Genomic DNA, 144,179 nt, shown 5'->3' on the forward strand with positions numbered 1-144,179 from the left:
TCTCCTGCTCGGTGTTTTGATCGATATCTTTTGTGAGATCACTCTTCTGGAACTAGAAGTTTCTGTTTTACGCATGCGCATAACGACCGGCAATGTAAATATCCATCAGTGGTACTTGAGATAGTTTTACTGTACCGCCTACGTGGTGTAGAGGACAGATGTTGGTGCTTCGATGTCCTTGTCGCTTCATACCAAAATACCTTAAAAGATGGTACTTGTTGTTGTCCAGCCTGGGTCTCGGCATCGAGTGGATAAAACAAAAAGTGGTCGACTGGGAGTCAGTATATTTTGTATGAGAGGGGTATCCATGTTGAACTGCGGCATGGTATGCAATGGGTTAGCATTATTAAACCGGCATTATTCTGGACTAGTACAAGCGGACACACACATGCATATGTACGGCACTGTATGATGGCAATAATGTTGAACATGACGTTAAAGCCCTTTTTACCTCATTTCACATTGTACACCTTGATTGATGATTTTCTGTTCTTGTTTAAAACATATTTACCCACTCACTGCATGACAAACTTTGTTCCAGCTTGTCAGTGCATGGAGGTATTACACGAAGCAAAACAGTGCACGCCATATGTAGCAGCCTTTGCCACTACCGAGTCAGTTCTGGGATGCATGGATCAATGCTTGGCTCACAACTCCAAAATATGCGCGTACTTACAGTGGAATGTCAAAACTAAAGATTGTATTTTGGACACTAGCTCTCGACCTCTCTCCAGGATCGGAGACTGTATCACAATAAGGAAGATGCCGTGCAACCAAATCTACGGTAAATCTATGAAAGTTTGAGCATACTTATGACAGATATAGCATTGGTTTACAAGTTTGTTTGTTTGTTGTTTAACGCCGCACTCGGCAATATTCCCGCTATATGACGGCGGTGTAAATAATCGAGTCTGGACCAGACAATCCAGTGATTGACATCATGCGCATCGATCCACGCAATTGGGATATGATGACATGCATGAATAAAGTCAGACAGCCTGACCACCCGATGCCGTTAGTCGCCTCTTGCGACAAGCACAGTCGCCTTTAACAGCAAGCATGGGTTGCTGAAGACTTATTTCTAGCCCGGATCGTCACGGGTCTGTTTTACAAGTGGCAATTTCGGATAGTCTACACTTCTGGTGCAGTGGAGGGGTGTGGTGTGGGGGAGCTGACAAACCTCGAAACATGATCAGGGATATTTTGGATTAGGACTTCTTACTCGATTTGGCCAGATGAAAAATGGCTGTGGGTAAACGACATACAAAGCACTTTGAATCTTTAATATACTGAACACTAAAAGAGACTACTTGAAGTTAACTAGACCTTAATGGATGATGCACTATTCAAGTGAGCTAATAAACGGTAAAGGTTAACGCTCAATGGAAACTGTGCGTCACGGTGTTGAACAGGTGCTTAAATGTTTTGGTGATAATACAGGTTCCTCCCACTTTCACCATTTACTGAACCAGTTATGTTTCAATTAGTTAAAGCTGTTTTAGATTTATGAAAAAATTGCTCTGCAAATTATCTACTGCTGAAGTCTTGAGTCTTGTTCAAAAGTGTTTGATCAGGGTTACAACATTCAAGAAGCTTCAAACAGTTTTACGGTAGGCATGTGGTGGACATTTTGAAAACAATGAACCACATGTTCAACGTGTTTGTTCAAGTGAACAATTGACTTGCCTTTGCATGTTTTTTGAAGAATACCTTCTTCTGAGGCAATCTTCTCGCAAACATCTGGTACCATCACTATTTGATAGGGATTCATGAACACATGTTTGTGATATGGTCGGAATCATACAATTGACTTTTGCTTTAAACAGAAATTTCTTGTGATTATGAAAAGGGTTGTGTGGCTTTCATTTACAGACTCGGTGTGCTTTGAAGCTACCCATGGTAATGTGTATGAAGGCTACGGCGAGGTGAATGGTCTGACCCAAGAAGACGAATGCAAAACACTGTGTATGTTTATGGAAAAATGTCGGGCTTATACATGGTTTGCGAGAACATCAAGATGCAGGATTCACCGTGCGACACGGCAGTCAGGACAACCACTTCAAACGGGAGACACGCAAGCGAGGAAATTGAGTGAATGCCCTACAGGTACGTTACATTTAGATACATTACTTATGAAATGATATTTGAAATTACCATGAAACGTATTTATATAATTTACCTCAAAAGTTAAGGAAATATTTAACAATAATTACAATTTCTTGTCATAAGCTAACAATTGACACAGGTTGTACAATTAAATTGAAAGAAATTGTAGATATTACTGTCAGCAACAAAATATAAAAGAAATCGAAGATGAATGTGTCCTAAATACAGCTTTAACAGAACTAAGTACACCAGTAGATATCACTCCAAGTGAAGCCAAATTGTTTCGCCTACTAAAGTGAAACTAAAACTTTACACTTTAACTATGTTGGTTGGTTGGTTGGTTGTTTAACGCCGCACTCAGCAATATTCCAGCGATATGACGGCGGTCTGTAAATAATCGAGTCTGGACCAGATAATCCAGTGATTAATACCAGGAGCATCGATCCACGCAATTGGGATTGATGACATGCATCAACCAAGTCAACGAGCCTGACCACCAGATCCCGTTAGTCGCCTTTTACGACAAGCATAGTCACCCTTTACGGCAAGCATGGGTTGCCGAAGACCTATTCTACCCCGGAATCTTCACGGGTCCTTAAACTATGCACATTGCTAAGTTAATAAAGGAAAATATGCATTAAAACAGTGTTCAGTCTCCATACTCAATACCCTGTCTTACTCTGCCCAAGTCTTCTTATGAATAAACATATACTTTTGTTTTTGTTAGTTTCATCGAAATTTAATGATTTTGTTTTTATGAAAGCATGTTAGTGCCACAATTTGAATAGACATATCATCTTGGTAGATGCTACTTTGATCTATTTTCAATAAACTCACATCTCCGTAGATGATACGTAGATCTACGTTTATTAATATAAGAAACGGCGTGATGCCAGGTCTAAAATCATATTCATGATCCCAAAAATACACACAAACACCACAAACTTAGAAATATTTGCATGCAGCGGAAATTCTAGCTTCTAACTCGGTTCCCTGAATACGAGTCGAGCCTGCGAGTCGAGTCATGTCATGTTCGTAATGTGATTTCATTCGAGTCACTAGATGATTTATGCGTTACGAAATTGTTGTAATTACCGATAACCTACACGTACGATCAAGAACGATTGAGGACCCCAAATTGTATCGGTTGACACGAGGACGACATTTCAACTTGGTCAAAGGGACGCTACTCCTATTCACAACGCGAAGTTCAAGGTCGTACGTAGACGCGGAGATGAATGTTTTCGACACAATACTTTGTGTGTGTTTACTAGTTATTCTCTGAACTTATATAATTCCACGATGCAAAAGTGAGAGTACTCTCTATATATTCTATTTCAAACGTAGGCTATTTGTTCGCGAGTTCTTCGATAGATCACAGACTCTTGACTTGTCTGAGGTACAATCATCTTCCCGAGGCAAGAGAGTTAACTGACTTTAAAAGTCCAGTTTCCACCCTTGCCGAACTAGGCTGGTATTATGGAGTTACATTTTGGCTGGACTAACGAGTCTATGCATAGTCCAATCAAAATCGCGCACCGAAATCGAAATCCGGTTGGTAAACTGTCGTGCAGATTTCGGTCGATTGCAGGATTTGTAAAGCATGTACACCGCCAACTCGTTGTCAGCAGGTATTTACCAAATCTTTTCATGTTTTAAATCAAGTTGCTCACGTGATTTGATGCATTTCGCGATGTAAGACCCGTTTTATCACGATATAGAACCTGATTATCGATCAGATCGTCCTGACTGGGCGCCACCATTTTGTGTGAAGCAAACGCAAGTGATACTGGAGGTGGAATCTGATTGGCCCATAAGAGAGGTTTAGAAGGGACATAACGGGTAACAGCCACTGATGGCGCTTCCATCGAGCCCAGGAATTCCAGCCTAGTTCAGTAAGGGTGGAAACTGGACTTTTAAAGTCAGTTAACTCTCTTGCCTCGGGAAGATGAGGTACAATATGCAATACAGTTTTGAGATACACGCATAGCTTAAACAACAGCAGTGTCTATCGTAGGGTAGAGTAGACGTTGCAGACTACAGTTGTGCAATGCCAACGACACCCCCATTCGAATGACCAGCTGATGCCCAAAATGTCCCGTCTACACATGATGTTATTATACAAAATATAATAAAGTTGTGTGTTTTTATGAAACGGGCGAGTTCACAGGTGAGTAATACATATTAATATCATATGCGTATATAAAAGATATATTTTTGGGACTCTGGCACTGATGTGCTTCCATATGGTTCAGATTATATTGGCCTGTTCTCGTCTATGTTTTATTGTTCGCGACGCGGCCTTTCCACAGGGGATGTTTTTCAGCTGCATTGAAGTTAACTTAATGTATTGTTCATGACATCACGGTCAAGTTGATGTGCCCTTTTCTTCAGCAACCCATGCTTGCCGTAAAAGGCGACTATGTTTGTTGTAAGAGGCGACTAACGGGATCGGGTGGTCAGGCTCGCTGACTTGGTTGATTAATGCCATCATCGTATCCCAATTGCGTGGATCGTGCTCATGATGTCAATCACTGGATTGCCTGGTCCAGACTCGATTATTTACAGACCGCCGTCATATAGCTGGAATATTGCTGAGTGCGGCGTTAAACAACCAACAAACTATATCGTATGCATTTTCGTTTAAGGTCGTTGCACAACGTTGACCGCTGTTGCCTTTGCCACCAACGGCAAGAAGGAGGAATCCATCAGAACCATCGGCATGTGTATAAAGGAAAGCCTGAACACAACACGAGTGGCGAAAGTGGACTGGAACTTTGATGATAATTCATGTTGGTCTCACAGAAGTAGATTCGACGAATCCGATAGATATAATGACGTTAAAATCTTACAACTGCTGAAACACAACCATTGCAAAATGACAAGACGGAGTAAGTTGTTGATATTGTTATAGTGTAAACCATTTCAATATTTTTATTTTAAACTTCATTTATCTAAAGTTCCTAATTGTTTCAATATGTTTCCAACGTGCACGGAATTCCTATCCCCTTCGTTTAATGTATGCAGCAAACGTTCGGCGTCTCCCTTGTAATCATAAGCCCCCTCCGAGCAGGACCCAAACTATGATTGTGGGTTCGAATCCCGGTTCGCCCCGATTATGTTTCTAGGTTTGTCAGCACCATACCCGTGCTCGTGGGTTTCACCAAAGTGGTAAACGTCTGAGACCTGCATCACTTCGGACTTTCCTCCTACATTAAGCTGACACGCCGCGATATAACTGGAATACTGTTAAAAGCGGCGTTAAACCAAACTCACTCACTCACTCACCGAGCAGGACCCATTATCCCCAGCGCTATCTATAGTGAGCGAGTGAGTGAGTTGACACCTCCACTCGTCGCTGGATCTTATATCCATGTATGTACCTGCACATAGGTCGTTGACCTTTCCCCAGGTTATGTAATGCCTCTACCTACAACACCAAACTGATATGGTCAATCAGGCGCCTCACAAACGACTGCGTCGACGATGAAGAATCGCCGTCAGACTTCCTGTCTGTGTGTAAGTTTTGTTGTTTGTTGTTTAACGGCACACTCAGCAATATTACAGCTATATGTCGGCGGTCTGTAAATAATCGGTCTGGGACCAGACAGTCCAGTGATTGACATCATGAGCATCGATCAACGCAATTGGGATACGATGACATGCATCAACCAAGTCAGCGAGCCTGACCATCCGATCCCGTTAGTCGCCCCTTTAGACAAGCACAGTCGCTTTTTACGGCAAGTATGGGTTGCTGAAGACCTAATCTACCCCGGATCTTCACGGGTCCTATGTGTGAGTGACACAGGAGAACTGGCCACTCGGTACGGTGTACGTTCTGTCACGTTATCGTCAACCTGTACCTTTCGACTTATTGCAACCGATCAACTGTAAACTTGGCTACTGTCGTCTTAAACTTCAAAGAGTTGTGTCTTTCGTCATTATTCTTAGCTACTATCCGATGGCAAAACCCTATGACCGCCCTGCAAAAGTGATGACATTATTCCATCTAGTTATTTTTGATGGAGACCCAGAGCAGCTATTCCAACAAAATATTTTTGTAAAGAATAGACTTTTCAGTAAACGCATTTAATTTTTACTATTAAAACATAAATAAATAAGCATGCAACTGTTGAACGAATGTTTATTAAATGAATATTTGCTTATGCACCGTGCTCACCGTGTCACTCGGACTGTCATGTATCGGAATGGTGCTTTAGCTATTTATTCCGGGGTAGAATAGGTCTTCAGCAACCCATGCTTGCCGTAAAAGGCGACTTTGCTTGTAAAAGGCGACGAACGGGATCGGGTGGTCAGGCTCGCTGACTTGGTTGATGCATGTCATCGATCCCAAATGCGTGGATCGATACTCATGATATTGATCACTGGATTGTCTGGTCCAGACTCGATTATTTACAGACCGCCGTCATATAGCTGGAATATTGCTGAGTGCGGCGTTAAACAACAAACCAACCAACCAACCCATTGCGCATCCCCCCCCTTTTTATTTCGAAAAAAATCTTTATTTCTGTATAAATTACCACCAAAGACAATAAATAGATCTTAGTTGTGCACCCCCTCTTTTAAAAAAAGCTGTATCCGCCTCTGCAACCAACCAACTCTAGCTATTAATGGTCGATATGTAGCTGATTATCTGGGAATCAAAGACTAAAAAGTCCCAGTCCCACTGTACCTAATCGAGTCTGGACGAGACAATCCAGCGGTCCAACGTCCCATGATGTTCGCGGACCAAGCCACGGTGAGCGAGTATGGTTTTATGCCCTGTTTGCAATATTCCAGAAATGTCCTGACTACCCCACCCTCCAAACCAAGTCACAGGTCACAATTGAGTCACCTCGTACAAGCACAGCTTCTAACCCGGAAAAACACACAGCGTCACTGCACGTTAGACATTTGGGGAAAGTGAACGTTACATGTATAGCTCTGTGTTGTTTGTAATCTAAATTGTCATCGAAACGTAATTTATGAATTGAAATTGTTATTGATTTATTTTGACTTTGTTTTAATTTTTTTCCAACCATGGTGATGAGGTAGGTACTAGTATCTATCACTGTATGAAAACAAATTGGTCAGTTAGTCCAAAGTACAAAATGTGACATGCTTGTCTTATCAGGAAGACCTAGTTATGGCTGCTGTGTCGTACCTTTTAGCTCTTTGATGCCAAATATATTTAGGAACATACCATAATGCAAAAAAATATCAGCGCTTGAGAAAATCAAGTCTATATTATCCACCGAGACAGTTACCATTTGACGTCTAAGGCAAATAATTAGCGTTGAACAAAATATATGTTTGTTAGTTTGTTTGATGTTTAACGCCGCACTCAGCAATATTCCAGCTATGTGACAGCGGTCTGTAAATAATAGAGTCTCGACCAGACAATCCAGTGATTGACATCATGAGCATCGATTCATGCAATACGGATACAATGACATGCATCATCCAATTCAGCGAGCCTGACCGCCCGATCCCGTCAGCCGCCTTTTACGGCAAGCATGGATCTTCACGGGTTAAAATTTTTTATATATTGTTTTGGTGCCCGAACTTTTGAAGTAACTGCGGCACAGAAATGGAATGCTCTTCCAATTGCCCCTAGAACAGCCCTATCACTTGATATTTTCAAGTGAAGACAACTCAGCCATTTAACTCCAGAGTACATATGTATGTGTGTTGTCAACTCTTTGAGCATACTGTGTTATAAATAGGAATTCTTATTGTTATTTGCATTATTATGGATCGTATGAATGAATAGATTAAGGGGAATGTAATCCAAACTACCTTTTATTGTTCAGGTATGTGTATGAAGAAACGTAAGCACGTGGGTATGACTGGTGGCTACACAATTGCAAACGTATACGAAGAGGACTGTGTCAGCCTTTGCTATGTGGTGGCCAACTGTGCAGCAGTGGAACTGGTTGGTTACGGAGCAGACTGCATCTTTCATCACGTCAAGAAGGGAGTAAAACAGATGAAACACCACACCCTCTATGTGGCCCACGAGTGTTCAAGTGAGTACATACAGGACTCCAAATGTACAATTTTAAATGACCACATCATCCACATTAAAAAGAAGAAGCTTATTTCACATGAACTTTCTGTCTCCGTCTGATAACGACCCGTGAAGATCCGGGGTAGAATAGGTCTTCAGCAACACATGCTTGCCGCAAAAGGCGACTATGCTTGTCGTAAAAGGCGACTAACGGGATCGGGTGGTCAGACTCGCTGACTTGGTTGATGCATGTCATCGATCCCAATTGCGTGGATCGATGCTCATGATATCAATCACTGGATTGTCTGGTCCAGACTCGATTCTTTACAGACCGCCGTCATATAGCTGGAATATTGCTGAGTGCGGCGTTAAACAACAAACCAACCAACCTTAAATATCCACAATTATGAATTACAGTTTTAATGCAAACTGCGAGGATCAAGAAGACACAACCAACATGTATAATATTTCATTTTTTCAGGATAAGCTAAAATACTGTCAAATCGTGCGAATTGATATCAATGTCTTAAACGAAAGTTTCACTTTCACGTCGAATCCTTGAATTGTTAATAAAGCGGAGGCGACGTCAATGCCAACGACGTCAATGGCTACCTCAACGACAACCACACAGACAACGACTGTGATGCCCGCTGATGACAGACGGAATGTAGGTAGGTTCATGCACTCCGTGGTAGCGTATTGGTGTTTCCTTACACAACATGGCAATGGAATGATCCGTCATTCGATGATACAGTCATTGTTGGTAGAGCGATTTGTAAATAATCGCTTTTGGCCCTGACAACATATGACATCAGCTGACATCATGAGCATCGATCTATGAAATTGTACTACAGGGACATGCATCAATCAATCGAGTCTCAACGCCTGATCCCGTTAGTCGCCTCTGACGACGGTTGCTGAAGACCCATTCTAACCCGGATCTTCACGACGAGTGCGTGCATATAGATGTGGTGAGGTGAGGTGAAATGGGGTTGAACAACGCGTCCAAGATTATTGCACTTATATAGCGACGTACATGTACGTGTGTGTGTTTGTGTGGCTGCTTGTACTAGTCCGGACTGATTCCGATTTATAGTGCTGGCTCACTGAGATACCATGCCGCAGTTTAACATGAATACCCCACTCAGACACAGTATACTGACTCCGAGCCGACCAGTCCTTGTTTTAGCCCCTTAATGCCGAGCGCCAGACAGGGTAACAACAAGTACCATCTTTTAACGTCTTTTGGTATGACGCGGTCGGGGATCGAACCCCGGACCTTCCGCTCTCCGGGCGGACGCTCTCCCACTAGACCACGGAGGCGGTCGCATATAGATGTGTGGATGTATATATGTGAATGGGACCCAGAACGGACCCTTCAGTCTGGATATTCAATAAAGTTCCTTCATAAGTATTATATATTGACGCACTGCGAGCAGAGTTTCAAGCTCAGACATGCATGAAGTGAGCAGATTTCCAGACACGATTATTTCCAGACCGCCGTCAAATAGCTGGAATAATGCTAAGTGCGGCGTTGAACAACAAACAAAGGCCAGCTGAACAAATGGCTTTATATCTATACATACTACTATGTCTTTCAATCTACATCTGCACTTGCCATATCATTAGCATCGTTTTTGTGCAACATGGAAAGAATATCCCTCTAAAAACTGAAGTAGTGTATATAGCACAGCCTTATATGAAGTTATAACTAACCATGCTAACTAACAACATACAACACATAGGAATTCATCTTAGTGATTGTCAAGTGAAAAAGGGGACACACTGCCAATTCAACAATATACAGATATACGGTGAACGGGCCAGCCACTCGCTGGTTGGCAGTGAGACCAACATAGCACTTTATTGGGGAACGAGGACAGACATACGCGCCCATCGTTTTCTAGAACACATATTGGAGAAACTGGACCCGCGAATTTGTGTGTATTTTGAAATTAAGAAATAGTCATGACCACCAAATCCATTCGATTATTTACAAACCGCCGTCATATAGTGAGTGAGTGAGTGAGTTGGGTTTAACGCCGCTTTTAACAGTATTCCAGTTATATCACGGCGTGTCAGCTTAATGTGGGAGGAAAGCCCAAAGTGATGCAGGTCAAGGACGTTTACCACTTCGGTGAAACCCACGAGCACGGGTATGGTGCTGACAAACCTAGAAACATAATCGGGGCGAACCGGGATTCGAACCCACAATCATAGGTTTCTGGCGTGCCCAAGGGACGCAACTCTGCACAGCGAATCGCGGTGCCTTAGACGACTGGGCCACCCGTGCCCCCTGTCGTCATATAGCTGGAATATTGCTGAGTGTGGCGAAAAACAACAAACCAACAAACCATTAAAAAGACGCTTAGCTCTTGGTACTTTGAACATGATTTACCCGGGAATACATATAGCAACAACTAAAATGGCAATCAGGTGCTTACCCTTTGTGACCCAGGCTGCATTTTCAAAAACGGCCATGATATAGCTGGACTATGTATACATGTATGTCTGACCCGTGAAGATCCGGGTAGAATAGATCTTCAGCAACCCATGCTTGCCGTAAAAGGCAACTATGCTTGTCGTAAAAGGCGACGAACGGGATCGGGTGGTCAGGCTCGCTGACTTGGTTGATGCATATCATCGATCCCAATTGCGTTGATCGATGCTCATGATATTAATATAATCACTGGATTGTCTGGTCCAGACTCGATTATTTACAGACCGCCGTCATATAACTGGAATATTGCTGAGTGCGGTTTTAAACAACAAACCAAACCAAACCAAAACCGTTGCCCATACTTTCTGTCACTGGTTTGCTTGACCCGGGCAGGTTATGTGCAGACAGCCATCAACAGCTTGGTTATTGCTCACTGTAGTTCATTCTAATTCACCCCTCCCTTCAAAGGTGGACAGGATAGTAAAGAGCTCAGATAATGCTTCATTGATAATGACTTGATTAATTTTTCTTCACAAAAGGCATCTTCCGTTGGTCTTACTACACCAGACACACTGGGCGAACAGCGAAGGCGATGCGTATGTCATGTCTGGAGTGTGCACTCGAGTGTCAACGGGTCAACTGTACTGGATTCTCCTGTGATGAACACATCAATGGTGAAGGATGTGATATCAATGTGAAGAACGATCCGATGTTTTCTGGAACGTTGCTGCATACTAAACTACTTGCATTTCAAGAAAGAGGCTAACGTGGTGAATCAGAGTTGTTTGGTATTCTTAGTAAGGTGTTCTCCTTCATCTTGTTGTGTAACAATTTTCTTCAGAACAATTCCACGAGGACTCTCAACGCTCTGTATCTTCTCGAGAACAATAATGTGTACATCCCTTGATCTGAATTGGTATAAGCAATTGCAGAAAGTGAAATCAGCATTTAAAAATCTAGAGGGTGTGCCCTCAAATAAGGCTTCTCATTGATTTTGTGATTTTACCATTTTATTCGAAATAATTTCATAGGGACGTTCGACTAACAATGGCAGCATTTTCGGAACAATAACGTGTACATCCCTTTATCTGCATTGGAATTAGCATTTGCAGAAAGCACAATCAGCATGTGACAATCCAGAGACCTTACTTCAGGATGTGATTGAATAACATCAGTAGAAACTCGAAACCCCACCATGATTTTTACACCCATAGGCTCATCCAAGGAATTGTATCCCAATGGTGCTGTAACATTGGAGAAATATTCAGGGAGTGAGTGAGTTTGGTTTAACGCCGCTTTTAACTGTATTCCAGTCATATCACGGCGTGTCAGCTTAATGTGGGAGGAAAGCCCGAAGTGATGCAGGTCAAGGACGTTTACCACTACGGTGAAACCCACGAGCACGGGTGTGGTGCTGACAAACCTTTAAACATAGTCGGGGCGAACCTGGATTCGAACCCATAATCATAGGATTCTGGCGTGCCCAAGGGACGCAACTCTGTACAGCGAATCACAGCGCCTTAGACGTCTGCCCGATGGTAATTGTGGATTTATGTTTGGCTTGACACAAAGAATAACTATTTAACAATCATAGTTATTAATCCCCTATGAACTGTATTTTGTCTCTACTTTGTAAACATCGTGCATCGTCTGATTTAATTGTTTTTGTTCCGACTGTCACCTACAGGTTTGAACATTGTGTCATGTATTTATAACAAACATATCAGAATACAATGATTGATAAACGCATTGGACTACATAGTGAAGGACAAGGTATGGATATTTTATTTATATTTTAGAAATGAGGAAAGCTTTTAGAAATTGTTATGAAATTCAAAACGCCATTGCCAGAAGAATCATCAGCCTCAATCATCTACCGAAACAGATTCGATTTGGCGCAAAAAAACAAAATAGTGATTAAACTTATACGAAGTGTTCATTTATATGTGATCTTGATTTAGGTTATAAGTGCGCTTGCGTCTTTTAGATATATAACATCACTAAATATACAAATAGGTTATATGTGTCAAAAATACTGATTTGGGTGGTTTTCAAGAGTCATTATTATAAGATATAAAAATAGGAAGTCTTTGACTCAAGCTAAGTTAAATGGTCGAGGGTCATGGACTTGCTCATAAAGTTTCTCTTTCAATTGGAAAATTAGGCAGTTTTCACTCAATTTCGCCATTCCTATCTATTTTGATCATGTCATAAGTCCAAAACTTGCATGTAAGACAGGAGCGACAAAAAGGCTAGTTGTCAACTGTTCACACTCATTTTTCAAAGTTTCCCTGATCTTCGAGTTGGCCAAAAAGGTCTGTTACCCTACATCGTGCTTTACCTCTTTGCTTTACAGCACTTTTCTACCCATACACACTGCTCTCATATAACGCGAATACACAGGAACTGTATCACAAAGCTATACAAGTCATTGTAAATTATTGTTGTGAGGCTTTGCTAGGTTTCCATTTCTCATATCATCGTTTTTTGTTGTTGGTTTGGTGTTAAATTGTATTCTTGAACCGGTTGGTCCCTGTAAAGAACAACAATGTGGAGATTATACCAGTGATATTAACAAAAGCGTTGCAGTTAAAAATATCGCTCTTCCCCTGAAACAGTTGGTTGATTGGTTTGTTGTTTAACGCCGCACTCAGCAATATTCCAGCTATATGACGGCGGTCGAGTCTGAACCAGACAATCCAGTGGTTGATATCATGAGCATCGATCAATTGGGATCGATGACATGCATCAACCAAGTCAGCGAGCCTGACCACCCGATCCCGTTAGTCGCCTTTTACGACAAGCATAGTCACCTTTTAGGGCAAGCATGGGTTGCTGAAGACCTATTCTACCCCGGAATCTTCACGGGTCCCCTGAAACAGATTCCATTTGGCGCACAAGGCAAAATAGCCTTTTAAATGATATAAATGGATAATTGAAAATATGTGATGACACCTGGTGTTCGCGAAGAGGGTAGGCATATCCTGCCCTACTGGTAGCACCTCCATTCAAACAATTTACATAAAGAAGTAAATATTTGTTGATTAGCGTACAGCAGTACTTCTGTCTTTCTTTCCGACAGCCTGTGAAAACACGGATTCTAATTTTAACAAAATAAAGGTCCTGTGATTTTTAATCATAGGTATGATACACTGATTTTCATAAAATACCAAACCTTATGGCGTTCAAAATTTAAAACAAGGAATGCTTTCTTCACAAAAAATCAGGAGTTGCTTTGCACGACCTTTGCCATTTGAAATTTGGATCTACAAAGACAAGATAATTAAAATAATTGCTGGGGGGCATGCAGATGGTGTCTTACAATCTCATTACAATCTTTAATTCTGATATCCTCTATATAGAGATCTCCTATCGCAGCCAACGATCAATTGTGTGTTTTTTTAATGTGATACCAAAATGATATTGTGGAAAATTGTTGTGTTCACTTCGTCCCGTAACATTACGATGATAGACCGTTTCTTTCTCCATGTAATGTATGTTACAAAAGTGAATAAAATGTGACAGTCAATCGTTGCAGTTTGATCTTTTGTGGCCGATAAACAGCCTATTCTGATGTATAGCTATGGCCAGAGCCTTACCGGGGCCACGTTGACTCAATAAAGTATGTCTGGTCCCGAGGCATACATACATCTACATTGGCACGCAAACGGTTAGACAAAGAGACAGTTGACGTAACGTCGAGAGATTTGGAGCTCTAAACATAGCTATACTTGATGGGTGAAAGGGCACGATATCATGACATCACGAACGTTCGGCGTTCAACAAGAACATTGTCAATTCCCCCTCGTAACATGAATACCCCACTCAGAGACAGTTTTCTGACTCCGAGAAGACCAGCCCTGGTTTTTAGCCCCTTAATGCATCGCGCAACAGTGGGTACAATTGTGTTTGTTTGTCTGTTGTTTAACGCCGCACTCAGCAATATTCCAGCTATATGACGGCAGTCTGTAAATAATCTGGTTCAGACAATCAAGTGATTGGCATCAGAAGCATCAATCCACGCAATTGGGATACGATGACATGCATCAACCAAGTCAGCGAGCCTGACCACCCGATCAGGTTAGTTATGACAATATGCTCTCATCTACCCATAACTACTCGAAAATACGTATTATCGTTTCATCCCTGAACAGATCACCTTCGCTTTGCTTCTGTTATTGGGTTTAAGGGACATAAATATTATTGATGCCACATGCCAAGAAGCATGTACTTTCATTGGAGGATTTCTGGAACGTCTGGCACTGTTGGCCATTCAGGATTGTCCAACAGTGAATGTCTTCAGAGATACCTGGCTGTTCACTTTGTCAAGTATGCCGTATCAGGAACATCTGAAAGGCCTCTATTTATTCTCTAGGACGGACAGATCTCACATCAATGTTGCTTCGATTAGGTAGGCCACAGAAAGAAATATAATCTTGTTTGTATTGTCAGCCCACACATCTCATGTTCTCTAACCGATGGATGTTAGGTGCTTCGGCCCTTTTAAGAAAATATTTAATAATTTGCGTCACAAATGTAACCACAGGTGTCAACAGGTATTGAGAATGTTCTTTGGGCTCGAAGGCCTACCTTACTGCACTTACAGCGTCAAACTTACAGCCTTCTCTTCGGAAATGTCGAATATATCCCTTCAACCGAGATGTTGTTCTGAGGACCACAACGTTCGACCAAGCCAAGGTGTTTGTGGAAGCTGAAGAGACAGCCGCTGATGACCAAACAGAAAATGAAGAAAAGGATGCTGTTACTACAGACGTGTATTTCCTCTTTCGGTCTCCTGGTCACAGCGCTTCAACTAAATGAGTTAATGATTTCAAAATTATGATTTGTGTTTGTAGCTGCATGTTTTAGTATGGAATGCTGTAAGGGACATTCTAGCGATCTCTACCTTCAGATCAACCTAAATATGCCAAAAGTGAGACATTATGTACATTGAAAAATGAATTTCCTGCCTGTGGTTGATTTGGTTTTCTTTGATAATATACCAAATTATTCCTCAGTTAAATATGAATTTAAACAAAACGACGGTGGCCAATTCGTCTAAACACCATACCACAATGGGTTTCACCAAACTAGTAACTGTCTGAGACCTGCATCACTCCGGGCTTTCCTCCCACATTAAGCTGACACGCATGTTCTATTTCCCCGTCAATGTAACATATGTTGGATCCTCTGATACTTCTCCCATGTTGCCATCGACGTGTTCTATTCCCGTCAAGGTCAGATATGTTGGATTCTCTGATACCTCTCCCATATCGCCATCGTCCTGTTCTATTTCCCCGTCAATATAAGATATGTTGGATTCTCTGATACCTTTTCCATGATGCCATCGACGTGTTCTATTCCCGTCAAGGTAGGATATGTTGGATTCTCTGATACCTCTCCCATGTCGCCATCGTCCTGTTCTATTTCCCCGTCAAGGTAAAATATGTTGGATTCTCTGATACCTTTTCCATGTTGCCATCGACGTGTTCTATTCCCCCGTCACAGGTAAGGTATGTTGGAGTCTTTTTTACACCTCTCCCCTGTTGGCATTGACGTTTTGGATCTTTTTATGCATTTTCATTGTTGACACCGACATGTTTTCTTTCCCTGTCACGAGATATGTACGATTATTTAATACCCCTCCAATGTTGCCATTGGCGTGTTCTTTTCCCCCACACAGATAAGATGTATTGGTCGTATTGATAAATCGTATTGATAATCGCCCAAGGATGACATAAAGCAATTTGTTTTTGAAGGCATGGTATTTGTGCCTGGGGAGATTATGTCTTATGTTTGGGCGAGTGGCTGGGCGAGTGGCTGGGCGAGTTGGGTCAAACGCTGTTTTAAACTGTGTCTCAGTCATATCACGGCTTCACGTGGGACGGAAGCTCGAAATGATGAACGTATTAGAATTTTACCACCAAAGAACCTAGAAACAAAATGAGGGCGAGTCTAGACTTGGTATTTAAACCCACGAACATAGGATTCTGGCACACCTAAAGGACACAACTCTGCACAGCGAGTTGGCCATCCAGGTCCGTTTTTAAATATTGTGTAGGTCACTTGATGTAAATAATCTTTAGATTACTGAACAGCACATCTCAATACTTCATCAGTATTTTGGCTAATATATGACAACATCTTTTGTGTCAGCCTGTGAATACTGTACGTTATGCCTCTACCTGACTGCCATAACGCTTAATTGAAGTTAAGTATTTACTCTGTTATAAATTACACAAATATACTAGCCACATAAAGAAACTGTGCACGGAGAAAATATATTCTGGATTGAAATACAACACAGCAAGAACAAAATGATGCAGACGCTGTAGCAGCTGAATGATCGGACCATAAGAAAATGTCAACGGGACCTGAACAACGTCCGTTACGATGACGTCAGAATATCAAAATGGAGTAGGGGGTCAAACGACAAAGTCACAAAGTCAATAACGGGTATGACCACCCTGTGCGTGAATCACAGCAGTGCATCGGCGACGCATGGAGTCCACCAAATGGGCATGGAAGGCCTGGGGAATGGCCTGCAATATCCTCCTCAAATCCTGTGCCAAGTCACGGACGTTATCTGGAGGATGTGGAAGACGACGCAGACGGCGCTCCATTTCATCCCACACATGCTCTATTAGGGAACAATCTGGAGAAATTGCAGGCCATGGCAGTAACATGACATTGTTATGGTGAAGGAAATCCATTGCGACCCTAGCCGTGTGAGGACGAGCGTTGTGCTGTTGAAATGTCAATCCCGGGCCATGACGTTGCAGGAAAGGAATGGCCACAGGCCTCAGAATCTGATCTCTGTAGCCAACACCGGTGAGATTGCCCTGAACAACCACCAAAGGGGTTCGGTGCCGTGCTGTTATCCCACCCCAAATCATCACAGAGCCATCTCCAAAACGATTCCTCTCCACAATACAGTTGCGTGCATAACGTTCTCCCAAACGCCGGTAGACACGTTCACGCCCGTCACAGTGGGAAATGTTGAACCTCGATTCATCTGTAAAGACAACATTTCTCCACCATATTCGAGGTTGGCGAACATGATTTCGACACCATCTTAGACGGTTGACTCGATGACGGTGTGTCAGGATGGGACGTATGGCAGGGCGTCGTGGTCGAATCCCGTACTGACGTAAACAATTCCTGACAGTGTTGGGATGGATATGGCGCTGTCCAGGGATTGTCTTGGACGTCGTTACTGCCGTTTGAAACCTGTGTCGGAGATGTGTTACTCGAATCCATCTGTCCTGTATTGGCGTCGTTACTCGGGGACGTCCTGAACGTGGGTGGTCGGCAATGTCATTTGTGTTCTGATAACGCCTCACCAAAGCCGATATCGTTTTACGATGGCATTGGAAATGTGTTACCACCTGTTGTTGCCTCATTCCCGCTCGGATCATTCCAATGGCTTCATAACGCTGTGCAGCTGTCAATCTTGGCATGATTTGCTTGTGATATGCTTGTGTCTGCGCCTGGGAAGTTTTGAATTTTTGAATGACCAAAGATCATGCTTTCCAAAGTGACAGCGAAGTTTGAGTTGCACATGCTGTGTACAGCTGCACAGGATGCACGTACAGTAACACATTGCACGTCCATAGGCCCCCATCAATGACGTCATATCGCATGGCACGTGCATGAGCGTTTGAATGTCTCCAATAATTGCTGTGTTGAAACCTATATTTCATATATGGACGGTGTGCCCTTATATCTATATTTTCTCCGTGCACAGTTTCTTAATGTGGCTAGTAAATAATGTCAATGGAAGAATAGTGATAGCCAAATGGTATCACTATTTCTATATGGCGGAATTCACCATACATGTCTTGTTGTCGACACTGGAGTGTTTGTTAACCCTATTCTTTTTTGTACGTCTGTCAACTGTACTGCTAAGTGCTGCACAATACGAAGTTGCTGTCATTCAGTGAAACGAAACTATATTCATGTAGCATTGGCTGGTTGTTGTTGTACTCTCACACGCCATGCTGTTTGTGTTCTGTGTTAAGAGTATAGCTCTCTCGCCATCACACTGCAGTACACCCTCTCCCTGCTGCTCTCTCGCTATCACACTGCAGTACACCCCCTCCCTGTTGCTCTCTCGCTATCACATTGCAGTACACCCTCTCCCTGTTGCTCTCTCGCTATCATACAGCAGTACACCCTCTCCCTGCTGCTCTCTCGCTATCATACAGCAGTACACCCTCTCCCTGCTGCTCTCTCGCTATCACATTGCAATACACCCCCTCCCTGTTGCTCTCTCGCTATCATACAGCAGTACACCCTCTCCCTGCTGCTCTCTCGCTATCATACAGCAGTACACCCTCTCCCTGCTGCTCTCTCGCTATCACATTGCAATACACCCCCTCCCTGTTGCTCTCTCGCTATCACACTGCAGTAAACCCCCTCCCTGTTGCTCTCTCGCTATCACATTGAAGTACACCCCCCCCTGTTGCTCTCTCGCTATCACACTGCAGTACACCCTCTCCCTGTTGCTCTCTCGCTATCACATTGCAGTACACCCTCTCCCCGTTGCTCTCTCGCTATCACACTGCAGTACACCCTCTCCCTGTTGCTCTCTCGCTATCACATTGCAGTACACCCACTCCCCGTTGCTCTCTCGCTATCACACTGCAGTACACCCCCTCCCTGTTGCTCTCTCGCTATCACATTGAAGTACACCCCCTCACTGTTGCTCTTTCGCTATCACACTGCAGTACACCCCCTCCCTGTTGCTCTCTCGCTATCACACTGCAGTACACCCTCTCCCTGTTGCTCTCTCGCTATCACACTGCAGTACACCCTCTCCCTGTTGCTCTCTCGCTATCACACTGCAGTACACCCCCTCCCTGTTGCTCTCTCGCTATCACATTGCAGTACACCCTCTCCCTGTTGCTCTCTCGCTATCACATTGCAGTACACCCACTCCCTGTTGCTCTCTCGCTATCACATTGCAGTACACCCTCTCCCTGTTGCTCTCTCGCTATCACATTGCAGTACACCCCCTCCCTGTTGCTCTCTCGCTATCACATTGCAGTACACCCACTCCCTGTTGCTCTCTCGCTATCTTACTGCAGTACACCCTCTCCCTGTTGCTCTCTCGCTATCACATTGCAATACACCCCCTCCCTGTTGCTCTCTCGCTATCACACTGCAGTACACCCCCTCCCTGTTGCTCTCTCGCTATCACATTGCAGTACACCCCCTCCCTGTTGCTCTCTCGCTATCATACAGCAGTACACCCTCTCCCTGTTGCTCTCTCGCTATCACATTGCAATACACCCCCTCCCTGTTGCTCTCTCGCTATCATACAGCAGTACACCCTCTCCCTGTTGCTCTGTCGCTATCCCACTGCAGTACACCCCCTCCCTGTTGCTCTCTCGCTATCATACAGCAGTACACCCCCTCCCTGTTGCTCTCTCGCTATCATACAGCAGTACACCCTCTCCCTGTTGCTCTCTCGCTATCACATTGCAATACACCCCCTCCCTGTTGCTCTCTCGCTATCATACAGCAGTACACCCTCTCCCTGTTGCTCTCTCGCTATCATACAGCAGTACACCCCCTCCCTGTTGCTCTCTCGCTATCATACAGCAGTACACCCCCTCCCTGTTGCTCTCTCGCTATCATACAGCAGTACACCCCCTCCCTGTTGCTCTCTCGCTATCACATTGCAATACACCCCCTCCCTGTTGCTCTCTCGCTATCACACTGCAGTACACCCTCTCCCTGTTGCTCTCTCGCTATCACATTGCAGTACACCCCCTCCCTGTTGCTCTCTCGCTATCCAAATGCAGTACACCCCCTCCCTGTTGCTCTCTCGCTATCGCATTGCAGTACACCCTCTCCCTGTTGCTCTCTCGCTATTACTCTGCAGTACACCCACTCCCCGTTGCTCTCTCGCTATCACACTGCAGTACACCCTCTCCCTGTTGCTCTCTCGCTATCACACTGCAGTACACCCCCTCCCTGTTGCTCTCTCGCTATCACATTGCAGTACACCCTCTCCCTGTTGCTCTCTCGCTATCATACAGCAGTACACCCTCTCCCTGTTGCTCTCTCGCTATCACACTGCAGTACACCCTCTCCCTGTTGCTCTCTCGCTATCACACTGCAGTACACCCCCTCCCTGTTGCTCTCTCGCTATCACATTGCAGTACACCCTCTCCCTGTTGCTCTCTCGCTATCATACAGCAGTACACCCTCTCCCTGTTGCTCTCTCGCTATCATACAGCAGTACACCCTCTCCCTGTTGCTCTCTCGCTATCACACTGCAGTACACCCCCTCCCTGTTGCTCTCTCGCTATCATACAGCAGTACACCCTCTCCCTGTTGCTCTCTCGCTATCACACTGCAGTACACCCCCTCCCTGTTGCTCTCTCGCTATCACACTGCAGTACACCCTCTCCCTGTTGCTCTCTCGCTATCACACTGCAGTACACCCTCTCCCTGTTGCTCTCTCGCTATTACTCTGCAGTACACCCCCTCCCTGTTGCTCTCTCGCTATCCCATTGCAGTACACCCTCTCCCTGCTGCTCTCTCGCTATCCCATTGCAGTACACCCTCTCCCTGCTGCTCTCTCGCTATCACATTGCAATACACCCCCTCCCTGTTGCTCTCTCGCTATCACACTGCAGTACACCCCCTCCCTGTTGCTCTCTCGCTATCACATTGCAGTACACCCCCTCCCTGTTGCTCTCTCGCTATCACATTGCAGTACACCCCCTCCCTGTTGCTCTCTCGCTATCCAAATGCAGTACACCCCCTCCCTGTTGCTCTCTCGCTATCACATTGCAGTACACCCCCTCCCTGTTGCTCTCTCGCTATCACATTGCAGTACACCCCCTCCCTGTTGCTCTCTCGCTATCACATTGCAGTACACCCCCTCCCTGTTGCTCTCTCGCTATCCAAATGCAGTACATCCCCTCCCTGTTGCTCTCTCGCTATCACATTGCAGTACACCCCCTCCCTGTTGCTCTCTCGCTATCCCATTGCAGTACACCCTCTCCCTGCTGCTCTCTCGCTATCACACTGCAGTACACCCCCTCCCTGTTGCTCTCTCGCTATCACATTGCAATACACCCCCTCCCTGTTGCTCTCTCGCTATCTTACTGCAGTACACCCTCTCCCTGTTGCTCTCTCGCTATCACATTGCAGTACACCCCCTCCCTGTTGCTCTCTCGCTATCACATTGAAGTACACCCCCTCACTGTTGCTCTCTCGCTATCATACAGCAGTACACCCTCTCCCTGTTGCTCTCTCGCCATCACACTGCAGTACACCCCCTCCCTGTTGCTCTCTCGCTATCACATTGAAGTACACCCCCTCCCTGTTGCTCTCTCGCTATCATACAGCAGTACACCCTCTCCCTGTTGCTCTCTCGCTATCACATTGCAATACACCCCCTCCCTGTTGCTCTCTCGCTATCACATTGCAGTACACCCTCTCCCTGTTGCTCTCTCGCTATCACATTGCAGTACACCCCCTCCCTGTTGCTCTCTCGCTATCACACTGCAGTACACCCTCTCCCTGTTGCTCTCTCGCTATCACACTGCAGTACACCCTCTCCCTGTTGCTCTCTCGCTATCATACAGCAGTACACCCCCTCCCTGTTGCTCTCTCGCTATCACACTGCAGTACACCCTCTCCCTGTTGCTCTCTCGCTATCACATTGCAGTACACCCTCTCCCTGTTGCTCTCTCGCTATCACATTGCAGTACACCCTCTCTGTTGCTCTCTCGCTATCACACTGCAGTACACCCTCTCCCTGTTGCTCTGTCGCTATCACATTGCAGTACACCCCCTTCCTGTTGCTCTCTCGCTATCCCACTGCAGTACACCCCCTCCCTGTTGCTCTCTCGCTATCATACAGCAGTACACCCTCTCCCTGTTGCTCTCTCGCTATCACATTGCAGTACACCCCCTCCCTGTTGCTCTCTCGCTATCCCACTGCAGTACACCCCCTCCCTGTTGCTCTCTCGCTATCGCATTGCAGTACACCCTCTCCCTGTTGCTCTCTCGCTATCACATTGCAATACCCCGTTTCCCTGTTGCTGTCTAGCTCTTTTACAACAGTACACCAACACCCTGTTGCTCTTTCACTATCTTACTGCAGTACACCCACTCCCTGTTGCTCTCCCACTATCTTACTGCAGTACACCCACTCCTTTTTAGTTGCTCGCTATCTCACTGCAGTACACCAACTACCTGTTTATCTCTCTCTATCTTACTGCAGTAGACTCACTCTCTGCTGCTCTCCCGCTATCTTACATCAGTACATCCACTCACTGTTTATCTCTCTCTATCTTACTGCAGTACACCCTCTCCCTGTTGGTCTCTCGCTATGTTACTGCAGTACACCCACTCCCTCGTGCTCTCTCGCTATCTTACTGCAGTAGACTCACTCTCTGCTGCTCTCCCGCTAACTTACAGCAGTACACCCACTCCCTCGTGCTCTCCCGCTATCTTTCTGCAGTACACCTAATCTCTGCTGCTCTCTCGCCACCTTACTACAGTACACCCACCCCCTACTGCTCTCCCATTATCTTACTGCAGTACAACCCCTCCCTGTTGCTCTCTCGCTATCCCACTGCAGTACACCCCCTCCCTGTTGCTCTCTCGCTATCACATTGCAGTACACCCTCTCCCTGTTGCTCTCTCGCTATTACACTGCAGTACACCCTCTCTGTTGCTCTCTCGCTATCACACTGCAGTACACCCTCTCCCTGTTGCTCTCTCGCTATCACATTGCAGTACACCCACTCCCTGTTGCTGTCTAGCTCTTTTACAACAGTACACCAACACCCTGTTGCTCTTTCGCTATCTTACTGCAGTACACCCACTCCCTGTTGCTCTCCCACTATCTTACTGCAGTACACCCACTCCTTTTTAGTTTCTCGGTATCTCACTGCAGTACACCCACTACCTGTTTATCTATCTCTATCTAACTGCATTAGACTCACTATCTGCTGATCTCCCGCTATCGTACATCAGTTCATCCACTCACTGTTTATCTCTCTCTATCTTACTGCAGTACACCCACTCCCTGTTCGCCTCTCACTATCTTACTGCAGTACATCCACTCACTGTTTATCTCTCTCTATTTTACTGCAGTACACCCTCTCCCTGTTGCTCTTTTCCTATCTTACTGCAGTACACCCTGTCCCTGTTCCTCACCCGCTAACAGACTCCGGTACACCCACTCCCTCGTGCTCTCTCGCTACCTTACTGCAGTACACCCACTCCCTCGTGCTCTCTCGCTACCTTACTGCAGTACACCCACTCTTTTTTGGTTTTTCACTATCTTACTGCAGTACAACCACTACCGGTTTATCTCTCTCTATCTAACTGCAGTGGATTCACTCTCTGCTGCTCTCCCGCTATCTTACAGCAGTACACCCACTCCCTGTTGCTCTCTCGCTATCTTACTGCAGTACACCCACTCCCTCGTGCTCTCCCGCTATCTTACTGCAGTACACCTACTCTCTGCTGCTCTCTCGCCACTTTACTGCAGTACACCCACTCCCTGTTGCTCTCCCACTATCTTACTGCAGTAGACTCACTCTCTGCTGCTCTCCCGCTATCTTACTGCAGTACATCCACTCACTGTTTATCTCTCTCTATCTTACTGCAGTACACCAACTCCCTGTTCGCCTCTCGCTATCTTACAGCAGTACACCCTCTCCCTGTTGCTCTCTCGCTATCTTACTGCAGTACACCCACTCCCTGTTCCTCTCCCGCTAACAGACTGCAGTACACCCTCTCCCTATTGCGCTTTTGCTATCTTACTGCAGTACACCCTCTCCCTGTTGCTCTCTCGCTATCTTACATCAGTACATCAACTCACTGTTTATCTCTCTCTATCTTACTGCAGTACACCCACTCCTTTTTAGTTTCTCGCTATCTCACTGCAGTACACCCACTACCTGTTTATCTCTCTCTATCTTACTGCAGTAGACTCACTCTCTGCTGCTCTCCCGCTATCTTACATCAGTACATCCACTCACTGTTTATCTCTCGCTATCTTACTGCATTACACCCACTCCCTCGTGCTCCCTCGCTATCTTACTGCAGTACACCCACTCCCTCGTGCTCTCCCGCTATCTTACTGCAGTACACCCACTCCCTCGTGCTCCCTCGCTATCTTACTGCAGTACACCCACTCCCTCGTGCTCTCTCGCTACCTTACTGCAGTACACCCACTCCCTATTGCTCTCCCACTATCTTACTGCAGTACACCCACTCTTTTTTGGTTTTTCACTATCTTACTGCAGTAGACTCACTCTCTGCTGCTCTCCCGCTAACTTACAGCAGTACACCCACTCCCTCGTGCTCTCCCGCTATCTTTCTGCAGTACACCTAATCTCTGCTGCTCTCTCGCCACCTTACTACAGTACACCCACCCCTATTGCTCTCCCACTATCTTACTGCAGTACACCCACTCCTTTTTAGTTTCTCGCTATCTCACTGCAGTACACCAACTACCTGTTTATCTATCTCTATCCAACTGCAGTAGACTCACTCCCTGCTGCTCTCCCACTATCGTACATCAGTTCATCCACTCACTGTTTATCTCTCTCTATCTTACTGCAGTACACCCTCTCCCTGTTGCTCTCTCGCTATCTTACTGCAGTACACCCACTCCCTGTTCCTCTCCCGCTAACAGACTGCAGTACACCCACTCCCCGTTGCCCTCTCGCTATCTTACTGCAGTACACCCACTCCCTGTTGCTCTCTCGCTATTTTACATCAGTACATCCACTTACTGTTTATCTCTCTCTATCTTACTGCAGTACACCCTCTCCCTCTTCGCCTCTCGCTATCTTACTGCTGTACATCCACTCACTGTTTATCTCTCTCTATCTTACAGCAGTACACCCTCTCCATGTTGCTCTCTCGCTATCTTACTGCAGTACACCCACTCCCTGTTGCTCTCTCGCTATCTTACTGCAGTACACCCCCTCCCTGTTGCTCTCTCGCTATCTTACTGCAGTACACCCTCTCCCTGTTGCTCTCTCGCTATCTTACTGCAGTACACCCACTCCCTGTTGCTCTCTCGCTATCTTACTGCAGTACACCCCCTCCCTGTTCGCCTCTTGCTATCTTACTGCAGTACATCCACTCCCTGTTGCTCTCTCGCTATCTTACTGCAGTACACCCTCTCCCTGTTGCTCTCTCGCTATCTTACTGCAGTACACCCACTCCCTGTTGCTCTCTCGCTATCTTACTGCAGTACACCCTCTCCCTGTTGCTCTCTCGCTATCTTACTGCAGTACACCCACTCCCTGCTGCTCTCTCGCTATCTTACTGCAGTACACCCACTCCCTGTTGCTCTCTCGCTATCTTACTGCAGTACACCCACTCCCTGTTGCTCTCTCGCTATCTTACTGCAGTACACCCTCTCCCTGTTGCTCTTTTCCTATCTTACTGCAGTACACCCACTCCCTGTTCCTCTCCCGCTAACAGACTGCAGTACAGCCACTCCCTGTTGCTCTCTCGCTATCTCACTGCAGTACACCAACTCCCTGTTCCTCTCCCGCTAATAAACTGCAGTACACCCACTCCCTGTAGCTCTCTCGCTATCTTACTGCAGTTCACCCACTCCCTGTTATTCTTTCGCTATCTTAATGCAGTTCACCCACTCCCTGTTGCTCTCTCGCTATCTTACATCAGTACATCCACTCACTGTTTATCTATCTCTATCTAACTGCAGTAGACTCACTCTCTGCTGATCTCTCGCTATCTTACTGCAGTACACCCACTCCCTGTTGCTCTCTCGCTATCTTACATTAGTAGATCCACTCACTGTTTATCTCTCTCTATCTTACTGCAGTACACCCTCTCCCTGTTTCTCTCTCGCTAACAGACTGCAGTACACCCACTCCCTGTTCCTCTCCCGCTAACAGACTGCAGTACGCCTACTACCTGTTGCTTTCTCACTGCAGAATACGCACACCCTGTTGCACCCTCGCTTTCTTACTGCAGTACACCCACTCCGTGTTGATCACTCGGTATCTTACTGCATAAACCCTCTCCCGCTATCTTACTGCAGTACACCCACTCCATGTTGCTCTCTCGCTATCTTACTGCAGTACACCCTCTCCCTGTTGCTCTCTCGCTATCTTACTGCAGTACATCCACTCACTGTTTATCTCTCGCTATCTTACTGCAGTACACGAACCCCTGTTCCTCTCAGGTTATCTCAATGCAGTACGCCTACTACCTGTTGCTTTCTCACTGCAGAATACGCACACCCTGTTACTCTCACGATATCTCAATGCAGTACGCCTACTACCTGTTGCTTTCTCACTGCAGAATACGCACACCCTGTTACTCTCTCGCTATCTTACTGCAGTACACCCACTCCCTGATGCTCTCTCGCTACCTACTGCAGTACATCCACTGACTGTTTATCTCTCTCTATCTTACTGCAGTACACCCTCTCCCTGTTCGCCTCTCGCTATCTTACTGCAGTACATCCACTCACTGTTTATCTCTCTCTATCTTACTGCAGTACACCCTCTCCATGTTGCTCTCTCGCTATCTTACTGCAGTACACGCACTCCCTGTTTATCTCTCTCTATCTTACTGCAGTACACCCTCTCCCTGTTGCTCTCTCGCTATCTTACATCAGTACATCCACTCACTGTTTATCTCTATCTTACTGCAGTACACCCACTCCCTGTTCCTCTCCCGCTAACAGACTGCAGTACACCCACTCCCTGTTGCTCTCTCGCTATCTTACAACAGTACGCGAACCCCTGTTCCTCTCACGATATCGCAATGCAGTACGCCTACTACCTGTTGCTTTCTCACTGCAGAATACGCACACCCTGTTACTCTCTCGCAATCTTACTGCAGTACACCCACTCCCTGATGCTCTCTCGTTAACTTTCTGCAGTACACCCACTTCATGTTGCTCTCACGCTATCTTACTGCAGTACACCCACTCCTTGTTGCTTTCTCGCTTTCTTACTGCAGAATACGCACACTCTGTTGCTCCCTCGCTTTCTTACTGCAGTACACCCACTCCGTGTTGATCACTCAGTATCTTACTGCATAAACCCTCTCCCGCTATTTTACAGCAGTACACCCACTCCGTGGTGATCACTCGCTACCTTACTGCAGTGCACCCACTCCGTGTTGATCACTCAGTATCTTACTGCATAAACCCTCTCCCGCTATCTTACTGCAGTACACCCACTCCGTGTTCATCACTCGGTATCTTACTGCAGTACACCCACTCCGTGTTGATCACTCGGTATCTTACTGCAGTACACCCACTTTACTGCAGTACGCCCACTCCCTGTTTGCCTCACGTTATCTCACTGCAGTACATCCACTCCATGTTGATCTCTCGCTATCTTACTGCAGTAGACTCACTCAATTTTGGCTTCTCGCTATTTCACCGCAATACACCCGCTCCCGGGTGTTCCCTCGCTATCTCACTGCAGTTGACCCGTTCTTTGTTGTTCTCTCGCAAGGGAGCGTTTGTACTTTAAGTTACTGACGGAACCAAATGCGCCTGATTCAATTTGCAACTTGGTATATGCCTGGTATGACCTTTTCACAAATGTGAATTTCTTTTATTGATCACTTGTTCCTATTCATTTTCACTTAGGTTTAACCAACTTACTTAGGAAACCAACATGAGACATAAACATTGCTTTTTGAGGCTGATAATCGTTCAGGCCCTTATCCAACATACATACTACTTGAAGAATACACCTTAATTCCATTAGTGTCCTGACCTCGCTTATCATGCCTTATTAATAATGCTATCAATAAACACATTGAACAAATATGCTTGAAATAAGGTGATAAATCTGGAAGAGATTTGTCCTCACAATTGGTGGTTTGTTTCGAAATTATATTTATTGAACACTTTTTGTCCCATTTACAAATGAACATTTGGGTTACAGTGGTAAGTATGTAATGACAAAATATAAAATGAGGTTGTCTACTGCAGTGATTTTCAGTGATCCCTTCATATAATCTCAACCCCCTATTTTGTCCTTCAGATCCAATGGAATGTGTCTCGGCAGATAACCGACACTGATTATTTTCTGGCGTTGGCGTTTTGTATTCGATAATTTGCTGTGATTTTATAAACAAAAATTGCCCCTTAAATTTCTTGAAATGCTTTAGACAATTTGAATAAAAATAAAAATTCCCTATCACAAAAATTACATTGTTGCAAGGTGATTTTCTTCAAACAGAAATTCAGGCTCAAAGTTAAAGATATATAAATTGTTTTGTACCTGTAGCTGAAAAACATATCTAATCTCGATGCATATTCCGAGCCCCTCAGATTATTATTGTTATGACTTACTTTTTAGTAACATTCAAGTAAATAAAAGAGACGAAAAAAATTCAATAATCATAGGAAATCTCTTCTAAATTTAAACTACGTATCAGACACCGATTGCACCCTCAATGGCGTTGAACCATTCATATATATATTGGCTGTATCGCTATAAATAAGTTTCGTGCAGCTTTGGCAAGGCTACGATGTGGCTCACATCGTCTAAAGGAGAAACTGGTAGATACGTCAGCATGCCAGTAAACCAAAGAATATGTGATGTGTAGCTACGGATATGTTGTAAGTGAATACCATTTTATATTGATATGTAGTGGATATGAATACCTGCGGCAGTTCTATATCCCCCAAAAGCACTATATATTTACACTAATTCAAAATGTTATTGTCTCAGAACAAGTCGAATATTATACAAAATATGACAGTGTGTTATTTTCTGCGCTAATAATTTGAGAAAAGAAATGTTCCTACTTCTTCCATATTACGTCATATGGCCAGCTTTTGTACTGATTTGGGTCTAATTTCTGACCCCCGATACTTGGTGCATATGCAGAATACTGCAATCCTAATAACAAATCTACCAGGTTTTTCCCATTAATGTCTGCTTTCATAAGTACCCATTCCATCAGAATTGCAGGAACTTCTATCTCTTTGAAAAACCTTTTTGAACCTCTGAGAACAAAATATTCATACTCTTGTATGTCCATTTTTAAAACGGCCTTCTTGAATGGCAGATAGGGTAATGTATCGTCTAGGGTGATCGTATACGAGTCAGCGGATTCCTCACAGGGGGATTTAGAAGAAGACCCAGACGATGCCACAACGCTTGTCCCTCCAACGTTGCCAACATCAGGCTTGAAATTCACGAAGGAGTGGTTTGCTCCAAGGGGATTGAATATGATGGTCATCCTGTCTGTGAAGCCACCTTTCTGAATGGACTTACACAGTCTCTGGACATTCTCTATGAGCGGATCCACAGATACCACCTTCCTCCCGAACTTGGCCACTGACAGGGAGAAGGCGCCGACATGAGATCCTAAATCCATGAAGCCAAGTTCAGGGTCTTTTTTTAATTCTGACAAAACGAGGTTGATGTTTCCAGGTTCCCACGCCCCCTTCTGTTTTAGGTCCTTAGACACCCACTTATCAGCCACGATGTCGTGTATATGGATCGGCGTCTCTCCCGACGGTGTCTTCAGAGGAACACAGTCAACGTGGACAGTCCAAGTGCAGAACTCGTGAAGCTGTTGCATCTCTCTTCCGTTGAATCTGTACACTAAGGTTTTACCAGGACTGGGGCTGGACCTGAACGAGACAGCCCTGCTGTCATCAACTACCATGTATGAGAAATGAGGCAGGACTGCGTGTTCAAAGAAGAGCATTGAAAAGGCGCCAACGCCCACCAACAGAAGCAAAGAAGTTTGACGAAAGGAAGACATAATGCTCTCTGGCCACCTTCTGTTGAATCTCTGGAGGTGAAAGCTGAAACGTGAAGACAACTGTTATAAGTGTGCTTGCAATACCAAAAACAAACATACTTGCAGAAATCATACCTATACTTTCTTGGTAAAGTGACTAAATAGCGAATATAAAATCATACATACCGGTTGTTATGTCATTTACAAGCCTAAATAACTGTCTTACATATTATATTTACAATGGAGTAGTATTGATTATAATTTATTTGTCTCATCTCTTCTTCTAGTGGTAACAACTAGTGAGTGAGTGAGTGATTTGGGTTTAACGCCGCTTTTAACAGTATTCCAGTTATATTGCGGCGTGTCAGCTTAATGTGGGAGGAAAGCCCGAAGTGATGCAGGTCCCAGACGTTTACCACTTCGGTGAAACCCACGAGCACGGGTATGGTGCTGACAAACCTAGAAACATAATCGGGGCGAACCGGGATTCGAACCCACAATCATAGGTTTCTGGCGTGCCCAAGGGAATCGCGAATCGCGGCGCCTTAGACGACCGGGCCATCCGTGCCCCCGGTAACAACTAGTACTTTGGTAATCATATAGTCTCGAAAGGCTTAGAAGAAACCAAAATCCTGGAAAAACGTGATCATATTGAACATCTTTCCGTGTTTCTATCGCTTTGTTTACGCATTTCTGTCTCAAATAAAACAAAAAAACTCCTAGTTAGACCCTTCCATTATTTTCAGTGAAAAAACCACAATGAGGTAGGATTGGAAAAGTACATAAAAATTTGTTTTTATTCGGCATTTGACGTCGTATTTGAGGTAGTGTTAACACTATTTAGTGCAAAAATCGTCGTGGTAACATTTCATCCTTGAGCGCACATTAACGGGTCATTGGTCATGCAGTACTTGTCTCTGTGAAGCAGTGAAAGAATCTGGGTTGTGTAGTTTGTTCAGTTCATCCTACTCTCCGATTAGTTGAAGATGTAGTATTATGTTCATGATAGCTACTCGTTCCAAGGAACAAACGATTTAAATAGCAACATGGAGCGAGTTGGGTTTACTTTGAACAGAGGCTTAGTTATACCAATGCATCTCAGCTTGGTGATGGGGAAGCCCGCGGTGCTGCAGATCTTGATTTGTTTGTTTGTTTGATTTGTTTGTTGTATAACGCCACACTCAGCAATATTCCAACTTTATGACAGTGGTCTGTAGAGAATCGAGTCTGGACGAGCCAATCAAGGGAATGACATGATTATCGATTATCGATCGTGATACGATAATATGCATCAACTAAGTCATCGCGCATGGCCACCCGATCCCGTTAGTCGCCTCTTACGACATAAGCGATAAAACCTTTTCCATTGTCACGAAAGCAGGTCGATTATAGGATTTTTACTGTATCATGAACATGTGTTTATGCATCACTATCAAACAGTGATGATACCAGGTGTTGGCGAAAAGGTGAGCATATCCTGTTTCACTGGAGGCACCGGTCACAAACACACGCAAAGGTAAGTCAATTGTTCATCTGACAAGGACACGGGAACATATGGTACAATGGTATATTGTACTGTATAAAGAAATGTTTGCAAATGGGCAGAGACATTACAACTGTTCCCTCCTGTTGCAAAAGGAACATATATCTCAAACATTTTTTCTTCACTAATAAGCAGTAGACTCTCTACACTTGTAAACAGCAGATGTAATTCAAAATTAACAAATCGTTTTTAGTTTCACCAAAATCAGCAAACGTGCATTCGTGTCTCTGGATTAACAGGTCCTTCATTTGATTGTCTGATTTGTTTACGGGCCGTCGTATGGCCTGAGTTCTGCTGTACGTTGTTATGCAGCAACTACTTTTTTGTTCAAATTGTGTGGTGAAAGATGAAGACCTACCAAACTCTTAGTATCTAGCTCACTTTAAACATGGGCAAAGCCATGGAATCCTTGCACCACCTCAAAACAGGCAACCAAATCAAGCCTGACCCAATTCAAGAAGACTGGGAAGTGAAAAGGGAGCAATATGTACAATACCTAGAAGTTCACACGGGTTCAGCACCCGTTGAACACGCGTGTGCAACCCGTTGAGCACGCGTGGGTCACTCGTTGCACATGCGTGTGCCATGCATGTAACGCGGGACCAGGTTTCAGTTGAATTTGACAAATGTATCAAATGAATAGTGAGATAAAACAAAACAGTGAGATGTGAATCTTGAGTTAATGAGGAGCCATTGACCTGTGTTCACCAGACCATAAACACAAGGTCGGACCGTCTTAATTAGTGTTTGGTTGCTGGACTTTTATGGCATGGCCCATTCCACGAGGGTCCAGTCTAGCCATTGGGACTAGCCGACAGTAGAACAGTAGTGAATTTAGATGCGTGTTTATTGCTAGGGGAACACCGAGTTGACACGGTGTAATCCCATTAGTTAGACAGCCAGCTGTTAGGCACCTTAAAATAACAACTTTTCTGGTTGAGTGCACAACAAAGTGAAATGCTGTTACCTTGATTGATAATGGAATGACCCATAGCTAAACATCAAGATATAACAAAACAAAAAGACTTTTTAAGTCAGATGTACTTATTTTATAAACGTTCATCTCAGATTTGGCTGTTACATCAGATATATATATACAACACGTCGCATTTTAGTTCTGGAAACCCAATAGTCAAGAAACTCTACAGTCTTTGCCCAGTCTCGGTCAAAGGTATTTACAAAAATAAACTTGCTGTTTTCACGGGAACATACTAAGGAAGAAAAAATGTTCAAAAAAATGTTCAAAAACTCAATATTTACGCTATGTCGCCCTTGGGCGAGAACATGTTCCTTTACTTAAAACTCATGTTTTTGTTTCACAAATATATAAATGTATTTCTTTCAAGTATCATGACACAAAATGTAACTCATTTTAACTTAATTCAACGATTTTATAGCGAAACTGAAATATTTCGCCCATGGGCGAGAAAAAGGTTTGGCCCATGGGCGAGAATATATTCCCTTACTTAAAAACTCATGTTGTTTCGCAAATACATAAATGTATTTCTTTCATATATCATGACACATAATTTAACTCATTTTCTTGATAACACACCTCCAGTGGGTGCTGGTCTGTCTTTCTCGATTTCGGTTGTAGAGATATCCATGCAGAAGAATCTGAGGCGTGCCTCTCTGTGACATAATATGTTCCACTTTCCTTAACCCAGCCATTCTGATAATGCTACCAGGGTTTGGGTCTGGGTCTATTCGGAGATTTAACGTGCGCTTTCCACATGTAATAAATTACATTTAGCGTATCTCGCACACGGTCTACCATGGTCTTACTTACTTACTTATATTGGAGATTTTACGTGCGCTTTCCGACTGCAGAGTATTTCGCACACGAGCCCGGCCAAGCCATTTAATGTGTTTCCGAAAAAGGGAAAAAGTTTTTGGCAATCCAGTAGGGGCGTTTTAGTGGTTGCTTATATAGAATTTTGGAAATTTGGAAATTTGGAAAAAATGCCAAGAGGGTTTGGGGGGCGAACTATGGGACCAGAGTATGGAAGTTTGTTAGTTTGATTATGTGGTCTGGTTTTGGTAGTTTATTGGGGTTTTAAATGCGATTTATTAGTCTTGTTTTGACTAAGTATACGCCTAAGGCTTTGAATTTTTCTATTTTATTTTGTGGTTTAGGATTGCTTCTAGAGTAAGAGCCTTATTTAGATTTAGGGTGGTTTGTAGTGTAGTTCGGTGTGTTAGGTAGTGGGTGCAGTGTATGACTGCGTGTTCTGGGGTTTCTTGTTGTTTGCAATGTGGGCAGGTTCCTGTTGCGTGTTTTTTGTTATTATTTTGAAGTGGTTATTTAGGTTGGTATGTCCTGTTTAGTTTAGTTTAGTTTAGTAATTACTCTGTCGATTGTTTCGGATGTAGAATTTTTGGTTTGGTTAGGGTTTTTTTTAGAACCTTTTTTATTTGGCTATTTGAGTTTTGATATAGGTTATGCCATTTTTGGTGATTTTTTGTTTGTTGACACTTTTAATTTCTGATTTGGAGATGGGTAGGTTTAAGCTTATTTCTGGGATTTTAAGGGATAATTTAGCTACTTTATCGGCGTTTTCATTGCCGTATATTCCTACGTGGGCGGGGATCCAAATGAATACTATTTGTTTGCCTGCCTTAGTTAAATCGTTTGAGCTTTTAAGTATTTGATTTATTAGTTCAGGGCGGTTTTTGGGCTTGTAGTCCACTGAGCGAGTCGGTAAGTATTAGGATTTTTTGTTGTTTAGATTGTTGATTATGAAGGGCTGAGGCCATGTCCATTAGTTCGGCCGTGAATATTGATTGATTGTTTGGGAGTCGGTAGGATTGTGTGGCTTTAGTTGGTTGTGTGATGTGGACTCCGAAACCTGTGTGTTTGGAGATCGGATGTGAGGATCCGTCTGTGTAAATGTGACACCAATTTGGCCAATTTTCATGTATGTATGCTAGTGCTAGTTTTTGCTATGTTTGGGTCGGTTTGTTTATTTATTGTGCTAGCTAGTGTTATGTCTATTTGGGGTGTTTTAAGTTTTAGGGTGCAGATATTTGATTTTTTACAGTTTTGTTTAAGATTGTATTATTTGGTGTTCATTTAAGTAATTGGTTATTCTTTGGGATATTGGAGTAAGTAGAGGGTGTTTTCGAGCTAGGGCTTGGTTTTTGGGGCTGATATTATATTGGGGCTGTTTATTAGGTTTTGAACTAGGGGGTTGGATTGAGACGCGGCCAAGAAATTTAGGGTTAAATGTTCCCTACGTAGATTTAGTGGCAGTTCTCCTCTTGAGGCCTGGAGTGTAGGAGGTGCCATGTTGAGTGCGTGTTATTAGTTTTAGAGCCTGATATTGGATTGAGTCTAGATTTTTGCTTAGGGATTGGTTGAGGGTGTCGTATATGGCACATCCGTAGTCTATTTTAGATTTAACTAGTGATATATAGAGTGAAAGGAGGGTGTCTTTGGAGGCCCCCCAGTTTGAGCCAGTTAGGCATTTTAGCGTATTAAGATCTTTGCTACATTTAGTTATTAGATTTTTTATGTGAGCGTCCCAGGAGACATGTTCATCGAAAATAAGTCCTAAGAATTTGGTTTGTTTTAGGAATTGGATTGGTTTATTGTTTAGCTGGAGTTTTGGGGAGGCGAGTTTCATGTTTTTGTGTTTAAATACTATTCCTGTAGTTTTTTCCGAGTTAAGGGAGAAGCCCCATTTGTCAGCCCATTGCAGTATTTTGTTTTTAGATTTTTGAAGTAGGTTTTGGGCCATTCTACCATGGTCTGACTGACTGACTGATATAGGAGATTTAACGTGCGCTTTCCGACTGTAGCGTATTTCGCACACGGACCCTGTCGGACCATTTAGTGTATTCCGAAAAGGGTGAAAGTGGTGTGTGCAACCCAAGAGGGGGCTTTTAGAGGTTGCTTATATTGAATTTTTGGAATATTTAAATTTGGAATAAATGCCGAGGTGGCCGGAGGAGGGAAGTAAGGGAGCTGGGTGAGGTGGGTGTTTGTATGTTTATTGGATTTTGGATTAGTAGATTAATTAGTTTTTAGATGCGCTTAATTAGGTCTGTTTTGATTAGGAATACGCCTAGGGCCTTGAAGTTTTCTAGTTTATTTTGAGTGTTTAGTATTTCATCTAGAGTAGGAACCTTATTTAGATTGAGGGTGGTTTGTAGTGTGGGTCTGTGTGTTTAATAGTGGGTGCAGTGGATGAGTGCGTGTTCTGTGGTTTCGGGTTGTTTGCAATGTGGGGGCAGTTGCCTGTGGTGTGTTTTTTAATTTTTTTCAGGTGATTATTTAGGTTCGTGTGTCCCGTTTGGAGTTTTGTAATTAATCTGTCAATTTGTTTAGAGGGGTGTAGGATTTTAGGTTTGGCTAGTGGTTTTCTGAGCACTTTTTTGATTTGGCTATTTGAGTTTTGATATTGATTATGCCATTTTTTGGTTATTTTTTGTTTGTTTACACTTTTAATTTCCGATTTTGAGATGGGTAAGTTTAAGCTTATTTCTGGGATTTTGAGGGATCGTTTAGCTGCTTTATCGGCGCTTTCGATGCCGTAAATTCCTACGTGGGCGGGGATCCACAAGAAGGTTATTTGTTTGCCTGCTTTTGTTAGGTCGGTGGAGTATTTGGTTTATTAATTTAGGTCGTCTTTTGGTATTTTTGTTTTGGAGGGCACTGTAGTCCACTAAGGGAGTCGATGAGAATTAGGATTTTATTGTTGTTTTTAGATTGTTGGTTATGCAGGGCCTGCAAGTAGTGATATTTATATCACAGTTGGTTAAACTGAGTAGACTCTGACAAATTGATTGTAAAAGATTAATTGTTTTATGGTAAGAATGTTATTATAACAAGCAGCTAAGTGCAAGTGTAACTTGAGTAGTAGTCTAGTTGAGAAGTTCTTCATTTTCCACAATTTTTAAAGATCAGACACTACATATTGGATTAACATAATAACTTATAATCAGAGTACAACATGCAACTGAAGTAGCAATCTAGTAAATAACTACAACAATAAATGAGTAGAAAATAAGTAGAGAAAGATCAAACCATGAACCTTGAGACATGCCTAATTAATCCCTCACTAAGTAGGACTGTACCATTGTTGTGGTTACTGTCCTAATTAATCCCCTACTTCAGTGTCTGACAACTGCTTGTCTAACAACTTGCTGTCTAACTAATGGGAGATAACCGTTGACACGATTGTCGCGGGTTGGTAAAAATATAAATGTTCGCCATTAATGAAGTCATTGTTTGTTGATTGCGGACATATACGTTTTAAGTTTTGCCAACATGAGTCATTCCAGGTGATTGCAAATATTACGCTTTTCGTACGCAAATTTATGCTTTAGATAGTACAATTATGATAGAGATGTCCCCACTACTACTGTCTTATTTTTTCATGTAGGGATGTGTCCCATTTCCCCACTCCTCACTTTCTGTTTTGTATTTTGTAAGAATTAATAAGAGAAATGTTTGTGTGGGATTCTAGTATGTATAACTAATTCTAAGAGAAGATTGGTAATGAAAATGAACAGCCGTGTTGTCTGACTTTGATAGAATTTGAGATCTTCGCAATCACCGGGTGTGACCATGTACACAGAATCTCGTTAGGGTTTGTGATGTTAACAGTTGCCCAATGACCATAATGAGTATTGCAAGGGATACCAAAGGTAACAGTTTATTATTAGAGGAAATTGGTTGTGGGTAATCCTTTCACGTTGATGGAAGGAAGCCACTCAACCAGGTGGTGACAATGGTAATGCGCAAGGCTCGGAATCGCGAAAAGATCACTAAAGATAGTGATTATATATATGTAGACAGTGTAGATTTTGTAATCAGTGTAGTCTAGATCTTATTGAAGATGGATATCACTTCCTGTTAATATTCCACACATGTGATAATCTAAGACGTATATACTTAAAAAGACAGCTTTTTGGGAATCCAAGTATCCACAAATTTGTCACTCTAATATCTTCAGTTAAACTTGATGTTATACGCAATTTGTCAATATATATGTATCATGCGATGTCAGTTAGAAATAAGTTTACGAGTATGTTGTATAAAACCGCTTCCTAAATGCTGTATACTATTGGCCTGTTGCCTAACAGTTTTGTACGAATAAATTATTGATCTATGTAATTGAAAAAGTTAACGAGACCAATAAAGTTAAGACCTCGTCAGCAGGCGGTGAAGATGTCAACTGTTTGGTGTGACACCACGCCCTGCTACACATGGACCGTGTCTTAAAGTGTGAGCTTACATCAGTGAACTGCTTTCAATGAGTCGAGGTCTAATTCTATGGTTCGTTAAGTTTAGATTTGATAATAATGCGTTCGGATGACGTTCAAGTCCCCATGGCGCCCATTACTGAACGAGGCAGAGACGAGGATCAACTCGTATCTTCCTAATAGTTGTCGCTTATCCCCAGGCGTTTGCGTGTGCTAGAACGAATTCTGTTAGCTTTTATTACCATTTACAAATCTGTAATATCCAACAAAAAGAAACTGGTGCTTACCCTTTGTGTTACAATCAAGCATTGAAGGGACTCGGTAGAAGCAGCTCTGGTCAGCCCACTCAGTACATATCGTATACGTCGAAAGCCGGACTCAATCAGTTGGTAAACGTGAAGTGCCTCTCAAACGTGCTAATACAGGGCTAATGTATCTGTGTAATTCGTATCCGTCGTAAAGCATCACCTCGGTACATTACAAACTTTCATGTCACTATCATCTCGAAATCCACAGTAAATCACAACGTACAGTGTTTTATGACAAGAGCACTGTCATAGTAGTTGTTTATAAAAGCATAAAAAAACAAAGCGTGTGATAGTGAAAATTACATTGTCTGAATCTGTGGGATTTTGTTAATATGGACACTCAAAGTTTTCCAGTACAGATACTATGGACCGTCAATGTTTTTTCCTACAGATAATATGGACCGTCAATGTTTTCTAGTACAGATACTATGGACCGTCAATGTGTTCTTGTACAGATACTATGGACCGCCAATGTTTTCTTCGACGGATACTATGAACCGCCAATGTTTTCTTCGACAGATAACATGAACCATCAATGTTTTCCCGTACAGATAATATAGACTGTCAATGTTTTCTTCGACAGATACTATGGACGGTCAATGTGTTCTAGTACAGATACCATGGACCGTCAATGTTTTCCAGTACAGATAATATAGACCGTCAGTGTTTTCAAGTACAGATACTATGGACGGTCAATGTTTTCTAGTACAGATAATATGGACCGTCAATATTTTCCAGTACAGATACTATGGACCGTCAATGTGTTCTAGAACAGATAATACTGACCGTCAATGTGTTCTTGTACAGATACTATGGACCGTCAATGTGTTCTAGTACAGATAATAAGGTCTGTCAATGTTTTCCAGCACAGAAAGAACAGACCGTCAATGTTTTCTTCGACAGATACTATGAACCGTCAATGTTTTTTTGTACAGATAATATGAACCGTCAATGTTTTCCAGTACAGATACTATAGATGATCAATGTTTTCTTCGACAGATACTATGGACCGTCAATGTGTTCTTGTACAGATAGTATGGACTGTCAATGTTTTCTGGTACAGATAATATAGACCGTCAATGTTTTCTTCGACAGATACTATGGACCGTCAATGTGTTCTTGTGCAGATAGTATGGACTGTCAATGTTTTCTTGTACAGAACATATCACAATACGATTTCAAAAACAGGGCAAGCCTATGTAGCACGCAAGGCACGTCGCTGGCCCTGGACTTTCGCGTGACGTGAATGTCTACCATACGTGCGTGGCATCAAGTATGTTACTGATGTTGGTTTGTGTATCTACATCTTGCTTTGATTCACCTCAACTTCCACATCTGAGAAAATCAACGCCCAACCACCTCACTTACAACAAGAAACTGGATCGGAGGGACAGTACTTTCAAAAGACTAATGAAGCGGAACGATTTCTGTAATAGAGAAAAATCCACGGGAATCCTCAAGTTGATTTGAGAAATAGATATCATTTGTTACCTAGATGTTATTACAATAAGCGAATATGTCCACAGTTTGTTTAATAGTACAACAAGGGGTGTTTTCTTTTATTAAACACACTATTTGCACTGTCTTGATGTAAATAATCTAGCTTGCTGCCCATGAAACTTAAACATAAGTAAGGATGAGATTTATGGATGAACAACTTCTTTATTAGAAATAAGAGTGACATTTCGGTGTAGGTTCTAACATCGTTATCATGCAAATTTACCAACACCGAAACGTCGCTCTTAATTGTTTTAAAGAAGTTGTTCATCCATAAATCTTATCCTTACTTAGTACTGCAACTTATACATGCCTATCAAAGAAGTAACTTGAACATACATATTATGATCTTCTTATCTTATCCCTGCTGATGCTATAATAATGTTGAATTTCTGTCTGCCACACCAAGCGTGAATAAGCGTTATACAAGCGTTGATAAACCACACAGACGCAAGCGTTATACAAGCGTTGGTAAACCACAGACGCAAGCGTTATACAAGTGTTGATAAACCACACAGACGCAAGCGTTATACAAGCGTTGATAAACCACACATACGCAAGCGTTATACAAGCGTTGATAAACCACACAGACGCAAGCGTTATACAAGCGTTGATAAACCACACAGACGCAAGCGTTATACAACCGTTGATAAACCACACATACGCAAGCGTTATACAAGCGTCGATAAACCACACAGACGCAAGCGTTATACAAGCGTTGATAAACCACACAGACCCAAGCGTTATACAAGCGCTGATAAAACACACAGACGCAAGCGTTATACAAGCGTTGATAAACCACACAGACGCAAGCGTTATACAAGCGTTGATAAACCACAGACGCAAGCGTTATACAAGCGCTGATAAACCACACAGACGCAAGCGTTATACAAGCGTTGATAAACCACACAGACGCAATTAAACAAATACCAGGCTTGTAGATATGAAACATTCTAGTTAATTGTGGATACACTGGGCTACACATACATTCCAAAACCCCAATGACAGATGAATTGGTGCCTTGATATGCAACAAGAAAGAATCTTGTTTATTTCCAGGCCATCCTGATCATCTTTTACTTCCACTACATGCATGGTTGGAGGCGAGATCATAGGCGCCACCCAGCATTCATTAGACAACAGGCCGAACTACCAACCCATCCTGTCGGTAGGGATTATATAATCAGTGCGCACATAACTGTGTCCAGTCTACCGCGGGGTTTGGTGCGGTGTCAGTGTCGAATGATTTTGTGATAGTTGTGACAAAATTTCGTTGTATATCGTATTTTTGTGTTACTAACTATCCCCTTATTTGCTAAAGGAAGACGGATATTACCAACAGTAAGTCAACAAACTGAAAGATCCACTGACTGCTACATTCCTTACATAGGCTAGGGGCGGTCGGGTAGCCTAGTGGTTAAAGCGTTCGCTCGTCACGCCGAAGACCCGGGTTCGATTCCCGACATGGGTACAATGTGTGAAGCCCATTTCTGGTGTCCCCCGCCGTGATATTGCTGGAATATTGCTAAAAGCGGCGTAAAACCATACTCACTCACTCACTTACATAGGCTAAACGGTCCTGTTTGTGTACTAGACGTAACATTCGAAGACTCATAAAGTCAATTTTAAGACAGTACAGGCTATGGAAACCGAAAGATAATATGTCCAGAAACGCATATGTTGTGTATAAGATGATGTCAATGCCCTGAAATGTTAGAACGTTACATCGCGAGGGTGAAACATTAATGTAGATACACGAGAGTTGGGACACTGGCTGTGTGACACCAAGACATGCGGTTTGAAATCAGTCACTGACATTAGAGATAAGGTTAATTAAACACAAAATTTGGCTTCATATAAAGTATTGTGAGAACTGGGTAGCCAATATTCAAGTATTACACGCATTCACACACGGAAGCATATTATAGTTCATATAGTATATGTTTTCATTAATATGAACACATGCATATCAACAATAAGCAAAATAACAATAAAAAATCTTTGTTGCATGTTAATGTTTTTTGTTTTCACTTTGACATAATATATCATAACAGAGTAAGAGTCGGTTTGGGATTCCTCTTGAAAGTACTAAAATAGCAACTGTTGTTTACTGAACAGAGAGGTTTTTTTATGATAAAAAACATTGACTATCAATTTCTTCTCTCATTTTCCAATGTAGCTCACTTCAAATTTCTTATCTTTTTCTAAACTGTTAAGAAAAACGCTCACGTGATCACAAGGTAATAGGCCTGTTGGATGTCACCCAGTGAGATCTGTCACATCTGTCACGGATTAAATGCTTTCTACAGGTTCAGCCATTTCCAATTGCCTCCTTTTGCTATTGGAATATTTTTGGAAACTATTTCTTTCTCCCTTAATCCCATCTTTCATGCACGCCAAATGTCAAACATATACTTTATAATCTTTATATAATCCATACAATAAAATAATGTTTATTAATTAAGATTTGAACGTGTGTAGGGAACAGTCCCTTTGAATATTTATGATTTAAACACAAATTTATGTACAAATTGACAGGTTATAATCATATGAATATCAAAATTCACCACCACTTGCCAAGTTCACTGAAATGTCACCAGTTGGAAGTTGTTACAGATAAACACAGATTCTAACCAAGTCTGATCTTCTTTTACATAGAAAGCATGAGTGACTTCTTTCCATCAGAATTACACACAGGGGAAGAAAGGGGCTAAACATCCTGAAAATATCCTGTCTACATAGTATTAAGTATTTACTACCAATTTCCTCTAATAATAAAATGTTACCTTTGGCAAGCTCCAATACTCAGCAGGATCATTTGGGCAATCGTAAAAATCACAACCCCTAATGTGAAACTGTTCACATGGTCACACCCAGTGATTGTTAAGATGACAAATCCTAGCTACAGTCAGACAACATGACAGTCTATATTCATTCCCAGTATCCTCCAATAAATAGTGAGTAATGCCAGGGTAACACCCTCTGAAAAGATACGTCAAGTCCCCCACCAAACATCCTCTCGTTACCTTTTACAAAATAACCAGCAAAAACTTGGGTGTGGGGAAATGTCCGCTATTGAATATCAAGAGAACTATTTTTGTCGAAACGAGTTAGGGTTCTTTTCTGAATACCCTTGTGGACCTTCTATCATAAGAAATATATCTTTTTCTTGACCTTTCAATTCAAGTGTTTATATGCTACTATCGTTAAATGTCTCTAATTTCACTGTATCAAAAGGTGTTGAAACATGTTACTGTGTAAAACGTATTTAAATCTTTCTCCACACGCTGCGCTTGTTACAATAACATTCATATATTATCATCATCAGTGATAGCTTTTACGTCGAGTAAAACAGTCTTGTATTTCGTCGATACAGCCATGTAATCATGCGTAATCATACAGAACAGAACTTTATTACGCCCAAGGCTACACAAAGTAGCATGTTGAGGTTTAACAGGAGATGTGACGTATAATAATAGTAATGGCAGCTATAATAGTTATTTAAATGTAGCCATTACTATTTTACAATATTTTGATAATTTTTTCAAGAAGATATTAATTTTACAATGAAACATCTGTTGAAGTTTAAACATAGATGGATGTACAATAAGAGTCTTTTGTATGTGTATTTGTCTTACTTCTTTAAAATATGCATATTTAAAAATATAATGATATTCATCCGCAATGTCTTGGCTTTTACAAACAGTACACTTTCTATCTAATAAAGGTGTGCGATTCCATCTTCCACATTCAATCGGTAAATAATGGCAAGAAGTTCTGAAAAGTATTAGTGGTATGTGTACACTCGTTTTGGTAAATTACACAGATATGTTTCCAGTGAGATATTATCTTTAATGACTTTATAAAAATTTCCTTTACTTGAATTTGTGACATCAGAATTCCACCGTTGTATAAACTGATCTTCCAAACAAGTTCTAATCACACATGTAAGCCAATCAACGGATGAAAATGACTGATTTATCCAAACATTGTTATTACCTGTCATAACAAGAATATGTTTCACAAACTTTAGCCAATTTTGGTGTTGATTATTTACAGTGTAGTTATAATACAAATTTTTATACACAATTAATCAAAGTTTGGAGGCTTTTCCAGATAGCAATCTTCCCCCAAAAGTGATGATTCTTGTCATGACAGTAATATACAGAGGTTTTTGGCCTGTTTCACCGTATATCATATATAAAGATGTACTTTTCTTTACAGGAATTAGTTTTCTTAAAAAAGATAAATGTACATTTTCAATCATTGATAAATTTTCAAAACCCCATACTTCACATCCATATATTAAAATTGGTAGAACAATAGCATCAAATACTTTTAACTGACAACTTATAGATAAATTATAATATCTAGATTTGGTTAAGATAAAATGGACTGCCTTTGCTGCCTTCTCACACAGTTCTTTCTTGTTTATATTAAATGTACAGATTTTATTAAATATAATACCTAAGTATTTGTATGCTTTTACGTTTTCTAATTGTTTATTGCACAGAGAGAATTTGGTTTCGTAGTGTTTCTTGATTCCTCCAAAAATTATTACTTGGGACTTTTTTACGTTAATTTTCAATTTCCAGTGTTTGCAGTATTGTGTGAATCAATCTAGTAGTTTCTGTAGATTTTCCTTACAGTTTGCTATTAGTACTGTATCATCGGCGTATAATAATGCAAAAAAAAACTATCGATGTAGTTATAATTGATTCTTGGCAGTCATTATTAACAGTTATACCTTCAGTCTTGAGATATAAGAAAAGGTTCAAGGTCATTTAGGAAGATGGAGAAGAGAAGAGGTGATAAGTTCTCTCCCTGTCTGACACCTTTAGTACATGAGAACATTGGACTTGTTTCATCTTTGTTAGTCACACACGATTTAATTCCTTTATACATATTGAGGACATTTACCGTGTATACCTTCTTTAATAAGTTTACCCCAAAGTCCAATTCTCCAAATATTGTCAAATGCTTTTTCAAAGTCAATAAAACAACAGAATAATTTTTGTTTTCGATTCTTCAAGATGTCTATTAGGCTATAAAGAGTAAATATGTGGTCCATTGTCGAATATCCCTTCCTAAATCCTGCTTGCACTTCTGATATAGCATCTATTGAGTCCAAAAATGTGGTAAGTCTGTTATTAAGAAACGAGGTGAATAGTTTACTCAGACAACTGACTAATGTAATCGGCCGGTAATTTTCTGGATTATTAATGTCTCCTTTGTTTTAAATTTGTAAATTGGTTTTATGATTCCTTTTAGCCATGTTGTTGGGAAATGTCCACTGTCAAGTATCTTGTTAAACAAAAGTTCATAAGTTTTAAGCATAATATGTTGTGTACTTGTGATATATTCATTTATGATGTTGTCTATTCCACTTGCCTTGTTGTGTTTCAGCTGTGATATAGCATGCAATATTTCAGGTGTTGTTATTGGCTGATTCAGAACAGTATCATGTGAGTCTGTATTAAAGTCAATGTTCGTATCTGTTTTAATCTCACTATTTTCATTCCGTGCCCTAAAATATTCAAAAAGCTCATCAATAGGTGGTGATTTATCATTCCTTGTTCCACGTTTTAACAATTTCCAGAAAGATGTAGTGTCATGTTGTAGCAGATTATCTATCTTCTTTTGCAACACATCTCTATGGAGTCTACTATATATTTGACAAGAGTCATTTTATATGTTATGCTTGCATTTACGAGCCTCATTTTATTTTGTGTTGTTTTATCTTTATTATAATGTCCTGGCCTTGTGGTACTTCCCTCGTGCTATTTTACTGAATAGGTAGGAAGTCAGTATGTATCAACTCTTTATAACCGGTAACTGTCACACCTGATTTATTTGTCTGAGTGGAACGTCTGAAAACAACGGGTTAACCGTTACACGGTAATTCGGGGTGATATTTTTTGTGCTACAGAAGTGAAGTACCGTTGTGCTACATGTATAATAATTATATTAGATGTTACGATGATGTGTCATTCCTTAATCAGTACGTGTAAGGGCAAGCTTCTTCCCTTTACTTGATCAATTTTCCGCCTTATGTGATTTGAATATTCATATTTACTTTTGTACTTACTACGTTTTACGTGAGACTTTTTATGTTTAAATGTCACCATGTATTACCATTATTGCTTGTTAGCTAAACACAATTGACAAATACTCAAAAACAAATGACTAGAAAACTTATAATATACGTTGAAAATAATATATTGTTAATGCCAAAATGATGTAGCGCCGGGAATCAAACCCGTGAAAACAAAAGTGATTTAGCTCAATATTTATCCCCAACCCCGCGCTCACGTCTACAGGTCTCTTCCTGTGGTACGGTAATTAGTAGAACCCTCTCCCTCAAGTGTATCTTCCATGATATAACCTACTCTCATTAATTAAATGCAGTCAAAAAATGGTCTCATCAGAATCAAAGACACAACAAAATAGAAGACCACAAACCAAATGGGAAAAAGTAGTCTTTAGCGCAGAATTCTCCCAAGATCTTAATAAGATCTTAACAGCTCAAGATATTGCCAAAGAGCTGAAGCACAAAAATATTATTCGAATAAATAAGTGTGGAAGAGGGTATGTTGTTGTCGGGGACAACCTCACAGAGTCAATTGATATGCCCAAAAGCATAAACGGAATCAAACTAAAATGGGATACCCCAAAGTGGCTTAGCAATGTCAGATGTGCGGTACATCTAGACAAAAAAATTAATGACGACGAGCTTTATCAAATTGTCTGTCAAGCCCAAAAGAAAGTCACTCAACCTACAATCCTGTCGGCATTCAGGATCAAATCAATGGGCACAAACAACACACGAGTAGTAATACTCACATTACTTGGACAGTCAGTCCCCGGCCACCTTAATCTAGATGGCAAGGACATAAAAACCATGCCATACAGGAAAAGGCCAACCCAGTGCACAAATTGTATGCTCTATGGACATACAAAAACATCATGTAACCAGCCACCCAAGTGCAAAAACTGTTCCCGAGTTTCTTGCAAAGAAAACTGCAACACATGGTGTACAAACTGCAGGAAAGAGGGTCACTCATCCTTGGCGCCGAAATGTCCTAAACGCTTGCTCATCAGCAAACGTATAAATAAAATACCTACTCAGCAATCTGAATCCAAATCTATTCAACCCACTGAGGGCGAAAAAACCCAAGCGACTACTGATCACTCTACTGAGCAAACAATGGAGTGAGTGAGTATGGTTTTACGCCGCTTTTAGCAATATTCCAGCAATATCACGGCGGGGGACACCAGAAATGGGCTTCACACATTGTACCCATGTCGGGAATCGAACCCGGGTCTTCGGCGTGACGAGCGAACGCTTAAACCACTAGGCTACCCGACCGCCCCAGCAAACAATGGAATCTGTGAGCACTGAGCAAACAATCGAAACTGTGAGCACTGATCCGCCTACTCACAGGCACAAAGCCACTGCAAAACGCAAGGGAAAAAAGACCCAAGCTTCCCAATCAAACCCCATGCCTTCTAATCCTCAAACTGAGGAACACAGCAAACGAATCAGTCAGGCAAAGAAAACACCAGCTCATGGTACACAAAAGGCTCAGAACACAAACAAAGTTGTAGAGTTCATTGCCACGGCATTGATCCAAATTGCAAGCAGAAAAATGAGTGTCAAAGCCAAAGCCACCTGCATCCTCAACCTGGCTTCCAAAATAATGAAATACAAAGGAACAAAGAAACAGTTCCTAAATAGGGTATGCCCTAAAACTCAATGAGCGCTCATCTATAAATTACCATGGACTTGCTTTTACTACAGACGGTACCATGGTGGAATGAGGAAATAGAACAGACTAGACGAAAACGTAAATCAGCCTTCAATAAAGCAAAACGCGACTACAAATATTTAAACATAGCCCACGAACTAAACCACCAGGTTCAAAAACTAGTCCAAATAGCCAAAAGTAGAGACTGGAAAAAATTCTGCGAAGGTATAAATAACCGTACAGATGCCAGAATGGTCTGGCGCAAAATCCACGCAATCAGAGGCTTAAAACAACATAAAAAAAACCCTAACATTGACAACTCAACCAACCCCGCCCAAAAAGCAAATAATCTCGCCAACCACTTTTCGGCCGTTAGCAGTAACACCAACTTCAGTAAAAAATTCCAAGATAAACTTAAAACAGAAAACAAACCCACAAAAGAACCAAACAATAACAATCTAGAAATAAATCAACCTTACACGATGGAGGAGCTCCTCTACGTAATCCAAAACAGGAAAAAGGGCACAGCCCCAGGATTAGACCTAACTTCTTACCAAATAATTAAAAAACTCCCCCTAAAACTACTCCAGGCACTACTCAAACTATACAATCTCATCTACCTAAACGGACAGGTTCCTACTCCCTGGAAACAGGCCCTAGTCATACCAATCCCTAAACCTAATAAACCAGCTAATCAAGCTAACTCATATAGGCCAATATCCCTAACTTCAAACTTATGTAAATTAATGGAATCAATGGCTAAAAATAGATTACAACATTACTTAACCCAAAATAACATCATAAACCCAGATCAAAGCGGTTTCACTCCTGGCCGCTCAACCCTAGATAACCTCGCCCGACTAGAACAAGATATTAAGACAGGACAACTAAATAAACAATATACCACAGGCATCTTCTTAGACTTCTCTAAAGCTTTCGACATGGTATGGCACGATGGGCTAATACAAAAACTTAAAAAAATAGGACTCAAAGGTCAGATAATAAACTACATCCAGGACTTCCTAAACAATCGTAAAATAACCGTGGGTATAGACCAAACTCTATCGGACCAATGTCCCCTAGAAAATGGTACTCCACAGGGCAGTATCCTCAGCCCCACCCTCTTCAATATAATGATAAACGATCTATTCGAGGGCCTATCCCCTAAAGTAAACACATCAAAATTCGCGGATGATGGAGCCATCTGGATCCGCACTAAAAGCATGAACATGGCCCAAAATCTACTCCAAAAATCTCTTAATAAAATACAACAATGGGCTGACAAATGGGGCTTCTCCCTTAACTCAGAAAAAACAACAGGAATAGTATTCAAACATAAAAACATGAAACCCGCCTCCCCAATCCTCCAGCTAAACAATCAAACAATCAAATTTCAAAAACAAACCAAATTCTTAGGACTTATTTTCGATGAACATCTCACCTGGGATGCTCACATCCAAAACCTAACAACTAAATGCAGTAAAGACCTAAACACCCTAAGATGCCTAACTGGCTCTAACTGGGGAGCATCCAAAGATACCCTCCTCTCTCTCTACATATCACTAATTAGATCAAAACTAGACTACGGCTGCGCCATATACAACACCCTAAACAACTCTCTATCTAAAAAACTTGACTCAATACAATATCAGGCTCTCAAACTAATTACACGCACCCAACATGGCACCTCCTACACCTCACTTCAGGCCTTAACAGGAGAAATGCCACTAAGTCTACGCAGGGAACAGCTAAGCTTAAATTTCTGGGCCGCGTCCCAATCAAACCCTCTCATCCAAAACTTAATAAACCAAAACATCAGCCCCAAAAACCAAGCTCTAGCTCGCAAACACCCCTTACTTACCCCAATATCCCAAAGAATAACAAACTACCTAAATGAACACCAAATTAAAAATCTTAAACAAAACTGCAAACAATCAAATATCTTCACCCCTAAACTTAAAATACCCAAAATAGACACAACACTAGCTAGCCAAATAAATAAACAAACCGACCCAAACATAGCTAAAACTACCACACTAGCATACATACACGAAAATTGGCCAAATTGGTGTCACATTTACACGGACGGATCCTCAGATCCGACCTCCAAACACACAGGTTTCGGAGTCCATACCACACAACCAACTAAAACCACACGATCCTTCCGACTCCCAAACAACCAATCAATATTCACGGCAGAACTAATGGGCATGGCCTCAGCCCTCCATAATCAAGAATCCAAAAAACACAAAAATATCCTAATACTTACCGACTCCCTAAGTGGACTGCAAGCCCTCCAAAACAAAAATACCAAAAACCGACCTAAATTAATAAATCAAATACTTAAAAGCTCCAACGACCTAACTAAGGCAGGCAAACAAATAACCTTCTTGTGGATACCCGCCCACGTAGGAATATACGGTAACGAAAACGCCGATAAAGCAGCTAAACTATCCCTCAAAATCCCAGAAATAAGCTTAAACTTACCCATCTCAAAATCAGAAATTAAAAGTGTAAACAAGCAAAAAATCACCAAAAAATGGCATAACCTATATCTAAACTCAAATAGCCAAATCAAAAAAGTGCTCAGCAAACCACTAACCAAACCCAAAATTCTCCATCCATCGAAAAAAATCGACAGAGTAATCACTAAACTCCAAACAGGACACACCAACCTAAATAACCACCTAAAAAAATTTAAAAAACACACTACAGGTAACTGCCCACACTGCAAACAACCAGAAACCCCAGAACACGCACTCATCCACTGCACACACTACCTAACACATCGAACCGCATTACAAACCACCCTCAATCTAAACAAGGCTCTAACTCTAGAAGCAATACTAAACCCACAAAATAAACTAGAAAACTTCAAGGCCTTAGGCGTATTCTTAATAAAAACGGAACTAATAAAACGCATCTAAAAACACAATAACCTACCAAATCAAAATCACATAAACAAACAAACATCCACCATACCCAGCTCCCTTAGTTCTCCTCCCCAATCCCATCGGCATCTATTCCAAATCCCAAAATTCCCAAATTCTATATAAGCAACCCCTAAAACCCCCCTCTTGGGATGCACAGACCACCTTCGCCCCTTTCGGAAACACATTAAATGGCTTGGCCGGGCCCGTGTGCGAAATACGCATCAGTCGGAAAGCGCACGTTAAATCTCCAAAGTAAGTAAGTAAGTAAGTTTTACTACAGTGGAACGCAAATGGCCTTAAGAGCCACGGCAATGAACTGAGTCCATACCACACAACCAACTAAAACCACACAATCCTTCCGACTCCCAAACAACCAATCAATATTCACGGCAGAACTAATGGGCATGGCCTCAGCCCTCCATAATCAAGGATCCAAAAACCACAAAAAAATCCTAATACTTACCGACTCCCTAAGTGGACTGCAAGCCCTCCAAAACAAAAATACCAAAAACCGACCTAAATTAATAAATCAAATACTTAAAAGCTCCAACGACCTAACTAAGGCAGGCAAACAAATAACCTTCTTGTGGATACCCGCCCACGTAGGAATATACGGTAATGAAAACGCCGATAAAGCAGCTAAACTATCCCTCAAAATCCCAGAAATAAGCTTAAACTTACCCATCTCAAAATCAGAAATTAAAAGTGTAAACAAGCAAAAAATCACAAAAAAATGGCATAACCTATATCTAAACTCAGATAGCCAAATAAAAAAAGTGCTCAGCAAACCACTAACCAAACCAAAAATTCTCCATCCATCCAAAAAAATCGACAGAGTAATCACTAAACTCCAAACAGGACACACCAACCTAAATAACCACCTAAAAAAATTAAAAAACACACTGCAAACACTGCAAACAACCAGAAACCCCAGAACACGCACTCATCCACTGCACACACTACCTAACACATCGAACCGCATTACAAACCACCCTCAATCTAAACAAGGCTCTAACTCTAGAAGCAATACTAAACCCACAAAATAAACTAGAAAACTTCAAGGCCTTAGGCGTATTCTTAATAAAAACGGAACTAATAAAACGCATCTAAAAACACAATAACCTACCAAATCAAAATCACATAAACAAACAAACATCCACCATACCCAGCTCCCTTAGTTCTCCTCCCCAATCCCATCGGCATCTATTCCAAATCCCAAAATTCCCAAATTCTATATAAGCAACCCCTAAACCCCCCCTCTTGGGTTGCACAGACCACCTTCGCCCCTTTCGGAAACACATTAAATGGCCTGGCCGGGCCCGTGTGCGAAATACGCATCAGTCGGAAAGCGCACGTTAAATCTCCAAAGTAAGTAAGTAAGTAAGTAAGTAACTGACTGCACTCGTCAAAAAAAAGGTGATCAAGCCTCATGTCATTCTAATACAGGAGACTAAACTCAGTGAAAAAGCCAAATTCACACTACCTGGGTATACCCAATATAGAAAAGACAGAAAAAGACTTATGCCAGGCAACAAGGGAGGAGGACTAATCACCCTTGTCCACGACAGCTGTACCTCCAAAAATATTGAAGCAAACGTAGGGAACCTTGAAACCCAAGTAATCTCCCTAAAACTGGCAAATGCCAACGAATTACGCATAGCTAACATATATCACAGGGTTACCCATGAAACGAACATGGAAGAGCTAACAAGACTAGCTCAAATAGTAGGAAAAATGGGATAATCCTTGGTGACTTTAATGCCCACAGCCCTCTTTGGGAAGACAGGAATGATTCATGCAAATACGGCAAAATGGTAGAGAAATGGGTTGAGGACGACAATCTCAATAACTCTGAACAACGGCAGTCACACACGTTATGACCAAGTCCACAACACGTGGAGTTCAATTGATCTCACAATTGCCACCAAAAACCTCGCCTCACATTGCCAATGTCAAGTCCATGACGACACTTGGGGAAGCGATCACCTTCCTATACTCACCTACATAGGTAGCCCACCACAATTAGAGGAACAGCCCAATCCTCAGCCCACATGGGACTATGCAAAGGCTGACTGGCCTAAATTCAGGAAGGAATGTCTATCATTCAAGTCCTCAGAAATTGCCTCGGATGATCCTGATCTTCTTTGCCAAAATCTCACCTCAGCAATTATTGCCGCAGCTGAAAAATCAATTTAAAAAAAAAAGACCACAAAACTGGCAAAGAGCCGGTACCATGGTGGAACAGGGAAATAGCAAAAGCTAGGAGAGTGAGAAAGAAAGCCCTAAATAGGTCAAAAAGGGATAAATCAGCCTTTGCCCAAGTCCGAGCAGCCAGGACGAAAGTAAGACAACTCATAGACGTTTCTAAAAAAGAGTCATGGCAGACCTTCTGCAAATCCCTTAATGAGAAAACAAATGCTAAAACAGTCTGGAGCAAAATACACGCAATCAGGGGTAAGCGTAAACCCACAAAAATTCCCAAGTTAGCCAACGCCCATACAGTCAAAGAAAAGGCCAACATTCTAGCTGAGCACTTCTCATCTGTCAGCAGCAACACAAATTGCAGCGAAGAATTCAAACAGGCAAAAATGCTTATGCCTAAGATCTCAAAACGGCCGCAAAGCAAGCATCTGGTATACAATATACCATTTACTGTGACAGAGTTTGATGATGCGATACAACATAGAAAAGGCACAGCACCTGGTCTTGACACAACCAGCTACGAGATATTGAAAAACCTACCTGATCAAACCAAACGCTTACTCACTGAGTTGTATAACACGATATGGTCCAAAGGAGAAGTCCCAAAAGCATGGAAACATGCTGCGGTTATCCCGCTGCTAAAGCAAGGGAAAGAGGAAGCCCTACCAAACTCTTATCGACCGATCTCACTCACCTCAAACATGTGCAAAGCCATGGAAGCCATGGTTACAAAAAGGCTCATGCATCATCTTGAAACTGGCAACCACATAAAACCTGACCAAAGTGGCTTCAGGAAGGGACACTCGTGTCTAGATCATATTCTAAGACTGGAAAATGAAATAAAAAAAGCCCAATTAAACAGACAATACCTAGCCGCAGTATTTCTGGACTTCAGCAAAGCCTTCGACATGGTATGGCATGACGGACTCCTCTCAAAACTATCACAAAATGGAGTTGAAGGGAACATGGCAAACTTCATAGACAGCTTCCTGCAAGACAGGTCGCTTTCAGTTAAAATAGGGAACAATCGATCGGATCCTATGGCACTGGACAATGGCACGCCACAAGGCAGCATTATAAGCCCAACCCTGTTTAATATCATGATCAATGATCTTTTTGACCATGTCAACTCTCCTACCCAAACTTCTAAGTTCGCTGATGACGGAGCAATATGGGTAAAGCACAGAGATATCTCACAAATCAGAAAAAAAACTCCAGTCAGCCCTGGACGGAGTAGATCAATGGGGATTCACCCTTTCAAGTGAAAAAACTGTTGGAGTTCTATTCAAACGCCGGGGGAAAGATGCTATGATACCCCGTATCTCCATAAAAGGCAAACCTATCAAATTCGAAAAATCTGCAATATTTCTTGGAGTTATCCTTGATCAACACCTCACTTGGCGCAAGCATATAGAATATGTGGAAAACAGATGTCAAAAAGACCTGAACGTATTACGGGCAATTTCAGGCACATCTTGGGGCACATCGAGGGACACTCAGCTGGACCTCTACAAAGCTCTTATCAGATCAAAAATTGACTATGGTTGTGAGGCTTTTCACTCAGCATCAAATACTGTCTTGAGGCGACTAGACAGAATACAATACAAAGCCCTAATACTGGCCACAGGCGCAGCGACAGGCACCTCACTAGAAGCACTACAAGTAGAAACGGGAGAACTCCCATTGAAACTAAGACGAGAGCAGGCAATATTATCGTTCTGGGGACGAACATCAAACCCTTTGGTTAAAAAGATATGGCAAGACAAAAACGCTCGAGATGAGGCCCTAGCTCGAAAAAATCCCTCACTAAAGCCATCTGGGATATTAGTACGTGAACTCATTCGAAGTCACAATTGCGATGACATTCAGCCTCCAGAAAGTCACAACAAAGGGTTACACCCTCCCTGGACTTTACAAACTCCCAAAGTTGACACTGCTTTAACATCAGAAGTCACTAAAAGAGAAAACCCAACCCAACTACGATCAGTAGCTATCACTAAAATTCAAACTACCTGGGACAGCTGGGCCCATATATACACTGATGGATCCAAGAATCCTATCAACAACAGTGCTGGTTACGGGATCCATATCCACAGCTCCAAACCCCAAGCACATTCAGTTCGCTTGCCCGATGGTCAGTCAGTATTCACGGCTGAATTGGAGGCAATTCATCATGCACTCAAACTCATACCGGAACTCCCGGAAGCAAAGGCAGTCGTCCTATCAGACTCGCTAAGTGCACTTCAGGCCATCAGTGGAAGAAACTCAAACTCCAGGCCAAACACAGTCAACAATATTCTATACGAATATACAAAACTATCGGACCAAGGGCAACAGGTGGAGCTGTGTTGGATCCCCTCTCACATAGATATTCATGGAAATGAAAAAGCAGACTCACTGGCGAAGCTAGCTCTAGACAAAGCGGATATACAGCCTATTCCCTTTAGTAAACTAGAGATAAAAAGCAAAATCAAAGCCTCCATAGCTAAAAGATGGCAAACCCAATGGGACGCAAGTAAGATCGGCAGATGGCTATACAAAATTCAACCCAAGGTCCAACAAAAGCCAAACTCATACTCAAATGAAAGGAAAATTGAAACTGCTATCTCACGCCTCAGACTTGGTCACAAAAAGCACTATGACAAGGTTTGTTCATCTTGCAATCAGGCTGAAACCATTGACCACCTGTTACTAGAATGTCAAGACCATGCCCCAGCCCGGGCTAGGTTAAAACAAGAATTGCAGCTAGATCCGCTATCTGTCATAGATCTCCTAAAGCCAAGAGATGCAATAGCGAAGGCCAAACTAACTCTATTTCTGAGAGATGGACAGCTGCTCGAACGTATATAAACAGAGCAGCCAAGGATAAAAATGAAATCATATCAATATAAGAAAATAGAAATCATATCAATGCAAAAACAGAAATTATGTGAACACCGAACTCACAATAGATATGTGAACCCTTCTCACACACAGGCGTCCCAAAGAGGGACAGGTCAGCCGAAATTGCCTAGGCAGAAGGCGACCTCTTAAACACCTAATGCAACAACAACAAATGCAGTCGCAGTTTGTACTCCAAGCTAGCAACACCTCTCCAGCGTACCAAGCCACCCAAGCCAACCAGCCACCAAGCCAACCTCACCCAGCAAAGCCTCCCAAGCCAGCACAGTTTCACTGATAGCCAGCAAAGGAGGTAATTATCAAAACACACACCCACATTCTCTCTTAAATCTACTCACACCCAAGCCCGCAAATCCACAAAAACACTAAACATCCTCTTAAGTAAACAATAGGATAATCCCCAACCCCTAAATAACAATCTCAAAAACCTAAACACATCTCAACAAACCTGCTCAACCAGTACTCACCACCTACTCCTTCAAAACACACCTCTCACTACCAACTCACTCCGTACAAACCCACTCACCACATCCACTCACCTCACCTCACTAGCCGCAAAACATGTCCGACTCCCGCAACACTACCCAGGCAGACATCCACCAAACAGAATCACCCACACCTTCGGAAGCCCACAACACTTCCGGGAGGACATCCATCCCACTCATACCTGCAGTTTCGGCTCCAAATCACCAGTAGCTTCACCCACCAGCCGAATCGCCGATCCCCACAACAAACACCTAAAAAAGGAAGCTGTACAGTTGTACCAACACACAACCACCACCAAACATGTCGCCCGCATCCATCATCACCACTTTCGCCCTTTACTTTTGCGCTACAGGCCCTAAAAACGTCCTTTCTAAATGTCTCACAGCCAGTAAAGTAAGAATCTGGTTCAAACAGCACAAAATTCACTTCGACCAAATTAACAAAGGTTTCCAAATAATTTTCCCAGACCAGGACTCCCTAAACGCAGCAAAATAAATCACCCAAATCTTCCAATACACAGTAACTGATCAAACCCCAAACTGGCGGCTATTCACTAGGGGCGTAATCAGAGTAAATCCTAAAGAAAACAACGAAGACTTAGACATGTACGCACAAGACGCTAACGATAACCGAGATATGTACCCCCAACCTAAAATAACTAGCACCCGAAGAATAACTTCAAATAGAAACGGTAAAATCTCAAACACACCAATAGTCTAATCAATTTCCAAAAATCAGCTAAATATCCAGAAGCACATAAATTTATCTCCTTCGGAGCAACCACTAAATTAGAAGTCAAACCAGACATAAAACAAGTTAAACAATGCTCTAACTGTCTCCGATACAACCATACAGCCAATCAATGTAAATTCCAAAAAACAAAATGCAGGAAATGCGCCCAAACTGACTGCCCAGGGACATGCACACCCTGGTGCATACACTGTAAAAGCATACAACATTCCTCACTATCCAACCACTGCCCTCATAGACACACCCTCACACAACAGGCCAACAAACACATCAATATCGACACGGCCTAACTCCAAACAAAAAGACAAACACAGCATACAAAACAACCAAACAACACCCCACACTTAAACTCGGCATGGGATGGCATCCTGCAAAGAGTACACCCAGCACCCAAAACACACATCCACCACACATCCATCCCACAACCCTCCACCTCCACTAGCACATTCACAACATCCACAACTGCACGCAAAACAAGCAACAATACGCCCGCTACAACCCAACCCGGCACCATACAAACCACAGTCGCTACGGCAACAACAACCGATCCCAAGCAATCACAACCCGAAAACCCAGACGGTAAGGAAACCACATCCAGACCACTACCACAAGCACGCACGCAAACCACCCCCATGGAATGTGAGGAAACTAATCTTAACAACACAGAAGAATACGAATACACAACCGAGGAAGACATAAACGAAATAACTCTCTCAGCCCCCCCCCCCCCCCCCCAAAAAAAACAACAACAACAAACAAACAAAACAAAACAAAAACAAACAAAAAACTTTAAATGCAGGCCTCAGCAAATGTCAAACAACAAACTAAACAACTTAACCATCCTTCTCGCATATATGCTAAAGGAAATAAATCAAACGCTAGCACTAAAGCTTTCTATACCGTAGCAAATAAGCTTAAACTGACAACCCTCACCTACACATTCTTCACCATAGGCCTAAAATGAGTTAGCCCTACCTCAACCAAGTAAAAACCCCTAGCCTAAATCAAACCTAACCTCCAAACACTAAAAGCCCAAATAATGGAAGGCCTAAACATATTTCAGTGGAATGCCAACGGACTTAATTCCCACGGCCACGAACTAAAAGCAAAATTTAAACAAGATAAGGGTCCGCACATTGCCTGCATCCAAGAAACCAAATTCTCAAAAAAATCTAAATTTACTCTACCAAACTACAACTCAGTTAGAACAGACCGAGCCAAACCTAAAACCGCTAGAGCCGCAGGAGGATTAATAATACTAATCAGAGAAGACATTAACTATGAAGTAATCAAAATAAACACACCAAACCTAGAAGCAAACGGCATCCAAATAACTCTCAAAAACCGAAAAATAAACATCATAAACATATACCACTGGGCAGAACAAAAATTTCAAGCTGAGGACCTAAACAAATTACTCCAAATAAGCAATAAATCAACTATATACCTAGGAGACTTTAACGCTCACCACCCCACCTGGAGCATAGATGAAAAAGTAGATAATCATTGCAAACTAATCTCTGAATGGATAAAAACAAATCGCCTTCTACTCCTAAACAATAACCAACCAACTAGATACGATAAGAAAAACCATAAAATGTCGGCTATCGACCTAACCATATGCACCCCAGATCTGGCCCAAAGTACTCAATGGGAAGTTCACGACGCCCCACTAGGTAGTGATCACTTCCCTATAAACACTACCATAGGCAATACAAACGTTCCTACCCAAACAGTAAACCTAGAACCAAAATTCAACTATAACCAAGCTAACTGGGACAAATTTCAGGATATCTGCAACCAAGCCAACCTAACCAAACTAGAAAATAAGGACCAAGAAATCTACTGCAAAAACATAACAGACTACATAATTAACGCAGCCAAAGCACCAATACCTTATAAAACAAATAAAGTAGGCAAACTCTCGGTACCATGGTGGAACGAGGAAATAGAACAAACTAGACGCAAACGTAAAACAGCCTTCAATAGAGCCAAACGCGACCATAACCATATAACGGTAGCTCACGAACTAAACCACAAGTCCAAAAACTAGACAAAATAGCTAAAACCAGAGATTGGAAATTTTTTTGTGAAGGAGTAAATAATCGCACAGATGCCAGAACAGTCTGGCGAAATATCCACGCCATTAGAGGCTTAAAACGTCACCAAAAAAACACCCAACATAAACAATTCAACCAACCCTACCGAAAAGGCAAATAACCTAGCAAACCACTTCTCGGCCATAAGCAGCAACAATAACTTCAGCGAAAAATTCCAACAAAAACTTAAAGCAGAAGCCAAACCTACTAAAGAACCAAATAATGATAACCTCGAAATAAACCAACCTTACTCAATGGAAGAACTCCAGTACGTACTCTCCAAAATAGGAAAAAGGGAACTGCCCCGGGACTAGACCTAACATCCTACCAAATAATAAAAAAACTCCCCCCCCCCCCCCCCCCCAACCTACTACAGGCACTACTTAAACTATATAACCTAATCTATCAAAACGGACAGGTACCAATTGCAACTCCCTGGAAACAGGCACTAGTCATCCCTATCCCTAAGCCCGATAAACCAACTAACCGGGCAAATTCTTATAGACCAATGCAATATCCATAACCTCAAACCTATGTAAAGTAATGGGTACTGATTTTGTGCATTTTTAGGAAGCATGTGCCTTTTGATTCTCTGGGACCAATCATTGTTTTAGAAATGAAAATTCATTGATTTGTCACTACTTCTACGATCACTACTGTTACAGTGCCTATGTGTTAAAATGTAACAGCGTAATGTAACAATGAATACAACGGTTTTGCTGGCACGGTCTGCCAAAGCTAAAACGGATGGCCAGAAAACGGGGAATATGTCAAGTATCAGTAACAGTAGTGACGAAGGATGATAACAGTTGTAACTGAAATGGTACAAAATAAGATTCTGCTTTACTTACATAACCAATCAAACAAATATATTTAATTTCATGTTAATTCAAAATTCAAAAAATATATTCAACATTAGCAGACTCACAATCATGATTCCAACAATAATGGGTTTGGCAAATATTTGTAACAGTGGGGACACTTAAATGTACCAGTAGTGAACAGATATTTTGAAATTTTGTCAAAAGGGTATATATATATAAGAGCATTATTAAATTTTCATAGCTGTTTTGAAAGAATAATATCTACAAGTTTGACATTGTTTGACAGATTTGTTTGAATTGTATAGCTCAAATGACCCAGTCTCATGTGTTTTAGTTGTTTTGTAACAGTGGGGACAAAATGTAAAAGTAGTGGCAACTGATTTAATGTTGTAAGAAAATGAGGTTTTCACTTCTTTAGAATGACGTTTAAAGTTACATTTCTCATGTTAATACTATTTCACAAAAAAACTGCTACAGATTTCATTGAATTACTGATAGTTTTGCTACATTTTTATATTTTGTATCAGTAGTGACAAGGGACGTTTATAGTTTGAAAGAATATCTTGAAACTCAGTTTTATTTAATTTGAATAGGTTTTTCAAAACATATCTCTTCAGGTTATACAAGAATTTATTTGAACTGAAAGATTGGTAGACGTGATTTCTCCACTATTAGTTTAGCGGTACAGTAGTGATAAAGAGTTATGAGGGTGACAAACTGGTTTCAAATAAGATTCAGAGACTGTAAAACAAGAGGGATGACTTCAACTTTCCAATGGTCAACATTCCCGTTATGTCGAGCAATATTCCAGCAGCCCCAGCTCTTGGTGTCACATAACATGTGCTTGTTCCTATTACATTGTTTGTTGAGTTGAAAAACTGAATGTGGCAGTCATATGTATTTTAAAATTTCCTCTTGCGTCAACAAGTCACTACTGTTATGAATGACAGTAAATGTTTATAAATTTATAATTGTTTTTTTTGTTTTATCTGTTATTACCTAACAAAAGAATATGTTAAGAAAGAATACTCAAAGAACAAACGATGCTTTAGCACGAGAAGACTTGTGTAACAATTTCAAATTTTATCAAAATGTAAATTGACAAACCAAATCCTATTTTCTTCAATTGGGTTTCTTTGGATTTTTTGTGCATGACTCTTCACAGAAAATGATAAACTCGCTTACAATCTCAGTTCAACTGACAGTTTTAAAAACATCCCTACTTTACAACATGCTACAGTAGTGACATAAAATTTGCATTTTACGTTTTGAAATGTATGCCAAAACAATACTAGGATTAATCAAAATGTGCACTTCAACATATATATGTGTTTTGATTTATGAACATGAAGGTAGGAAAAGAAAACATTTTGTTAATCCAAAGGTACAAAATATCTTACAAATTCAGAACACGACTCATGTACATTATTCAGTTATGGGTATCATTCATTTATGTAAATCACACACTCACCAGCGGTATCAAACGCTTGGCATAGCCCTTGTTGCACCAAAACCAAGAACACAAGACAAAGCCACATCATCCACGACCGAGCGTCAACAGTGTTTGCATGCTTCTAAACACGTCGTGGCCTAATATAATTATGACGTGGTAGTGACTTTATACCACCGCTGGGTGAGTCTATTCATGTCGGCTAATACATTATTTATGAATTATTTTTTTTTAACCATGTTTTCGTTTGAGACACATACTACTGCAATATTGTTAAGTTTGGATTATGTTTTTCGTCCGATTAAATAAATTGGTTCATCAGTTGTTTAAAGAAACTTTTATTGTGTTTAAGAAAATTGCAGATTAAATTACCAGTTTACTGCATTAAGCATTGACAAACTGCCATTGTCGTTATCATCCACGACTTCATATATCGGATATTCAAGGACATTGTCAACAGATGTTGACGATGATACTGGGGTGCGGGGTTGCAGCGGCAATACAGTCTGTAGTTGGTGGTGGATGCAACATTTACACGACTGGGCCACGTGTGGGAATTTAACCCATGTACATGACGCCAATAGGATACTAAGGGACCTATGACGGACCAATATGGTTTTAATTTTGTTAATTTAAGGGGGGTGGGGGGCTATAATTATGCTTCAGACTGTTGAAAAAAAGGGAATTGTATGGCACAAAAATTACATTGTTGCAAGGTTTCTTTCTGAGAAACTTCAGGGTCAAAGTTACCTGCCCCTCTCACCAAAAGCCCCACCCCCAACTCCACCCCCAGCCCCATTCACAAGGGTTCACTATGATATTTTTGTATGTCCTACGTATGACTTTGTATGTCCCATGATGGCCACTATGACATTGACAGCTACATGCTGGCGACATCTGACCTCTAAACTTCCAGGAACTATTTTGATGACATCATGCGCGATCTGCAGTGTGAGGGCACTAACCGATAACTCAAATCATTAGTTCCCTTATTTCTTTTCGGTAGTATAATATACATGTATGTACTTTTCGTGAAATGTGTAACAGTATTTATAAAGGTTCACTATTTAAGGAATATGTAACATTCTATCCCTTGAGTGAATCAGGCAGTGTACAAAATACCGGAGGATTTCACGAATAATAGGGATTTTGTTTAGTTTTTGTATAATTGATTTTGTTTATGTAATTTGGATGACATTGGTCCCTTATTGTTATAAACGAGCGAATAAATGTTTACTACTACTGCTGCTACTACTACTACTGCTGCAACTACCACTACTGCTGCTACTACTACTACTCCTACTACCACTACTGCTACTACTACTTCTACTACTGCTGCTACTACTAATCCTCCTACTGCTGTTGCTACTGCTGCTGCTACTACTACTACTGCTACTACTACTACTACTGCTACTACTACTACTGCTACTACTACTACTACTACTACTACTGCTACTACTACTACTGCTACTACTACTACTACTACTACTACTACTACTACTACTGCTGCTACTATAACTACTAGTAATGCGGACCTGCGCATTGACATAAAAGCGGGTAGCGACAACTTCACCGCAGACAATAGCATTTGGCGTTTGTTTTCCCACCTTTAAAAAACTTTTACATGCCAAAAGATGAACTCGTTCTTATTGATCATACCGCTGGTAACCCCATACTTCTGACCCATATAAAAGTATTGGTAATACCTGTGTATCAAATATTCATATTATATTCAAATTTATGTGCATTTCCACCAAAGCCCGTTTTCCACGATTTGCTAGATCAGCAATACACTTTGACATCTACTTTGACATCTTGAAAGTTGAAGACAATATTACACGCAAGTACGTATAACTGTTAACTATGGACAGGGGTGTGTCTATGTATGTCCATTTCTCCTTGGCATATAGGGTGCCTCCCCTTCTGAAAACGTTTGATTTTTGTATGTTAATAGTTATTCCCCATGTACCTGCGATTCGCTGTGCAGAGTTGCGTCCTTTGGACACGCCAGAAACCAATGATTGTGGATTTGAATCCCGGTTCGCCTCGATTATGTTTTTAGGTTTGTCAGCACCATACCCGTGCTCGTGGGTTTTACAAAAGTGGGAAACGTCTGAGACCTGCATCACTTCGGGATTTCCTGCCACATTAAGCTGACACGCCTAGATATAACTGGAATACTGTTAATAGCGGTGTTAAAGCCAACTCTCTCACTGATAAATACAAAATTCTTTGGAATAGGCCCGTTTACAACCCTAGACCTATCCAGGCCAACAAACCTGATGTTGTCTTTTTTGATAAATCCAATGAAATCATTTATATTATTGAATTTTCTGTCTCATTTGACACAAATGTGGTTGACAAGATTGAGGAAAAACATTGAAAATATGCAGACCTCGCTTTCGAAATGTCACGCTTGCATCCCAAGTACCAAGTTGTCTGACTCCCCATTGTTCTCGGTTTGGTACCTCCAAATCTGTTGACTGGCATCGGGAGAGTACCCGGGTTTGCTACCAGGAATACAGCCCTTCTGACAATCTGGGTAATGCAGAAGGCTGCAGTGATGGGGAGTCTTCACATTCTCCGAAAAGTTCTGGGTGGGTTTGACTAGGCAGCGCTTCCTGGGAGAAGTCGCATTCACTGTCTGGGCTGCGTGTAGAGGGGGTAAGGGCCCTGAACTGATATTTAAAAAAATGAAACACCCGTTAAACTGCAAATAAACAAACGGCAGGACATACACCTATATATCTTTTGGTGACATCGCTGTCAGAAAACATGGCTGTGTTATTTTAACAGCTGCACGTAAATTGTGCACATCGCATGACAATCTGCAACCGACCTTTGATACTTTCATTGATAAACCATTTGTCACATCGATTTCACTGTAAGATGTCCAACCAAACCAAACCATGACTCACTACCACATCGTGATGACACTAGGTATCCGTGCAAAGGCAGAACGTCATAGCATTGAGTGAGTGAGTGAGTTGGGTTTAACGCCGCTTTTAACAGTATTCCAGTTATATCACGGCGTGTCAGCTTAATGTGGGAGGAAAGCCCGTAGTAATGCAGGTCTCAGACGTTTCCCACATCGGTGAAACCCACGAGCACGGGTATGGTGCTGACAACCCTAAAAACATAATTGGGGAGAATCGGGATTCGAACCCACAATCATAGGTTTCTGGCGTGCCCAAGGGACTCTTCATAGCGAATCGCGGCGCCTTAGACGACTTAGACGACTTGGCCACCCGTCTCCCCGATAGCATTGAAGATGAAAGAAAAACACACTTGTATAGCCCCAATCGATTCTGCTGCATCAGAGGTTGGTTGGTTGGTTTGTTGTTTAATGCCGCACTAAGCAATATGCCAGCTATATGACGGCGGTCTGTACAAAACCGAGTCTGAACCAGACAATTCAGTGATTGATATCATGAGCATCGATCCACGCAATTTGGATATGCATCAACCAAGTCAGCGAGCCTGACCACCCGATCCCGTTAGTCGCCACTTACGACAAGCATAGCCGCCTTTCAGAGCAAGCATGGGTTGCTGAAGACCTATTCTACCCCGGATCTTCACGTGTCCGCATCCGAGGTGTCATGTCCATCCCTCTGGCATGCGAAGCTACACTGGTATTTCCAATTTCCCCGACACTTACAGACAAGGGTAAGTTTAACATGCATTTGATAAAGCGCTATTCTAGTATTCTACTATTCTCGAGTGCTTCATCATTCCTTTTGGATTAAAAACACATTCTTGGTCGGACCTTATAGACAAAGGACGAATCTGATCGTGTGACCCTTAAGTTCAAGATGGACTTTTACAGTGAGTATATCGGATTTCAACAATACGCCAACACTATCACATAGTGATAGGAGTGAATGAGTTGTGTTTTACGCCGCCTTTAACAATATTTCAGTTGTATTACAATGCGTCAGCTTGGTAGGAGGTGAAAACTAGACCTTGTGACTCTCATAGGCAACATTTTGTGAATCTTAATCAGAACGAATTTGGCATCGTACTCATCTACAGCGTATCCTGGCACAGCTTTGATACGCACCTCCGCGTAGCGTATTGCAGCGACTGAGACTCCCGTATGGCAAGCCGTTTTCACATTTATTACGGAATTACAGATATCTTCAATTGTTTTAAAGATATCTTGAAATGAATTGAAGATATCTTGAATGGAATTGAAGATATCTGGCATGGAATTGAAGATATCTTAAATGCAGATAATTGTAGATATCTGCAAAAAAATTAAGATATCTTCAATTGTTTTAAAGATATCTTGAAATGAATTGAAGATATCTTGAATGGAATTGAAGATATCTTGAAAAGAATTGCTGATATCTTAAATTCGATTATTGATATCAAAATATGATTTAAAGATATCAAAATGTCATGTTCTGTTATAATGTCATTAATTCAATTCCTGATATCTTGAAACTAAATACAGATATCAATAATTAATTATAGATATCTTCAATTGTTGCCATTATTAAAGATGTTACATTAATAATGTTACTTAAATTAGATAACTGATATCAATAATTGATATAAAGATATCATCAAAAGTATTAATGATATCTTTAATTGGATATTTGATATCAGTAACGGTCAGAATTCATGATATCTTGAATTGAATTAAAGATATCTCTAATTGAATTAAAGATATCTGTAATGCATTTGTGGATATGTATAACTTATTTCAACATATCTTAAAATTGAATTTAAGATATCTTGAATTTATTTCTAATATATTTATGTATTGTAGGATGGTCATTGTTTAATGATATCTTAAATACATTTAGAGATATCACAAACTAATTTGTTGATATCACCGTAACATTTTAAGATATCAGTCATTGTATTATGGATATCAGAAATGAATTTAAGATATCTTTAATTATTTTTTGATATCTTAAAAACATTATTGATATCTTTAAATAAAATACCGATATCTTTAAAACAATTGAAGATATCTGTAATTCCGTAATAAATGTGAAAACGGCTTGCCATACTCCCGGGCTTGCCATGTCACATAAGGTTTAATTGCTACAAGTGTACGAGTATGTCGACCCCACTGTCATTATAATTGCGTGAGTTTGTTTGAAGGCTGCTTTGAGTGAGTGAGAGAGTATGGTTTTACGCCGCTTTTAGCAATATTCCAGCAATATCACAGCGGGGGACACCAGAAATAGGCTTCACACAATGTACCCATATCGGGAATCGAACCCGGGTCTTCTGCGTGACGAGCGAACGCTTTAACCACTAGGCTGCCCGACCGCCCCAGGCTGCTTTGAACACTCAGTATTTCCGTTACATCGATATCATGATGGGCCATCTTCATCTGGGGCTGAAGCCCAAAAAGATGCAGGTATTAAACATTTACCACTTGGTGAAAGCCACGAGCACAGGTATAACGCTAACAGGCAAGGGATCATAATCGGTGTAAATCAGGGGTTCAAACCGACGATCCTGGCACGACTAAGGGACGCAACTCTGCATATGTACTTCTTCATCTTAATCACATGTTTAGTATGTAACTCGTCACGTCATGAGTTGTGTTGCCTTTACGATATCACAATAATAGGTACAGAATGATTTCTGCTTCGGCAGATAATCGAGACTGTTTATTCTAGGTTGTTTTATATTCACTGTTTAACTGGAAATTCGACATTTAAAAGATGACGGGGAAGAGGTCAGAACTTTATCAGCTATTCACTACAGACAGTTAATCCGTAATTACTCGTAGTTACTGTCAAAGTCTTCATATCAATTTCATCATCAATTTGATTAAGCACACATGTACCGGTTCTTGTTGACAGGCGACTGGATGCTTCTCTCTAACACAATGCGATGTGATACGCCTCGCTGAGTCTAATGGATCAGATATGTCTTTCTGGCTCTGTGGGATGAGATAATTCTCTGTAACTCTGTGGGATGAGATATTTCTCTCTGACTCTGTGGGATGAGACACATGTCCCTCTTGCTATGCGATGTGATACGCTTTCACACTCTAAAGGATGAGCTATTTCTCTCTGACTCTGTGGGATGAGACACATGTCCCTCTTGCTATGCGATGTGATACGCTTTCACACTCTTAAGGATGAGATATTTCTCTGACTCTGTGGGATGAGACACATGTCCCTCTTGCTATGCGATGTGATACGCTTTCACACTCTAAAGGATGAGATATTTCTCTCTGACCCTGTGGGATGAGACACATGTCTCTCATGCCATGTAATTTGATACGTTTTCTCACTCTAACGGATGAGATACTTTTCTCTGACACTGTTAGATGAGACACATGTCTCTCATGCTATGTGATGTAATACGTTTTCACACTTTAAAGGATGAGATACTTCTCTCTGACTGTGTGATGAGACACATGTCTCTCATGCTATGTGATCTGATACGTTTTCCCACTCAAACGGATGAGATATTTCTCTGTGACTCTGTGGGATTAGACACATGTCTCTTATGTTATGTGATGTGATACGTTTTCTCACTCTTAAGGATGAGATATTTCTCTCTGATTATTTGGGAAGAGACATATGTCCCTGATGCTATGTGAATTGATACGTTTTCTCAATCTAACGGATGAGATACTTCTCTTTGAGTCAGTGGGATGAGATACTTCTCTCTTCCTATGCGATGTGATACGTTTTCTAAATCTCAAGGGTGTGATACTTATCCGAGAAATCTCTCTCTGGAATCTCGTGTTCTCGTATTCACGTGCGACTATTATTCTGCTACAGGAATTCAGATTGATGCATGATGGGAAGGATGCACCATCTGTTGCCAGGAATGAGGTGTAATGGAATCCAGTATATAAACTGAAGCCATTATGGATTTTAACGCATTTTTCACATTCATATTACAGATAGACGGGGGCTGGTAAAAGTACATAGCATCTGCATTAACGAATACAACAAAAGACAATATAAGTGTGGGCATTTGAGGACGATGTTGCACGTAAGATATGTTTTTTACTTTTACTTGTGACTCTCTGACTCTGTGGGATGAGACATATGTCTCTCATGCCATGTGATGTGATACGTTTTCACACTCTAGCGGATGAGATATTTCTCTCTGACTATGTGGGATGAGACATATGTCTCTCATGCCATGTGATGTGATACGTTTTCACACTCTAGCGGATGAGATATTTTTCTCTGACTATGTGGGATGAGACATATGTCTCTCATGCCATGTGATGTGATAGGTTTTCACACATTAGCGGATGAGATATTTCTCTCTGACTCTGTGGGATGAAACAAATGTGTCTCATGCCATGTGATGTGATACGTTTTCACACTCTAAAGGATGAGATAATTCTCTCTGACTCTGTGGGATGAGACAGATGTCTCTCATGCCATTGGATGTGATACGTTTTCACACTCTAACGGATGATATTTCTCTCTGACTCGGTGGGATGAGACACATGTCTCTCGTGCCATGTGATACGTTTTCACACTCTTAGGGATGAGATATTTCTCGCTGACTCTGTTGGATGAGACATATGTCTCTCTTGCTGTGTGATGTGATACGTTTTCACTGCTTAAAGGAGGAAATATTTCTCTCTGACTTTGTTAGATGAGACACATGTCTCTCATGCCATTTGGTGTGATAGGTTTTCTCACTCTAACGGATGAGATACTGCTCTCTGACTCTGTTAGATGAGACACACGTCTCTCATGCTATGTGATGTTTTCTCACTCTAAAGGATGAGATATTTCTTTCCGATTTTGTGTGATGAGACAAATGTATCTCATGCTATGTGATGTGATACGTTTTCACACTCTAAAGGATGAAATATTTCTCTCTGACTCTGTGGGATGAGACACATGTCTCTCATGCTATGTGGTGTAAAACGTTTTCTCACTTTAAAGGATGAGATACTTCTCTCTGACTGTGGGTTGAGACACATGTCTCTCATGCTATGTGATCTGATTCGTTTTCCCACTCTAACGGATGAGATATTTCTCCCTGATTTATTGGGAAGAGACATATGTCCCTGATGCTATGTGAATTGATACGTTTTCTCAATCTAACGGATGAGATTATCATACTTCTCTGTGACTGTGGGATGAGACATATGTCTCTCTTGCTATGTGATGTGATACGTGTTCTCACTCACACGCATGTGACACTTCTCTTTTAGTCAGTGGGATGAGATACTTCTCTCTTCCTATGCGATGTGATACGTTTTCTAAATCTCACGGATGTGATACTTATCCGAGAAATCTCTCTCTGGAATCTCGTGTTCTCGTGTTCACGTGCGACTATTATTCTGCTACAGGAATTCAGATTGATGCATGGTGGGAAGGATGCACCATCTGTTGCCAGAAATGAGGGGTAATGAAATCCAGTATATAAACTGAAGCCATTATGGATTTTAACGCATTTTTCACATTCATATTACAGATAGACGGGGCCTGGTAAAAGTACATAGAATCTGCATTAACGAATACAACAAAAGACAAAATAATTGTGGGCATTTGAGGACGATGTTGCACGTGAGATAGGTTTTTTACTTTTACTTGTGATTAAAGATATATAAGTGACGATCTGATTTCAAAACTAATTTTAAAATAAATCCGTGCATTGTCGTTGTAGTGCTACCTCGGGATTAGTCTTTTGATCGTGTGTAATCCTTAGGTTACACAAGGAGTGAGTGAGTGAATTTGGTTTAAGGCCTGTTTGAACAGTATTCCGATTATATCTCTGTGTGTCAGCTTGATGAGGGAGGAAAGCCCGAAGTGATGCAGACGTTTACCACTTTGGTATACTATGTAACCAAATTTATATTTGGGATAACACTTTCTTCGTAAAGTACAGACTCTCGTACTTTTTTGGGTTAAGTCCCGTCCGGGATTAGAACCCACACTGCCAGAGTGAGGCACCTAATCGCCAGCACACAAAGTCAGCTATCTAACCAACTCAGCAACCGAGACTCCCACAAAATGAAAGTCCGACAACTGTTAGTCTAGATCACGTACTTTGTGTACCCCTCTGACAAGTGTATGCTATATGTAACATCTTCACCGTACAGTAATCCGTTTTTGAAAAAAAATTTACGTTTCCAAACAATCATGGGTGAAACTGTCCTTTAAATGTTTCATGTACTTCCGCGACAAGTCTTTGACGGTTATAATATTTCAGAATTTGGTTTCCAGGATACTAAATGTTGGCTAACTGCTATTGATGACGAAGTTTGCATCTGGGACTGTGGAACGATGCCGGGATATTGAATGGAAACAAGTTGAGACCTCACAGATACCACTGAAACTTAATTTTATTTACTATGCAGTATTCTGGATAGATCTCAGCGGAATTACGTTGTGGTACACGTCCTTTAAAAGTCGCAGTTGGTCGATTTTCACGCCCTTCTACTCCTCACCGTATTTGACAATCACGAAGATGAGGATGAAAGTCCCTTTTTATCAATTATCATATATGAATCGTCATCATTATTATCATCACCACCATCATTATCATACTCATCACCACCACCATCCTTCTCCTCCACATTATCATCTGGGGAGGTCACATTTGGAAGTGAGAAGGTTTGGTTTAACGCCGCTTCAAACAATATTTCAGTGAAATCACGGTGTTTGTCTCTTTGTTAACCACTTTGATACCTAATATTAGAGTGGGAGTAGGGTTTAACTCCTCTTTTGGGGGCACGGGTGGCCCAGTCGTCCAAGGCGCCGCAAATCGCTGTGCAGAGTTGCGTCTCTTGGACACGCCAGAAACCTATGATTGTGAGTTCAAATCCCGGTTCGACCCGAGTATGTTTCTAGGTGTGTCAGCACCATACCCGTGCTCTTAGGTTTCACCGAAGTGTCAACGTCTGAGACTTGCATCACACCGGGAGAGCGTAAGGTACGTGGTTCGATCCCCGACCGCGTCATACCGAGAAATGGTTAAAAGATTGTTCTTGTTGTTACCCTGTCTGACGTTCGGCATTAATTATCTATAACAAGGACTGATCGGCTTTAGTCAGTATTCTGTGTCTGAGTGGGGTATTCATTTTATACTGCGGCATGGTATCTCTCAGTGGGCTAGAACTTTAAAATCAGCATCAGTCCGGACCAGTTCAAGCAGGCACACACACACAAATGCATGCACGTCGGTATATAAGTATAATAATCTTGAACACGACGTTAAACCTCACCTCACATACACTTAAGTACGTATATACGCAACTATTTGTAAGAGCCACCTAAATATGTTATAGAAAACAAAACTATTTCATAAACATACATCGTTTATTTATTGTAATGCATGCACATTGCATAATTCAGATGCCGGATTCTGGGCCGCCTGTGGTACCCCGCCATCGCTGAAATACACAAGGTCGTGGTTATTACAAAATGAACACACCAAATGCCAGTATAACACTATTTGTCATCACAGCATATGTCAGATTTCAAGTCCTCGACTATCATATTGTAACGAGAGATAGGATAATGGATTGGTCTAAGGCCTCGCGATTCACTCTGCATATCAACTATCCATGCCTCTGCATGTCCACTATCCATGCCTCTGCATGTCCACTATCCATGCCTCTGCATGTCCACTATCCATGCCCCTACATATCCACTATCCATACCTCTATCCACTGTAGTGACTGCGAATACCCAATTAGCAAGGAATATGTTCCTTGGTCCATCTTCGTGCTTTGTGGTCACTTGGTCACTGAGTTTCCAGCATTAAACTGACATTTCGTGAACCAGCGGTACAATTTACCTACTCACCCAAATAAGACTACCTCTGTCTCTCTGGAGAGACTACCGACTTGTAAATTCACAAACAGTTTCTTAATACGAAAACTCGAGATGACGGATTGAGTAATACAAAGGGAAGTATAAGTGAGTATGGTTTTACGCCGCTTTTATTAATATTCCAGCAATCACGGCGGGGGACACCGAAAATGGGCTTCACACATTGTACCCATGTGGGGAATCGAACCCGGGTCTTTGGCGAGACGAGTGAGCGCTTTAACCACGAGGCTAACTCCCGCCCCAAGGAAAGGATAATTTGAACTATGTATGGGAACCGTTGTAGGAATAATACTGACTTCTTTCAAACTGTTCTACATTTGTATTCAGCTAATTGTATTGTAAAATTGTTAGATAATAATAACGAATGTTAATAAACATCGGTTCTATATATATGAACTCATCATGAACATGTTGACTTATGTTGTATTGACCGAGGAACACTCGACAGTGCAAGGTCAATTTAAATGGATTGTGCAATGCATTATAATAATGTTATTAATATTTTCAATACCTTATGGTTAATAGTTCTTCTGTGTGGGGTATTTTGGGTAGTACGGATATCCTGTCGGGTAGTATGGGTAGTGTCTTGGGTAGCTACCATCATCATAGGATGGTACAGATCGTCGGTACCCTGGTCAAGGTAAAACAAGATGTTATAATTATGTCAGATACACCATGAAGACAATGACAGGATGTCTTAGTTAAAACACGTGTGTGTTGTGATATTAGATAATTCATTGGGAAGAGACGTAAATATTACATCGACACTATTGACATAATTGTATCCATATAATATTATAGAAAGTTTATTTTATAAAAGCTACATGTGGCACTGATTACTTACTTTCATGTAAACCCGTTTGCAAGAGATAATGTTTGTGATATAAATGATTGCATTATAAATAAACATTGTATTTAAAATTACAAAAAGATACATGCTTTTTAAGACCGAATTCCAAAATGTAACAAATGTTATATTTGGGATGACACTTTTTCAGTAAAGTACAGATTCTAGTACTGTTGTGGGTTGAGTCCCATCCAGGATTCGAACCCACACTGCCAGAGGGAAGCACCTAATCACTAGCACACAATGTCAGCTTCCACAAAAACGAAAGTCCGACAACTGGTAGGCAAGCCACGGATGGGACTCAACCCCAAAAGGTACTAGAATCTGTACTCTACTTAGAAAGTGTTATCCCAAGCATAACTTTTGTTACATTTGACAATTTTTTAAATGGCATTGTGTACTAGTATCTACACGAACTCCATACTATTATGATATGATATGAAGAAGAACTTGATATATTTATTACTCACTTCCGTAATATCCTCCATACTTATCTGGAAGAAATCATATACAGTATACAGACAGGTGTATATATTTCAGTTCGTACACATTCAGCCATCAAAACATTATTGACTATGCACTTGTGGTAAGATGGCAGTGTAAAGGCATGGCGAACGATAGCTGATAATAACTGTATTTGCCATCTAAACAGGATATTCCACAGGAGATATCTCTTGGGAGATATCTCCGAGGATGACTGATATTACATAACATTGCTTTGCAGACCTTTGTGACGTCTTATGTTTCATGATGCCACAATCAAATGGCATCCCAAAACGTTCTGCCACTGTTTGTTTGCTTATTGTTTAACCCCGCACTCAGCAATAGTCCAGGTATATGACGGCGGTCTGAAAATAATCGAGTCTGGACCAGACAGTCCAGAGATTGACATCATGAGCATCGATCTACGACAATTGGATACAAAGACATGCATCAACCAAGTCAGCGAGCCTGACCACCTGAGAGCGACGTTAGACAACAAAGAAAGAAACAAACAAACTCTACTATCTCTCATATATACAGTTTCACCAGAAGGGTGTTGAACTGGGTACGACGTGGTAGTACTGACTTTGGTGGGGGTAGCTGCCGGGCTGGTACTGGCCTCCGGGGTACACATCCGATTTCTGACCGTGGTACGGATACTGGTCGTACACATCACCGGAACACACCAGCACGCATGCGCATATCAGGGCAACAGACAAGATAGATGCCATGGTTCAGATTCTGAAAGAGATGAATTATCTTTAGCTGTTTTCAAATGGTTTAACAAGACGATATGCATCTTAGATAGCATCTTTACATTGTAGATTATAATACAAGATATTCTTTGTTAAGACCGTAACCGAATACAGAAGTTCAAAAGCAGACATCTAGATGAAACCACACCTTCTTAAGGTGGCTTTGCTATATAGGTAAGTTCATTTACAAAGCCCCAAACCCAAACAGATTCTATTTGCATTTATCTAGCACTTGGATGTCAACACATATAAAAAGCTTCAAAATTTGAACAGCGTAAATAAAGGTGCTTGTTTTAAACAAATTTTCTAGTATAACCATCTAGCAATAGACAAATGTCGAAGTTGTTTGCTAAGGAAAGAAGAAAAGACTCACCAGAAAGTCAGCAATCAGTATGAAGAGAAAGATGTCAGTGGTCTGGAAAAGGCACGCGGGTTTTATATACACGTTGAACCGACGAGACGTTTTTTGGATGCATTATCTTATCATAAATTATTTGGAATCATGCGCCTTCAGCCTGAAAAAATATTTCGCTGGTCATGTCACGGTAGACTGCCCAGCGACAGGTACAAAAGATGGTGCAATAAGTTGTGAGGTCTGCCGCGATGGATTTTGTTAGCTGTCATTTCTTTTTTAATTGCTCACGTGAAACATGACAACACTATAAGGAAACACTCATGGGATGGTAGCTTTCGTTTTCTGTACATCGGTTCTTCTACATATGATTGCGAAAAATCCTGTTCACTTCTTCACTCTCATCCAATAGTGGGGCGGTCGGGTAGCCTAGTGGTTAAAGCGTTCGCTCGTCACGCCGAAGACCCGGGTTCGATTCCCGACATGGGTACAATGTGTGAAGCCCATTTCTGGTGTTCCCCGCCGTGATATTGCTGGAATATTGCTAAAAGCGGCGAAAAAACCTCACTCACTCACTCACTCATCCAATAGTATTGTTTCCGTTGGATTCCTGAAAGAATTGACCCCCGGTATCTGTGCATGCTGTCGATTTGTTTATTTGTTTGATTGTTTGTTGTTTAACGCCGTACTTAGCGATATGTCAGCTATATGACGGCCGACTGGAAATATACGAGTCTTGAATATTCAGAATACTGCGGCGTAAATATATCTTTAGGAACTCATGTATGCTCTAAAAGGCGACTTTGCTTGTCGTAAGAGGCGACTGATGGGATTGGGTGGTCAGGCTCGCTGACTTGGTTGATGCATGTTATCGATCCCAATTGCGTAGATCGATGCTCATGATGTCGATCACTGGATTGCCTGGTCCAGACTCAATTATTTCCAGATGGCCGTCATATAGCTGGAATATTGCTGAGTGCGGCGTAAAACAACAAACAGTCTATTGCTATTGTTATTATTTATAGAAATCCATAAGAGATGATATTCAGTATGTGTATGAAGTACATTTCCAATTAATGGCAACAGTTTTCACAATAAAGGACACATTTGCAACTTCGTATATGTCAGTTCCCTTGACCACCACACAGAAATGAGTGCATTTAATGCAGCTCAGCCGAATGCTGAACCTAGCTTTGAGTTCACCATGTACGCTCGAATATGGCGGCGAGTTCCGCTACATTCAAATCATCAACATTTATCAAAATGTTTTTCTATAATGTAGAAACAGCTGTATCACCGTCAAATTAGCAAGCTCATGAAATAAATATGAATTGCAGTGTTTTGCCATGTAAAGGACGAGATAAGCAAAGCTTTCCTGGTCCATCAATTCCAACATTGTCACAGTCTTTCCTGGTGATAACTTAAGGTGACGAATAAAAGCTCGATGTAATTGATGTTTTTTGCATAATTGGGTCCAAAACAGCGTGCCATGACGTACCACAAAAAAATCGTTAATGTGGGAACACGCCTCACAATCTGGAGCTGAGGGCTAGACGTTGTTATTGAAGCCTGCTGTGCAACTGTTAGTGTTTCTTCAGAGAAGAAGAAGAAGATTACTGTATTTACTTGTTACATATTGCATGAAAAATAAGTGAATTTTGTTTAACGTCACATTGAACAGTATTTCAGTCATATCTCGGTGTATCAGCTTGATTTGGGAGGAAGTGATCCAGGTCTTAGGAGTTGACATCTTTGGTGGAACCCATCACCAGGGGTGTGGTGATGAAACCAGAAACATCATCAAGGCGAATCTGGCATCCATCCATCCATCCATCCATCCATCCATCATGTTGTTTTCACAATATATTGTTATCGCAGTAGTGGCCCCGGTAGATATCACAGCAGGGGCCTGATAGTACTGATTAATCTTTTACGTTCCTTGCAATATCCATAACCTCAAACCTATGTAAAGTAATGGAATCTATGGCCAAAAATAGACTACAACACTACTTAACTCAAAATAACATCATAAACACTGATCAAAGCGGTTTCACTCCTGGCCGCTCAACCTTAGATAATCTCGCCCGACTAGAAAAGGACATCAAGACAGGACAACTCAACAAACAATACACAACAGGCATCTTTCTGGATTTCTTCAAAGCATTCGACATGGTATGGCACGATGGGCTAATACAAAAACTTAAAAAAATAGGACTCAAAGGTCAGATAATAAACTACATCCAGGACTTCCTAAACAATCGTAAAATAACCGTGGGTATAGACCAAACTCTATCGGACCAATGTCCCCTAGAAAATGGTACTCCACAGGGCAGTATCCTCAGCCCCACCCTCTTCAATATAATGATAAACGATCTATTCGAGGGCCTATCCCCTAAAGTAAACACATCAAAATTCGCGGATGATGGAGCCATCTGGATCCGCACTAAAAGCATGAACATGGCCCAAAATCTACTCCAAAAATCTCTTAATAAAATACAACAATGGGCTGACAAATGGGGCTTCTCCCTTAACTCAGAAAAAACAACAGGAATAGTATTCAAACATAAAAACATGAAACCCGCCTCCCCAATCCTCCAGCTAAACAATCAAACAATCAAATTTAAAAAAACAAACCAAATTCTTAGGACTTATTTTCGATGAACATCTCACCTGGGATGCTCACATCCAAAACCTAACAACTAAATGCAGTAAAGACCTAAACACCCTAAGATGCCTAACTGGCTCTAACTGGGGAGCCTCTAAAGATACCCTCCTCTCTCTCTACATATCACTAATTAGATCAAAACTAGACTACGGCTGCGCCATATACAACACCCGAAACAACTCTCTATCTAATAAACTTGACTCAATACAATATCAGGCTCTCAAACTAATTACACGCACCCAACATGGCACCTCCAACACTTCACTTCAGGCCTCAACAGGAGAAATGCCACTAAGTCTACGCAGGGAACAGCTAAGCTTAAATTTCTGGGTAGCATCCCAATCCAACCCTCTCATCCAAAACTTAATAAACCAAAATATCAGCCCCAAAAAACAAACTCTAGCTCGTAAACACCCCTTACTCAACCCAATATCCCAAAGAATAACAAACTACCTAAATGAACACCAAATTAAAAATCTTAAAAAAACTGCAAACAATCACATATCTTCACCCCTAAACTTAAAATACCCAAAATAGACACAACACTAGCTAGCCAAATAAATAAACAAACCGACCCAAACATAGCTAAAACCACCACACTAGCATACATACACGAAAATTGGCCAAATTGGTGTCACATTTACACGGACGGATCTTCAGATCCGACCTCCAAACACACAGGTTTCGGAGTCCATACCACACAACCAACTAAAACCACACAATCCTTCCGACTCCCAAACAACCAATCAATATTCACGGCAGAACTAATGGGCATGGCCTCAGCCCTCCATAGTCAAGAATACAAAAACCACAATAAAATCCTAATACTTACCGATTCCCTAAGTGGACTGCAAGCCCTCCAAAACAAAAATACTAAAAACCGACCTAAATTAATAAATCTAATACTTAAAAACTCCAACGACCTAACTAAGGCAGGCAAACAAATAACCTTCTTGTGGATACCCGCCCACTTAGGAATAAACGGTAATGAAAACGCCGATAAGGCAGCTACACTATCCCTCAAAATCCCAGAAATAAGCTTAAACTTACCCATCTCAAAATCAGAAATTAAAAGCGTAAATAAGCAAAAAATCACCAAAATATGGCATAATCTATGCCAACTCAAATGGCCAAATCAAAAAAGTACTCAGCAAACCACTAACCAAACCAAAAATTCTCCAACCATCAAAAAAAATCGACAGAGTAATCACTAAACTCCAAACAGGACACACCAACCTAAATAACCACCTAAAAAAAATAAAAAAACATACTACAGGTAACTGCCCACACTGCAACAACTAGAAACCCCAGAACACGCACTCATCCACTGCACACACTACCTAACACATCGAACCGCATTACAAACCACCCTCCATCTAAACAAGGTTCTCACTCTAGAAGCAATACTAAACCAACAAAATAAACTAGAAAACTTCAAGGCATTAGGCGTATTCTTAATCAAAACGGAACTAATAAAACGCACCTAAAAACACTATAATCTACCAAATCAAAATTACATGAACACACAAACATCCACCATACCCAGCTCCACTTTCGCCCCTTTCGGAAACACATGAAATGGCCTTGCCGAGCCCGTGTGCGAAATACGCATCAGTCGGAAAGCGCACGTTAAATCTCCAAAGTAAGTAAGTAATTAAATGCTGCTCTTTTCCAGCGTCACGGATATGGAGCTGAGACAAAGAGACCCAACCATCATAAAGCAATTAGGGTCCAATAAAAACAATGCCCCGCCAAGCCTCATAAACATAATCACTGAAAGTCGTTCTGCAGACATTTAATGTCAAATCCGAAAAAACCCAAAACATTTGAATGGCAATAACATTTACTAGGATCGTGTATTCTCTTGACACCATCGCAAAAAAACATGTAGAAGCCACACCAGTACTCATATTTTCCTTCAAAATCACAATCTAAAAATGAGACATCTGCAAGTACAAAAAATAACGTGTATTAGCATTTTTCGTCAGGATATCAAAAATGTCTCTCCTTGTTATGAATCTCCTACACACACTCACAAAAATGACCCGTGAAGATCCGGGGTAGAATAGGTCTTCAGAAACCCATGCTTGCCGTAAAGGGTGACTATGCTTGTCGTAAAAGGCGACTAACGGGGTCGAGTGGTCAGGCTCGCTGACTTGGTTCTTGCAGGTCATCGATCCCAATTGCGTGGATCGATGCTCATGATATCAATCACTGGATTGTCTGGTTCAGATTTTATTATTTACAGACCGCCGCCATATAGCTGGAATATTGCTGAGTGCGGCGTTAAACAACAAACAAACAAACAAACAGTTGAGAATACCCATTTGCTGCAACCACAGCGATCCTGAGCACTCGGCCCCGTTAGTCGCCTCTTACGAATCTTCACGGGCAGGTTATAATCTAAGTAGAAAAGATCTAATTTGATAATAATTAATAATGCTAAAATGTTTAAGCTAATAATCTATTATATCTTACATAATGTTTTTGAGACAAAATAATACGATTATGAATTCTTTCCTTCAGTTGATCAATGAATCAAGGTAGTGTCCAAGGGATTTGGCTGGTTGGTTTGTTGTTTTACGCCGCACTCAGCAATATTCCAGCTATATGACGGCGCTCTGTAAATAATCGAGTCTGGACCAGACAATCCAGTGATTAATGACATAAGCATCGATCCAGTCCATTGGGATCGATGACATGTATCAACCAAGTCAGCGAGCCTAAACCACGCGATCCCGTTAGTCGCATTTTACGACAAGCAAAGTCACCTTTTACGGCAAGCATGGGTTGCTGAAGACCTATTCTACCCCGGAATCTTCACGGGTAGTGTCCAAAGGAATGAATACTGAGTAGACAAGCCTACAGACAGTATGTGCAAAGTGGAGAAAATACTAATGAAAAGAAAGAGAGCTTGAAAGAAGAAAGTTTTCGTTAAATGGGTGTGCTATCCTAAAAAGTTCAACAGCTGGATAACAGAAGTCAAATCTACAAAATGAATAAATACTGATTTTTGATGTGTTCAGCTCTCATTTTTAAGTAATCTGTCATGGGGGTCTGCATCTGGCCTGAGTGTTGGAATATTGCTGAGTGCGGCGTAAAACAACAAACCAACCAGCCTGCGTGTGGAAAATATTTCACGAGAGATGATAATATGCAGAGACACGGGAGACACATGGATCAATATTTCCCTTTTGTCAGATAGACAATGACACAGTCGGTTCGTCTCGCAACTGCTAAATTACCATGACAATATCGGTACTGATATAATATTCAATACTTGAACAAAACACATCCGTTGCGGACTAAACGTTCGTAGTCTCACGCCAATAACTGTGCAGGGGGGGGGGGGGGGGGTAAACCTTTCTGATCCGCCTGATAAAAAATAAATTCAAATTGGCTGATATTAAAATATATAGTGGTGTGAATGTGACGTAGGTGCTTAATAAAAATGTCGCCGTAATTCGCTTTAAGTTCAATGTGGCAGAGAAAGGTCCTGAGACGCAGTAACCACTTTACTAATCTTCCCATATTTAGCAATCCGTAGCACTGTATAAAATATGAGTTATACACGATGTCAAAGCTGGGATGGTTCAGGTAATGATGGTTATAATTTTGATTTTGCGCATTCAGTGTTTGACATCTCAATTGAAATTGGGGCATTTTCACGGGTCCGAGGCACAAAGAAGGACCAGGATGCCGAGGTATTTTCCTGACGCACATTTTCGTAAGATCTGAGAAGTGAAGGGATTTGGTTCTGCGTTGAATAACAGCAAATTTCTCCGCTTTTTATCGTACACTGATAATAGCACTGTGCGACGATTTTTTTTTAATTTAGCATCTTTATGGAAACTGTGAGCGAAAAAGACACTGCCTAATATCTAAACGACATAAATATATATCAAACGGATGTGTATAACGTTAAGCGTGAAATAAAAAAAATATCTTGTCGTAAATGATGAAAACTGATTTCCTCTATGACGTCAAAAGACGACAGAGAGGTTACACATGTTGATGGAGCACTAGCCTTATCCTAACATTTAATGAATTACTAAATATTGACACCATTTTATTTGACGGCATGGGTCGTTTTAAGTCTTTGACGACGTCGGAGAAAGACGACATTGGTATTTCGATAAATATATACATCACCTAATTTTCGTCCATGGTATGGAACATCACGATGTGTAAAACGGAATTTGACGCTCTTTCGATACAACTTAAAAAAATTCACCACGTCAATAATGTTTGGAATAGGTAAAGTAGATAGTTTACGTGTTTCTTAATTGGACAAGGCATGGCACATGTTTGGCATCAGTTTAATGTATTAAATGCCCCAAAAGAATATTTCAAAGCAAACAAAAAATATCTTCAATATTGGACATGTATTTGTTCATTAATTTGTGATTATTTCTCTTCATTGCGTCTCACAATTATATATTAGAAGATGCGAAGAAAGCTCCTTCGGTATAGATTTATCAGGGTAAGCGAGTAAGGTTCGACGGTATACATGGCACGGTATATATTTTTCATATCTTTTACAATTTTTGAGAAAGAGAAAGTAAAGTTTTTAATATCCTGTTATCACAATGATATTTAAAGGATGAACCCATTGATTATATAATGCAAATTGTTAGAATCGTTAGACATCACTGTATCTCAAACAACATAACAAACAAACCAAAACAATCCTTCCTGAAATGTGTGCACATATATTAACGAAAAATATTAAAAATATATCCATTTGATTAAAGTAATGTCTTCAGTTTTAGTTTTAAAATTATATAAAACGGCTATTCATAAACCTATTCATATGAATGTAGATTACGGAATAGGACAAGGATGCCAAATGGCACCATGCCTACCCCATTCGTCACCACACGCCCCTTTCCGTAACCCGCAAGAAGACTCGTGACCTCTATCGACGAATGTAAAGTGCGAAAATACTACAAACCAATCAGAATGCGCGTACGACTTCAAGTTCTTCGCCAAAGAACCCCTCAAGAATAATTTTTGAATTTACATGTCTTGCATCAGAAAATACACCCAAGACACAGTTGAATGTGTTAAATCAAACTGAACCACTACGCAACGAGTTGACAATTGTTTTAGGTATGCCCGTTTGCGCTAAGACGGAACCCGGTCGCAAAAATGGACTCGAGCGGGGCACTAGTCGCTATTCGGCTTTTCCCGGAATGGTCACGAATGTGCCCACCCGTAACCTTCGTTAATGTTCGTCACCTATTCGACCCATTTCGTTCAGTTCCGTAACGGCGTAAGCATGACCAGGTAAATTTTCACTCAGTATTAGGTGTGGACGTAGCTCAATCGGTTAGCTGTCGGACGTTCAAGATGAAGGTCACGCGTCCGACGTATTCTTTTCTACCAGTTGTCCTACATGCCCGCCTGTTCAGACAAATAACTGGTAATTTTTACACATGAAATGACTGAGAGATTGCTCAAACTACCTGATCCTGTGTATGACTTGCCCTTACCCTTTCACATTTTGTCACAAAAGGAGATTTCAATAGTATGGCCACGACATCTGACGTTAGTCGACGCCATATTGTAAACAAATTGTGGTAGCTTCGCCCCCGTTTCTGTCGGTGGTAAACGCGATGCAAACAGAATACAACTATTAAAAACATCAACATAACTTCCAAAATGGTGACAGCAATACCTTTTTGCATTTGGGTTAACTAACCGCTTATGGATACGATGTGCTGTAAAGTTCGATTTCGATTTGTTTTTCCTTTCATTGAAACTGTGATAATGGCGCTATGGTTGGTTTGCTGAAACAGTAATTTCCGTGAGTCTAATGTACATGCTGTGATTGTACAAGATAACTGACAACCAATTGTGTATGCAAATATATCATCAAATTCACTTTATTAATATCCTCAGGAAATGGAATATTTTATCATAAGACGACAGCTCGTATTTCGATTAAAGGATGATAATTTATTGCCTTTGGGACCGATACCTACAGTTCAATTCGACTGCAGACCGTCCGAGAACCGTCCGACCAAGAATTACCACCCCTTGTCAGGATTGCTACATTCGAATGTTCTACCTACGGCATCGCAATGTCACCTGGTGTGGTTCAGGGAAAATTGACAGCAAATCGCTACATGAAACAAATTCTTCAACCTCACCTTCTTTCAATCGACCGCCAGAGGGAGTTGTTTCTACGGGACAACGCTCGACTGCGCACAGCTCGTGTCACGGTAGACTATCGTCATAATGCCAACATCAACTATTTGCCCTGTCTGTCTAGATCTCAACCCAATCGAACACATCTTGGATGAACTCGATCGACGTGTACGTCAACGTCAAAACAAGCCGCAGTCACTCCCACAACTGGCCAACGCGTTACAAGCAGAATGGTGCAGAATTCCGCAGGACAGAATTCGTACACTTATCAAGTCAGTGCCGAGGAGATGCAGAGGCGTGATTGCTGCCCGGGGAGTTCAGCGCAACCTTGTGGCCTTATGTGACATGACAAACATGTGACTATCGAGCTCCAAACTTTCATATTTGTATCTATGATATTAAATTAATTATATATATACTTTATTAGGTACAAGAATTTACTAAACATCTACCTGTGCGTTTTTGTTTTTTTGAAGAGTGTAGTTTTAATTTTGAGTTTTCAAAACATTTTCATCTTTTCTTCCTTGGTATGTACCCATGAAAACAGCATGTTGAATTTTGGAAATGCCTTTGACCGAGACTGGCCACACCATGGAGAGTTTCTGGACAAATTGGTTTCGTGAAATGAAATGGGACGTGTTGAATTATATTGAACTTGATTTAGCTCTGATAAGTAAATGTTGGACCAAATAAAGTTTATATACTTGATTCACACTTTTTGCAATGAGAGGAAAAAAATATATCAAAGACTGAACGGATCTGGTTACCAGCTGGTTATGATGCTACGAAACTACTCTCCAGCTAATAACTGTCTCGCGATGACGGCATGATTCGTAGCTAGGCTACAATGCGTGTTCCATACATCTTTTCCCGTTTGGATATGGGTTTAGAATGCCTCCAGATCTTTATCCATGTTTATCGTAATGGGTGACAAAATGGCTTGGTTGATAATATAATGTGGAAAATTGTGGTTTCCAGCATTCCAGGAGATACACATGGACATGTTGGATGTATTGAGGTATACACCAAATACACCAGGGGCTGTGAATGATGCAAACGTAAGTGCGGAAACTGTTGTTAAATACCACTAGCTACTGGATTTGTATCTGCACTCAGCCACTGACCGTTAAGTGAGTCGGGGTGTTCCTGGTGTACCACTGTTTTTATTCGATGTGATGCATGATACTGTTATACTATTATAGTTACCACAAGAATTTATCTGTCTCTGAATGAATATTAAAATAAGTTTCCACCAAACATCTACAATTCTTGACTATTATTGTTAGAATACTGATAAAACGTTATCTAAAATGGAATATTGTCTCTTCAGTTGGATGTATTTACATGTATACCATATATATTTTAAATACCTGCTTTTAGATTTTTTCAGAATTTGTTTTATGTTTCAAAAAAGTGGATCAAGGCAAAACCAAAGAAAGAAGATTCTGACAATCAATAATTTCGAAAGTTGTAAAAGTTTTCTAAAAATATTAAAATCTCCACAGAACTGAGACTTGAAGATCTTTGTCGACTGAATGTTGAAGACATGGCATGGATAACGATGTCGGTCGTTATGTTTTCTGCAGTACATGCCTGAAGGGTGTACAGTCGCGGCTATTTGCCCTAATCATTTTATCTTGTTAACGGTGAGTGGGTGTTGTACGTTTTGAACATTGGCAGAAAAACACTGAGCTTTTCAAACACCCTGGTTCGTTTGCAAAACATTATCGAAACATTATAACCAAATATTCACAGAAAACGTTCTCTTAAACGTTTCCGGAACCATACAAATTCACGTGAATAAAACGTTTCCAAAAGCATTTCTGGAATATTTTACAAAAACATTTTTGAAATGTTATAAGAAATGTTTCCGGAAAATATTTCTAAAGCGTTTCTGGAACCATACAAATCACGTGAAGAATACATTTTTATAACATTTCCATAACGTTTCGTAAAATGTTTTTATAACATTTTCGTGTCAGCTGGGTAATACTAGTAGCTAACTTACCTTAGACGACTGGAAGATATTACTAAGCTTCAAACTAGGCCTACCTGGGACAGCTGGGCCAAGGTACACAATGACGGATCCAAAGCGTTTGCCAACATGAAATGATCAATACAGATGTAGCTATTAACTATCAACCTACATAACGATCGATCACTCACCATGCGCTGGCGTTAGGCCTAGCTCGTTATCGGGGTTACTTTTCAGCAGTTTCGACGCAACTCTCTTTTTCTATTAATTTGATCACCGCCTGTCGAAATACAAGTAGTTTTTATTTCCAAGGTTACTGTGGTTTATTACAAACATGAGATGTCATGTTCGTTTTTCTATCATTGTGTTTCCCCTTGTCGTTTTTATTATTCAAAAACTATTAAATGCTAAAAATTCAAAATTAGAAAAACATGGAAGTCTTCAACTTCCCCATTGTAACTGTCTCTACATAATTTTCAATTCTTCGTTTTTAAAACAATCTTCTCACACTCGGTAATTGCACGTGTATTATTTGTCTTTAGTTGGACAACGTAAAGACAAAATCATATTTCAATTTTGCTATGTTAAAGATCACTCACTAATGTCTGTAGGAAACACTGTAGACTATTTGCAATCTTTTGTTTGTTTGATTTGGTTGTTTCTTTGTTGTTTAACGCCGCACTCAGTAATATGTCGGCGGTCTGTAAATAATCGAGTCTGGGCCAGACAATCCATTGATTGACATCATGAGCATCGATTCACGCAATTGGGATACAATGACATGCATCAACCAAGCCAGCGCACCTCTTACGACAAACATAGACGCCTTTTACGGCAAGCATGGGTAGCTGAAGGCCCATTCTACCCCGGATCTTAACGGGTCTGCAATATTTTTGGGGAAATTGTGATTACAACACATCGATTCTTTTCCTACATCATACTATCTAGAAGTTTTATTTTTTTCTTTATGGTATAGTGTTTGTGTGTTTGTTGTTTAACACCACACTCAGCAATATTCCAACTATATCACGTAGAAATAATCGAGTCTGGTCTAGACAATCGAGTGCTCGACATCATTAGCATCGATCATTGCAATTGGGATACGATACTAAGTCACCGAGCCTGGCCACACAATCCTCTGCCGTTAGTAGATATTTCGTAGGGATCGACCATTTGACATTCTGAGGAGGGCCTTAGTTTTTATCGAAAAAAATATATTGTTCCCGAAAAGTCTTGAAAATAATAATCATATATGTGGTCATTAGAGAGCCGGCGTACATAGTACTCTCTTTTACTGGCAGTTCAGTTCTGTGAAGTTTCAATGTAACGTCTTTATCAACTTTGTGACCGCTTGCATATATAAGAACACAGCTTTTCCGTGCATTGTATGATAAACGCCATTGACAGGCGTATTGATTAAACACGCCAAGCAACAACTGGAGACCTGGTTTGTGTACAACCTACTAATAGTGTATCATCTGCCAGTAATACTGTAGGTACATGTTCACTTCGAAATGATAAGATCTTTTTTGTTGGTTTCTAGGTTAGTTATCAAGCCATCAGTATAGATGAGAAACATCCATGCTGATAAAACTCGGCCTTGGCCAACACCTTGTTGGACTTGGAAGAAGTCACTGGTATAGCCATCATATCTCACACAGGCTGTTGATCCGTGATACGAGTGATGTATCAGATGCCACGCACGACCATGTATTCCGTCTAAGAGTTTTAGTAGAAGTCCATCGTGCCAGATGCGGTCAATCGCTTTGTCATTGGCACAGCATATACTCTCGTTTCTCTCTCTACATAGTATGAGACCACTTCCTTCGGTATGTGGATAGCAGTTGTAGTTCCATGTTCTTTTCTAAATCCACATTGAAGTCTGTTTGGAAATGTTGGATTTTGCATAGTCATGTATGCTTCTAGTCTGTTTAACAGAATCCGTTCAAAGGTCTTCCCGATATACGAAGTGAGCGTTATACCTCTATAGTTCGTTGGATCGGATCTGTCTTTGTTGTTCCCTTTGTATAGGGGTATAATCATTCCTTTTTGCATACCTTCAGACAGATAACATTCACCTATAATCAAGTTGAACATATGTGCGAGGTGTTTATGCAACAGAGAACTAGCGTACTTAATATGCTCATTGGTGACCAGATCAGGACCTGGTGCTTTCTTGATCTTCGCGTCTTTTACGACTATTTTCACTTCTGACACAGACTAGATTCGTCAATATTGGGTCTGTATGTGGAAGAGGAAAGCTGAATATCTTCATCACGCGTTCAGTCATTTATTTTGCAAAGGAACTGTCAAACTCAGGTTTATCAAACGGACTAAATAGATCATGATAATATTCTGCCCAAATATTACATACGTCAGGAGATGAAGATGCTGTTATATTCTTATAGGCAGTGTTAGGGTTCACAGCGGATTTTTTTCTCCGTTTTCTAACAGTTTTATAGAATTCACTAATGTCAACTTCACATGCTTCTTTGATCTCAAAGAATTTGTCTCTTTCCCACTGTCTCTCTGCCTTGCGTTTATGATGTCTGAATTCACATTTTGCCTGGTTGTAAGCTCTGTGTGTGTTATCTTTGCTTGTTCTTGGTTTACCTTTTGTTTTCCATAATCTCTTAGCTTCTCTCATCTGGAAATGGTAAAAATCCAGATTTAAACCTTTCCAGTATGGCTTCAAATAATGTCTAAATTGACCTGATGGGATATGTAAGGAAGCCGTGGAATGTAGAACAGTTATCGAGTCTTTTATTTCACATTTAGGGTTAGGCAAAGTTGAACCTAGTAACAAGTCTATTCCTGTTTTATACAGTGTAAGTTGGACTGTATCCGCTTTCGACCGCTTGAGCAATTGTAGAAGCCACTGTTTATCTCCAGTAAGAAAATGTCACCAAGAAATGTTAGTATCACAGGATAGTGGTCAGAAATATCAAAAGGGTCTGTACAATTTATATTGGTTTTCAGAACTGATCCTTGTAGACGGCTGGGTATGAAGAGATAGTCTAAGAGTGAGTGTTGGGTTTCTGTCTTGTTTATCCACGTGACGAGTTGTCCTTCGGTCGGTAGTACCACATGAGTAAGAAGGAAGCATACTTCTCCGAAAAAAGTTTAATCAGTAGTAGCGATCTACGTGAAAGTTAATTATGATAGATGTCAGTATTAAAATCACCACAAAGGATAGTAACACTGCTGCTACTTAGCTCGTCTACAGTTTCGAATACGCTGTTCAAGCATTCTGCATATTCGCTGATATTGTGATTTGTTGACGGAAGTAAAGCACAAACTATAGAGAAGTCTGCACATTGTTGTCGAGATATAGTCACAGCCATCACGTCACATTTTGGTGAAACACCTCTAAAAGCTCTAGACGAATTTTTCACAGATCTCTGAGCATGGTCTTCGTGTTGTTTATGGCTGACGTCATCACATCCAACTTCCCTGGTATGGTCATCACTGGCACTGTCAGGTTGAGTAGGAATTATACACATAGTGTCACAGTCTCCATCGTCGTCGTTCTCAGTGTTGTCCCCATTAGTATTCCTCTCATGGTTAATAGTAACGTCCACAACAAATGAAGGTCTCTTATTAGAATATTATTTTAGTGAGAAAAAAAGTTGAAAGATAAATTTCGTGGTTAATGCTGACAGCCTGAAATGTTTATATACGACCGATCTACGTTTCCAGAATTTAATTGCTCATAATTAAGGGTGCATAAATAAGTCTTGTGTACATTGATCAATCGGAAGGGGTGCTAATTGGGATTGTTCACTAGCCAATATATTAACAAATGTCGCCGTGTGCGCTTAGCGGGGCGCTTATTACGTCGAATACGGTATATATATATACACGTATGCCATGGTTGGACGAATGTTCATTAAATGGGTTTATGCGGGAATCAGAGAACAAGTTACATGTATAGCATCTGTAGTTTGTAGTATCAAATTGTCATCGAAATGTAATTTATAGATTGAAATTTTATACATATTGTCTTATTCGGAAGATAGTGTTGATTGCTGTGTCTAACCTTCTAGCTCTCTGATGTTAACAATATAAACGTCAACGCCTGACAACAACCAGATTCAAGTATCAACCGAAAAAATTAACATTGGGCGTAAAAGGAAAAATAACTGTTCACATTACCTGAATGGATGATGAAGGGAAGGAAATGTTATCCCAAACTACCTTTTATTGTTCAGGCATGTGTATGAAGAAACGGAAACACGTGGGTATGACTGGTGGCTATAGAATTGAGAACGTATACGAAGAGGACTGTGTCAGCCTTTGCTATGTGGTGGCCAACTGTGCAGCAGTGGAACTGGATGGTAACGGAACAGACTGCATCTTTCATCACGTCAAGAAGAAATAAAACAGATGAAACACCCTCTATGTGGACCACGAGTGTTCAAGTAAGTACATTCAAATAATTTTTATACCTGCCACATTTTTTAGTTGCAGTGTTTTTGTAAATTTGAGATTGATGGCTAAATTTGCGTACAATCGGCCGCAGCTGAAGGTATGGCCTAAATCCTGCTCACAGACAGTGCAGACGTATTTAAGTACTAGTATGGTGGCCCAACTTTGTGTGCGAAATACGCATCAGTCGGAAAGCGCACGTTAAATCTCGAAAGTAAGTAAGTAAGTAAGGCCCAACTTTGATTACTGGCGATCTATAGCCCCTTTTGATATTGTGTTGTTCATTGATAGTTTGTTCTTTTATATGCTCTCAAACTAGTTTTTAACAACATCTGTGACAATCTAGTTATTATACTGTTCTTTTGGTGACAGTTTTTATCCAGTCTAAATATATTTGTTTTTGATGTATAACCTTTAGTCACACTATGTGACGTAATATCTTAACTCATTCACTCACTCAAGTGAGCTCATGGGGCGGTGGGTACCCTTGGGGTTAAAGCTTTCGCCCCTCACGTCAAAAACCCGGGTTCGATTCTCCACAAGGGTACAATGTGTAAAGCCAATTATTGATATCCCCACTATAATTTTGCTGCAATATTGCTAAAAGCGGCGTAAAACTCACTCACTCGGGAGAGTACACAGAGAAACCATTCCACATTAAAAATATGCTTTGCTCACCCGAACTTTTGGTTTTCGTATGATAACAGAATGTTTGGAATAAATCAACACACATTTAGATACACAGAGTGTTTCTAAAGTTTGTGGCGCTAATGCGTTATGCTTCATTTGTGGTTTAGTAACTCAAGGCATTATGTGGCACAAGGCCGATGTAATATGTTGTTGTCCGCAATACTCTAGCTGTATGATGGCAGCCTGTCAATAATCAAACCTAGACCATACAATCTAGTGATTGATATTTTGATCAACGCTGGAAGCCGTAGGAGTGCGATGACACGCAATCAACCAGCCTGACCACCTGATCCATTTGGCCGCTTTTTACGACGAACAAAGTTTGCTGTGGACCTATCCTAATCAGGAATCTTCATATAAATATATATATATATGTTCGTTTGTTTGTTTGTTGTTTAACGCCGTACTCAGCAATATTCCAGCTATATGAGGGCGGTCTGTAAAATAATCGAGTTTGGACCAGACAATCCAGTGAGTGACAGCATGAGCATCGATCCAAGCAACTGGGATCGATGACATGCATCAACCAAGTCAGCGAGCCTGACCACCCGATCCCGTTAGTCGCCTTTTACGACAAGCATATTCGCCTTTTACGGCAAGTATGGGTTGCTGAAGACCTATTCTACCCCGGAATTTTCACGGGTCGCCACAATGTAACACCCGTTCAGTCACTAAGTGAATTTGTGACACCCATTCACACATCTACATCCGCATATCTACAGTGTTTTAATGAGCTAAGCAATCCTTGTGTGCTGTTCACATTAAAAGAAACCACGTGTATGAGTAGCTTCCAACAAACACCCAAACATCCAAATGGTGCACCGTGCATCTATGCACACTGCATATAGATGCACGTACACATTGTGAATCACGACCATTTAAGTCGAGGAAACGTTTTCGAGAAGAATATGTATTCAAAGATGCATTATTTTATTTATGAATAAAATTACTTTTATTAAACTTTACATGAAGCACAGTTACGTTTTCTGTTGGTATACATGCATGTCTCATCATACTCTAGACTGACCCTTTGAGCATATTCTGAACAATTAATGCTTAATTTAACCGTACAATGGCAGCCTGATTGTTTTGTCTGTTACATTTATCTAACCACACCATGCCCTAGTGCCTCAAAACTACCGATCATTACTACTACTAGGAGGAACGAGGGACGCTGGAATAGTCAATTGTAATTACCTCTATGTGAAATATATCCCTGAACAAAGAAGTGACCTCGAGGGACAGATAATCTATATTACTCATTTTATGAAAGAAAAGGAACGAAAACTCTTATTTATTTCAATCCAGTAACTTCATTGAAGTCAGGGGCGGTCGGGTAGCCTAGTGGTAAAAGCGTTCGCTCGTCACATCGAAGACCCGGGTTCGAATCCCGACATGGATACAATGTGTGAAGCTCATTTCTGGCGTCCCCCGTCGTGATATTGCTGGAATACTGCTAAAAGCGGTGTAAAACCATACTCACTCACTCACTTCACTGAAGTCAACCTAATGCTGTGATCATGTCAAAATGAAGTCCAACCTATTCGTCATGACCACATCATATTGTATTGTTCTCAACAATGTGAAGTAATATATCTTCAAACAGACCAATAAGTATTAGGAATTGGTAAATGCAAATGTGAAAATATCAGAAAGTTATCGATCTTTGAATCCTTATGCCTAATATGTTAAGAAAAACTTTCACTAACAAACTTAATAATTTACGATGAACACTGACGCGTATTGGGAAAGCAAAAGGCCACTGTCATTTCTCAATATCTGCTCATTTTACAGGTAGATGCTACTGGTCCTACAGGAATATGCTCTATGATATTTCTTGTTTGAAGTGCACATGGCTGTGTCAACGTTTGAACTGTATAAGTGTTTGCAGTAAGGAGCCAATAAGCAGGGCTGAGTGCAACGTCAGTCGAGCGTCAGTTTCTCCCACATTGTGAAGCCATTAAGATTAGTTGGTTGGTTTGTTTGTTGGTTTGTTGTTTAACGCCGCACTCAGCAATATTCCAGCTTATGACGGCGGTCTGTAAATATTCGTGTCTGGACCAGACAATCCAGTGATTGATATCATGAGCATCGATCCACGCAATTTCGATTGATGACATGCATCAACCAAGTCAGCGACCCTGACCATCCGATCCCGTTAGTCGCCTTTTACGGCAAGCATGGGTTGCTGAAGACCTATTCCACCCCGGAATCATGACCACGCCACATCTTCATGTCACACTGTGGCCATTCAGTCAATCCTTATGTTTTTCTGTTCGTCAAACAAATTTGGTTTTAAACTGTATCGTGAGATTTCTCGAGATTATATGTCATACTAGTAACGGCCAGTGTGGTTCTGATTTTTTAAACTATGACAAGCATCTCTTACATTGGATCACCCAAGTATACATTATTCTGATCCCGAGCTAGCCATTCATTCCGATATCCCATTAGAGGGCGACAGGTAGTGTAACAGTATGCACTTCATTTCGCGGAAAAGGCAATAGAACCACCTACCTCCCGGTCTTTGGGAAGACGCTGTATCCACTTGGGGATCCCCCACGAGATTTAATCAGTCTATCAGAGTAAAAACTCTGAGGCAGCCTATTAACATTTAGGAGAAAAGGTATCTGCAACGTGAGATGAGCTAAATTGTCTTTTATGTATGCACATCTCCCGTATCTTTTGGATGATAAGGCGGATTTATGTCACCCACGTGATACTACTGGACCCGTGTTGTGGGTTGAATAGTGGCTTCATGTCATTAAGGGACTCATTATTGAACGAATGGTATTGGTAAAAAATATTTTGATAACTACTGAAGAATTCTCGCCGATGTAATCTATTTCGTCTCCTGCTGGTTGGAATGTGAATTTTATCATTTCCTTTCTCACGTGTGTTGTTTTTTACCACTCATTTTATAAAAATAAATTCGGAAATACTAGGACGATCCAAAGACGGGAACATATGGTATTTGAAAGGGATGTTACGCTATGTACTTTGTCGATGAGTGATGCTCATGTGTAATAAAACAAATAATAGTGAACAGTGAATAAAAAGCAAATAGAGACATAACCTATTATATTTGATACCTACATTTACAGTTTGGCATTGATCCAATCGTCGTAGAAGACATGATGAAATTATTTCAACTACGTTTTGTCTATGCATAAAATGGCTCGAAAAATAAATGTCCTTGACTGAATGAAAAGCCACAAGAATAATGTCATCATCTCTTAAGCATGTGCTTCTGCATCAATATCAAGTGATGATACCAAGTGTTAGGGAAAAGATGAGCGCATCCTGTCCCACCGGTGGCACTCGTCACAAACACATGCACAGGCAAGTCAATTGTAAAAAAAATGTCCTCCAAATGTCTACCATGAAAAGTTTTTGAAAGGATTGCTGAGGTTTTGAATGTTGTAACCTTGATGAAACAAATTTTAGCAAGAGTCGTATGACGCTCTTTGAAAACGTCTTTGAAAGCCCAATTGTAACTCGACTGAACGGACATGTCAGTAATCTATGGAGGAAACATGTCTTATCATGAGATGAGGAGTAACATCACCATCAATAGGACAAACCACAACGTTTGACTGTCGAATTTTATTCACTTTTCTGACATATATTACTTGGAAAAAGAAAAGGTCCATAGAAGTAATGACAACATACGCGACGAAGTAAACACAACAATATTCCATTTCCTCATTTTGCTTTCACATAATATCACACTTCTCATTTTACATTAGATCGTTGACTCTGATAGGATACCCCTCTCCGATGAGATCTGACAACACCTCCATAGAGAAAATATACGGATAAAAATCTAAATGAGATTACAAGCTAACATGTTTGGTTTGTTGTTTTACGCCGCACTCAGCAATATTTCAGCTATATGACGGCGGTCTGTAAATAATCGAGTCTGGACCAGACAATCCAGTGATTTACCTTCATTTTTGCCCTGAATTTGTATTAAACCTTTTTGCGTTTCTAAATTCAGACAAGGAATATTTTCCTCAAACATATTCAGGTATTACATGACTTTTCTACATTGGTACATGTTGGCTTGCAATCTCATTTAGCTTGTAACTTATCGCATCACGGATAGTTTCAATGTAGCCTCCATGCTGGATAAAAGTATTGGACTACATAGCAAAGGACAATATATGATTTGGGTTTCGTTTGGGCCCACTGGATCTGCATACTTGTAGAAACCTTCAACTCTTTAGAAATTGTTTTGGAATTTCAAATGTCAACGCCAGAAGTAGCAATGCTCAGTCAAATTTAGAATTTTGCATATTGTGTTAACAAATCACTGATTTAGCTTCAGAAATCCTTAAGAAATACATATCACAGGATGGTTTTTCTCCCACTTGTCTGATTATCATTCAGAAAAACTCTTTTTGACACCACCGTGGAGAGCCAGAAATTTCATTTTGGTCTAAAAAATGGCAACAAATGAAAAAGGGGAACATTTTAAGAAAATGTTTATTTGAATAAAACCATAATATTTTAGTAGCATAACAGCAGTAATCCAGGGCCAAGTTTGGTGCATATTCATCTAAACTGAATTTTGGGAATAGAAAAATGACTTTGAAATGTGGCGAAAATGTCCATTTTGGGGGTTAAGTTAATAATTTGTGACACATCTGAGCTTCCAGGCACCGTTTCTAGTACAGCATCAACTGTGCTAGTCCTGCACCATGACCGTGGAATATATTTATTTTATGAAAAAATAATAATCTAGAAATGCATACAAAAGCAAGTCTAGCCATCTCAAGCTAGCTCTATTCCACAGCATAGAGAATTGTTTTTATTTTTAGAGTCAAGAAGGATATTGTGTAATATAAGATTTCAGAGACTAAATGTTAGTCTACAACTGTGCCTGTCAGTATGGGCTTGAAATGTCTTACCTACAACAACAAAATATGAAAAGAAACATAAGGAGTCTGTATTAAACTTTCTTTTGTCTTTCAACAGTTCTTCACAGTACTCAAAGTCATTTTTTATGCTTTTTCTCTTTTTGTGCTGCCTCTTCCAATGTGCAAATAGAATCTTCCAAAGCTTCAGTTGACATTTTGATATATTCCTTTGAAGATTTCAGCTCTTGTTGGTTGTATTCAAATTTCTTCCCAATTTTCTTGACTTTTGAAGCATTTTTGGCCAGGCCGGTTTTAGTTTGAGCATGGGCACTCTCTTCTCTCCTGTTAAGGCTGAAATATTTTCCTCTCATATTTGGCTTAAGGGTTTCCAATTTGTCTCTTTACAGCAAATTCATCAGTGGCTCTTTTGAATTTTCTTTTTAAATTGTAATTTTCCCTTTCTAGAGATATCATTTTTTCTTTCTTGTTTTGCATTAGTGGGTTTAACTTGCTTACTTCATCCTTCAGACCTTCATGTCCAAGGCCTTACAATGTCATAATATGACCTCGCTCTCTCAGGAGTTTGTACTGGCAAAATGAAATGCTCAGCTCTATATTTTTCCTTAACTTGTCCTTTTTTCCTTTTATCTTCTTGCTGTATTCGGTGAAACTTACTCATTAAGGCATTAAAATTAAGCTGCTGAAGGGGAACATTAAAAACCTGTCCAACCCACGTAGCAAACATTTGACGGTTTCTGGGGGCAAATTTGTGAATTTTAAATACTAACCCATTTGTTTGAAATTTAGTCGGAGCTACACTCACATCAAGCTGTGCTTTCATGCTGTCAGTAAGTTGCAACTGTTCAATTAATGGGAACATTTTCCAAACCTTTTCTTTGCTTTTTTATATGCTATGTTTCTGGATCTTGATCTCAGCAATGAAAAGGAACCAGACCCACTACTACTACTAATACTGCTGAATTGAAAAAGTGATGCAATGTTTCTCGTGAAGAAATTTTTCGCTCACTAAGTTCACACTCAAAATGATCATGAAGCCACTGTGCAACCTTATTATTTTCTGCCAAACACAGAGCATGAATTGATGTTACAGATTCACAATCTCTCAATTTTCTGTAAGTATCAAGAAGATTATTCCAATCATACGATTGGTGTTCAATATTTCATACAAGTTTACTGTACTTTACATTAATTAAAACATACATTTAGTTACTTATTGTAACACACATACATGACATCTTAATTGTTCCTCCTACCTACGTTAAAACACATGACTTTGACAATGTGAAATGGTTCAGCCTGACAGTTATTTTAGTATTTTTAAAACTTAAAACTGTCAACGCAAAAAATACCTCAATGTCATAAATATATTCTCCAATACAACATTCTTACATATACTGCCTCAAATTACGAGGATTATTAAAAACAAATACTGTAGTGTTTGTGAAACATGTCCGAAGGGAAGTAACTGCGTAGTTATGTAAAAACTGCATACCGCTAATAGAAGTAGGGTGAGGTCCGATTTAATTATTTTTTGATATATTGTCCCTTATTAATTACGTCTACAACACACTGAAAATTATAACAAATGATTGCAGAAGAGAATAAACCTATTTACAATCGCGTATTCAGCTGTTTTGATAGTTTTGAGAATTACTGTTGACTTCATCAAAGTAACTCAACTTCGAAGAACATTCTAAAAATAGCAGCTTATGAAATACGCATGGAACCTTTACCCTAGTTTGTGATGTACGCTGATTTTCCCGCTTTCTGCGTTAATCAGTGAGTTTAGAGATGGGATTTTGAACCGACCCTCCGAGGTGTGGTAAACCAGCTTTGGGAATAATTGCAGGAAGAGTTACCTCCTCTTGCCATGAGCATTGCTACCAGAAGAGTAATTAGTTTCGATCACATGGCGAAACAGATTCCATGAGCGCAAAAGGCGAAACAGTGATAAAAATCACAATGTGTCCGTTTGAATGAACAAACCAACATAGTGTTTCGAAAAAAGCTGATTTGGGAGATTTTCAGGCGGCATTATATTAGTTTGTTGTTTAACGCCGCACTCAGCAAAATTGCAGCTATATGACGGCGGTCCGTAAATAATCGAGTCTGGATTAGACAATCCAGCGATTAATATCATGAGCTACATTGAAACTATCCGTGATGCGATAAGTTACAAGCAACTTACAATTGGACATCTGCATTTCAACATATAATATGTTGGATTTATAATGCCTACACACAGCTTCATATTCTAATAATATTCTCAAATATGTTAAGATACAAATTTACAGACTCAAGTAGGACTATAAGAAACATGACGTAATTTTTAAAACCTGTAGATGACAGTCGGAAAAACAATTAAATCTGAAGATGCACAACATTTAAATAACAAAGACAATTTACAACATTTAATGCTGAAAGGGGACCAGTAACTATGGTGGTTAAATATTTATCGCGCGTTTGGACTTAAGTCAACCATTAACATCTTCCCATGTATTCTCATTCATTGGGAGGCAAATACATACAGTGTAACCAAATACATGGTACTGCCAAAGTGTCCACAAATTCATAAGGTTTCCTGGAACATGTTTCATTTAGTTGGAAGTATTATTTTTTTTGTCTGTTTGTTGTTTAACGCCGCACTCAGCACTATTCCAGCTATATGACGGCGGTCTGTAAATAATATACTGGTCCAGATAATCCATGCAGTGATTGACATTATGAGCATCGATCTTTTGGTTTGGTTTGTTGTTTTTCGCCGTACTCAGCAATATTCTAGCTGTACATAATCGAGTCTGGACCAGACAATCCAGTAATTGACATCATAAACATCGATCCACGCAATTGGGATCAATGACATGCATCAACCAAGTCAGCGAGCCTGACCACCCGATCCCGTTAGTCGCCTTTTACGACAAGGATAGTCGCCTTTTACAGCAAGCATGGGTTGCTGAAGACCTATTCTACCCCGGATCTTCACGGGTCGAGCATCGATCTACGCAATTGGGATGCATCAACCAAGTCAGCGAGCCTGACAACCCAACCTGACAACTGTGAACGAGGCTGTCTAAGTAACCAATTAACCTCTGTTGTCCACGTTATCAACACACATCCATAGTTGGTTGGTTGATTTGTTCTTTTACGCCGCACTCAAGATTCTTGGAGGCCCGTGAAGAAGCGGGGTAGAATAGGTCTTCAGCAACCCATGCTTGCCGTAAAAGGCGACTATGCTTGTCGTAAAAGGCGGCTAACGGGATCGGGTGGTCGGGGTCGCTGACTTGGTTGATGCATGTCATCGATCCCCATTGCGCGGATCAATGCTCATGATATTGTTCACTTGATTGTCTGGTCCAGACTCGATTATTTACAGACCGCCGTCATATAGCTGGAATATTGCTAAGTGCGGCGTTAAACAACAAACCAACCAACCAACGTAGCATGCACCTTGTTCCGCCAGTTATATCTTATCTTGCAACTGTGAACGAGGCTGTCTAAATAAACAATGAACCTCTGTTGTCCACGTTATCAACACACATCCATAGTTGGTTGGTTGATTTGTTCTTTTACGCCGCACTCAAGATTCTTGGAGGCCCGTGAAGAAGCGGGGTAGAATAGGTCTTCAGCAACCTATGCTCGCAAGAGGGAATAAGTGGTCTGGGTAAAAAGGTGTCATACCCGACACACACATGGACATTATATTGAAGTCACAAAAGTTATAAGTAATTTCCACAGAACTCTCTTACTTTCTCTAACCCTAATAGCGGATTGATTGGTTGGTTTGTTGTTTAACGCCACACTGAGGAATATTCCAGCTATATGACGGCGGTCTGTAAATAACCGAGTCTGGACCAGACAATCAAGTGATTGACATCATGAACATCGATCCATGCATCAACTAAGTCAGTGAGCCTGACCACCCGATCCCGTCACACAACAAGATGAAGGAGAACACCTTACTAAGTCTACCAAACAACTGTGATTCACCCCGTTATCCTCTTTCTTCAAATGCAAGTACGTCAGTGTGCATCAACGTCCCAGAAAACATGGGATTGTTCTTCACATTGATATCACATCCTTCACCATTGATGTGTTCATCACAGGAGAATCCAGTACAGTTGACCCGTTGACACTCGAGTGCACAACCAATACATGCCATACGCATCGCCTTCGCTGTTCGCCCAGTGTGTCTGGTGTAGTAAGACCAACGGAAGATTCCTTTGTGAAGAAAAATAAATCAAGTCATTATCAATGAAGCATTATGTGACCTCTTTACTATCCTGTCCACCTTTGGAGGGAGGGGTGAATTAGAATGAACTACAGTGAGCAATTCCCCAGCTGTATGATGGATGTCTGCACATAACCTGCCCGGGTCAAGCCAACCAGTGACAGAAAGCATTGGCAACGGAGCACAATCACACACACAGCTTGGTTTCCATCTTAGTCGACTTTCACAAGCATAATATTCTCAGGTCTCTGTTGGTTCACGTATTCCCCGGGACACTTCGTTCCCATACCACGTACTGGTGGACCTGCTAAAGGATTTGGAAATCTCTTTGGTTGGTTGGTTGGTTTGTTGTTTAACGCCGCACTCAGCAATATTCCAGCTACATGACGGCGGTCTGTGAATAATCGAGTCTGAACCAGACAATCAAGTGATTAATATAATCAGCATCGATCCACGCAATGGGGATCGGTGACATGCATCAACCCAGTCAGCGAGCCTGACCACCCGATCCCGTTAGTCGCCTTTTACGACAAGCATAGTCACCTTTTACAGCAAGCATGGGTTGCTGAAGACCTATTCTACCCCGGAATCTTCACGGGTCTAAGTGATAACAGACTTAGTGATGGATGTGGTGATCACGGCAAATTGACTTAATCATGATCACCAAATTCACTAATAAGAGACTTAAGTAATAGATTTGGTGCTCATGACTAAAATACTTTGTAATGGATTTGGTAATAACGACAAGGGACTTTGTAATAACACTCGTAAAATCAGAATGACACATGTGAGTGTAATATTTCTATATCACGCATTATATCTTAATCCTTATGAATTCCCTTTAAAACTATGCACTGACTCGTGTAGGAATCCAAGTATTGCCCTCGCCCTCGATCGTGAAATACAAGAATTCTGACACTCGCTTCGTTAAATCAGTATAACACACATGTTCGTGTAATAATCCCTCTGTACTGTCCCAGCAGGCACATGACATTGTTTCAATGTGAACATTTGGTTGTTCTGAGTTTCATACGTTCAGAAGCATTGTATCGACCGTTTCGGTCTTTCGACATTTGAAGAGATATTGAAATGTGACATTGTTTTCAACATTGATTCAACATATGTTGAAATCTAACACTGAATCAACATTGGCTTTTTGATATTTGAAAATATGTTCAAATAAGACATTGTTTTCAACATTGATTTGACATTGGCCTATCGATATAGAAAATATGTTTAAAACTGACATTCTATAAACATTGATATTTGATGTTGACATTTTAACGTCATTTCAACTTTCCAATCCATCCCAGAATCAATATCATATCTACGTTGTAGCACGACAATGATTCAAAACGTATTCAACATTTTCGTGCCCGCTGGGATATGCGTGGATGCACAGTTTCAGTTCAAATGGAACTGTGTTCACTTGTCTGAGCTGGAAATTCAACCCTAATTGCTTCCAGCAATGTTTAATACTTATGAAGTAACTTTATTGGATCCTCAGACAAAAAAGTGTAAGTGCCATTATGGTTCAAATTCCAGATTGGCCATGATGATGTTTGACAACCCCATACCCAGGCCTTCATCCTAACATCGACCCGTGAAGATTCCGGGGTAGAATAGGTCTTGAGCAACCCATACTTGCCGTAAAAGGAGACTATGCTTGTCGTAAAAGGCGACTAACGGAATCGGGTGGTCAGGCTCGCTGACTTGGTTGATACATATCATCGATCCAAAATGCGTCGATCGATGCTCATGATATTAATCACTGGCTTGTCTGGTCCAGACTCCATTATTTACAGACCGCCGTCATATAGCTGGAATATTGCTGAGTGCGGCGTTAAACAACAAACCAACCAACCATCATCCTATTATCAAGCCAACAGTGATATAACTAAAACTAAATGCTTGGTAACCTACCGGCATTTCGTCTGCCAATCGTTGCCTGTGTGGTTGTCGGTGAAGTCGCCATTGAAGTCGTAGATTGTGTAGTCGTCTCCGCTTGTTCAGCTTTGTGAAAGGTCAACGTAAAAGGGAAACATTGATGTCAACGCGCAATATTTGACAACAGTTTTGAAAAATACAAAATAATCTGTTTAGGTTGCACTAGTGATATGGCATACATGAAGATAAATCTTTAATTACCCCTGCATCCTTCTATTAAATGTACTCGTTACGATATGGCTGAAATATTGCCGATGTGACGTTAAATATTAACTCACTCACTCACTAACTATTAAATGTACCCGTGAAGATTCCGGGGTAGAATAGGTCTTCAGCAACCCATGCTTGCCTTTAAAGGGTGACTATGCTTGTCGTAAAAGGCGACTAACGGGATCGGGTGGTCAGGCTCGCTGACATTGTTTGATGCATGTCACCGATCCCAATTGCGTGGATCGATGCTCATGATATCAATCACTGGATAGTCTGGTCCAGACTCGATTTTTTACAGACCGCTGTCATGTAGCTGCAATATTGCTGAGTGCGGCATTAAACAACAAACCAACCAACTAACACTGCAAACACGAAAACGTCGTTTTTTTCCGTATATGGTCATTGGACGGAAAAACGACTAAAAATTCATTAAAATTGATTAATTGGTCAGCGTCTAGAAAGTGTCCAGAAAAGGGTCGAGTTTTTCAAGCGTAAAATGGACGGAAAAACGATGTTTTTTGCTCCGCCTTGTACAACTGTTAACGGCTAATCAGATGTGATGTCCAAGGCTTCCTTTCGGAAGCTTTAGGTTTCGTATTTCTGGCATGCCTTGCTCCAGTATCTCTCGCGCGCAGTGCAGCGAGATTTGCTGATAAGCTAGTTTTAGGATATGTTACATGTTAATGGAATTCAGACACGCGCCAAGAAGTCAAACCAAACAATGTTACTAAGTTTATTGTGGTAACGGCTATGTACAGTTACCCCTATCGGATAATGGGTTGTGTTTCATTTGGTTATAACAATAACTATTTTTTTAATGTGAAGTTTACAAGATATACGACTTGGACGCGAGGTCGGTCTCATGACGTTCTTCACGTGACTGTATTCTTGAAAAGGCGTAAACACTGACTACTTCCACATTCCTGGGGAAAACCCTTGGAATTCCCTGGTACGAATTCATACAGAAGCGTGGTTGCAAGCCCATTTAAGGATACCCTCGCTACAACCCATCCCAGAGAGAGAAAAAATCCAAACTGTCGCAGTGACAATTTACAGAAATCTATGAGTTTACCTTAGTATCTATTTGACACATCTTCACAATCACCTTTCAATGATCGACCAATTGATCAGTGATGCCAAAGGCTTGAAATAGACACAGGTTAATTAACAACTTCGAAAATATCTCCCGTCACGTTTATCGTGTCGGCCATTTTGACGTATTGTACTTGATGTAAATGTATTACGACGCTCTGTCATTGTAATTGACTTACTGGGGTAATTCTGTAAAAGATCTTCTCATCTAATGAGGATATTGTTTGGAATATATTTCTTGTAAACATACTAAAACATATGTTCCTCGCTTTGGGGGAAACTATTTTATTCCGGGGTGGCCCATTAAATCTAGTAGTAAGTCAAGGCACCATGCGTGATCTGTTATTTTATGTGTTTAAATTACGATTTGGGGCGTTAATAAAATACACTGACGCAAGTATATTCTATTCAAATCAATTGGCTAATTGAATATGCTTTCTTTTACATATTACATAACATCACTGCACAAAATATGAACAGTTGCAGTAACAACTGTACAGTATATCAGTATTTCAGTTATATCATGGTGTATCAGACTGATGTGGGATAAAAATCCGAGGTGGTTCAGTTCATCCAATGGGTGTTCGGGAAAAGGTGAGCGTATCCTGCCACACAAGTGGCACCCGTCACAAACACATGCAAGGACAAGTCAAATGTTCACCTGAACAAAGCACGGAGACACACAATGACGCCCGTCCTCAGTTTTACCGAGCATGTAAATTATTTTGTCCGTCAAAACATGGACGAGTATAAACAATATGTTCATTCACGTAATACATGTCATACATTTGACAAAATGTATTGACTCGGAGCATTATTGTTAATCACAGCGTATGCAGTTGAACTCATCACCCATCCCATTATTGATAACCCTTCTTGAAGATCTATGAAATCAGAAGCTGCAACACTCTATCTTTTAACTGGCATGTCAGACTTATATTTCATTACTCAGTTTTATTTGCACGGATTACTATGGAAGGGACATTGTCTCGTTGTCGCATTGTCGCATTGACGCCTTTACAAAAACAAGCAAAACGTGTCAAAATTAACAAAAGCGCGACAATTGGCCATTTGTCGCATTGTCGCGTGTTCGCATTGTCGCTCTTTGATAATCCTTTTCTTTATTTTACAAAAGGGCGACGATGCAGTAACGCGACATTTTCAAGGTCAAAATATGTCTCGTTGTCGCATTGTCGCCCCATCACAAATGTGTATAAAAGGCGTAAAGTTCAATTATTGTTACAGTTAGGAAGTTCAACCTGATAAATGTACGTCTTGAAATGAAAACACAAGTCCGTCCGCGAGTCCATAACGTTTTATTGTGAGCTCTTCTCTAAAAGTGCTAAGTGTTCAACTCCCAGTTCCAAACACGTAGTACCTCCTCAATAATCCACATACCTCCAGTGCAGTGGTCTTCCGGAAGATCTTACACGTGACCGCATTAGACAACTGACGAGGGCATTGCCTCAAAGTCGGGCCGGGCCGGGCCAAGACGGGCCAAAGTGTTACTGGCTAATTACTTCATTATCGGCGATCATACCTACATATTATTGATGCAACATACACACATGACATTAATGAACAATCACCAACCAAAAACGTGAAACATAATTAGGTATTTCGGAGTAAATCGCTTGAAATCCAGAAAGTGGAGCTGTGTGTAAGCGTCGCTGATCTAGGTAACATGTAAAAGAGCAATCGTTAAACGAAATAAGATTTGAAACGTATCAAATACTTCTAGCTCTCGCGATACAAATTTCCATCTGTCGGCATAGTGTTTATATTTATAGGATAGTACTAAATCTATGTAAATACCACTTAATAATGTCACTGTTCATCGTGTATAAAGCAGACACGTTGGTTAAAGTAGACCTCTTCTCCCCATACGCTCAACAGTCTCACAAGTGTTCGGTCCGACTTTGCCTGGGCTGTCAAAATCAACTTAAACCTCACAGATGTAACATGAAATGGATTCACACCTATAGATTAGTATTATATCTACCTAAATATCTCTTTATAGTGTCTCAGATCGCGGTTTTTAAAGAAAACAAGGTGCTCAAAGTGAAGCCACTTTCCCTCTACATTCTCAACATAGTCTCTATCAGAAGTGGTGCTCGGTCCGACTTGTCCCGGGCTGTCAAAATCAATTATACACACAGATGTATCATCAAATGTGTTAATATCTGTAGCTTAGTATTGTATCTACCTATAAAACATGTTTTATGTCACAGTACATCGTATTTAAAGAAAACAAGGTGCTCAAAGTGAAGCCCTTTCCCCTCTAGATTCTCAACATAGTCTCTATCAAAAGTGTTTGGCTTGTGGTAGGTCCGACTTGGCCCGGGCTGTCAAAATCAACTTTAAACACACAGCTGTATCATCAATGTAGAGGGAAAAGAGCTTCACTTTGAGCACCAAGTTTCTTTACATACCGCAATCTGAGACACTATAAAGTGGTATACAGGTAGATATTATATCACTTGGAACATCTATAAGATGTACAGCTACATGTATTTACCAAAGGAAGAATCTACGTTTTTACTTCATTAAATAAACATTCACTCATTGAACATCTCCAACAGTTTTGTCCATGTTGAGATCCACTGAAATGGTTAGTTCACTTGTTACATTTATATAGAACAGAACGATATTTGTGGTTAAATATGATTGTGGATACATTTACCTTGGCATATTTTAAAATTCAGCAATAGCTTGCGTGTGGTTTGTTTGGAAGCATAAAATCAACTATTGTTTGTAAAAACCATTTGTGTGTGTTAATATATATGTTTTTTAAAGGAAGAGGTGTTTGAATAAATAATTATTTGTGTGTTTACAAACCCCTGTCATGTAATTATATTTTCCTGAATAACATGTTGTTTGCATGTAAAATAAATGTCCCTGTTCACCTATGTAGGAAGTCGATAAGCGAAATAAAACTGAGTAACAGACTGTGTATTATAGATCCATAGAAACACGATTGCATAGACGATCAATTCAGAATACAACAGGTGTAAGGTGTGGCTAATTGACATGTATCTCGATGACTAATTGAAATGTATTTCGCAGGTAATAATCAATAAACATTGTGACATAAAAACAAGTGAAGGATTGAGTTGAATTTTAGTTTATAATTGAGGAGAGTTTCAGGATATTTTATAACATAAACATATATTCCCATTAAATGTATGTAGATCATGTTAAATCCCGTGGAGTTTCTGGTTAGAATTGGTCCCCAGCTGACCTGTACTGGCCGTATTGATCGGGTGGTCAGGCTCGTTAACGTGGTTGATTGCGTGTCATCGTACAACAATTGCGTGGACCGCGGCTCACAATATCAATCACTGCATTGTCTGGTCCACACTTGACATTTCACAGGCAGCCGTCATACAGCTGAAATATTGCTGAGTGAGGCGTTTAACAACAAACAAGAACTATATTATATCGTCCTGGTGCCCCACAATTCATTGGGACACCCTTTTCACGTGTGGTGTGTTGATTTATTTTAACAATTCTCTTATTAAAACGAAACTGAATGTTCAGAAGAGCTAGGCATCGTTTGTGTATGTGGATTATATCAGTGAGATCTGGACATTTGGAGCACGGTTCGTCAGCAGGATTTAAGCCATCCCTTCAGTTGCTGCCGATTGTAAGCAAATTTAGCCATCAATCTCAAATTTACAAATACACTGCTATTAAAAAATGTTGTAGATATACATATTATTTGAATGAACTCACGTGAACAATCGTGGGCCACATACAGGGTGTGGTTTTCCATCTGTTTTATTTTCTTCTTGACGTGATGAAAGATGCAGTCTGTTCCGTTACCATCCAGTTCCACTGCTGCACAGTTGGCCACCACATAGCAAAGGCTGACACAGTCCTCTTCGTATACGTTCTCAATTCTGTAGCCATCAGACATACCCACGTCTTTACGTTTCTTCATACACATACCTGAAAAATAAAAGTTCGTTAAGATGACATTTCTTTCCATTCAATCACATTATCCACTCAGATACTTTGAACCGCTATTGTGTCTTTTACACGCAATGGAATCTGTTTCGGTGGATAATCGAGACTGACGTTTATATTACTAGTTTCACAACAAAGAGCTAGGAGGTTAGACACTGCGGCCATCATAAAGTCTTCCAGGTAAGACAAGCATGTCACATTTTATACTGTGAATTCATGATCATTGACCGACTTTTTTAATAGGTTGATAATTAGCTCATCACCATGGTTAGAAGAATTTAAGAAAAACAAAAAATAAATTCAATATAGTTTGAATTTATAAACTACAGTTTGATATAAATTTAGATTTCAAACAACACATGGCTATACATGTAAATTGGGGTCTGAAGAATGGTCAGGGTTGACATTTAGGAGAACAGTAATGAATTTTCTCCTGATACCAATACCTAGTTGTTCTAATAAAAGTAGAAATTCTACAATATACGCACATTGAGAAACCACATGCAGATGAACATGAAAATTTATTTTTATCAGACACATCAATATACATGCTGATCAGTCTATGACCTTTGTTAGACATACATAATTGATAAAAACCACACATATCCCCAATCTGTAACGCGCAACGAGGCCCTGAGCATTCCGGCTTATATGTGGTCGCCGGGAAGCTTTGCCTTTTCGGGGCGACGCAATGTAACGGGTGGTGAAGCTCTTTGACTTAGTCGGGGCAGTGGTAAAAGGCCCAGTAGTCAAAGGGTTCGCTCGTCACGTGGAAGGCCCGTGTTCGTTTCCATAAATGTAAAACCCATTTCAAACGTTGCATCGTACTCCTACGGCGTGGGCACGTGCTCATGACACCACTGGATTGACTTGTTCAGACACGATTATGTTCACTACATGCCGTCATGTAGTTTGAATATTGTTAACTGGAGCTGGAACCTCTTAGGTTTTGATTCGCAGATACTCGACCATTGAGAGTTGTCTTTAAAAGCGCAATTCCGATACAAAACAGTTCGATCGATTGGTATGGTGATCACAAAACGACACCAGAATGCATCCATTTAATTAACATTCGTTCAGCTGTGGCATACGTATATTTACTTTTATAGTAAAACTACAATGGGTATACCGAGAAGTATATTTAGACCAATTGCTAAATTTCTTTGTTCTGATGACTACAGCAGTTTGGTGTCACCATCACAAATAACTGAATGGCATATTGTCATCCCTTTCGCAGGGCAGTCATATTAACAACTTACCGCGTCTGGTCATTTTGCAATGGTTGTGTTTCAGCAGTTCTATGATTTTAACGTCTTCATTTGTAATAGTTCGGTGAGAACTACTTCTATGAGACCAACATGAATCATCATGAAAGTTCCAGTCCACTTTCGCCACTCGTGTAGTGTTCAGGCCTTCCTTTATACACATGCCAAGGTTTCTGATGGATTCGTCCTGCTGACCGTCATAGGAAAAGGTAACAGCCCTCAACGTCGTGCAACGACCTTTAAAAGAAACATTTCATATACGTAAATAGTTATACGTCAGTGTAATTTTTTGTTGAACAAATGGTTGTTTCTGTTGAGATTCAGTAGAAGTTCATTGTATTGTATATTGACAATGATTACTTGTCATGAATGCAGTACTAGTTAATGTAAGCAAGGGAGAGGAAGTTCTTATATTTAGATGCTCGAATTGTGTTTAAACTTCCGGAATGGGATAGGTGGATGCAAGCGTTCTAGAAACATGTGGAATATTCTGTGATGTTCACGTGACACTGGAATGGTCTAGCACTATGAAGAAAGTGTTGGAAGCTTGACTATTTAAGTGGAGTGGGGGCGTCCCTCTCTCATCTGACATTTCATCTGACATTTCATCTGACATTACATCAAGACCAACGATTGTGTGAACTGATATTTTTGATATCACCACTGCCGTCATTGGATTTGATACTGTCATTGAATATTGCATTACCACTCTATTGCATACTGCCATTTTAATGGCTGTGCAATTATTTGTATTGATTTGTAAACGTCGTTTATGGCTTAATACAATTGCTGATTGTATACCATTTGCTGGTTGCTAGTTGGTTTTACACTATATTCCTTTTCGTACGGATTTCTGGTTTAACATATTTTTTAACTTGGGAATCGACACGTAACAACATATACAAGGGGAAACTTACGAGCATTCTGTGCTGAACGGAATAATTTTGTAAGTCCCAAGCTATTCCCTCATTTTTGTCCGAGAAAAAGGTGGGTTGACCGTTAATAATTGGAGGCATCAGCTCAGTAAGTCATCTGTTGTAACGACTTTACATAAAACCGATTGTGAAGTCATGAGCAATAGAAGACGCCATCTTTAAATGAGACAATGCATTGATACGACATCACGTTGACATGGGCAATGAAATATTCATTTCGAACCTGTCATCATAATGCTATCTACGGATTCTGCACAAACAATTACGGCGCCTTAAACGACTGGACAACCCATCCATCTTGGACATTTACGACATTATTAGCACATTAAAAACAATAACCTTAGAGTACTTGCAGATCATGCCTACTACTTGTAGTGTACGCATTAAGCAAAAGGACGTTCATAAGTAAAAAAGTACAGATAATCCGTAATTCGGAAATGACGTCACCCTGATCATCTTTTAATGAAACGGCTAAAAGAAAAAAAATTCCTGTGTGAGATTTTATAAGTAATGTATCTAAATGTAACGTACCTGTAGGGCATTCACTCAATTTCCTTGCCTGCGTGTCCCCCGTTTGAAGTTGTTGTCCTGATTGCCGTGTCGCACGGTGAATCCTGCACCTTGATGTTCTCGCAAACCATGTATAAGCAGGACATTTTACCATAAACATACAGAGTGTTTTGCATTCTTCTTCTTGAGTCAGACCATTCACCTCGCCGTTGCCTTCATACACATTACCATGGGTAGCTTCAAAGCAAACCGAGTCTGTAAAGTAAAGTGTTTACTTTGTACGCCGTTTTCCTTCAGCCATTTTGCAGGTGGCGTCACAGATGGCGCAATTGTCTAAGGTGCCGCAATCGTGGATTCGAATCCTAGGTATCCCTGTCAGCACCATGCCCTTGTTTATAGAATTCACCAAATTACAAAAATAACGTTTAAACCCTGCATCATCCCCCACCCCTAAGCCTGACACAACCAAAAATATAACACGACCTAAACGTAACGGTTTCAGAACATAATATTTGTTGTTTAACGCCGCACTCAGCAATATTCCAGCTATATGACGGCGGTCAGAACATAGTGAGAGTGGGAGCTAGTGGTATTATTACCAGAACATTTAACCACCTGTTCATCCCTGTGTGTTGAACGTTAACCTTTGTCGTACATAAACAGTGGAATCAAAATAATAAAACCCGTCCAATTAAGTCAGTACATGGCAATAGTTGCCCTTTCTTTCATAAACTATGATCAATAATACATTTACCCTTGATTTTGTTGCACAACCTTTTCCAGAGTGTTATACAGTTTCCACTTTTGGAGTGACGCCAAATTCTCGGGGCCAACATACAGTCTTTAGTCTTCACATTCCACTGTAAATACCTGCATTTTTTGGAGTTTTGAGCCAAGCATCGTTCAATGCATTCCGTAACTTCCTCGGTAGTAGTTGTTAAGGCGAGTATGCCTGGAGTACACTGTTTTTCGTCGTGTAATACATCCATGCACTGGCAAGCTGTAACAAAGTTTGTCATACAGGCAGTGTTTAAATTGGTTAAAAATCATGTTCACCCAATTCGACGTGGAAATGGTTAGATTATGTGAAATGGTGTTTAACGTCGCATTCAATATTATTTCAATTATGTAACGGCGTTCGTGTCATCTCAGGGCGGTCGGGTAGCCTGGTGGTTAAAGCGTTCGCTCGTCACGCCGAAGACCCGGGTTCGATTCCCGACATGGGTACAGTGTGTGAAGCCCATTTCTGGTGTCCCAAGCCGTGATATTGCTGGAATAGTGCTAAAAGCGGCGTAAAATCATACTCACTCACTCACTCGTGTCATCTCAGCTTGTACTCGTCTGGATTATGCCCGTTTTATAGTGCTAAGCCATTCAGATATCATGCTGCAGTTTAACATGCATTCCCCACTAATGGATCAGACAACAAAGTATATTCCCAGCCGACCAGTACTTGATTTAATCCCAAAAGCCGAGCGCCAGGCTGGGCAACAACAAGTACCATTTGTTTAGGTCTCCAGAAACATCGAACCACCGAAATCTATCCTCTGCACCACGGAGGCGGTACTCTAAAACTAGAAGCTCGGGCGATCAGTTGTCTGTTACCAAACGAAAGTACCCCTGGTAGTACTTTACATTGCCGGTCGCAAGAGATATTACATGCGTAAAACAGAAACTTCTTGTTCCAGAATATATCGATTAAAACACCGTGTAGGAGAAAGAAATCTGAAGAAAGACATCGGACGTCACATCATCGGAGACCATAACATGCCGTTTCATATTCATCTTTTTATTGTTTTCCATTTGTTCCAGAACAAATTTGAAAGTCAGGATTTAGAAAAATAAAATGTGTTCCCCGGACATTGTGGACGCCCTGACACTCTCTGTTGAACGCAACACGTAAAACCGTAAGATAAACAGAAACTACAAAAACATTTCAAGGATCATAAGTCATCGCTATTGTATGATTCCGACTGCATCGTGGGCATGCGTTTCTATATCTTTATCAAATAGTGAAGACACCAGGTGTTCACGGAAGGTGAGCGTGTACAGCCTCACCAGTCACATCCTATTGACAATGTGTCATGTGTTTCCCTTTCACACGCCCATAAAGACCTAACAGAATGAAAATAGCCTGGAGCGTGGCGGGGCAATGACACCAAACAACGTTACATGTACACTAACACTGAATGAGAGAGGTTGTAACATTTCTTTTATAATGTATACATACGTTTTAAAAATCAACAACTTCGGCACTGGCGGTACACTTGACTGACAGACACCAATAGGATTAACAAAGACTCGATGTAGTAAAGATGTATGTTGCATGATGAGACATTCATTCAGAAACTGTAATACCATTTTGTTGTCACTATTTTTGTAATTGATAAACTAATGGCATTTAACAATCATTGTTTAACCTCCCATTGGCATTATTTCAGACGTTTTTAACCAAAATATGTTTCTTACTGACGAAAGGTTGAAAGTGTGTATCTTCTATTTGGTTTACAAGAAGAGCAGTTGATAGTCTAGTGGTTAAAGGGTTTGCTCTTCATGCCGAGGCCCAGGTTCGACGTGTGGAGCCCATTTCTGGTGTATGATATTATACTTCCAGCCATAATATTGCTGGAATTGCTAAAAGTGGCGTAACCCAAGTCACTCACTCGTTCACTCCTACTCAAGTAAGATTATATTACACCAAGTGACCTTCACTGTTTAAACACGGACACGGGTGGCCCTGTCGTCCATGACACCCCTATTGGCATGCATTGGTATTCTAACGCTTTCCTCCAACAGTAAGACGTGATATAACTGAAACACTGTTTAAAGGTGCCTTATACCAAACTCGTCCTGTCACTTGCCCGAACATAAGACATGATGTCCTCGAGTACACGGGGATGTTAATAAACCTCATCACAAACAAATGCGGCCCGTGAAGATCCGGGGTAGAATAGGTCTTCAGCAACCATGCTTGCCGGAAAGGCGACTATGCTTGTCGTAAAAGGCGACTAACAGGTTCGGGTGGTCAGGCTCGCTGACTTGGTTGATGCATGTCATTGATCCCAATTGCGTGGATCGATGCTCATGTTAACAATTACTGGATTGTCTGGTCCAGACTCGATTATTTACAGACCGCCGTCATATAGCTGGAATATTGCTGAGTGCGGCGTTAAACAACAACGAAATAAAACAATTGCCCAAATGTTATCCTTGAGCGTTTATCAATCAATAAGACCAACACGTCTTCTGTCTGATGGAGAAATAGAACAAGATGATAGCGACATGGGAGAGGCATCAAAGAATCCAACATTGCTTACCTCTGACAGTGAAATAGAACAAGATGATAGCGATTTAGGAGAGGTATCAAAGAATCCAACATTGCTTACCTCTGACAGTGAAATAGAACAAGATGATAGCGACATAGGAGAGGTATAAAAAAATCCAACATTGCTTACCTCTGACAGTGAAATAGAACAAGATGATAGCGACATAGGAGAGGTATAAAAAAATCTAACATTGCTTACCTCTGACAGAGAAATAGAACAAGATGATATCGACATAGGAGAGGTATAAAAAAAATCCAACATTGCTTACCTCTGACAGTGAAATAGAACAAGATGATAGCGACATAGGAGAGGTATAAAAAAATCCAACATTGCTTACCTCTGACAGTGAAATAGAACAAGATGATAGCGACATAGGACAGGTATCAAAGAATCCAACATTGCTTACCTGTGACAGGCAGGTAGAACAAGATGATGCAAATGGGTATAAGCATGGCTGTTTGCTGCTGTTCTGGCTACCTTCTGAACAGAAAGTGTGCTTCTAATTTAGTTATTGTGAATATTTCCCCTCAAGATCAAATCGCGACATTTTAGAACATAGCTCATATTCACTTGGGGCATTCTGTCGATGACGCACACGACAAACACATGCCTCTTTAAAGCCATTTCAACCTTTGCATTTTACTGACAAACCTACCCAGAGAAATCTATATCCCGAGACGGTAGATTTGTTAGGAAACTAATATTTGGAAAAATTATATTTTATTATCAGGAGAGCAATAACTGTGACAGGAATAACAAATGATAAGCTAAAGACATTATTATATTACAGAGGAGAAAATGATAAGAGAACACACAGCCACCTTTCTCAAATAACATATTGAGAAGCCCGGACGTTTCAAAGAAACAACATATATTTCGTGCAAGGCTTACTATCCGACTAAAATGAGGACCGACGTCATGGCCCCGTGAAGATTCCGGGGTAGAATAGGTCTTCAGTAACCAATGCTTGTCATAAAATGCGACTAATATAACGGGATCGGGTGGTCAGGCTCGCTGACTTGGTTGATGCATGTCATTGATCCCAATTGCGTGGACCGATGCTCATGATATCAATCACTGGATTGTCTGGTCCAGACTCGATAATTTACAGACCGCCGTCATATAGCTGGAATATGGCTGAGTGCGGCGTTAAACAACAAACCAACCAATCATACAAATACGTATGACAGAAGTAAATGATTGAGATGGGATCAACAACTCTTTTAACAATATACCAGCTATATGACGGCGTATCAGCTTAATGTTGAAGGAAGGCCTAAAGTGATGCAGGTCTCAAATGTTCACCAATTTCGTGAAACCCGCGAGCACGGGTATGGTGATTAGATGACTGGGCCCAACCCCCCCCCCCCCCCCCCCCCCCCCCTCCACATGACATAAGCTCTCATCAGAACAATGTGTATTTTTGGTTCTATTGATTCTTATGTTTGTCAACATTTAACCTACAAGTATACGGTAGTCATATCATGATAAGCACATATAGTCCACCCAGGATGACGGGTTTCACGTCAGACTCAAGCCTCACAAACACACAATTATCCCAGTCACTGTGGATTCTTGTTGTTTACTGGACAAACGTCTTGCGCACATACAGAGCGACTCCCCCTGAAAAACGACCAAAGTGCTTAACCCCGGTGGACTATATGTGCTTCCGGAAGGATCCCCGCTATACCGCGATCTGGCGGCAGATGACGGAATTGATCAACTGGAGACTATGATATCTTGTATTAAGTCTGAGTATGGCACAGACATTGATATAGTTCTATATGGGGACCTTAATGCACGAACTGCATCCCAGGATGATTTCATTTTAGAGAATGAAAGTGATGTTGAATTGCTGGATCTAGGAGAGATGTATGAGACAGATATGTTCTGTGAAGGAAGAAATTCACAAGATGAGAAAACAAATAAGTTTGGTTTGTCATATTTAAATATATATAAATATTGGGGAATTTATATTGTGAATGGACGGAAACTAGGTGACTTGGAAGGCTGTTTCACGTACATGGGCCCAAATGGGACTAGTTTGATAGATTATTGTCTTGTATCTTCAAACAATTTTAATGATGTCAAAGATTTATATGTCACAGCAGAACGGAGTCTGACCACCTGCCCATTTCCTGTGAATTGTTACATTCTATTTGTCAGCCGCCGTCACCGAGTGACCAGGAAACATTAATTACAATGAAACTTCCCAGATATGTGTTGTCCGAGGATGGATATAAGTCCTATATAGACAATATCTCTTCTGCCCCAGCAAAAGCAATCATTGACAGCTTTCTTGATTGCGTTCACGTAAATGTAAACGAGGCTGCTGACAATCTGTGTACTTTATTTCAGATGATTGTTGCGCACATGGAAAAGACGCCGACAAATGTTTAGGCTGCAAATAAAAAACCGGGGTGGTTTGATGAGGAATGTTCAGTCAAAAAACGAATTAAATATGATCGATTACATATTTTTCGAAAATCAAAAACGAAAACAAACAAAGAAGTTCATTTAGAGTCCAAACGTGATTTTAAAAAGACGTGTAAGGAAAATGAGATTACTTTCAATAGATAAAAATGACAGATCGCATGAACTCGGCTGTTGGTGACAGAAATTGTCGCGTATTTTGGCGCACCGTAAAATCACTGTTGTGCAGTAAAGGTGATTGGGTAAGTTTGTCCCCACATGCATGGTATACATATTTTAAAGATCTCTTAAATCCAAAAACGTCGGCGCAAACGGAGTCTGACAGCACGGTATCCGAGTTTGTTAAAGAACATGCTTGTTTGAATTGTGACGATTGCAATAATGCGGATATCTGTCGGCTTTTATATCTGAAGATGAAGTAAGATGGGCAATTAAATCATTAAAACCGAGTAGAGCTCCAGGATTAGATGGTATGCGATCGGAGTTTTATAAGAATGCTTTGCAATTCGTTCCATATATACATCTTTTGTTTAACTCTATTTTGGATACTGGAATTTTCCCCAATTCATGGAATGTTGGAATAATATTGCCGCTTTTCAAGAAGGGAGACACGTCTGATCCTAATAATTACAGGGGCATTTCACTGCTAAATGTAATGGGGAAATTGTTTACATCCATTATTGAACGTAGACTACGGCAATGGTTGGAAGTAAATGAAGTTTTAACATACGCTCAAGCTGGTTTCAGACACGATCATTCGACTAGCGACAATATCTTTAGCGCAATAATATCTTCGAAAACCAAAGCATCGTTTTTATGCCGCATTTATTGACTTCCGGAAAGCGTTTGATTCAGTTGATAGAACTAAGTTATTATTTCTGCTTTTAAAGAAAGGCATATGTGGCTAAATGTTTAAAGTGTTAAAGAATATGTATGAAAATGTTTTTGCTTGTGTTCGTACGGGAAATTTTAGAACTGACGCATTTCAGACCTCCAGTGGAGTCCGACAGGGCTGTATGTTAAGGAAATTTGCCTCCCTGATGTCCCCCCAAAATGTTAATGTTATAAGAGGTTTTGCTCTTTATATAACAGAAATTTGCCAGTTTACCGTTAAGCAGAAGTGTTTATCTGGATTAAAGATATCGTTTTTTTTATAGATAAACACTTTTATATTTAGAAATTTCGTAATACATCCACATGCCACTATCGTACTCATGTTATATGAAAGAAATTGTACTCTTGGCCACGAGGCCTTCAATACTGAATAAACTCTCTCTCTCTCTCATGGTAAGCCTGTTGAGATTTGAAAGAGTTCCAAACAAAGCCGAGGCTGTCTTTGGAGAATGGGGACATGTGATATAAACGACCTAAACCAATGTGAAAGTTGAACGTTTATTATTTGGCCTTTCTACACCTAAGTTGACATCATTCGTCATTAAAACACATTTTGTTTATAGCCGTATGTAAGTAAAGACTAATCATATTATCAAACAAAACGAAGTTATTTAAAGATTGATCTTTCATGTGTTCAATGTATCAATTCATTATTTTGAATTAAATGTTAACGATCCCCGCGAATAGCTGTTATACTGGAGATGATGCGTATAGCAATATTTATTTATTCATTCATCAATGATTGGTATCAATGGAACCAAATTTCGCTTATGTTTCGAAAATAGCATACGCTATGCATTATTAACACGAGCATTGTGTTCATGTCATTGTGGTAAATAGCACCTGAAGCATCCCTTTTCACTCTCTGAAACAGGAGACCCAGAGGAATATCTTCACTGATGCAAGTCACGTCATGATATGGTATAATAGCATCATTAAAACTGATGCCATTTTCAGAGAATGCGATCGTTTGAATAACTGATTATCTGTTCCAAGTAAATCCATCCAATGTTTCCAATCACTACTTGGGGACATGTGAAGGCTCATAAAATACGTCACACAGTTGGTTGGTTGGTTTGTTGTTTAACGCCGCACTCAGCAATATTCCAGCTATATGACGTCACACAGAATATGTTGTGCAAAGTTGCGTCCTTTGGGCACGTCTGCAACCTATGATTAGCGTCCGAATCCCGGTTCGCCCCGATAATGTTTCAACGTTTGTCAGCACCATACCATTGCCCGTTGGTTTCATGAAAGTGGTAAACGTCTGAGACCTGCATCACTTCCAGCTCACCTCCCACATTAAGCTGGCACGCCGTGGTAACACTGGAAGACTATTCGCAGCAACTTTTAACCCAACTCATTCCCCCACAAAGATATCGTTTTGTGACATATTTGTTTCGCTTAGAAATGTTATAACACTAGTTCCATAATGTATATGACGTCGACATTTCAATTTAAACGACAATTTGTGAGTAAGTGATTGCCACAAACCATCCCTGGAACTGCGATCTTGGCGTCGTTTTGGGAAAAACGTACTGTGGTCCGATGTATAATAGTGAATATTGAGTGACGAAAATGTAAAATCAGCGATATATTGGTTTCTGTGGTATGTAGTGATGTTCATTGTGTATTGGCGATAATACCGGTTTTATGTTGCGTACGCTGACGTCGAGGGGAATACTTAATACATGAACCATTGTTTCCGTGGAATAAGCCTTTAATTGAACAACTTGGTTCAGCCAGACTATGGGTGCGAAGCTCATTCAATGGCAAATCATTCCTGTTCACACCATTCGTGCATTATTCATTATATACACAAAAATAAAACATTAAAAAAAACAACAGGATAAGGGATGCTCCTTCTTGTCAAAAATCCTGATCTTAACTGAAAACCTTCAGCAGACCCCCCAGATCAAAATCTGAATGAACTCCCAGACACTGCACCAGGAATGACAGATGATCCTATTGTTGAAAATCAGACGTCTAACCAGCGGCACGAGGAGACGCCTTACGAATGTCTTCCATGAGGGAGGTGGATAGTCCAGATACTGACTGCAGAGTTAGTGTTGTTTCAGTCAGTCAGTATCCTAGGTTGACGGCCCGTGAAGATCCGGGTTAGAGGAGGTCTTCAGCAACCCATGCTTGCCGTAAAAGGCGACTATGCTCGGGAACGGGTGTTCAGGCTCGCTGACTTGGTTAATGCATGTCATCGTATCTCAATTGCGTGGATCGAGGCTTATGTCGAAAGAGGCGACTAACGGGATCGGATGGTCAGGCTCGCTGACTTTGTTGATGCATGTCATCGATCCCAATTGCGTGGATCGATGCTCATAATATCAATCACTGGATTGTCTGGTCCAGACTCGGTTATTTACAGAGCGCCGTCATATAGCTGGAATATGGCTGAGTGTGGCGTTCAACAACCAACCAACCAACAAACAAACATGTATGAGATACGTTGTGTACAGTGTTTTATTTATAGATCAACCGACGAGCTACGAGGAATTACAGATTATTTGCCCATGAGTGATTGAATGGTATAAGTCCCGAGCATTCTTGGTTTCAGGAAGCATATTGTATATATTTCTAATTGACATGTTAAGAACAAAATGTAGATAAAAATATGAAATGTGAACCCTACGGAGAAACTTCACCGAAAGCAACCTATTGTTAAGATGACCTAAAACGATCAATTTGTGAGATCAGGAACGATTGATCAAGTCATGTACATTTCTTAGAAATGAATCATAGTGACGTGTGGTTTTAACTGACAAATCAGCATTCAGAATAGCTACAATGCAAATGACGCAAGGGTATTACACAATCTGTCTACCCTAATGGGTAATAGTTAACACAAATAGTATACATGGAAATACATCTGCCCAGGACCAGGTCGCTTATTTGTGCAATATTTAGTTTTGTTCCTTCCGTAATAAGCAAGTACATTTTACGAACTGTATTGATAGGCCCTTCAAAGGTATATGTATGTGCCAGCGACGTACAGCGGGGTCGGAAGAGAAGGGAACCTGTTTCACGATACATCCAGTTTATGATTATGATATGAACCTTTTTTTATACATTAATCGCTATTAACTTTTTAATATCTTTGATGCCATGATACCCCATATCGGAAATATGGGGACCTCCCTACCGTCCTACAAATGAAGATGTCCACATAAGATTTTGCAAACCATTCCTGAATGCGTACATCAATAATAACAACATGGCTTCAGGAGACTGGGGCAGAGTCCCTCTATACGGCAAGAGCTATTTAGTCCTGGTGAAGGATCAGACACTGACTACTACACTAAGCCTACATAATGACATAATGACAATGGTGAAAGCATATGGGCTTCTCTGATAAGAATGATTGTTCCAATTTGAATTTGGTTCTGTAATTGGGACACCGGCAACACTACACATTTCATGCCAGTGCTTAAACAAAGATTATACGACTGCCTCACAAAATATTCTTTCCAGTTCCAGACAAAGCACCGTGTAGAAAGATCTTTAACTTGTTCTCTTCTTCTTTATCAAAGTAGAATTATTACCATGTTTCGACGTAACAACGTTTGTCTTGTAGTAATATACGGACGTCATGACACCATACCATGTGATTAACGTGTTTGCTCCTTCTGTTTTCCTAAAGAACTTGGGGACACGGGTGGCCAAGCCGACTGAGGCGCCGCGATTCGCTGTGCAGACTGCGTTTCTACATAACAAATGGTACACATCAATATGTATTCCACTATTACATGAATGGAAGCCGACACGGGATAGGTTTACGTTTTTGCTTGCTTTTGTAACAACGAGACGGCGTCCTTTCTAGAGTTGCAGAGTTGCGTCCCTTGGGCACGCCAGAAACCTATGATTGTGGGTTCGAATCCCGGTTCGCCCCGATTATGTTTCTAGGTTTGTCAGCACCATACCCGTGCGCGTGGGTTTCACCGAAGACTTGCATCACTTCGGGCTTTCCTCCCACATTAAGCTGACAGGCCGCGATTCAACTGGAATACTGTTAAAAGAGGCGTTAAAACAGACTCACTCGCTCACTCATGCTAAAGAACCTCACTACATTGAAGACGAGTTTCATGTAATGATAATTTATTACCAATATTTTTGTGCAAGAAATATCACTTTTTAACATCATCAAATCAACCTGGCAAGTGTTGAGACTACCATAAGGCTAATAAATGTCAGGTGAAAATGTGAACATTAAAAATATTTAAGTAAACGTCTCTGCCAAACCACGATAGGTCTTGACAGCATTGTATGAAACAACAAAGCAATTTGTAATCCAGCATGTAATTATTCACATTCTAACATCTATCCTGTATCATGGGTTGCATGCCTAATATACTGAATAGTTCAGCCTGTCTGTCATCACACATATGTTTTGCATAGTTTGGCCTTATATGAATCAATTAGCATTCATATTTACATGTAGTCGTTTTAACAGCATTGCACTTGCTCTTTGCAAAGGTTTCTACATAACAAATGGTACTCATCAATATGTATTCCACTATTACATGAATGGAAGCCGACACGGGATCGGTTTACGTTTTTGCTTGCTATTTGTAACAACGAGACAGCGCCCTTTCTAGGATAGCTATTCGACTATCCTATTTTCTAAAAGGATGCACGGGTGGCCTAGTCGTCTCAGGCGCCGCGATTCGCAGTGCAGAGTTGCGTCCCTTGGGCAAATAAAAAACCTATGATTGTTGGCTCGAATCCCGGTTCGCCCCGATTATGTTTCTAGGTTTGACAGCACCATACCCGTGCTCGTGGGTTTCACCGAAGTGGTTAACGTCTGAGACCTGCATCACTTCGGGCTTTCCTACCACATTAAGCTGACACGCCGTGTTATAACTGGAATACTGTTAAAAGTGGCGTTAAACCCAACTCACTCACTATTTTCTAAACTATTTCGACATACATCATGATTAAGAAGTGGCGTTACTCTCACTTTCAAAGCAAGGATTCACAAATATATATTTGCTTATATCAATATATTGACTTTAGTACTTGTTCGATAACAATATCTATTTGTGTGATTTATCACGATACCTATAGCGATTTATCATATCTGCTTCTCTCTCATTGTCCAACGGATAGCAATGTTTTTCACTGACCACGGCCCGGGGCAGACACACCCAGGGGTCATCGGTCTCCCACAGCCACGCATACAGTTGCTTCTGAAGGGATTCCAGTACCGTTTGGTGCGCCGAATCAAAGGCCAAATTTATCCTCTCCTTGAAATCAGCTCTGATATCATAAAGCTCCCATTCAGATCGATAATAATATTCAGACATTGACTTGAACCATACCCAAGGGTCAACATTTGACCTTGATCTATTGAGAAGGTCAAGGAAAGTAGGGGAGAAGTATATATCCGTTGCTATTGGATACGGGGTATTTGGGAAAATGTTGTGAATCAGTTTGTATTTGGAGGTTCTCAGTACTCGCATCGGATAATGCTGATGTACACCATGCAATGTGTGACTTGAAAACACGTGATCGTTGGTCAGATTGCTTGGGTTTGAAAGGACCGGAAGTAAGGATTTGCCAGTGAGCTCTACGACATCTGTAAATATCTTATACTGTGGGTAGGAGACATTGAACCAGTCCAAAATTGTCGGCGTGAAATCCATCAAACTTCCCATTGATTCGGTTACCTGAAACATAATTGATTATTCTACCATGATTTTCGAATTTACTCAATTCTGATTGGTCAATCAGAGGCTATTAAATCACATTAAACCCCCTCTGATTGAAACAGCTGGTTTGACGGCCGCATCAGCGCGGAAGCTAATATTCATAGAATAGTACTATTTTCAGTCATTGTCGGTAGGCATATTTAAATAATTATATCTACAATTACAGGTTATAAAATGCACAGATGCGGTTACTACAATATTCAAAGGATGTGTGGCAATACATTTCGTGCAGAAAAATACGACAAAAATCAACAAAGGGAATGTATTTACGCTTAGCTCTACATTGAAAACACAGTGTGTTTATATCCTAAATATTCAATAATTATCAATTTATAAAGATACTGCTAATTTAAGAAGAGTTTAATAATTTATATATAGTTCGGATTTTACTGCTACGAGGCGGTGGGTGGCCCTGTGTTAAAGGGTTTGTTGACGTCGAGGTTCGATTCCGATCATGTACAGTAAATACCATATGATAAGGCTGAAATACTGCCAAAGGCGTCTTTAAACCATACTGGTTCACTGCCTCTATTGTATTTGCTTGTAGTATCTCGTTTCGGCCGGGTTTTTATAAACAAACACCAAAAACATAACAAAAGGAAACATGTCTCAAATTTATATTGTGTGCAGTGTCATTGGAGGGCACGGGAGCCACAGTCGTCGTAGGCGTCGTAACTGTTGTGCAGTGTTCCGTCCTTTAGGCGTACCAGAATCCTATGAATCGTGGGTTCGAATTCCGGTTCGATCTGATTTTGTTTGTAGGTTTGTCACCACGTCATTACTCTTAATCAAGTGTTCCTCTAAAGTTGTAAATGTTAGCAGGTTGTTTGGTTTGTTGTTTAACGCCGAACGTCTACAATATTCCAGCTATATGACGGCGGTCTGTAAATAATCGAGTCTGGACCAGACAATCAACTGATTGACATCATGAGCATCGATCCATGCAATTGGGATCGATGTCATGCTTCAACCAAGTCAGCGAGCCTGACCTCCCGATCCCGTTAGTCGCCTCTAATGACAAGCATAGTCGCCTTTTACGGCAAGCATGGGTCGCTGAAGACCTATACTACACGAGTATGTGCGTGTGCGTGTGCGTTCGTGCGTGCGTGCGTGCGTGCGAGTGTGTGAGTGAGTGTTTCGTTTTAACGCTGCTTTTAACAGTATTCCAGTTATATTACGGCGTATCAGCTTAATGAGGGAGGAAATTCCGAAGTGATGCAGGTCTTAGATGTTTGCCACTTTGGTGAATCGCACGAGCATGGGTATGGTGCTGACAAACCTAGAAATGGATTCGAACCCCAAATCCAGGTTTTTGGTGTGCCCAAGGGACGCAAGTTTCCACAGTGAATTCGGATATCGGATTACAAGATTTCCTTGATTTATTTTTCAATTGATCACCCCGCCGTTCGAATAAGCTTTCCCCTAAGACATACGTAGAGTTCAGACGCAGGTACCTACTTTTCCCCAACTGCCCCTGTGAAGGGGTGATGATATCATCATTGGTTCCCCCATCCCTGGGTCATACAGATTTGTCTTTGCGCCCGGGAAAGGGATGCCATTATCAGAAGAGAAGAGTATGAGAGTGTCATCCATGTGTCCTGCTGCTTCCAGAAGACTGAGGAAAAGACCAATGCCTGAAATATCACCAACAAGAACACAATGCCTATTAACTGTGGAGCGAATGAGCAACTGCTGTTTAAGGCAATATCACAATGTTTTTCAGTTGTGTTTCAATTGTTCTTTGGTTGTTTAACGCCGCACCCAACAATATTCCAGCTATATGACGGCGGTCCTTTATATAATCTTGTCTGGTCTTGACAATCCAGTGATTGACGTCATGAGCATTGATCTACACGATTGGGATATGATGACATGCATGAACCACGTCAGCGAGACTGACCACACGATCCTGTTAGTCTTACGACAAGCATGGGTTGCAGAAGACCTATTCTACCCCGGATCTTCACGGGTGCATGTCCACTGAACATGGGAGGAACTCCATGCGCCTTTCTCGCTTTAGTAAAACAAACGATCATAATCATAATTCGAAACCTCAAGTATGATTCTGGCAGTTATTATAAGAAACGCAACTATGCACCACTGTGATAAAAATGACTTTCTATATGTACAAACTTTACCCTGATCCATTCGGCTGAAGGTAGTGTACATGTCAGCAAGGTCCTGTCTGGTCGCGGGGGTGTCAGGCAGAAAATAGGGTACCATGACGTCACTAGGGCCGTATTTAACAGGTGTCCAATCAGAGATAACGCCCATTCCAGGTTCTCCATTTCCAAACTTCTCACAAAATTCACCATATTTGGGAATCTGGTTACATCGATGCGGATCATGGAAACCAATATAGAGAAAGAATGGCCTACAGGAAAAGAAAAGCCTATATGATGGTTTTGTTTGTTTGTTTGTTTGTTGTTTAACGCCGCACTCAGCCATATTCCAGCTATATGACGGCGGTCTGTAAATAATCGAGTACAGGACCAGACAATCCAGTGATTGACATCATGAACATCTATCTTTGTTTGTTTGTTTGTTTGTTGTTTAACGCCGCACTCAGCAATGTTCCAGCTATATGACGGCGGTCTGTAAATAATCGAGTCTGGACCAGACAATCCAGTAAATAATATCATGAGCATCGATCCACGCAATTATGATCAATGACATTCATCAACCAAGTCGGCGAGACTGACCACCCTATCCCGTTAGTCGCTTTTTACGACAAGCATAGTCACCTTTTACGGCAAGCATGGGTTGCTGAAGACCTATTCTACCCCGGAATCTTCACGGGTCGAACATCTATCTACCCAATTGGCATACGATGACATGCATCAACCAAGTTAGCGAGCCTGACCACCCGATCCCGTTAGTCGCCTATTACAAGCATAGACGCCGTATACGTGAAGAATGGTTACTAAATGATGGATGTGATAGCGGTCAAATACGGTATTTATCTTGTAGTACTAGGAATTGTTACGTTAACGTCTGATGGTGCTATGAATAATAATATCTATTCATACCAGGCCACTGGCATGAGACAAACAACCCCATTTGACAACCACCATTAAATTATCAATTTATTGAATAATTGAAGTTGTTGTTACTTGAGCCCAAAGCATTGTCATCAAACCTACTGAGACTGAAATTATAATTAAGAATTAAACGACGTGTGTGAGTTGTTTATCGTACAATACAACACAGCGGGGAGAACAAACCACGAGGGGCGCAGCTCCGATGAGCTTATTCTTCCTGCAGTGTTTTATTGTACGATAAGCACCGACCACGAGTCTTTGATTTCTTATAAATGAGATATCAACATTATTCACAGCCCCGTTTATGTACAAGCTTTCAAAATACTAACCCATATTAACATGATAATGACTCCCTGAATAGAGCCCGACTTCGACAATGACGGATAAGTCCATTTTATGAACGAGGGGATCAATTTGTTTTTTTCCCTGCATATTCTCAAACTCTCCACGTCGATTATCTGTACCAATGCCAATTGTCATATCTCTCCCACTTTTTGGATGAGATCGTTCGACCATTGCGTTCATCTACGTTGACCAGCTGAATCTACGGGGAACAAGTCACTGAACACTTTCCTCTAAAACATAACGCCGTCAAATGTACGACGTCATCAAGTTGCAAGCGCATGTTCCAATCTCCAGAAATGACTTCATGATAGAACAATGTTTTAAAGTGAAATAAACCACGCTTCGTTCTTCATTGTTCTTTTGTGGGATTATCGTGTAGCTATCTTATAAACACCATTATAGACATTTCTCCCAAATCGAATATCTTTTTTAAGCAAAAGAACCAAAGAAATTATGAAGAAACATTGAACAACCTATTTACATGTATATGCGTAGCCTTTTAATCCCATAGCTTCGAGGCACGGTTGATACGATTCACCTACAGGTGCAATGTGGGAAGCTCATTTCTGGTATTCCCGGCCGGTATGTTAATGAAAGGGGCACACAACCACACTTGCTCATGTTCCATAAGACCCGTGAAATTCCGGGTTATAATACGTCTGCAACAACCCATGCTTGCCGTTAAAGGCGACCGTGCCTTAAAGAGGCGACTAACGGGATAGGATGGTCCGGCTCACTGACTTTGTTCATGCATGTCATCGTATCTGAATTGCGTGGATCGATGGTTATATTGTCAATCACTGGGTTGTCTGGTCCACACTCCATTATTTACCGCCGAGTGCGGCGATAAAGAAACAAACATTTACCATAACTTCCGATGCACATACAACTGCTTTGTTGATTGATGTTTGCAGGTCCAGATCACATATGCGTTGTTGATAATCAAGACTGGTTATTCTCTTGCATTGACAATTTATATTTTATAATTATATCCCTTTCCTTGTGTTCATAGCAAGACAGAACAGCGATATTGCATTGTGTAAAAGGATTGTTGCATAGGTTAAAGCGTTCGCTTGTCATGAAGAAGACCCGGGCTCTATTCCCCAGATTGAAAAAATGTGTAAAGCTAACAGTGTCGCCCTGATATTGCTCGAATATTGCTAAAAGCCACGTAAAATCCAACTCACTCACTCACACGTTCAACATACCTTGTGTCGTTGTCGTTGATGAATTCCTCAATATAGTTCTTCATATATGTGATATTTCTTCCTATTTGATTAGCATCATGCTGTTCTTCCGTTTCTTCATAGTCAAACTTATACACCGCATCTGGACCAATGTGTTTCTTGCCTACGATACCTTCGGAAGATGGAGAAGAATCGAAAATTATATATTCGACTTTGTGCCTTGTTTCATTGAATTAGATTTGTGTCCCTTAGGTGATGTGAAATGGGGTTTAAATTCTTGTATTAGTCTGGACTAATGCTGATTTTAAAAGACGTTAAAAGATGGTACTTGTTGTCTCGCGCTCGGTATTAAAGTTCTAAAACAAGGATTGGATGGCTCTGAGTCAGTATACTGTGTCTGAGCGGGGTATTCATGTAAAAACTGCGACATGGTATCTCAGTGAGCTAGCACTATAAACCGGCATCAGTCCGGACTGGTACAAGCAGCCTCACAAACACGCACACGTACATGCACGTCGCTATATAAGTGCAATAATCTTGGACGCAACGTTAAACCTAATTTCACATCACCTAAAGTAACAGGGAAATCATATAACGTAAAAAAAGGTACCTAGAGCATGTATTATGTTAATGTCAGATAAAAGTGATGGTGTTGGAAACTACAATTCAGTCATACGCATTCGTTTTAATTTCGTCCATTTGATCCAGATTATTTAAACTATTAAGTCGCGTCAGCAATATTTCAGCCATGTTGTGAAAACAATGTGAATCTTAACCACAAACTTGCCGGTCCAGTGTCAGGCAGTAGCAATATAACTAGTATATAGTAGATTGCAAACAATCAACAATCTTTTCAGTGACATGTCACAAAATGGTCCTACCAGTCCTGATGCCAGCGTCGTCGAGGATGACGGGAAGACTCCTGACGTTGTCGAAGGAGTTGAAATGGTGCCATGCACTATGGATTCCATACATGCCGTTCTGGTGCTCCGGAAGACCGGTCAGAAGTACAGCTCTGAGGTGAAACACAACGTTTTGGGGCCACAAGGAAGTTCCCAATTTCAAACCGTTTTAAATAATATTTCATGGTATGACAACTTAATGTTCGTTTGACACCCAAAACAACGCGGATACAAGTAGAAGACATTTACCACTTTGGTGAAACACATGAGGACGGGAACAGTAATGAGATCTTGGAATGTATGCATTGGGCACATGTTGTTACAAACAGTCAATCAGTTCAAATGGTTGATTCCCTTTCGAAATAAATATATTTCTTTTCTAACCAAAGTTTGTTTCATAATTATTCAGGAATATTACATAAAATATTTTGACAAAGAGTGGACCTTTTACGTTTATCAACAGATACGTGTGTACTTGACAGTGAACTCATTCATTTGCTAATTGATCCATGGCTCTGATATAGGTTATGTCTCATCTGCTCGTGGAACAGCTGCTGGTCTATGGATCTGATATGAGTTATGTCCTTACTGCTCGGGAAACAACCGCAGATCCATGGCTCTGATATGGGTTACGTCCTACGTGCTCGGGAAACAGCTACTGGTCGATGGCTCTGATATGTGTTATGTCCTACGTGCTCGGGAAACAGGTTCTGGTCGATGGCTCTGATATGTGTTATGTCCTACGTGCTCGGGAAACAGCTACTGGTCGATGGCTCTGATATGTGTTATGTCCTACGTGCTCGGGAAACAGGTTCTGGTCGATGGCTCTGATATGGGTTATGACCTTCTTGCTCGGGAAACAGCTACTGGTCGATGGCTCTGATATGGGTTATGTCCTACGTGCTCGGGAAACAGCTACTGGTCGATGGCTCTGATATGGGTTACGTCCTACGTGCTCGGGAAACAGCTACTGGTCGATGGCTCTGATATGGGTTATGTCCTACGTGCTCGGGAAACAGCTACTGGTCGATGGCTCTGATATGTGTTATGTCCTACGTGCTCGGGAAACAGGTTCTGGTCGATGGTTCTGATATGTGTTATGTCCTACGTGCTCGGGAAACAGGTTCTGGTCGATGGCTCTGATATGTGTTATGTCCTACGTGCTCGGGAAACAGCTACTGGTTGATTGCTCTGATATGGGTTATGTCCTACGTGCTCGGGAAACAGCTACTGGTCGATGGCTCTGATATGTGTTATGTCCTACGTGCTCGGGAAACAGGTTCTGGTCGATGGCTCTGATATGTGTTATGACCTTCGTGCTCGGGAAACAGGTTCTGGTCGATGGCTCTGATATGTGTTATGTCCTACGTGCTCGGGAAACAGGTTCTGGTCGATGGCTCTGATATGTGTTATGACCTTCGTGCTCGGGAAACAGGTTCTGGTCGATGGCTCTGATATGGGTTATGACCTTCGTGCTCGGGAAACAGCTACTGGTCGATGGCTCTGATATGGGTTATGTCCTACTTGATCGAGGGATAGTGACGATCCATAGCTCTGATACGGATTGTGTCCTACCTGCTCAGGATACAGCTGCAGATCCATGGCGCTGATACGGACTGTGTCTTACCTTCACGGAATAGCTGCAAATCCATGGCTATGATACGGATTGTGTCTAACCAGTTTATGGAATAGCTTCAGATCCATGTCTCTGATATGGATTGTGTCTTACCTTCGCGGAATAGCTGCAGATTAATGACGCTAATACGGATTGTGTCCTACCTGTTTGCGGAATAACTGCAGATCCATGTCGCTGATACGGATTGTGTCTTACCTTCGCGGAATAGCTGCAGATCCATGGCATTGATACGGATTGTGTCTTACTTGTTGGCGGAATAGCTGCAGACCCATGGCTCTGATACGGATTGGAATAACTGCAGATCCATGTGTCTGATGTGAATTATATATGCCCTACCTGCTCGGGGAACAGCTACTAACGGAGGTATATCCGTGTTTAAACACAACGCTTCTGGCAGCCAGTTTGTCAAAATTTGGTGTCTTGCAGGCAGTGTTGTTATAGGCACCCATTTGAAAGCCTGCATCGTCACCTGGGCAATAATAAAAGACAGTTTCAAAGATTCCGGCTTTACTGGGTCTACCCATGAAGAAACACGCACTAGTTAATTAGCAAGTGGTACATGAACTCCTGTTAGAGAACCATCATGTTGAAACATCATAGAGTAAATCAAAGTTTATAAAAGCATGTCCATGTATCCACATTGCAGTATCTTGTAAGCGGTTCTTATCAGCAAGGTATTCCAATTACATGAATCTGTACCTACCTAGGACGAGGAGGACATTCCTTTTGGCCCCTGTGATGATCTGCGGCAGAATAAGGGCACCGACAAACACATTCAGAGCCAACATCCTGAGGGAGGTGGTGTCAGACATTGTAGACTAACAAGATGCACAGATTGATATCTGAGGTCAATAGACAGGATATAGTAGCGGACAGGTGGCCTGACTAAACAAAGATAACAAATGGGATAGGTATGTCAACATCTCTATCTACTTTTAGATATGACTGGTCTAACAAAAAGAGAGGTGGTCGGGTAGCCTAGTGGTTAAAGCGTTCGCTCGTCACAACGAAGACAAGGGTTCGATTCCCGAAATGGGTACAATATGTGAAGCCCGTCGTGATCTAGCTGGAATATTTATAAAAGCGGCATAAAACCATGCTCACTCACTAAGAAAAAGAACCGTGTTTTTCCAATGTTAATGTAGTTTTTGTTATCTGACGGGATCGAGTGGTCAGGCTCGCTGACTTGGTTGATGCAAGTCATCGATCCCAATTGCGTGGATCGATGCTCATGTGGTCAATCACCGGATTGTCTGGTCCATACTCGATTATTTACAGACCACCGTCATGTAGCTGGAATATTGCTGAGTGCGGCGTTAAACAACAAACAAACAAACAATTCAACAAAATTAGTAATCGCGCTATGGTGTCAATAGATTGTCTAATCAGAACTTGATTGTTTTGAGGTCGCAATCGTGTGGCAAGAGTACTGCTGTGCTGCGTTAGGCAACGAACTAAAACAATATAAGGGCGAAGACCAGGTGCCATCACAGCTTTTCAGTGATCCCTTCATATCATTTTCACCAATAGTTTGTCTTTTAGGCCCAGTTGATCGGTTTCGGTAGATAACCGAGCATGATTTTTCTATGGCGTTAACATTTTGTATTTATTATTTGCCACGGAGGATAAAACAAAAGTAGTTGAGGAGATACAATGACACGACGTAAGTTAATGTTGCCGTTAGGGCCTGTTTCGGTAGTGGATTTAACGATGTTTTACGACATGCTTACTGATGTCAAAACGTTTATGTTTTGAGGTGAATTAAATATTTCATGTGTTCATAAGGTGTGAAATGTGAGAAAGTATATCCCAGTAGAAAAGGTTTCAGAAAATAGAACATTGGGCATTTATTGCTCGAAATCGCTCAGTTTCAAATCGGTTTCATTTCGGGCGAGTTGTTGAATCGTAATGCACCCTATCGCAGTGGTTCAGTTTATGTTTGTTGCGAAACATGCCATCACTAACGATGCGCATTCTCTTCCAAAGACAATGTCCCTAGTGAAATGTGGAAATTGGTGTTATATGGACAGAGACTGCGTCTCCTTCTTTCATGAAAGCACCTTGCAGAAATGTTATCCTTTCACTCGCAACATTCAGAAGAACAATGACAACACGACTGGAGCCGTCAGATATTACGGGCAAAGGAATATGAAAGGTAAACAGTTTAACGGTGCATTCTGCAATATTTCAGCTAAATAACGTTGTCTGTTAATAATGGAATCTGGACTAGACAATGCAGCGATTGATATCATGACCATCGATCCACATACACATAATTAGGATATGATGACATGCATCACCAAAATGAACGAGCCTGACCACCCGATCCCGTTAGTCGCCTTTGATTCTACCCCGGATCTTCAGATCCGTGAAGGTCCGGGGTTGAATAGGTCTTCAGCAACCCGTGCTTGCCGTGAAAGGCGACTATGCTTGTCGTAAGAGGCGACTATAACGGGATCGGGTGGTCTGGCTCGCTGACTTGGTTGATGCATGTCATCGGTACCAATTGTTAGGATCGATGCTCATGATGTTAATCACTGGATTGTCTGGTCCAGATTCGGTTATTTACAGACCGCCGTCATATAGCTGGAATATTGCTGAGTACGGCGTCAAACAAAACACACACAAACAAAAAATCACGGGCTGCTCATGATGTCAATCACTAGATTGTCTGATCCAACCAACCAAAGCTTTCCGAAACAGTGTAATGAACATAGTGAAGACAGTTTTTGTTTAAGCTTGTGTAAATTGACTACAAAAAATATTACCAACATGTTGGTTAGTGCAATTGGTTGGTTGGTTTGTTGTTTAACGCAGCACTCAGCAATATTCCAGCTATATGACGGCGGTCCGGACCAGACAATCCAGTGACTGACATCATGAGGATCGATCCTCGCAATTGGGATCGATGACATGTATCAACCAGGTCAGCGAGCCTGACCACCCGATCCCGTTCGTCGCCTTTTACGACAAGCATAGTCACCTTTTACGGCAAGCATGGGTTGCTGAAGACCTATTCTACCCCGGAATCTTCACGGGTCTGACCAACATGTACCTACCCCAATTGTTTAAGGGAGTAATCGGAATCACGGGATTTTTTATGTTTGGCCCAATTGATTCATGATTTATAGCTTCTGCAGTGAACAATGCGATAGCTTTGACGTATCAAGTATCGTCTTTCAGCTGACGTTGCTCTTTAACGTTTTGTTGTAGAACAAGAATGCCACGAAAAGGGTCACAGCTATTCCTACTCGGAAGACCTATGCTACAAACAGTCTGCTTCTGAGAAGACCTGGACCAGCGCTCAGAGCGACTGTGAGACACTCGGTGGCACACTTTTCAACGTAGACACCCCTGCAAAACATAACTTCTTTGTTGATGTGGTCAGACGAGAAAGTGAGTTGACATCGTTCGCTACATTTAATGCTAAATCTTGCCCATTAATAACTGGGAGAATTCAGCAGCGTGGTTTTGTCTAGAATATGGCCCCAGCGGCACTGACTTGGTTGATGCATGTCATCGATTCCGATTGCGTTGATCGATGCTCATATTAATCACAGGATTGGTCCGGACGAATTATTTACAGACCGCTGTCATAAAATTGGAAAACTGCTGGAGTGCGGCGTTAAACAACAAAACAACCAACCAACCCAGCGGCACTTTGTTTTCTGAAGCGACCGCCTCCGTAGTTGGATAGATAGTGGATAGAGCGTCTGCCCGGAGAGACGAACGTCAGTGGCTTGATCCCCGGGTCTCGTCAAACTAAAATACGTTAAAGGATGGTACTTGCTGCTGCCCTGCCTGGTGCTCGGCATCACGGGATTAAAACAAGGACTGGTCTACTCGGACTGTAAGAACTGAATGGGGTATATAAAGTAAACATGTGACGTGGCATCTGACTAGCCCAGCACTGTATAACGGCATTATAAACTATGGCGTATCATATAATACGCATCTCCTTTGACCTGTTAACAAAGGACAGTAAAATAACTGTCGCAGATATGTATTTACAACTAGTATGTAACCATAAAAATATGTCACTATACTCAACAAGGCATTATAAAAACAGGCAATAGATCTACAGCCACCATATTAAGACCATAACTTAGTACACCAAAATGTATGAATTAGTTCAGTTTCTAATAAACAAAAACATTATTAAAAAGGTGCTTTGCTGCTTTAACACAAACATAATTATTTCAAGTGATGGAAGAAGTATACATGCTTGACTGTGATTCTTTCATCACAAGTGTGAGTAAGTGAGTTTATATTTCACGTCACATCGGCACCATTTCAGCCATATCGTGACGAGTGAGTGAGTTGGGTTTAACGCCGCTTTTAACAGTATTCCAGTTATATCACGGCATGTCAGCTTAATGTGGGAGGAAAGCCCGAAGTGATGCAGGTCTCAGACGTTTACCACTTCGGTGAAACCCACGAGCACGGGTATGGCGCTGACAAACCTGGAAACATAATCGGGGCGAACCGGGATTCGAACCCACAATCATAGGTTTTTGACGTGCCCAAGGGACGCAACTCCCTGGGCCACCCGTGCTCCCCATATCGTGACGAGAACTTAGACATGTATAATAATTGTATTTAGACAATGATAGTATAATAACACAGTTATCAGAATTTCGATTTTAAAACTAGTTGAGAACATCTAAAAGAATAAATTTTCATTCAACAATAGAATATAAAAAAATGGCTATCGATAAGTTAAGCCTCCATACAAGGGACCGCGGGGACTTACGATACTTCTGCCTGCCCGCTTGTACGGTTCCCCGACAGGATTTACACCATCCCTTCATCTGCTGGTGATGGTACGCAATTGAGCCATAAGTTACAATAGACAAATTACTGTTAAAATTGTGGTATGAATAAACGTACTTTGAACGATGTGGTTTTACATATCCTAACTGGGGCACAATAATTGTATGCTACTTCCAACCCCCTCAGCAACCCATGCTTGCCGTTAAAGGCGACTGTGCTTGTCCCAAGAGGCGACTAACGGGATTGGGTGGTCAGAGTCGCTGACTTGGTTGATGTTGGTTGGTTGGTTGGTTTGTTGTTTAACGCCGCACTCAGAAATATTCCAGCTATATGACGGCGGTCTGTAAATAATCGAATCTGGACCAGACAATCCAGTGATTGATACCATGAGCATCGATCCACGCAATTGGGATCGATGACATACATCCACCAAGTCAGCAAGCCTGACCACCCGATCCCGTTAGTCGCGTTTTACGACAAGCATAGTCACCTTTACGGCACGCATGGGTTGCTGAAGACCTATTCTACCCCGGAATCGTCACGGGTCACTTGGTTGATGTATGTCATCGTAGCCCAATTGCCCGGATCGATGCTCACGATGTCAATCACTGGTGCAGATTCGACTATTTACAGAAAAGTGATTGCACGATACACCAGCAAAACAATACTATGTCATGTCAGCCATGCTGGGGTCGTGTGTGCACTGGTTCCTCTCAGTGATCTATCATCTCAATGTCATTGAATAAGCCCAGTGCTGAATGGGGGTGAAATTAGTTCCCTGCAGTACATGTGTAATGTGTATCGTTCAAGTTTATTGGTCAACAGTGGTTTCTTCAACGGGCGAATAATCCTGAATGTGGTGTTAGCAATAACATAGATAGCGGTATAGCAGCATCAAAATGTGGATAAAATAGCATTTGATTCCAGTAACAGGTATTCCTGCAAAGACTTTATTTCATTAAATCGAACATGGTTGTCATTTTTGAGGAAGGAGAAGCATTATAGATCTCTCTCAAGATGAGCTGACAATATATATATTTGTCGTATTTCGTTATGGTGTCTTTTTTAACTGACGATGGTTGTCATAGGAGAGGAAGGAGAAGAACCATAGATCCCGTGATTCTTCTCTCTCGAGATGAGCTGAAAATATATATATACATTTGTCGTATTTCGTTATGGTGAATTTTTAACTGACGATGGTTGTCAAGATGAGCTGAAAAAATATATATGTCGTATTTCGTTATGGTGTGTTCTTACCTGACGGGTGTTTACTCATCATTGCAGCGAGCGGTGAAAGGTTCTTCATCGGGGGATCCGAAGAACATGGAGCATGGAGATGGACCGATGGCAAGAACATTGAAAAGTTCCACTGGCTGCCCAACGAGCCCGATAACATTTTTCTTCCTCAGCGTTGTCTTCAGTATTCACAACGACAAGGACATTATTTATGGGACAACACTCTCTGCAATTATCCGAAACATTACTACTGTCACTACCCCTGAAATATATTATAGTTAAATATGATGACATTGACGATAAGTATTAGGGACCGACCATTTGATAGTCTGTTCATGCTTCAGACTGTTAAACAATAAAATTGTCTGCCACAAATCGTTTTGTTTGTTGTTTAACGCAACGCTCAGCAATATTCCAGTTATATGACGGCGGTCTTTTAAATAATCGAGTACAGGACCAGACAATCCAGTGATTGACATAATGAGCATCACTCCACGCAATTGGGATACGATGGCATGCATGCAACAACCAAGTCAGCGAGCCTGACCACCTGATCCCGATAGTCGCCTTTTACGTCAAGCATGGGATGCTGAAGACCTATATTCTAACCCGGATCTTCACTGGTCCCACAAACGTACTTGGTTGATTTAATATTTAAAAAAATAAGGATCATTGCACGGATCCAGGCCTTATTTTTTATTGGCTTGAGAAAATTACACGGTGGCATGGGGATAAGTAATCGTTGGAAAGATGTAACTAAACTGTTAAAAGAAGCTGTATCGTTGTCTCACATATGTATAATGATATGCGTACATACGAATTACATAAATAGTTCTGAAAATATTTTTAGAACATACCTAACTGTTAATTATAACACTAAACACGTATATATTACTCAGCGACACACCATATCCTAGACTGGTTTACCTGACATAGAACGCATGCGTCTGCAGCCGCTAGGTGGCGAAGGGCACGGTACCACCAGTCCAGATCTATTTCACTCTAAAGCATATCGTTACGCGGGACCCAGGTTCCGTGTAGCGAGATATTAGCATTTTTGGACAGTGTGGATAATTGACGTGTCAGGCTAACTTAGTAAACATGTTACCTTTCATAGAGAAGTATGGTTCATGGTGAACAATGTCAATTGCACAAACAACGTCGTGGTTTTCAATTTTTATCCCCCCGACATATTATGACGGGGGGATATAGCCATAAGTATGTCCGTCTGTCCGTCCGTCATTTATCATTGTTTGTCCGGAGCATATTTCCTAAACCGTGCAACATAGCTTCACAAAACTTGGTACACTTACCAATCAGGCTCAGTAGTAGTGCCTTTTGCTATTCAGAGATTTTTAGAATTGTATGTTTTTGTCGTTTCCATGGAAATATGATGAACTTAGGAAATTTGAGGGTGGTGCTCTTGTCCGGACCATATCTCCCGAACCATACAACTTAGCTTCTCAAAAGGTTTTACACCTATAAAGCAGGTTATGTACTGGTGCCTTTGCTATCAACAGATTTTTTTATTTTTTTCAATTTAAATTGAGAAATTGATGAACTTAGGGTACTGTCCTCGTCTGGAGCATATCTTCTAAACCATGCGACAGAGATTCACCAAACTTTATGCAAATATGAATCATGTTCACCAGTAGTGCAGTTTGTTATTTATAGATTTTAATCTTTTTAATTTGTAGCCCCTGACATATAATGAAACAAGATGTTTAGGTTTGTTTTTTTGTCAATCCCTAGTACATTCCCTTTATGCCTTTGTGTCAGGAGGCTACTACAGAGCTATTCATATGCGAATCTGCGAAGTTATTGTTATTACAATTTCATGAGATCATCAGAAAGGGAGCTACATGAAACAATATTTAATAACCTTTATTATATTTCTGGTTTTGGCATCAAGGAAAAAGATTGCAAGGGTGCCAATCTAAATACATTTGAAGGTACACACAGTTTACCGACATGCCACGTCGGGGGGATATGTCATCTTCGGATGACTCTTGTTACAATTTTTACACGATATGCGATGCAAAATGTCATCCTCGTATCCATAAAGATTTCCGAGGAAATATATCCCATTAGGGGGTATAGTACATCTTGGACAAAGCACAAGGCAAGTGCCATAATTCTGTAAAATAATTAATTCACTATGCTGGGCTTTGTTTCCGACCAGGTTCCTGGGATTTTATCGGAAACTATATTTTGTCACTGGAAATTATTGAAAAAAAATAATTATGCTTTCAGACTGTTGAAATATAAAAATAGTACCTAGGGTGTTTTTCTTTAAATATTTTGACTCACGGATTTAAATAAAAATACATCTGTAGCTGTAACTGAAAACATATATCAAATTTTGATATAAATATAAAGATTGAATCCATGTCCTCTTCGAACGGGCGGAAGGCAACCTATATCACCAACTCCACTGACTGGATAAACACTTCCCAGAAATCTGCTGAAACAGCAAATTCAGGGTGTGCTGGGCTTGAACAATGCAAGAAAAATCACCTACAAGGAAGTGGTACTCACCATCGGTAATCCTCATACTTCGTTAGTTTGTTGTTTAACGCCGCACACAGCAATATTCCAGCGTTATAGTCAAATATTGCAATAGCGTGTTAAATAGTCATAGCTATTTTCTGCAGAATAACTGAGGAAAATCTAACACTAATATATGAAGGTTTGAACAAAAACAGGATGTCATCACAAGGAGGTACATATATTCCAAAATCGGCTCCTCAGTCTGGGACTTTCAGAGGAGTTTACAGAGGCAAATATGTGGTTAAATATTTAAATATATAAAATAGAACGGTTAAAACAATGTTTACGTTTAAATATTCTCATAAAACGGAACATACATGTACCTATTGAGTGCCACTACTATTACCACACGTTTACCAAAGTTTATTACATTTTGAGTGAGTGAGTATGGTTTTACGCCGCTAAAGCAATATTCCAGCAATATCATGGTTGGGGACGCCAGAAAAGAGCTTCACACATTGTACCAATGTCTGGAATCGAACCCGGGTCTTCGGCGTGATGAGCGAATATATTACATTTTGAAGAACAATACATATATATTTTAATAATATTTTGGCTGAAAGGCTGAAGTCGATATCATGTGGAATTACTAAGTCCTCTGCAAATCCCCATATACGTAAACCATGGTTCGATAATAATTGTAAACAGGCTAGAAAAAACATAGGAAGAAAGCTGAGAAATAGTTTCGCCGACGTCCTACTGTCCACAACCTGAACAACGTTAAAATCACGGGCGCCAAAGCAAGACGTCAATCTTGAAGGAACTATGTTTCAAAAATTAATTCAATTCTCACACCCATGTCCAAGGTGTGGATTCAAAAGATTAAGAGCAAAGGATCCAAAATCTGGAGTTCACCATCTCAAAGATGGTAATAATCTTTGAACTACTAAATCTGAAACTGCCAACAAACTTGGTGACACTTAAACCATCTCGCCTCATCAAAGATTAATCCTTAATTTCAGAGGTTTCAAGGACACCAGGAAAAGAAAAAGTCAATTTTAACTCTGGTAATGGTGAGGAATATATTGAGACGTTTTCGCTCCATGAATTGTGTACTGCCCTGGGGCGGTCTCGTGACACTGCAGCGGGAGCCGGCAGCATCCTCTATCAGCTCCTGAAACACTTGCCCAATTCATGTTTGGAAACGTTACTTAGTATATTTGATGAAATATGGACAACCGGAAATTCCTTCGTGGCGCAGTCCAGTTGTTGCTCCTATTCCAAAGCCTGGACGGGATCATACAGATCCATCCAATTGACGTCCAATGACATTGGCTGGCTGTGTTTGTGGAGCCATGGAGCGCATAGTCAACAATCGATTAGTCTGGTACTTGGAGACGAATAACCTCCTGAGTGACATCCAGTGTGGCTTCCGAAAATCCAGGAGTACCATTGACTATTTGGTGCGTCTAGAATCATTTGTTAAACATTCCGTTGTTGGCGGACAACATGGTGTGTCAATCTTTTTCGGTCTGGAGAGGGCGTATGATGCAACGTGGAGACATGGTATTTTGGGAGATTTGCGTGGGTTTGGATTGGGGGTGCATTACCTCATTTCATGTCTCGATTTTAACAACGGGCAGTTTCGAGTGCGGGTGGGCTCTGTCCTGCCTGATCGTTTAGATCAGGATCGGGGCGGTGGACTGTCAGTCACACTTTTCGGCATCTTCCCGGGGCAAGTGAGTTAACTGACTATGAAAGTCCATTTTCCACCCTTGCCGAACTAGGCTGGTATTATGGAGTTACATTTTGGCTGAACTAACGAGTCTAAGCATAGTCCAATCAAAATCGCGCACAGAAATCGAAAGCCGGTTCGTAAAATGTCGTGCAGATTTCTGTCGATCGCAGGATTTGGCAAGCATGTGGACCGCCAACTTGGTGTCAACAGATATTTTCCAAGTCTTTTCATGTTTTTAATCAAGGTGCTCACGTGATTTGATGCAATTCGCTATGTAAGACCCGTTTTATCACAATATAGATCTTGATTATCGATCAGATCGTTTTGACTGGGCGCCGCCATTTTGTTTGAAACAAATGCAAGTGATACGAGACGTGGCATCTGATTAGTCCATATGAGAGACTTACAAGGGACATAACTCGTATTAACCACCCTTGGCGCTACGGTGGAGCCAAGGAATTCCAGCCAAGTTCTGCAAGGGTGGAAACTGGACTTTTAAAGTCTGTTAACTCTCTTGCCTCGGGAAGATGACTTTTCGGCATCGAAGTTGGTGGTCTCACAAAAGTATTAAACAATAGCGTAGATGATTCACTCTCAGTGGACGATTTCAACATTTCTTGTCATGGTGAGGGTATGAATACAATAGAAAGACAGCTACAGCTCTGTCTTAACAAAGTTGAAAAAATGAGCCAACGAAAACGGCTTCAAATTTTCTAAATCCAAAACAAGCTGTATTAATTTTTGTCGTAAATACAAACCGCATAAGGATGGGGGGAGTGGATCAGACAACCCTCCTTCACTTGTACAGATCGTTAAAACGCTCTAAACTAGACTATGGTTCCATTGTCCTTGGTGGAGCCTGCAAAAGCAATTTAGAAAAATTGGACACTATACACCATCAAGACCTAAAATTGGAGCTTTTAGGACCTCTCCCGTGGACAGTTTGTATGTGGAGGCTGATGAACCTTGACTCGAACAGCACCACATTAAACTTTCACTGCTATACATTACTAAATTGCATTTAGTTAATCAAATCCAGCATACAATTGTGATTTCCACCCTCAATATGAAAACCTGTTTCAAAATCTGTCCAACTCGATTCCACCACTTGGAATCCAAATTCAACCACACATCACTGCAGCTAAAATAGATCTAAATATAATAGAGCAGCAGCCCGGAGCACTTTGGTCAAACGAACAAGGTACCAATATCCGAATGCAGGAACATTTACTGTGTAACCCAACATATTCTTATATGGATGTCTGCCGGGGACCCCCTGCTGCGTGTGGCCCCTGGCCCCCGAAAAGAAGAGACCATTCAAGGGCTGGATCAAACATTTGAGGTACCAGATGAAAGCAAGAGTAAAGGAACTGGTTCATCTCACAAAGTACAGAATGGGCCACACCAGACAAATCTTCCTCTGCATAAGGCCTGCCAGACCCCCCAGGGAGGGTCACAATATTTGGGCTGGGTTAGACATTGGAGGTACCACATGAAATCAACATAGAATGAACTATTACACTCTACTAAGTATAAAATACCCATTGCCAGACAAATCGTCTGCTGCATAAGGCGCGCCAGACACCCCCAAATGTTGACCCTTAATGCACTCAGTTGACACTCTGGTAAAATTTGACTAGATTGATAAACAGGTACATGTAACTGAGTACAAAACGGCCCATACCTGACAACTTTTCCTCTGCATAAGGTCCGCCATACCCTCCAGAGAGGGTCCCAAAATTTGGGCTGGGTTAAACATTGGTGTTACCACATAAAACCAACATAAAATGAACAATTGCACTCTTCTTATTGCACAATACCCATTGCCAGACAAATCATCTTCTGCATAAGGCCCGCCAGACACCCACAAAAAGTTGACCCTTCAGGTATACACGGGTAAAATTGGGCTGGATATATATCGATTGTACCGCATTAAGGTAAGTTTAAACGAACAGGTTCATATCACAGAGTACAGAATGGGCCACACCAGACAAATCTTCCTCTGCATAAGGCTTAAAACATTGGAGGTATCACATGGAACCAACATAAAATGAACTATTACACTCTACTAATTACAAAATACCCATTGCCAGTCAAATCATCTTCTGCATAAGACCCGACAGACACACCCTCACCCACCCCACACAGTTGACCCTCTGTAATCCCAGTGTGCATAATGAAACATAGGAGGCAAAAAAGTATTGGACATCAGCTCTGAGAGTCAACAAATGGTAAAATTTATGGTTTTTTATCTTAAAGATGGAAGGATTTTATTGAGATTAAAATAACGTATTTATAAAATTAGGTCTCTGAATACTAGTATTTATATCATACGAATAGGCCTGTCGTTGAAATGTAATGAAAATGGCATGAATCTGATTCTTGTGAATATATATCTGATCAGCTATGAAGTCCTCAAAGCCTGCTATAGCCTGATAGCTTGGCTATGGATTCCTACAAGCCTAAACATGCTCAGATAGGCATATAATGCTATGTGCCATGATTTTTATATTCTGAACAACAAAAGTTCCTGTGACATTAAATAAGATTTAATGCAAAGTTATGTTTTTTACCAAATCTGAAACAATTTCGGTTTGCAACAGATAGAAGACTTCTGTATGTGTTCAAGTGGTTTAATTTGCCATACTGACTTCAGAAAATGCATGATTTCATAAAAGAAACATGAAGATGCCAAAATGTCAATTTACATAACAAAAGTGTGGGTGTCCACCTCTGTTTGCGATGCAAGCAACACATCTTCGTCTCATGGAATGGACCAAGCGTCACACAAAGTCCTGTGGGATATCTGTCCATATCTGCTGGAGCATGTTTCGAAGTTCCTGGAGCGCTGTGGAACACGTGGTTGACGTCGAAGGCGTCGATCCATCTCATCCCACATGTGCTCGATTGGTGACAGATCAGAGGAGGGAGCCGGCCAGGGGATGACATTCATGTTGTTTTGTTGAAGAGAATCCTGAACAAGTAGAGCAATATGAGGCCGGGCGTTGTCATGTTGAAAGGTAATGCCTGGGCCATGACGGTAAAAACGGTAGAACAAAAGGGCCGATGATCTCGTCACGGTAGCGCTGTCCATTGAGATTTACCTCTACCAACATCAAACGGGTCCTCTGTCTTGCTGTAATTCCACCCGATACCATAACGCTGCCGCCCCCGAACCAATCTTCTCTCATGACATTATGATTGACGTAACGTTCACCTCGACGTCGGTACACTCGAATCAGTGCATCGCTGTGGCTGAGGTGAAAACGAGACTCGTCAGTGAATAGAACTTGTCCCCACTGTATGACCGTCAAGTGTAGATGCTGTCTGCACCACTGTACACGTGCTTGACGGTGGTTTCCTGTCAAAACGGGACGTCTGGCGGGTCTTCTGGCGACAATCCCTGCACATCTGAGGTGGCGGCATACGGTTTGTGAAGATATTCGTTGAAGGACAGGGATGCTTCTTGCAGTCACTGTTGCTGGCTGGAATCGATTTCGTAGGTGTGTTGTTCGAATCCAGTTGTCTTGTTGATTATTGGTTACGCGTGGCCTGACACTCTGAGGATGGTCCCTGACTGCATTCGTCTGTTGCCAACGTTACCATAAACACCAAATGGTGTTTCTGTGGATGTTAAATTGACTTGCATCATCACTCGATCCTGCTTCAAGCATACCAATGGCTCGCAGACGCTCATTTTCCGACAATCGTGGCACTTCATAATGTTGAATAATTGCGTAATTTTGTTGTTTTTCTAAGTGGTTGTTGTAAGCACGATGGTAAACAATGCATATGGAATCCCGTTAACGCACATGTTTCTATACCCATTCTTGGGTAGTGAATAACATGGGGAATGCATAAAAGTCAACTTTTGCATGGAATGCATGCTTTCTGTAGCAGTTGCGATTTTGTGACTTGATTCCATACATGTACTACAATAATGAAAACCTAACTTTACTTGTTTGAAAAATACACTGAAATATTGGTGTCACAGGAACTTTTGTTGTTGAGTGTTGCATAATGGTTAATGATAGCCCTTAATACCACTTGGAAGTGTTTAAGGACGATAATCTGGAAAATCTGGGTGATAGTTGTGTTTAATAACCTATGATCTCCATTTATTTAGCAAGTTTTATCATCTAAAAAGCTGAATTCAGGCCAAATATATCTCCATATTTATCAATTTTACATAGACGTCTTTTCTTCGTTGACGAGATACTATTGCGTCTGGAAAACCAAGTCTAACCCAATGCAATGGTATCATTAGACTAATATCAAAGGCTAGGCCTATCGAGATATCGAGATATCGAGATTAGACTAGCTCAGTGTATCAATGGATGCAGCATAGATAAAACCATGCTTGATGACACATAACCTGCAGGAATGTCAACACAAAGGAGATCTGGCTTGAATGATTTTAAAGAAACCTTCTACCCACGATAAAAAGAAAAGAGCGTTTTCTAAAACCCTAACCTTATTAATTTGCGCTCCTCTTCTGAAACTTACTCGTACGAACGTATTTTGTAAACTTTCAAGCCATTTTTAAATTTGTGATATGAACCTGTTCGTTTAAACTTACCTTAATGCGGTACAATCGATATATATTCCAGCCCAATTTTACCCGTGTATACCTGAAGGGTCAACTTTTTGTGGGTGTCTGGCGGGACTTATGCAGAAGATGATTTGTCTGGCAATGGGTATTGTGCAATAAGTAGAGTGCAATTGTTCTTTTTATGTTGGTTTTATGTGGTACCTCTAATGTTTAACCAAGCCCAAATTTTGGGACCCTCCTGTCCCTGTGCTCGGATACTGGTACCTTGTTCGTTTGACCAAAGTGCTCTGGGCTGCCGGGCTATAATATCACCTTCCTGACTTGTGTTTTCTCCTCCCTGGCAGAGGTAAACCTCACTTCAACCCAACTAAAAAAATCCGAAACAAATCTGTTGGTTTATCAGCAAGCTCACAATCATTTGCGAACTCAACGTAAATCTCACAGGTCCATTTTTACAGACGGGTCCAAGGA

General features: G+C 41.0%; 2 protein-coding genes across 4 annotated transcripts; both read right to left on the reverse strand.

Moving 5' to 3' along the window:
• Window positions 1–28,293: 28,293 nt before the first annotated feature.
• LOC124128379 lies at window positions 28,294–85,371 on the reverse strand. 3 transcript variants are annotated; one of them, XM_048401266.1, is made up of 2 exons: window positions 85,312–85,371; window positions 28,294–30,369 (listed from the first exon to the last, which is right to left on the reverse strand). In XM_048401266.1, the coding sequence occupies exon 2, from the start codon at window positions 30,324–30,326 to the stop codon at window positions 29,355–29,357; it is 972 nt and encodes a 323-aa protein (XP_048257223.1). In that variant the 5' UTR covers window positions 30,327–30,369; window positions 85,312–85,371; the 3' UTR covers window positions 28,294–29,354. The 3 variants fall into 3 exon arrangements, with proteins under 3 accessions (XP_048257223.1, XP_048257222.1, XP_048257224.1); XM_048401265.1 differs by lacking the exon at window positions 85,312–85,371 and adding an exon at window positions 61,277–61,373; XM_048401267.1 differs by lacking the exon at window positions 85,312–85,371 and adding an exon at window positions 38,346–38,424.
• Window positions 85,372–120,905: 35,534 nt separating this feature from the next.
• Window positions 120,906–130,984, reverse strand: LOC124152992 (N-sulphoglucosamine sulphohydrolase-like). The gene is made up of 7 exons (XM_046526084.2): window positions 129,623–130,984; window positions 129,256–129,388; window positions 127,263–127,396; window positions 126,403–126,553; window positions 123,947–124,182; window positions 123,267–123,442; window positions 120,906–121,766 (listed from the first exon to the last, which is right to left on the reverse strand). The coding sequence occupies exons 1-7, from the start codon at window positions 129,729–129,731 to the stop codon at window positions 121,134–121,136; spliced, it is 1,572 nt and encodes a 523-aa protein (XP_046382040.2). The 5' UTR covers window positions 129,732–130,984; the 3' UTR covers window positions 120,906–121,133.
• Between the last annotated feature and the right edge of the window lie 13,195 nt (window positions 130,985–144,179).

Source organism: Haliotis rufescens, unplaced genomic scaffold (assembly GCF_023055435.1).
Source record: "Haliotis rufescens isolate VD_foot unplaced genomic scaffold, xgHalRufe1.0.p SCAF_21, whole genome shotgun sequence".
Classification (NCBI taxonomy): domain Eukaryota; kingdom Metazoa; phylum Mollusca; class Gastropoda; order Lepetellida; family Haliotidae; genus Haliotis; species Haliotis rufescens.

Bases quoted from the DNA above. Each gene is read 5' to 3' on its own strand.
- LOC124128379 (XM_048401266.1), bottom strand. From the start codon at position 30,326: ATGTCTTCCTTTCGTCAAACTTCTTTGCTTCTGTTGGTGGGCGTTGGC.
- LOC124152992 (XM_046526084.2), bottom strand. From the start codon at position 129,731: ATGTCTGACACCACCTCCCTCAGGATGTTGGCTCTGAATGTGTTTGTC. The intron at 126,554-127,262 runs GTAGGACCATTT...CATCTTCCGAAG, and splicing joins CGACGCTGGCATCAGGACTG to GTATCGTAGGCAAGAAACAC. The intron at 123,443-123,946 runs GTAAAGTTTGTA...GTGATATTTCAG, and splicing joins CTTCAGCCGAATGGATCAGG to GCATTGGTCTTTTCCTCAGT.